At 42.1% G+C, this 103,529-nt stretch overlaps 1 protein-coding gene across 1 annotated transcript; it reads right to left on the bottom strand.

The window, feature by feature from the left end:
• Nucleotides 1–12,841: 12,841 nt before the first annotated feature.
• PGBD5 (piggyBac transposable element derived 5) lies at nucleotides 12,842–81,342 on the bottom strand. The gene is made up of 7 exons (XM_066178754.1): nucleotides 80,658–81,342; nucleotides 54,202–54,629; nucleotides 46,066–46,200; nucleotides 34,679–34,859; nucleotides 28,095–28,292; nucleotides 22,090–22,195; nucleotides 12,842–20,616 (listed from the first exon to the last, which is right to left on the bottom strand). Exons 1-7 carry the CDS (start codon nucleotides 81,340–81,342, stop codon nucleotides 20,421–20,423), a joined length of 1,929 nt encoding a protein of 642 aa, XP_066034851.1. The 3' UTR covers nucleotides 12,842–20,420.
• Between the last annotated feature and the right edge of the window lie 22,187 nt (nucleotides 81,343–103,529).

The following is a 103,529-nucleotide window of genomic DNA, read 5'->3' as shown; positions in this document are numbered from 1 at the left end:
ACCTTTCCTGTTTTAAAGGCCAGACAGTGGATAAACTGTTTTCAGCTTTTAGTCTCTCCCTGTAGCCTTTTAACCTAGCTGAGAACTTGAAGAACGTGTTTCATAAACTTAGCAATAGATGCCTTCATGTTTTGGAAAACAAATGCTAAAATATGAGCTCAGCAGCAAACCAGTTGTTTGAGACTTTGAAAAACAGAATTTAAAAGGAAGTTAGAAAACCCAACCACTCAGCTTCAACCGTGGAGGTTTTTCCATTCACAGCTTTGATCTGATTGAGGGTGGTACTAACTGAAATCAGCTGCTGCAGTTCTGACCTGCCTCATCTCTGAATCAGAATTGCTAGTAAAAAGGTGTTAAAAAAAAATCCATATTCCGTCACGTAAGTCTTTAATGACTACAACATTCATAAAGTAGGAATATTTTTTCAGTAATTCCCCATGGATGTTATGCATAGGGGTTTTAATATAGGAGCCGTATGCTTTTCTTTGAGAGAACAGACAAGAAGTGGTATCCTTTTGTTATGTTTACATGACAGTGTGCCAAAGTTACTTACTGTGATTTTAGGGGTTTTTAATGCTGAAGAAATTCACCCATTTGAAAGATAAATTAAGAGCCCTTGAAGCAAATTCTGATGGAGTCTCCTGAGAACTTTTCTTACTGTCTTCAGAACAAGAATGGTGATACTGTTTATTTTGCAGATTTTCAAAACATAGTTTGGAAACTGTTTTTTTCAGTTGGTTTGAAAAGTCTGCTGTACAGAGCTTGTACTTGTTCATTTTATAGATGGAAACCATCCTTGAAAATTTGTTTAACTTAAATAAAGAAGAACGCTTTATAGAAAAGTGTGTGCTGGTTAATAGAACTGAGTAAAGCCAGTAAAAGTCTGCCTGGAGCTTGTAGATTGTTTCAAACACATTTCACTTGGTTGCTTCATAAAGTTCCTGTTCTATAAGGGTGTGTATGTGGGTATATATTTGTATTTATGAAAAGAGATTTTGTTTGTGTTTAATACTATAATTTTGAGGAAATTGTCTTATTTCAGAAGTTGTGTTACACTGAGGAGAGGGCTAATGCTGACTGTATAGTCACCTGAAAATATATTGTCAAGGCACTCCCCCTCCTGCCCCTCTAGGTCTGAGCTTCTGGAGATTCCTGCTGTGCCTCTCTTTGCTCCCAGCAATCCCCATGCCAGGGCCTGGTGCAGCTGCAGCTCTCAGCCCCTTGAGTGCCTGTGCCCATGGGCTCTTGTGGTCTCCCTGCTCTCGTGTGCAGGGTGGGCATTCAGGTGCCTGTGCTGCATGAGGTGATCAATTGGAAATATTTAAACCAAAAATACTTTTTTTTTTTTTTTAATAAAGGTTTTTTAGGGGTCAAACACTCCACCAGTCTAGTTTAGAGAGTTTGCAAATGAGCCTACACCAAGACAGCTGGGGAGGGAGCAAATTCCTCTTGGGAGGGGTGAAAAAAGAATTTTCCTGCTGCTGTAAGAGGAAGTGGGGATGGCAACAGGCCATGGCCTGGCATCCCCTTGGCAGAGCTGGGCTGCAAACTAAGTGGGCTGGAGATGGGACAATGCTCCAAAAATCTCATCTGTGACCTTCTGTGCAGCCTCAGAGATGCCACGGGTCAGCTGTTGGGGCACATCATTCTTTCCCAATCCATGGCATACAAGGCTGGTTTCTTTGCTCCTGGTCCAAGAAACTCAGTTTTGCAGTCAGCCCCAAGGGCCAGATCAGCCAGCAGAACCTGCAGAAACATCTATAGGAAAGAATGAAGCATTTCCACTCTTTCAATTGGACTAACAGGAAGAGTTTTGCCTAGCAGCCTGTGGGAAAGGAGAAGTCACAGGTACAAACTTTCTCTGTGTAGAAGAAGTCAGTGACTTTCAAAATCAAAATTAATTCAAAGACATAGGTCTTTAATATTAATGGCTGGCAAGAATAACAAGGCCTTGTCAAGCTGCAGTAAACAAAAGGAAGAGTTTTCCATCTGCAGATTATATCTGAGAATTCAAATGAGGATTCTCTATCTTAACTGCCCTTTAACACCTGGGAGCTGGTAGGTGATACCTAAAGACAATTACAACAGGCTTCTGGCAATAGAAGCTTTTAATCTAATCCAGTGTTAAATGTAGGAGTCTGTTATGTCTCTGCCTAGAGTCTTTCATGTTTCCTGTGTGTACTCATCTCAGTTCACTTCTTAGTGTAAGTAGCAGGACTGAATGAACCATCCAGCAAATTTTGCATTACTGCTGACCAGAACTCCCTTGTTGCCATTTTACCAGAGTACATAGATCTGAAGAAAAAATGTTTCCCATTCATTTTCTGGAAATTCAGGTCATGCTTTTTAGCAGTTTTTTATGCATGGGTTTACTCTGCTTGCTTGTCGCTGTGCATAAAAGCAGATGTCTTATATAAGGGAATGTTTAAGCTTTACTCTTTGTGGATTAACAAAAGCATTTAAAATCCTGAATTTTCAAAGCGATGCCTGTCTCTGTTTGGAAAGGAAGCTGAATTTTGGGAGCGATAAAAAGGCTACAACCTGCTCGAGGTAAGGACTGTTGTCTTGATTGAAGTGGATCCTGTGGAGCATTGCCCACTTCCCTTCTGAGGTGTTACTGCCATAACTTCAGTTCTTTTAAGATGTTTAATTTTTGTACACAAATACTAACATCTACTTTGCCCTACTTAGGTTTATTTTAAATGTAGATGCTGTTTGAATTTATGTGGCCACGAGTGGCATGCAGGCATCACCTGTGTCCTCCTACAAGCCTGAAATACAGTGTATGATTTCATAGCAATAGCTCTAGCAAGAGCCTTGTTCCTCTACAGAATCATTTCAAGTAAATGAAGCCACTGAAAAAAACTCTGGGATAATAAGCCATGATTACAGAATGAGCAGAAATGTCAGGGTTGCAGCTTTTGTTAGTCTGCACATTTTATTTACAGCTTAGTATCCAGTAGCTATTTTAAGATCTGCTAGTAATCAAGCTTAAAAATTGGGAATAAAGTCAATCCACAGATGTTCTCTCTACAGCCCTCCAAGAGGTCTGAATGGGTGCAAAATACCCTTTTGATTTGACTTGATTTCTTGCAGCATGGCAGCGTGTTGCTGCTCTGTATGCAGGAAGAGGGATCTGATTTCAAGTTCCTATTTCTACCCAGCAGATGTTTTTAATCCAAGGATTTTTCGAGGTGTTTTTTAATTAAAAAGGATCTGGAAGTAGGAAAATAGCTTTCTGTCAAACCTGTATTAATTAAAGGTCACTTTTGATAGTCTGGTAAAAACAATGTTAGAAAATTACTACCGAGGGTCTGTTGTGCTCTGGCAGTGTGATCAGCACCACTTCTGTTAAATACTGTTCTGAACTTTTGTTCCCCCTCTCTCCCTGTCCAGCAGGCTGTTTTTGAAGTGAACAGTAGTGGATTCCTGGTGGCAGCTCCATGCTCAGCTGAGCCAGCCTGTTTGTTTCTGCGGACAGGGAAAGGAATGCTGATCCTGCCTCTCCACCCTTAGGATAGTGTTTCTGCCCATTCCATAAGACAATATAAGGAAGGCTGGCAAAAGCAAACAAAAAAAAAGGGAAAATCACCAACAACTCAAACATGGGAAGTGCTGTCACTTTTGGGAGCTGAAAGCCCTTTGAGCTTGGCTTAACTAGACCATAAAATCAAACCTTACGTTTTTATAAGAGAGACTGAGGTGAGGGATGCTCTGGTTTGCCTTCAAGTTGAGATGCCTATTGTAATAATAATAGCAACTTATGCCAAAACAGTCTTACAGTTGTATCTAAAGCCAGCAGCACCTGTAGTATCAAGAGAGGAGGAACAGGGGTGAGAAAGACAAAAAGATTTTAAGTTTTGCATCAAGGTCATGGTTTCGATGTAAAGCCAATGTTTGGCAGGGAGTTTCCTACTAGAAAGAGATATGACACTTTGGCCTAGACAATCTGGAGGAAGAAAATGCTCCACCCTGTGTGTAGTTTTTGCTTTGTGTGGCATGGAGCACACCATACTGGTGTTGGGCTCTCTGCCAGCTGTTTTCAGAACTGTATGAAGATGTTGCTCCTCCTTTTCCTGTTGAATGAGTTATTTGAGAGAGGGGGGCATCTTTAGGTCACTGGTGAGCATCAGTCACCTTCTGTCATGGGAGGCGCTTTCAAAGAAAATGACAACACACTCCCTTCTTGGTGTCTTGGTAGAAAAGATGAAAAAAAACTGAAGCAGAATAGAAAGAGGTGCAAAGTGAGAGGGTGTGGAGAAGCAGATGCAGAGCTGCAGCTTAAGAATGTATTTCAAAGTCAGTAATTATTAGTTGAAGGAAAAATGAGAACAGGCTCTGCAGCATCGGCTGTAACATCTTCAGCAGTGGTTTCTGTGCCAAGTGCTCAGTTTCTGTTTGGATGTGACCTCTGGCAAGAGCTCAGATGTAAAAGACCGGTTAAATTTTCAGAAATTTTTAGAACAGTTGGTTTTTAAAAATAGAATTCAGGAAGTTTAAACATCTTGAGAAACAGATGAATTTCGGAATTAGGAAATCTTCAGCTGATCTAATTCTCCTTTTGCCAGCTCTTCCAATATAAGTTTGTTTTAATGAATAGTTGTTTCCAGGCTGAAAGTCTAGCTTCAACTGCCAGCCATTTCTCTGCTGATTATGTTCAACTCCTCAAAATATTTTTTCATAGAATCAGAGCTTCTGGAATATGATTCTGTCATTTCTTTACTTTTGGCCTTATAGACTCAGCCCTTAAACCAGGTGAGGAGGAGGTTTTTCAGGTCACACATTGCTGCAGCTCTTTCTGAGCTGTTCTTAAGGCAGACAGATGGATGATGAGAGCTGAAGGTCCTCCTCTCAACTCCAGAAAAATGATGATGCCTTTGAGGGCCTATCAGTTCACTCAGGGAACATCCCAAAACTTGGCTGACCACCTGGGCGTCTTTCCATTTTACAGAGCAAGATTAGGTGCTGGAATGGATCAAAGTATTTGCACCTTATACTGGTAACTCTTAAGAGGGGAAAATGGAATAAAGGAGACAGAGCTGAGCTACAAGCCAAGTGGCACAGAGTAGATGCCAGGGGCCACTCCTTTCCCTGCTAAATCTGAAATCCTTTATGAGCAAGGAGCAAGACTTGTCCCATTTTGAGCTAGAAAGACAGGGTGCCTGTTTAAGAAGAGTTAGATCATGAGCAGTAAGGAGTATGTGGATAGGGAATTAACTCATGGCTGTTCTTTACAAGTAGTGAGTGAGAAGACCAAAAAAAAAAAAAAAAAAAAAGATGTTTCCAGATATCAGGTTTAGGACAAAAGCACTTCATATTGTTGAAAATTACTCCATGGAAGTGACAGTCTTCAGTGGAAACCAGGGCTGTAAACCATGCAAATGTATAAATGTGCACCAGAAAGTCTCTAAGCCAGAGATTGGTGGGAGCTTGAAGGGCAGGTGGAGGTAATACTATTTGGTTTTAATTCCATTCCTTTGGTCTTTTCTTAGGCAATTGGTTACTGGGTTATTAAATCCTTTGGTCTATACTGGCTCATGTTTTCTACCTGAAGTGTCCTGAGGCTGGACAAACACATGGATGCACCGAGCGCCTGTGGAGCACAGGAGGCAAGAAAAGACAGTGCAGCACCAGGAACGTGCCAAGGGATGGTGCCAGGTGAGCACACCCAGAAGGAGTCACCAAGCAGCTGATATTTAATGTGCTGGGTGGAGAACCCCATCTCCAGCTCTCATTTCAAATTACTTTTCTTGCTGCTTACACAATGGTGTCCTCAGCCTCTCACATAAAATGTGAAGGTGCTTCTGGCTGATTTTTATATTAAAATAGAAAATGGCTGCAGACAGTTTTTAAATTTCAGACTGGCACATTGAAAAAATGGGGACGAAATGAGTCTGGAAAGGATTAGTAAATTAATTTTGTATTTTATTGTGAATAGCAGTTTAGTGCCTTTGGGGACCAAATTCCACATGATTTTAAGAATTTTATTCCTAACCAAAACTGCCGCAGACAGAAGCCATAGAATCTGCATTTTTAATAGTCTGTTGGGTAGAAGATGGCATCTTTGACATTCTGGTGTCTTTTCATTGCTTAAGTCACTAAGGACAGTCTTTTAGAGCTTCTGAAGAAAACAAGTTATATAGAGTTCTGAAAGCATGCCATGGGATTTGCAATTAGCCTGGGTCCAAAGATCTTGGTGCTGCACTTGAATTTTGACCTTTGCCAGCAGAGCCTGGAGAAAGGCTTCTGTGAGTTTCTGGATATCCTCACCTGGCACAAAGGGGGTCCTGGTTCAAGGTGGGGCACCCTGGACTCCATTGCTAGAGAAATTATGACAAAAAGGGCAGGTGGCTTTTGCCCCTGGGAACACCTGCACTGTGGGATTGGCCTCCTGTTTTGTCTTGTGCCAATACTATGGTACTTCTGTGATCCACTTTGTATGGATTTAACACTTCCTGGGAATGAAGCTGAAGATGTGCCCAGCCTGTGTGGAGCAGAGCTGGGCCTGGCAGGAGTGAGCAATGCCCTGGTAGCAATGGCCATCACATGACTTACCAGGAAGATTGAAAAAAAAAAGAAAAAAAAAAAAAGGAAAAGCAGTCACTTATACAGATTTGGCTAAATAAAAAGTCTTTTCATGGGGGACGCAGAGGGTCAGCCCAAATCTATGTGAGTGGAAGGTGACCCTTTAGCCTGGTTGCTTCAATTCTGACTTTGCCTGAATGCTTGTATTGGAGGAGGCGCCACGACAGCCTGGCTCCCTGTGCCCGCACAGGCCGGAGCAGGAGTAGTCACTAACGGTGTTCCTGCTCATGTTCTGTGTGAAGAGCTCTGTTATTGTGCTGCTGCTCTCTGGTGGGGCAGGGGAGATTACCTGCCCCTTACAGGAAAGATTCTGGTGGGTGGAGTTGTCCATATAAAAGAGGCAGTCTGAGCCCAAGGTATTCCCAGAGAAAATGCTTGTCTGTGCAGGATGATTTATTTCCGCATTCACCTATGCATCCCACCCCACTGCTGTTTTATCTGTGGGAAGTGTCCTTCCCTTTCCCAGCAGATGGACTTGGCTTCCCTTGTGGGTAGGATCAGAATCGTGCATCCTGTTGGCAGCTCTGCTTTCTTTGACTCGGTGCCCTGGAGCATGAATTTCCTTAGGAAAGCCAGAGATGGCAGCAAGACAAGTTTTCTGCTGGTTCCCTTGTTCCAGTTTCCTCCTTTTGGCAGAACAGAATTTGATTTTCTTTCTCACTGTTATTATGGGCTGCAAAGAACCGTTCTTAAATTAGCCCCGAGGAGGTGGAAAGGTAGAGGAATCGCTGTGGGGAGTTTGGTCTGATGCATGTAATAAGCACAGGCTCTACCTGATTCGACTGATGAACCCTGTCATATGCACAGCCCTCTCCCCAGTTTGTTTTTGTTGTTTTAATTAACTTTTGGCAGCCGTGCCAAATGCAACTCCTGCACCTTTTCCCAACCACTGCTGCGATGTTACGCTGAAGTTCTTTTGGCCAGATCTTGGCTTGGGTCCATCCAAGGAGCCTCCTGTGAAAATCAAGGCCTGTGTGAAGGTGCCTAAATATCCCCCAACAGTGATCCTTTATCCCCCTTTCCTAAAACACTTCTGGCTCCATCTTCTCCCCACTGCTTTAAGCAGCTCAGAGTCCAACAGCTCTGCTGTTCTTGCCCCTGCTTTGGGACGCTCGGGCACTCTTTGGCCAGAGATGCTCCTGCTGGAAGGGCAGAGTGGGACTTTTCAGCCATCCAGTGTGGACGTGCACCTATGGGGATACAGATCTGGCATGTGTGACACTGGCCCTGTTACCAGAGCCTCTGAAGGCTGTCCCTGTCTAGGGGAGACCTCGTCAACCCCAGGGACTGTGGAGCAGTTGCACTGCTCCAGGTTGAGGGGATGGACACCCTGGAGCACCTAGCTGATGGGGAGGGGAGGGAAGGCAGCACACAAACCCTGTCAGGGCCCTGCAGCATCACTGGGCAAAGCCAGGGATTTAGGCCACCTGCTTAGGGAGCAGTTTGTGCTCTGCTGACTGCCTCTACCACACAGGCCTGAGGTGCTGACAGGAAAGAAGGGCAATTTTTGAACCCCAAGTATAACTTCCCTTGACTTCAGATAAGGTGTTATGGTTTGCTTTCAGTGAGGGAAGGGAGCTTTGCAACCACTCATTTTTACAGAAATCTGCCCTAAGAAGGTGGAGCTGCTCATACATTCCTGGGTGCTTCAGCCTTTGCATAGAGCCCCAGAGAACAGCAGCCACATCAAATCTCATCCACTGCTGATTTTCATTATCCACATGAAAAACTGGGTTAAGCTACCTCAGGCAAAAAGAAATCCTGCGGGCTGCTGCGAGGCTCTCTTTGCTAGAGAGGCTCTGTCAGCCGGGAAAGGGCACTGCTTTCGTGCAACAATGAACCTCACCATATTATAAATAGGTCCTCGTTGTTCAAAAAGAAACAGAGGAAATTCTTTCTCACTCTCTTTCTGTTGCACTTTTCTCCTTTCAGGTAGCATAAAAGCCATTTGGTTATTTTGCAGCACAAAAGCAGAGCTGGTTTGGGCCAGGGGCCAAAAAACCAACGAGACAACAGGTAGGGTGAGCACATGGGGAACCATGAGGCTGGGTCCCACCCACAGGGCTGCAGGACAGCATTTCCAGCTCCCTGGGCTTTGGGCTGTGGCAGGGCAGCTCCCTTGCAGCCTGGTTGTGTTTGGCATCTGCTCTCCCTTGCTCAGAAGGAGCCTGGTCATCACCCCTGAAGGCTGGGAAAGCAGTCAGGGAAGTCTCTCCCAGTGCCTGCAAGCTGTTCATGATCCATGATTTACCACTGGTCTGCTCAACCACCACTCTATATTGAAATGTGGTGGTGATGCTACTGGAAAAATCATGAGAAACAGATCATATATGCTGACCTGTAGGAAAATGTTCCTGAATTTGTTTCACTTACCACATGACCAAAAGAAAGCTGTTGCTGGCAGCCACTGAGTCCACTTGAATGTCTGTGCTTGGTGTGTGTTTGTGTGTACCTGCCCCAGGCCAGGGGGGCCTTTCTTGTTCAAAAAAGCACCATCTAAATCACTGTAGTGCACCATTGGCTCTCAGGCAAGAGAATGCTGCTGTGTGTGGATGATTGGTTTAAACAGTTTGTAGCACTGGCCAAGTAAGGGCCACAGATGTTTAACAGCTGGTCTGAGTCCTGCTGAAGTACCTTTCAGATACTCCAGGGTCACACACCTCAAGCTCCTGACTGCAGTAACAGGTTTTCTTCATTAAATGTCCAAGTATTTCCTCTCTTTTAGTAAGTTTATTAAACTTGACTTGTAGTATTTGATCAGCCTGGCTGCAAACTGTGGGTGATCATCTGTGACCAATTTAATAAATACTCAACATTACCTTGTGTCTGAGAAGACAAACTGTGGAACTCTGCAGTGGCACTTTTGAAATTGCTTTGAAATTTTGCAACTGAACAGTGAAATACTCTACCTGTTCAATATCAATTACAGGACAAGGGTGAAAAAAAAAGATGATTATCTGAACACAGAAACAAGTATACTGATGTTATGCTGAGCTACTTGTTGGGATGTCTCTCTTCCACCCAGTATCAGAAGTATCTGTGGGTTTTAGGTGGTGGTGAGTTGTTTGGCATAGTAATGGAGAGGACTGAAAAAAGATGAATTGGGATGTCAAGGAGAAGGAAGAACAGCACACATACTCTGGAGGAAAACCAGCAGGTAGAGAATTAGGTTTTTCTTTGCAAGTGTTGGATAGGGTCTTTTCTCTGTGGCTGGGTGCAAATACAATTGCTTATGCTTGGAGACCAGCTTTTCCAGTCCCTATGCCCAAGATACAACTATGCCCATTAATTCATGTGCTTGTCTTTATTTCCAACAGTTTCAATCTGAAAAGGCTAGGATACTGATAGACCAATAGGCAATGAACTTTTCCAGTTCCTCAGAGTGATTTGCAGTTTATTCTGGCGTGGCTGCCTGCAGATGCCAGTCTTATTCACAACAAATAAATGTCTCTCCCATCCCCGCTTTCCCTCAAACCTTTCCATTTTTGGGGGATTATTATTTGGCATCCTGGTAGCTGACTGTTTCTAAATTTTGTGTGTGTCCAGGAGAGAAGGAAGAGGTTTGCTTTGCTGTTTCCCCAAAGGGTCTGAGAAAATATTGCCATCTTAAATCCTGCCTTGTTGCCCCTGGGGAGTCTGAATCTGGCAGGAGGAATATCTAACATTTCTTTTAAGGTTGCAGTCCAGTCCTGAGTCATAGAAGTAGAAAAAGGAGCATATTTTGGCTTGCTGCACCTCGCTGCGCTGTGGGGGGTGAGTCCTTGTGCTCAGAAGAGCTGATTCTCATCCAAGTTTGTGGATTTCCATTTCCCCACGAATCTGAGAACCTCCCTTGCTGCTGCTCTTGCTTCTTTGGTGAAGGCTGGACTGCAAACTCCCAGACAAAACCTGTGACAGAAAATATAATCTGCAAAGAAGGCCCTGGTAAAATACATGAATCCCATGCCAGTATCACTGGTGCAGGTGTTCCTGAAGAATCCTGTCCAAGTCCTCACCTGGGGAAGTGGGACTTTCAGAGAAGCAAGAGAGGTTTCTGGTTTCTCAATTCCCACCACCTTTTGTGTATTGATTTCTTAAACTCTCATTCCCAAAGACAAAACTGTGACTGTGGTGTAATCTAAGGAAACTTCAGAGACAAACTGTCTCTGAAGCGAGGAGATGGCTCTGCTTTGCAGGGGTTTGATGAGATGCCATTCATTACTGCCTATAAAGTGCTTTTTCAAGTTTCAGGTGAGGGTGCTTTAGGAGAGTCTGTGCTTCAACTTGGTGACAGCTAGGGGTGTCCTTCTCAGCAGTGTCTGGGAGGTAGCATTTTTATTCTCTCTGTTCCTCTCTGGGGACAGAGGGACAAGTGGAATAGGATATTGGAAAACACTGCAAAAGAGAATTTTAAGTTTGGCTTAATTAATAAAGACCATGTTGTTGGAATGAATTGCAAATTCTCCCGAGAATAATTTCAGGGGAGATTGAGTTACTGCAGGCGCTGGCCTGATCTGAATGGATGGCAATGTTGTAAATGACAGCGCCAAGGTAATGTGTGTGTCTGTGTCAATCAGATCCTGAGTTTCATAATTTTATAAATTAAATTTCTTCTCTTATTCAATTAGTGTGTTAAAGATGTTCTACATTGCATATTGTACCTCTGATGGTGTGGCCTGAGCAGACACAGCGTGAGCTCTGGTCACGGCACATCCAGGGAACAAAGTGCTGTGCTGCTGGGGGCAACTCTCCAGCTGTGACAGGGAACAAGGAGAAATTCTCCTTTGGTTTATGGCACAGCTGCACATCTGGTCTCTCTGCAGGGGCTTGTAATCCTCTCCTTAGGTCTCTCCTGCTGTGTGTGCCTGTGGAGCAATGTAGGAGCCACCCGTGCGTGGCTGTTCCCGTCTGGGGGAGCCCTACCCTGAGCCAGGGCGTGGCCATGCTGATCCGTCACCCTGATGATGCACCTACATATTTCCAGCCCCTGCACTCCTTTGGAATGATCCAGCCTCCACTCTGAGCTGCAGGCACGCAGATTTGATCGCTTCTGGAGCGTGGATGAGACGTCTCAGAGCAGAAACCCGTGAGTTCCTCCCCTGCTGCTCAGCAGTGACTGTTGTGGTGCAAGAAACACACAGCAAAGGAGAAAAGGAGTCTGTTTCTTGTGTGAAGGGGCCAGACTGGCTTTCAGACCAGCATTAAGGACTGCCAATAAAGCTACTTACATGTTGAAAAGATTTCTGAGTTACTGGCTGTGTTGAACAGCCAGAGTCTCTTGCCCCCCCTTTTGTGATATTAAGCAACTTCCAGAAAATAGTCCCCTCCTAGGGACTGCGTCCATAAAGACATCAAATAGGTCAAGAGGCTTGTTGCTGGTTGCTTCTGTTAATGTTCTGTTTTCCCTAGAATTCTGGCTTTTTCTTAGCACAGCTAAGGTGCAAACTAAATTCCTTCATGTGGAAAACACAAGATGCGATGAAGAAACACCCTGGCAGCCTGACAGATCCCGGCCAGAGGTCAGTGTTGAGCCACACTCACACACCTGGAGATGCCAGGCAGCCCGGGCCCCATGGAGCCTTTGCAGCCACGGGGAAATGAGGGACGCAGCCCAAGGCATGGGGGACATCTTTATTGTGGTTGTTGGTAGAGACCAACTGTAACCCAACTCAGGTGTTCTCCTGCAAGGCTTCTGCTACCTTGGTGGAATAAGGTTTAAACCAGGTCCTAGCAACTTGCTGACTTGGGGTTGTGAAACAGCAGCCATCTGCAGATCACACATGTCTGGTTTTGCCCGCAAATGCCACTCATTTGGCATGCAGGTCATGGGTTTGGTGGGTACCACTGGTGGTACAGACCATGCTGGCCAGGAAGAGCCAGAGCAGTGAGGACAAAGGGCTGGTTCTGTTCAGCAGAGGTATTTGAGAGCTGAGACAGCTTGCTCTGTCCTTGTGTTCACCCTGTTCTGCCCTGAGGTGGCTAGGAAGCGTTCCTGTTGGGGTCAGGATAGCATGGTGGGGACAGTGGTCCCCTCTCCTATGCCTGTGTTCAGACTAAACTGAAAGGCTTTTTCAAGTCAATTCTTTCTAAAGAATAATGCCTTTGTCCCCAGTGGCTGCCTGAAGATGGTAGGTTTATGATTCTAATGGTCTTTGAGTGTCAACCTGTAACTTAGCTTGCAGTATATTCTCTACATCCTTCCACACATGCACCCAGAGCATGACCAAACATCTTCCCCACTTATTTCAGAAAAGAACAAGACAGGAAAAGCAACGGGTAATATATCTGACTGTATTTCAAAGTTGTTGATTGTAAACAAACTTTGTTGAAGAAATAAAATCACATGACAAGATATCAGAGTGATACTATAAATCCATTTTGTTATTGTTGCCACACTTCACATTTTTGGAACTCGGAATTCAGCTTATGGTGTACAAAACTTGTAAAAATTTATTGCAAGCGTGCCTTTGTGTAGAACAAAACTGGTGTCACAAAAGTAGTTCCCTGTCCCATGCAGAAACACAGCTGTGTGTCTCTTACTGCGAAGAGGTCACACACCTGTATTTCCTGAAAGACTTGGCTGTTATAAAATTGCTCTGAGAAGACTTTTAAAAAGAAAATGAAAAAAAAAAAAGTAATTTGCAGTGTATACTTTACCTCTGTAATTTATGCTTCCAACAGAAATCTTTAGAATTACAAAGAATATGGAACTTTGCAACAGAACCGCAGTTGCTGATGGTGTGAGCACAGCCCAGTGGTCTTGAAAGCGCTCAGCCAGCTAAGGCCCAGCTTTGCATTTGGAACTGTCACTGCATTTGATGGAATGTAAGTTGCACACATTGAAAAATAAATGAAAACAAAATGTCGAGGGGGAGACTCCTTCTCTGGAATCCCCATTGTTTCTGTTTCTACTGTGGTGCTTCCACAGTCTGCAGCTTCCATGCTGTGCTGACATGCAGCAGTGCTGTGACTCCAAGGCTGATGACTACTGAACATATATAGTCTAAGGAAGGGCATGGAGTGAGGCCAGGGATGTAGCTAAAGCAGGGTTTGTGTTACTAAATCAGCTGTGCAGACTGGTTATGTTAAACATCAGCCTTTTCTTTTAATTCAAAGGCAGCAGGAGAGGGGGCTATACATGCTGGAATGATGGGAGTTAGAAGGGATCACCTGGCTCCTCTCCCTGCACGTGCTCATCCTCTGAACTTTCCTCTGCCTTCTCAAACCCATTGTTGCCCTTGAACTCCTCCTTGTGTCAGACCATGCTGATTAGCCTCACCTTTACAGGATCAGATTAATCGCTGGCATAAACCTGAGTTTATCTCTGATATCACCCCCAGACCATGAGATCAAGCTATTTTTTTTTTTTTATTTCAGTACTGAAATGCCAGGCAAATATTTGGTTTATATCTAGAAGAAAAATCCAGGTTGCAAAATAAGTCCAAGAGACCTGCAAACTGTTTTCCATCAAATGAGCAACTATGTTTCATAGAGACATGCAAATTGTTCAGCAGTCAGGTTTTGCAAATGCCTTGACACAGATTATTTGAGAACAAGACCACAAAGTTACTTTGACACAAGTGGGTTGGGGTTTTGCACAGCTGAACCTAGTGCAGTGTGCTTTGCTTTTCAATTTCTAGGCTTTTGGGGGGGAACTAGTGGAAATAGGTCAAAATGCTCTGAAGGACAGAGCACACTGTAAATACTTGAAGTGTGAAAGCATTTGCTGGAGTATTTATTTTAGAAACAGAGTTGCCAGGGCTAGGAGCAAACTGTATAGGCCTGGCATTTTTCCTTTCCTAGAAGAATTTCTGAGACCAGCTTGACTATGAAGTCTGCTTGTCCAAGGACCTTGGATTGCAAACTATGATTATGTGTCTCCCCAGTCAAGTCCTGCACATCATGGTCCTACAGCACAACATGACAGCCCTTTCCCACTGGGTTCCTCACCCAGGGCCCCCAGGCATCCAGGGTTGTTCAGGTACAGCAAATGATGCTTTCATGGGTAAGGTTTTCACACTACACATCACATGGACCACCTTGACATCCAGTACAAGCAATTATTACTTCAAAAGAGTGATACAAAAGGAATTTACCACTTAAGGCCTTTTCGTGATACCTAACAGCTGTTCACCAAACCCATCAGAGTGAAAGGGCTCCAAAAACCAAACCAAAACACAAAGAAAATCCCCATACCCTGTCAAAGGTTTCTCTATGACAGCAATACAGCCATTCCAGTTGGAACAGTGAGTGTGGTGCTGCTGAAACCTCTTTGGGGTCCATCAAAACCTGCTGGGCAGCACTAATGGGGCAAAGCAGTCAACACCTTCACAGTGATTGCAATCAGAACAACCTGCAGAAACAATACCCTGTTTCATCTGAGACCTGCAAAACAGCAGAAAGGACCAGCAAAGCTACACTACAAAAGGTAACTGAAAGGCCAGCTCTGTGTTGTCAACTCTTCCAGACTGACCAAGAACCTGCAGGATGCTTTGGACGTGTTCTAAACGCAAGGAATGAGGGAAGCATAGGAAAGTGCGGGGCAGGAAGCTTCTCCAGGGCTAGATTTCCGGAGAGACAAAGCTGTCACTCAAAAGAAGAGGAAGGGATCCTTTTTACAAAGCACAGCTGTTCTCAACTGTTTCCTAACAGTGAGGTGATGATACAGAAGTGCTTTCAGTGATGCTTGTGGAAACAAAGGTAAGTTTAGGAAGAATTGTGACAAGAATGAATATATATCAAGTAGCAGTGATGACAGGCTTGCTTTTGCGTAGATGATGTGATGTGTTGGTGCAAGTATCCTAGTTAACAGCAGGCCAAATATATACCTGTTTTGAGCTTAGAATTCCTTGCTCTTGTGAAACTGTGAACAGGCCTTTGACACTTGAATTTTTTTCTCAGCCAGACTGAGATGAGCTCGTTTTACAAGCAACCAATCTTACATCAAGCCGAGCATGAAGAAAGTGCCATGGCAAACTCCACAACAAAGGATGGAAGACTTCATATTCCACCTAAGCCTCAGTGACTTTTCTCAACTCAGTAATTATTTGTCAGATTTTTACACTGTTTACTGAACTATTGCAGAGCTTCAGATTTTTCATTTATCTCTTCTAAGTTCCTCTAGGCTTGTTGGGCTCCTACGTTTTATCAAATTTTCTCTTACTTTAGTGCAATTTGGTTTAGGCTCATGCCAGCCTGTATGAAGGAACCTGTGCTAAGTCCCACAGCCCTTACTTAGGGGGAAATGATATTTGGCATACTTTCATTTCTACTTTGGAAAAGTGCTCTTGAACAAGAACCAAGTCACTGAAAACACAGAACATGGCCTTAATCAGCAGGAGTGCAGACTCCACTTTACAGTTTCAACACCCCCCTTATCTGTGCTGTGCCTTGGTGTCTGGTAGGAAAGGAGAAGCTTTGATAAGCTAACGATGTCTCACAAGTGCTGAGGTTGTTACAGCACTTTGCAATCCTTGCTTGGAAAGCACCAGAGATGCACAGAATTATCAGAGCAGCATAATCCCCCCCTCGTCAGTGGAATCAGCTCTAGCATGTGGGGACTAAGGCATGGAAGAATGAGATACTGGAGGCTTCTGTCACTACTTGCCAGCTCAAGACAGACTTCTAAATAACTGTTAGAAAGAAAGTAACTGGGGAAAAAAAGGCCATAGAAATATAGCTGGAGGTAAAGAACAGGAATGCTGTTTTTGAGTTGCTAAATTCAATTTTCGCTAGAGATTACCTGAAGAAAGCAAAGTTGTACTTCGGTAAATCATGATTCCTAGACTACTTGTATATAGAAGGGTTGGGGATAGAGAATAGAAAACAGAAAATAGATATGAAATTTCTTTAAATTGTGCCCTATTGTCAAGTGTACAGATGGGCTGAAGTAAAAAGTGGCAGAATTCCTGCAAGCCCTTGAAGCATTTTTCAACTGAGATGACAGTGGAAACCACTTCCCAGTGGCTTCTAAGCTCTGGCAAATGTGGTATTACACACTGGGAAAAGAAATGTTTTGCAAGAATGGATTGTGGCACGACAGACATTTCCTGAAAGTACTGTGCATAGAAGGTGGTTGGTATGTCTTATGATGGTCTTGGTCCTTTGAAACAAAGTTTGCATACCACGAACAAGTAATTATCAGCTTTTAGAAGTACATGTCAGTGAAAATGCTATTCAGCAGGAGAGAAAGGAGCTGTGCTGTGCTCCCTTCACTACTTCAGTGTCAAACTTCTTTTGTTTTCCTGAAAAAGTTGAGACGTTTCTCTGTGACCTGGTTGGCATTTTGACTGCATTTTACCTACTGCTGAGTTCTCAGATCTCTTACGCAGATTGTCTTAAGGCTACAAACAACCCAAACTATTATTTCACAAGCTATTGCACAATTGGACACACACACACTATAACGAGCATCCTTGCACTACTTTGAGACTTTTTCCCCTGCTTTAATTAGGGAGAAGCTTTAATGTTACAAGCAGGTGGGGAACTAAATAATCCTACACAGGCCGAGCTGCAGTTGAAAAACTTTAGCCTTTTAGAAATTATCCTGTATCTTCCTTAATTGCCTTGCTTGTGGTAACAGAAAAAGTGCAAGATGCTTTTTCAACAAGGAGAAATCTTAACTTTCCCCAACCCTCTCCACTTCCAGTCAATAAAAGGAAAAGATGAGGGGGGACAGTCAGCTGTAGATATAGACTACACTTTGGTGGCTTTTGCTTGTTGGCTTTGAGAGCCAAAAATCAGGCATTTTGTACATACAAATATATATAAATATTTTTGCTTATTTATGGAATGTTTGTGCATGGTAAGAACAACAGTTCAAAATGATGAGGGATGGTTAAGGCTAAGAAAATGAAATTCATTGCAAAGCTATAATTTTGTCTTCATTTTTCTCCTTTACAAAGGAGACTAAAGCATCTTCCCTGTAATAGTCAGCCACTGTGTAATCCCCCGTCAACACCAATTCTAGGGAAAACTACTCAGGACCCAGTCCCTGAGGCAAAAAGCTAGGATCTCGTGATTTGAGCTCAAGTAATCCACATAATTAACTGCATACATTGGTGAAAAATTAAATATTCCAAGGCCTTAGGCCTACTGTCACCTAAAAAAGAAAAGGCATTTTCTGTATGGGATGGCCTAGACCCAGGCCTTTAAACATACATAGTTATGTAACAATTGGCCAAGAGCTCCAGATTTATCCCAGGGGCCTACAACATAGCTGGAGAGCGGTCTGCCTGCTCCTTAGAAACCATGTGGGCTCCAAGGTGGTCTTGGAAACCATCCCATGTCTGCTGGGGGCATGGGTGTTCTGCACATACCCCAGCATGGCATGGGAGTGTAAGGAAGCAGCTGCTGTTCATTTAAGCCATCCCATCAGCAAAGTTCCGGCCAAACTTTTCCTTACTGCCCCAGTTTTAACTACTGTATAAATTTATGGGATATAGTGAGCTAGCAGCTACAATTCATGATCCAATGCAGGCTGGCATTGTCTGAAGCAGAAAGCAATAAGAACACTCTGTGAAATTTCCTGAAAAAAAGAAGACTCTAGGTTTGTATTGCTGGACATTTATTTCTCATGCTTCGGGCTAGCTGCTGTCTCCCTTTGAGCACTTACAAGACTGACAAGAACCAGCTATCAAACACACTCAGTCTGAAGAGGGGTGGTCAGTTCTCTGCAGGGCCAAGAAATTTTGAACTCAGCCTTGGTTTCCTGTGCAGCTTGGCACTGTCAAGGGCTAGAGTGGTACAAACCCACCCCCTTCTTTTGTGGTTAGGAGGCCTCAGTGCACAAAGTTTTGTCCTTTCTCCCGTGTTTCCTGGGTGGAGACCTTGTGGACTGAGAAGTGAAAAGAATGCTTAGGAATCCCACTGCTGTTCAGTGTGCAGCTGGCAGACAGAGCAGGATGTGTGGGACAGGCTCCAGGCTGTAGCACAAGCAGAACCACCATGGGGTTGGCCATCCCCTTCTCTCCTGGCAATCAGGTGAGATCTGCCTCTAGGTCTATGCCAAACATTAAGACTTTGGTGGAAACAGAAAGGTGTCAGTGCAAGGATACTCCATGGGCTAGTCATTGATTTACTAACCCCTGATGGATTCTTCCTCTGTTATTATTTACATGCTATGCATTTGCACATCACAGAATGATGAAATCTGAGGAGCTTCCAAATTGGTTACCCTCTATTGCCTCTTGTCAGATAGATACATGTAACCTGTTAAGATTTACACTGATAAATCAATCATTCACTCCATTCCTCTTGAATCAACTCGAGTCATTCTTTGGGAGTAAAACTTTTCAGGCTTGAGGTCCTCTAATCAACATGGTTTTCTGCCCTGTAAGTTAATGCACTTCTGTTTGTGCCCATCACTGCTAACCTTCAGAATACAGAGTTTTTTGATGATTGAGTTGCGGACTGAAATCAATAAAGTGTAGAGGGCAGTGTAGTACCTCCCCTCAGTATTGATTCCCTTGTTTCAATCATACCTCTCTCTCTCGGCATTGTTTTCTGAAACTCCAGCGGCTTTCAGATTCCATGCGCACCAAAACACGGCCTTGGCCACCAGCTCACAATGATGCTTGTCCTCTACAGTGTCACTCAGAACAGAAGACCTCTTTGGCCTTGCTCTGTTTTAGCAAGGTTTAAGGTTGGTTGCAACTGGACTTCCTTCCTTTTCTAAGACACAATGCTACGTTATTTTGCTAAACATGTAATCTGCTTAATTACAACTACTGTGACAAGCCCTGAACTCTACCAAAAAGAACTCCTACAGAACACCCCACAGTGATAATGGGAAACATTTGGCTATTAGTGACTTTTTTTTCTGCCAACTGTGTGCCAAAGAAAGTTCTAAAGTGGACCAAAAAGGTCTTGCCAGTTACCAAAGAAAAAGCAAGAAATTATTGTTCTTAAAACTTTAACAGTCCATTACATTAGCTTTTTAAGCAACATTGAAGATACAGTTGAAATCAAGAAAAAATACAGTTGCTATATTTTGATTTCTCACCTGTACACTGACCGTGGCAGTTAAGATGTGAGGCAGTATTACTTACTGGTTTACTCACTGTTAATAATTACAGTATTAATCACTGTTTGTGTATAAAATGTTTCATCCTGGTTAAAAAAGAAAATCAGCGTAATGTATTTGTCATTTTGAATTCACTAATGTACTTGGTTTCTCCTAATTTTTCTGTGTTCTAACGGGGATCAAATTGTCTTATGTTACATTAATAAAAACAAAGGGGGAAAAAAAAACCCAGGGAAAGAAAGAATCCTGACTGGTCCTCAGTTCCTGGCTGCCTGCCTGTGAAGGTGGTGTTTGTCAAGATGCCTGCTGCAGTGTTCCCGGGCTGGGCTGCTCCGCCTGTCCCAGCGGAGGACACAGCGACACCTCGCGGGACGGCGGCCGCGCTCAGCCACAGCCCACGGTGCAGCCTCACGGGCTTGTCCCGGAATTTAATAACTCCAAGGAAGGTGCAGAGTCTCCTCTAATACCCACCTAGGACAGCTGAGCTGTGCCAGCTTCTGACAAGCTCTTGGCCCAAGAGGAACTTTACAAGATGACCCTGTTGAACAAATAGCATTGAGATGATGGCTGATTTTAAGTCTGTTTTGGGTGTACAGATTCCCACAGGGCATTCACATATGCGATTTTGTGTCAGCTTTTCCAGTGGCACTTTCTGCACGACCTGTTTACATCCAGCTGATACTAGGAACAAAGTCTGCACCTCTCTAGTGGCAGCACTTGGCATTTTTGGATGACAGCACTGGTGGTGTCACAAGTTCCTTGCTTTGCCGCTCCAGGTGTGGTATCTTCTGCTTTCCCTCCAGCCCCTGCCTACCCCACCACGAGCAAAGCATCAATGGGTGGGTGAGGTGTCCTCCAAGCCCAGAAGCTCCTTTACAAGTCTTTCACCAAACTGTGCACGGCTGTACCTTGTCACGTGGTAGGCCTCTGACATTTTGTAGAGGATGTAGGCATTATTTATAGCGATGCTGATGGCAAACCAGAACACTTGTTGCCAGGTCTTGTTTGGTTTGTGAGAAATGAAATACCTAAAAGCCAAGAAAGGAGGGAAAAACACTGTTCAGTCAATTGCAGCTGGGAATGCAAGAAATCACTCCAGACAAAGATCCTGCAGTCCCAAAGGAGAAAGAGACATGGGACTTAATGCCTGGTTCAAGTATTATTTAAAGAAATTTTGTACAACGCGCTTGACAGTGATTTACAGCAAATTTGCACAATTTTGGAGATTTCTGGTAGTGTGTAAAAGAAAAGACCTCCTTGACCTCAAAAGCAAACTTGAGCAATACTCTCACCTCTGTAGCACTCCATGTAAATAAGAGTACTGATAAATATTCCTTGAGCTCACCAATGACAAATATCCTTGTGATGGGAGATGGAGGTCTGAATCCCTTCAATTTGTAACTAAAAAAAAAGCCTCAGTCACATTACCTTACAGTTTTGGGAAGCTTGCTGCTGCTTCTCCTCATGTTTATTGTGAGCAAAGAATGATCGCTGCTGCTGTCAACAGTAGGTGGGAGGATGTGGGGGTAGAGCGAGAGCGTACACTGCTGGTAGGTGGACCACAAGGCAGAACTAGAAAGGACTGACATCTTTATATTTAGGTTCTGACTAATTCCACGACTACCAGAATATTCTTTCTTCAGTCATAAGATTTCCCATTCTCCCATTTTCCTACATTCATTTTTCTAGTAACCATTTAAATCTACTACCCCAGCTCTTTCCTGCATTGATTTCCTCAGATCAGATCCCAACATCATTCTCCAGCAACAACCTCCTCCTCTTTTATATATTCTTCTGAATTCTTGCTGCCTTGCCCAGAAATGGCTTGAAAAATCTGTGCTGCTTTTTCTCTCTTCTCAATTTCTAGTTTTTGAAATCTTCTGCACCTCACTGCTATTCCCACAGCCAAGCTTCACTACTGCTATTCTTACTCACTTCTGTTCCTCCCTGCTACATTAAGAACTAACACTGAGGATACCAACTGGAATTCAGGAGCCAAAAGTTCTACGTTCTGCTCTCTCATCGTGTAGATCAGCTTCACATGCATAACTGAATGTCTTTTTTCTTCTGGCTCCAGGTGACACAAGTATCACCAGGAGAGATTAGCAACTAAACACCATCTACTGCTAGAGGTGGAGAGCTGAGCCAGACTGAGAGACTTGTGGGGCTGATAGACCGTTGTTGAATTCTCTATCAGTCTGTTGGCTCATCCTCCCATCACTTCTTAAAAAGTCACTTATAAGATGCAAAGGACCTGTGTCTCAAAATTTTTTTTTTTTTTTTTTTTTTTTACTGATGGATGGGTAGAGCCAAACCAACACCATCAATAAGTTCTTGCTCTGTGCAGAGCCAGCATCTGATCTTTGATTTAAACAGAAGTTCTGTCAGAGACTCGGTGAAAGCAGCATTGGGCCCTCATATGCAGATCAACATGAACAACTCAAACCTTGCAGCAACAGAGGTGTGAAAGAAGTACACACAAACATGCACATCTTACTTACTTGCTGTATTTATCATCATATTTGCAGATATAGCTAAGGTGAGCAGCAAAGGCTTCAACTGCCAGTGGGCATGGAATTTCTCCGCTTTTTCTCTTAATTATAACTCCTGCATCAATTAGAAACATAACAGTTTTAAATTGACATTGTAATTCTAGCAATTGAAAAATATGTTTTCTATATATGGCTTATAAAATAAAAATTATTGACAGTTTTCCTCCTAAAGCTGGAAAATTATCTGTAACAGAGATGTTAATTTGATTTTTTTTCCCACAGGTAGTACATTGAGCAAGTGGAAGGGAAAGAAGAGGGATCATTTTTCAGTTGGAAATGAAAAGACATTAGACACAAACATCTTTGCCATATAGTCAAAGGAACCCACACATTGCTGTAAGCCCACAGTAGTCCCTTACAGACAGTATTAGTCTCTCCCGCTTTGGGTCATGAGAAGTTGTGGTCACCTCTAGAGCAGTGACTTGCTGTTATATGCTTTGAATTCTGAAGGTCCCAAATTAGTCCCTTGAAATTAAATCCTTCACTTATCTCTACCCATGGGAGCCAAGAGCAACATTACTTTCTCTTCACTGGGTGCCAGTTGACACAGAGAAGAAAATACAGTAAGAAGAAGCCAACTGGCTGAACTCAGTGAAGACAGAAGTGAAGCTGGTGGGTGATTGCAGTCTCTTGGAAATGAAAAGCAGCCTGCTCCCTGCTGTGGGGAGCCAGAGCTCAGAAACACCCGTAGGTTTCTCACTGGAGCTTAGCACACGTTTCTCTGCCTGCAAGTGCTGCCTCCTGTCCTGCCTGGTCAGCTGGCTTGGTAATTCAGCTCGTCATGGGGGATAGCCATCCTGCCTACTGCAGAAATCTGTGGAAAGGCAACAGGCATCACCCTGCAGCCTTCTACCACCCACTCTTTGCACAGACAGGTGCTAGAGCTGGTTACTCCAGAAACGAGCCCTGTTCCCCCATGTGATCTGTCTTTGACCTGGCCTTACCCAACCTACAGCAGTATCTGTAAGTCCAATGCCCTCTTAAGAAACTCCACGAGCTCTTTTGCTGATTCATTGCTCCTATCCTTCTTCCCCCTTCCTGGGGAAAGCTCCCTGTAGGAAGGGTGGGTAAAACAACTTAGAGCATAGGAGTCTGATCCCTAACTTTTGACCTTATATCCCCACAGGTTTCAATCGTTGTCTTTCCAGGGTATGGAGCACCACTTACTCTATGGCTATGGCACACTGCCTGGCGAGGCTCCCTTCTCTCATGTACAAGGCTATTTCCTCCAGGTCTAGAGAAGCACATCCTTGGTTGCATCCTTTCTCAGCATTTCAGTACAGGTACAATCCTCAGCTTTCTCATTTCTCAAGCTTTCAAGAAAACTTTCTTTACTTTCCTTCTGCCAACTCTTTTACAATCAGCTTAAATGCTACTCACGTTTTGATTACAGACTTCACCATTTCATTCCTCCAGCTGGAAGTCTCATTCCATCCATTACCTCTGTCAAGCCCCCTGTGCTGTCCTAGCTGGCAGCTTCTATTTTGAAGCTAGTATGTGACACATACTAAATGTCATGTTACAGCTGAGCCATGCAGAAATTTATTTGGGGTGTTTAAAGTCTGATTTTTCAGGAGTCCAAAATTATATTACCTCTGAATTGTTCAATAAACTCTCCTTTCACCTCTGCCTCCTCAAGCTGGGTGTAAATGTAGCCTAAGGAGCAGGGGGAAAAACCAATCAAACAAAAAAATTTCTTCATTACATTAATGTAATTATTTTGTGTGGTTTTGATTCTTTTAATGAGTCCTACACATATCTGGCCAGCATGAGGTAAAAAGAACTGATATACCACCAGCCTGCTGCATTAGTGCTGCAAAATCATTTGCCATCTCATTAGGGCAGGTCAGGGAAGGATAAGTATGTTCCTGGTACAAGCGTTATACAAAAAAAACCCAACCAAACAAAAAAAACCCACAACAACAACAAAAACCCACCACCTTCTTTCTACTCTTGCTTTCCTCTCTTTCTTTGGAGGATTTGTATTTCCTTTGCTATTTGCTTTGTATTCATAATCTTTAAAAGAATGCATTGCTGTGGCAGAACCATATACTCCCTGTCACTTTCTATTATATTCCCCATAACATTCCCCTGTTTTGAGAATATAAATAGCTTTTTAGGCATACTATTTTTAGCTTTTCCTAGGCTTGTTTCACAGCCATAGCCCACCTTCCCTCTCTGGGAAGACAACTGCCAGAGCTGGGTCATTTCTAGCTGCAGGTCTCTGTGGCACGTGGTCCCGAGCCAGCTGACTCATCGGCACATCCGAGGAGCCATTTCTCCTCCTGGTCCTCCCCCAGCACTGCTGTGCTCCCATCCCTGGCAGCACTCCAGGGAACACACCACCTGCAGCGCAGCCACAGCCTGCCTTTGCTTCCATGCTGGAAAGGGTGCCGACTGCCAGCTTCCATCCTGTCACCATAGAAAGGCATCAGCTTTTGGGTTCAGGGTTCTTTTAACCCATTTTTTCTTTTGAATTTAAATTTTTAAGCTGTATGCTTGCGAAGCAAAGCTTGGAAAATACTACCTCAAATGAAACAAGCCAAAAGACAAAGGCTTACATATGTTTGTTTCCTCAAAACACTTATCCTAACACTATCTAGAATCCTGCTTTTTTAAAAATGGGAGTCCCATTGATATCAGAACTTGCATCCATCTTGTCAAACCCTGAGATTTCATAACAGTATAAAAAAAGGGACATTGCCTGATCCAAGTGCTATCTGGATTTTTATCAGGACTTTGATTTGTTACAGTTCTTTATCAGAATTGCTGAAAGACATTCAGCATTGTACAAGGTCTGATAATCGAGGTCTTCCCATCGGGGTCCTCCAGCTCCATCCCCAATCTCACCATACTTGGACACAACCTCCTGACTGTAGTCTCACAAAGGACACATGGAAATGGTAAGTTGAAACCCTAAGCTTATCCATTCTGAAACATGCTTTTTTTAACATTATGCTTCTTTCCCCAGATTTTCCAGTTCTGGGCCAATCTCACAAGCTGACTTTTTCAGGAAACTAGACTGTCACCAGTCACCTATCACTCCAGCTTCTCCTGGAGTAAGAACCACACAGAGACTCACACAACTGCTTCATGCAATTGTGATGGCTCCACAACATTTCCCATCTTCTCACGAGTCACTTATGAGATGGTAACATGTCAACTGCAGCTCTTTATTCTTTGCATATGTGGTCCAAGCTTTGTTTTCTATGCTTAGTTAGTGACTGTTGAGCTTTTAAGTAGACCTAGTTGGTGAAGAGCATCTATGGAAGTTCTTCTCAGAAAGTAGCTACTTAAAAAGTTCTTGGGTTCAACAGTGTTTTGCTGAAGATATTATTCTGGTCATCCTAGTGTGCAGCAGGTGAGGTTGCTGCCTGCTCCATCCTGCTACATATGAAAGGTAGAAAAGATTGCAATTACTTCTAGAGTACAATAATGGAGATGCTGGGGAAGTGGGCGCCAGATCGAGAGTGAAAAACCCAAATGCAGCCTTGTCCCACAGCTGGGGAGATTTGGACCAGCATACAGATGACCTGCTTTAGAATAAGGTAACTTTTTAATCTCTGAGGGTCCCAAATCTCTTTTGAATTCTCACTTCTACTGTAATACAAGCACAAGGAAAAAGTAAAGTTTAAGGGCAATTAAAAATTGACTGGATTTTGTTCTAGGCAGAAACTATAGATTGGTAGCAGAGTAAGCAGGATATGTTTGCAAGACTAAAGGAATTAGATCCATGCCCAAGAGATGGTGTATTATAATGAGATGATGTACTATGACATGTTTAAAACATCCATAATAAATAACCTGCTGCATCTAAAAATAGTATTCATAGATCTGCTCTGACAAGTGTACTGCCCCAGGCTTGGGTGGAATTTGCAGTCCAAGTACAGGCAAGATTTACCTTCTTGACTTTCCTTTAAATTGCAATAAATAGTTAATTATTAGCTATGTCCGCCTCTTTTCTCATCCTAAATGTTCTGTTGACCATCTCTGGCCTTCTGTTTTTAAGGTTTTCTCTTCATGGCCTCCTCCAGCCCACACACATTTACACTCAGCCAAGTGCAAACATGCACTGTGCATCACCAGACAATCCCATTGGCACCAGTTCAACCACCCCGTGTGGGTTTTAACCCTGTTTTATTACCTCCTCTCCCACGTAACACGTGCTGAGCACATCTGTGCTACAGGCCTTCCTCAAGGACCACAGATTTTTCCTCTTCCTCCTCTATATTTACACACCTTAGAGAAGACTGGTGGTCCAGCTTCTCTTGAGTTGGTTTAAACTATCTTTGCTGCACTGACTTCAGCAATGCCAAATCAGAGGCAAGCAATCTGGTCTCTTGCCTTCCCACCGAGTTTCCATCTGTTCCCAGGTCCCTGCTAGAGTCTCTCTGCCCAGCATCACTCTTTAAAAAGCCAGTGTCTGTTTTCTGCTCTGTTTCACAGTGAACTATGTCAACTGTCCCAGCAATGAGTTGGGAAAGCCTTGTCCTTCACACACAAAGGTGGTAATCATAAATACCTCACACATACCACCTACAATCCCATCTTTGCCAAAACAGACCCAAGGTCAATCACAAGCACAACAGCTCACACCTCCATGAGCTGCTTTTAAAGGATGCTACCAGCACAGTCCTCCTCTTTTTAACAGGGCAGTTAACACTGATGTTTACAAACAGAGTATTTTCCTAATATTTATGAATTATAACCAAATGCACCATGCTAGTCTGTAAAAAACAAGTAGCAGTTTTTTGTGATAACTCTTGTCCAGTTAGTGCTGCTGAATAATCTAAATCCAGCAAAAACGCAAGGAGAACAGCACAAATCCTGATGGAGAAAGCCCTTCATGGGGAGGCTACACTGATCCAGAGACTGGCTTCAGCAGTCTCCAAGTGTCATACTTCCTTCACATACATATTCTCAGCATTTGTGCTCAGACATCAGTCCATCTGAATCACGAAGTCCTCACTCTGCTGAGATGCCCAGCACAGTTCCTCAGAATCAGCCCTGCTTTGCTGAGGCAATGAGCCTTCTGGCAAGGAACTGAACAACACACTAAGTCAGCGTTCTCAGCTCACCATTCAGGAATTCTTAGCTTTGCTTCTGTAATCTGTACACACATGTGAGAGTTGCTTGGGAATCAGAAAATCAGTGTAGAAGATGCCTCTGAATTGGTGGCTTTATATTTAAATGTTTATGTTGCACTCATTTGCCTCTGGCAGTTATACATAAATCTGAATCATAAAAACTGTAAGAAACTGAAACAACATTCTCACAGAAAAACTAATTTCAAGAAGTTAGTTAGTCATTGCATTTTACAGAAATTTTTCAAAACCATCTTATACTTTCAAAAAGGAAAATATTTCAGTAGCAAGAAGCTCTCTGTAATTATTTGAACTGTCCAAATTATCGGTTTTGGTTTCTTTTCATCAACTGCCAAAATCAGTTTAACATACAGCAGGAAACCTTAATCATATCTACTTCTGGCAAAAAAGATAATTGTTTGTGACTAGGTTTTTACTAGATAAGAAAAATTAATTGTAGGATCTGCTTGGAGTTCAAAGTACATTGCGACGATTATTCATTTTTCTGTAGCAGCAATCCTACAAGATGCTTTACAAATGGGGCTAATATCATCTTATGCAGTAATCATCTTCCTTTCTCTGACCATCAGCAAAGATATAGCTTTTATACCTGAAAGGATAGTGCCTCCACCAGCTTTGGCAAGGAGGCTGCATTAGCAGTAGGCTTTTTAAGCTTTGTATGGGAAAGAAAGAATAGCTCTATGAAGACAAAAAACGGGAAGCAATCACTACAGCTACTGTTTATCTAGGATGTATGATCAGTTACAATCAAGCTCTTTGTTCAGGCTTATTATCAATCTCAGTGACTCACTCTGACTTGTGACATAAAGCATGTGCACCTTCGAGATGAGGAGTAGGAATATTGCTTACCTTGTTGAACTGGAGAATAGGCGTTGGTCAGAAAACGGAAGTGCCCTTTATTGTACCAGCAGATCAAAGACATGTTTCCCTTCATTCTTATTCTGTACTGTCCTCTGGACTGTGGAGTTGCAGAATTGTTCAGCATGGATGGAGGTAGGCCTGTGCAGTCACTCTTCCTGGTGCTCAGCAACCCACAGCAGTAAATCTCTGCATGTGAACAAACACATTCCCTATCAGCAAGCCATTGCATGGACCCAGAGAGCAAAACCAGCAGAGCAAGCCTGAAGGGCCTCTGAAAAAACTTGCTCTACAACCTTCTAGTTGAACAGATATGTCAGCCAAAGATTTGTGTCCTACAGACAAGTGCAGAAAGCCTGATCTCCTGTTGAAATGTATTGACACATCCTGCCCTGTCACGATGAAACAACTGGAAAAATAATTCAGGGTACATTCCTAGCTGTAACAGCTACAATCTGAGTTTAACATTACAACATGTTTAAAATTGGTCTCAAAAATCCCACAGTGGCAATGTGCATTATGGGACACATCCGAATTTATGATCCAAGAGAGTCTTGGATGTTTAACTGAAAGAATACATTTTAGAGGGAGCAGGGAGGTAGAGAAAGCTATAGCATCTCAGATGTTAACTGAAATAAATTCTACATGACTACTATGATACTTTTAGTCACAATAGTTTAATCTACTGCTTCACTGTGCTGCCACACACAGTTCTTGATTTTTAGCTCAATACTTCTTGCACCTGCATCATCTGCTTTGCTAAGGAAATGCTGCTTAAGCAGCTAAAAACCACTGAAACCACTGGTTGATTGAAAAAAAAATGCATATGCCAGAAGGATGGAGAAGATGGAAATACAAGTTCAGTGAAAACTGATTTTAGGGCACTAAAGCAAGTGTTGATCTTGTCCTGCACAGACACCAGAGGCTTTTGCAGAAGACACAGTCTGTTGCTCACAGGTTCTTGGCCTTTTCATACGAGAAAGAGGCAATGAATAAAATCTAACACTACAAAATGCATCTCAATACAGCTAGGTGGACACAAACAAGGCTTGTAAACAACACTATTAACAATGCTTGAATTTTTCATTAGGCTGTGAAATACTAACAGCCTGTTTCTGTTAGTCCAAGAGAAGCAGATCTTCTCGATCAAATTTTTTCCTGACTCAAAGAAATCTTGGATGGAAATTTCCATCGTCTCCCTCAGTTTTGTGTTAACCCATTTGAGTGGAAAAAAACAGTGGGCACAGAAGCAGGTGACATCTGTGCACATCTTGTGGTGGTTTAAAGCTCATCTGTCAGCCAAGTCTGCGTGATCAAATTTTTCGTCATGCTGAATTTTGCATGATATCCTTACAATGAAAATGCAAAGTCAGAATGCATTGTCTGGCTTCCCCTAAATATGTTACCTCTGTTCTTATGTTTCCATAAACATGTTACCTCTGTTCCTGGATTTCCATTTATGTGGGTCTTCTGCCTCTGTCTTTCTGGAAGCTCCTAAGCTCTTGAGTGCAGGTGCAGCCTTTTTCCTTGGTTCATGTAGTGACTAGCATGCTGAGCATCCACTCACAGCTCACAGCCACTACAGGAATACTAATAAATTCATTGCATGTACTCATGAATTGGTCCAGTTGCTGTGGGCAGATCTACAAGGAGTTACAGTTCTTCCATCAGAAATTTAAGCCACTAATGAGAGAAGAAGGTCAACCATCACAGCAATGGGAAAACTTCATTCTCAAGGGAGAAACCTGCACTCCACCGGTTATTTTTGATGAATGAATCAGTCCCTGGAAATCATAAGCTCCTTCCACAAAAGAAAATGAGAAAAGCCTGATGACAACAAGCTTACAGTCATTACAGAGGGAACTGCATCGCCAGTGGAAAGCTGATTTTTTATTTTTCTTTTTAAAAATTTGTCCTGTTGCTAAGGGGTAGCCAAACAGTGCAGGTCATGTACCTGCAGACTCTGCCATTAACATACCAAACTTTTATAAAGCTTTCTTCTAGCCAATATTAAGATCTTCCTGCTTTGATAACAAGCAAACCTGAGAAGAATTTCCTTAGCTGCCCAGATTTTGTTGTTCATTGAAATGTGACACTTTTTCCAGGAGGTTGAAATGGAATAAAACCAAACTAATAACTACATTGTTGTGCTAGAGCTTCAAAACAGCAACAGCCATCTCTGAGATCCCATAATAATTAGTTCTAGCCTTTCCTTTTATTGTAGCAATAAGCCTGCAGAAAACTTCCAGCAGATGTTCCACTCCTCATGCAGAATAATGGAAACCATCTTCTCTCTAAGGAACACATCATATAACCTTCCTGCTGTACAGCCTAGAAAAGTGCAGCACTTCTGCAGATTTACTAGCATCTCTCATCATGGATGAAACCCTTAATCTACTGTAGAGATTTTAAAACCCACCCAGTTACTATAGCAATAGAAGCAATAAAAATTACACCCATCTGGCTTAATTAAGTTTTTATGTGTAATTAAATCAGAATCACAACAAGTGTTTGCTGCACATACAGGACTCAGAGGAAACAGGTCTTCTTAAACTGTAGGTGCAATATAAATGAATACACCTAGGACAATTTAGCAAAGAAGAAGAAATGTGGTGTAGTCACCCAAAACTCATTCCCAGCGTCTCCAGTCTCCAAAGAGCTTGTGCTGAAGCTTGTTTCACCACATCTTCACCAGTACAGAACAAAGGCCATCAGGCTTGAGCTAATTCAGGCAAAAATACACATTCCGGTATCATTTATTTTGCATGCAACACTGGCTCAAGTCAAAGCTAGGAAACCAGGGCAGGGCTGCTGTGGGGAGCAGAAGTGAGCTTGCTTTAGTCCATGTGCTGGAGTTGCAGGATCCTGCAAACTTTGCGGGAATGCCATGGTCAACCAGGCTGGCAGCTCTCGCAGCTTTGCCAACACCAGCCCCTCTGCAGAACAGAGCCAGCTGCTCCTGCTGGTTCAGAACATGCAGAAAGGACTTTCAGGGGTCATATGTTTAAGGGAAGCATGGAACACAGGGCTTTAGGAGGTTTTGTCCTCTGTAAAGGACAATACTAATGCGTAGAGAGGGAAAAAAGGATGTGACTATGAATGAATGTCACAGCAAATAGCAGTGACAGCTGTCTGTTCACAGAACAGAGAATCTGGGGCATTTCAGTGCAGGTTTCCAGTTCTATTCAGAGGCCAGTGAAAGAAATTCTTTGTATGTCCCCTGAAAAATAAAAAGAGGTCTGTTCAGGGTTTTGATTTTGAAAAAGATCAAAGTGTTCTATCTTATTTTCTGAAGTTATCTCAGTCCTGGGTATCTTCACATAGGTCTTAGAATTATGTTCACTGACATCCCTTTATATTACAAGGCACACTATTGTCTGCTGTGGTACAGTGAAGATGCTACACCACAGGCTCTCAATAAAGAGAGAGCATTATTGTCTTTAACAAAAATACATGTGTGGGCTAGGTGTGGAAAAGTGAATGATAGTTAAGATTTAACAAAATTTTTTATAGGATCACAGGTTCCTCTGGATTAAAGAATAGCTCAGGCTGAAAAACAACTCAGGAGGTCTCTAGTCCCACCCCCTGACAGAGATGGGTGAGCTCTGAGGCCAGACAGTGTCATTCAGGGCTTTATCTTGTCTGGGCTTGTAAACTTCCAAGGACAGAGACTGCACAACCTGTCTGGGCATCCTGCTTCACCGCCCTCAGGAAAAATCCTGCATCTAGTCTGAACATCTTTTTTTTTTCAGCCTAAATCTGTTATTTTTTGTCCTTCCACGATGCACCAGTGTAAAGAGCCAGCTCCATTCTCATGATAGGGTAGCATAAGGCTGCTGTTGCATCCCTGCAAAGCCTCTTCTCATCGTGAACAAGAACAGCTCCCTCCCCACAGCAGAGTATATTTGTATACAGAGCATTCTTGTCCTGGGGGCATGTTGTCTAAAACTGTAGGAGGCAGTAATCACCTTCCTTGATCTACAGGCTACACTCCTGTTAACACAGCCCAGGACAGTGTTGACCAGCTTGGCTGTCAGGGCATGCTGCTGACTCAGGTTCAGCATGCTGGTTACCAAGACCCCAAGTCCCTTCCCTCAAAAAATCCCCCCAAACTCATGAATTTTGAGAGGAACTAATAGAGTTTTAGTGGGTGAATCCTCAGATTTTCCAGAATTGCCTTTAGTTGCCTTAAAACTTTAATGTTCCCAGAAAGCTTATGGCTTCCAAGCATGAACTTATTTAAATCTTCCCCTATTTCTCTGTCAATAGTCATGAAACCCCCAAACAAAATAAAGCAGTTAAGATCAATAACAATTTCTTTTTGATTTTGGCTCTCAGTGGGATCTTTCTACCACTGGTCCTGCTCTAGCCCAGAAATTCAATCTTCTTGAACAAAAAAAGTAAATTTATCAGTTTAAACATGAGTCTTGAACCGTCATGAGCACCTGAGCATAGATGCTTTTCAACAGGCTCTCATGACACTTTCTGGTCATGGTGTTGCTCTGTTCAGGTTTAGCTGAACTCACACACCAAAAAAGTGTCACACATCAAAAAAACCCAACATTGACTTCATTGCTGAAGGCAACTCTGTGGTAGATCAGGAGAGAGATCTCTGTCCTGTCCAGGCTTCTTTGCTTGCCTCTCCCCAGATGTACTGCTAATGCAGCAGGATCCCAGCAGGTGCTGGCGGTACACAATCTGCTTTGCAGCAGAGTCAATAAACACCATCTCCTCCAAGGTTCTCACTGACTTCACCACAGCTTGACATCTCAAGCAGCTCACCTCTCCCAGTGTCTCACAGTCTTCCAGCTCAACAGCCCCTTGCAAACTCTCTGAGCTAGCCTAGCAGCTCATGGCAAATGCAGACAATCCCACTGCCTTATTAAACAGAAACACTTTTCTCCTCATGACCTTCTTTATGTAGGAGGGCCATGCTATGTTACAAAGCCAATAAACCTGCTGTCTTCGTGTCCACCCCCCACCCACCTTATAGCTTCACCCCAGGAAGGTGATAGTGTGTACCAGATCTGAAATTTGATTTTGGAGGCAGCTGTCAGAGATCATAGTCTCATGAAGCCATATAACAAATCATGAACCAAAATGAAATCTCAGTATTGCATTAGCATATTTGATCAGATAGTAAGTCAAAATTACATGTTTTAAAAAGACATTACTGATTTTGTTACTTGCTAGAAACCATTAATCTGAATGATATGTGCGGGGTAAAGCCTATGAATAATTCAACTTTGTGTACAATTTGAATTATTATCTGCAAGTAAGAAACACTCAGCTGGTTTTGTAGCCATGTATCTTTTTCACCAGGATTACTGACCAAATGGATCATGCCATTTCATCTTTATCCTTCTCCAGCTGATCATGAAGGATGAACTCAGTCAAGTTATCAGTCTTTACATTTAAACCTTAACATTTCATCTCAGGAACAAAGAGTATGTGTGTTATCCTCTGTTATCCTCTATCACACTTTGCATCATTGGTTTGGTAGTCTTAAAAATGTAATGCTTACAATCAGCTGAGAAAAGCCATCTAACAAAGATAGGTCTCTGCTCAGAGGAAAAACTCCAGTGCACTAGAAGTATGCTCTACTCCTTTCCCATTTGGCTTGCAGCATTTGGGAAACCATGGCTCTTTTATGAGCTATGCAGATATTCCACTGTAGCCAGTGAGCTTCCAGCTTGCCTGAATTAATGTAAGAGCTAAGTCCTGCATGGAGCTCAACAGATGCAGCCGTCAGTGCCAGCACAGTCTGTAGTGCTGCACTACAGCACTGGTTGAGCTCACTGATGTTCTCATTTTAAATGAGAATTAACATATTGTCTCAGTTTCCAGACTTCCCTGCTCTGGGCCATGGCTCATTAATATAATGGTTTGCATGGGTTTAATTTTCTGCAATGACAAAAAACCCCCAACTTGGAGAGCAGTGGTGTGTCAGTAAACAGCCTCGTAGCTGTGATGCATGATGGCAGCCTCCAGCCTCATTGCTGGAAGGATCTATTCTATGCACGGCATCATTCTGAAAGGCTGTGGTATGTTGATACTAGCAAAAAATTCCCCCAAAATACAAAATAGAAAACTTTTTAGAGCTTTTGCAAAGGCATAAAATGTCCTCTAGAGAAAACAGATCTTTAACAGATATTAAATCAAAAAAGACTTCTAAGGTGCATCTCTAAGGATTCATCCCATCCTTCATCTTTCACAACAGGAATAGAAAAATCACGGGCAGATAGGAAATTCCTTGAAAAGTCCCCCAGGTCACATAGGAGATTTGACCTCACATTTCTAAATCAACGAACAAAAGCAAGCACTCTAAATAACCTCATTAGAATAGTTTTTACATCCTAATTTTGAAGATTTAAAAAGGAAGATTTAAAGAGCAACTTAGAAAGTCTTCTGCATAGTACATTCTCATGAATGAGAAGTTTTCTTAGAGATAAACAACTTATCTATACAAGCAATTGAAATATCAGTGAAGACTTTTAATATCTTTTTTTTAATTCAGTGGCACGAGGCCCCTAGGTCTGTCACCATTAAAACCCAACAAGTCACCCAATACACACCTTGCTTCTCAAATTCTTCAAAGAGATTCAGGCTGGTAATGCTTGGGCCTGTGAAGATGATGTAATTCTTCCCAGAGGCATTTTGACAAAGGCTCTTGGCCACCATACTGTGAAGTTGTGGTTTGTTCTTCAAAGCATCCAACCCATCAGAACCACTCCCTTCTTTGAGATGGACATAAATCTTAAACGAGAAATGGTAAGAAAAGTCAGAAGGTTATAAGGAATCCAGAGGGAGCAGATGCAATTCCCAGCACACCTGCACAGCTCGAGACAAGCTGAGAAGGCAGCAGACACGAGTTATAAAGGCTAATTAAAGTCCCTCTCAAGGGCCTGTTGCTTTTAAACCAGTTCAGGTTAGCTGGCACAGCTACAGATAAATACAGCATCCTTCACCTCACTTTTGAGGCTCCTGTCACTGTTGTGCAGTTTGGAGATTGTTTGTTTGGCAGGAAAAGACTCCAGTTATAATTGGGATTACATGTTATACTGAATCTGCACAGGCTTCATTGCTGCCAGCAAAAGAACATGGGAACTTCAGATTCAAGAAAAGCCAGTGTAAGATGACCAGAAGGAAATGGCCCATTACCTTCACTGCATTAATATTCAGATTTATTTCCCATTTGCAGTAACCATCAGGCTGTGTCACAAGTGTGTGTGCACCTCCATAAATGAGCAAAATGCACACCCAACCAGCCAAAACACCCTCATCAAACTCTGCAGGCACAGTGCTAACACTTAGATCCTTTACACAGATCCTGATTTGGAAGCAACACACCAAAACAGTCTGAACCACGCAGAGGGAGAAAATGTATAACCCTTCATTTGTAAGCAAGCCTTCAATTTTATTTCACTGAGAGCATTTTGGAAGCACAACTTACACCCCAGTTCAACACTTAATAAGTCCAGCTAGACATCCAACCTTCACATTGTTCTAAGAGCTAGCAGAAATAACCTGCTGGAAAGAGAAATAGGAAGAAGCAAACACTGTACTTTGTTACTCAAACACTACTGTAACACCATGGAACTTGCAAAGATTTAAATACACAAACAAATGCAAATTTTCAGAAAAGCTTGCCCAGGCCTGCCCTCGTGACTGTGGCTCTGAAACACTGAAGTCTTTTATGAATTACAGAAAATTTTACCTGTCAAAGAAAAAACTGAAACTTGTTCAGTATTCCGAGGCAGGGAAAAGTAATTTTGCCTTGGTTTTTGGAGTGAAATATCCATGACAACTTCGTTAAATTTGTTTGACAATTCAACCATGCAAAACATGCAGCATTCGTTTTCTGTATAGCTTATTTCTCTTACCAACAGACACTGTTACAAATGAAAATTCATGGCAATCCTCAGAGAACAAAAATGCTCATGTTTGCACTGGTGTTCCAAGTAATTTGTAACTCAACGATCTTAGAAAAGAACAAAATTCAATTAAACGGCCTCTCCCTATTTTAGATGGTGCCATCTCCCAGCACTGGTATTCCATGTAATATTCCCTAGCAATTCATGCATCATGGAATAAACCTCAACAGGATGTGTTACATATGAAATTTCTGGGAAATTAGATGGAATTTGTATTTTGAAGGAACTGACATGCTGAAAACAAGGTTGGTGCCAGGACAAATGCACACTAATTCCAAAAAGTAGAGTGCATATTAAAAGGAACTCTTAAATATGTCATTTATCTTAAAAAAAAAATTAAACCCCCTTTTATTGATAGAAACAGCTCCCAGATGAGGACAAAGGCAGCAATGTCTGCAGACTCCCTGATTCTGCTCCACTCATTTTTGATAGCTGTCAAATTTGTGCTTTCTCCAGTTCTAAGACTGAGGACTAGCTAATTATGATAAGTCATTTAGGTTATTAATCAGGGCTCCAGAGAGCCAGTAGAATGCATTCAAAGAACAGATTGTTCCAGATTTACAGCAGAGCTATTTCATGATTGTTGGCAACAAAATTAAGATTAGGTTACTAATGTCAGCACAGAGACCACACATCAAACCCTCAAAATCTACAGACAGGGCAGTGGAGACAGAAGACGCAGACAGAGTAGTTTTGACCTTGGATTAGCAGATGAACTGCAAACAAAGCAGGAATCTAAGTCCATAAAAATGTCTTACACCTTACCTCCCCATATCCAGTAAATCTTAGAGTCTCTCCTGCTCCATGCTTGCTCCCTGTTCCTTGTAGAGTGCTTCCTCTCCAAGGGACAGTCCTCTGGCACTGCTAGTGTGCCAGCTGGTCCCTGACTGTGGGCTGGTTTGCATCTGCAAGCAGCTCCTTTAAAGAGCATGCCCACCATGCAACTGGCCACTGAGGTACCACTACTTTCATATGAAGATGCTCCACACTTCACAGGTTTTATTAGCAGAATTCCTTGTGCATCTGGCTGTGAATCTCAATCCCCTTGCTCTGTTCACCTCTCCAGTGCCCTTTACTCAAATGTCCATACCCACTGCTGAACCTTTTCTCCTTCTACCATGTTAAATATTTTTTCTCCCTGGGTACTTCCTTACCTATCGAGAACAGCCTTTTTTCTTGAAACAGTATTTCTTGTATTGGAGAAGCCTCATTCAAAGCTTTATCATGCCCAGCTGTATTGGGATGATGGGTGACAGCAGCACAGTGTTGGAAGGCATAAAGGCTGCTGTGAAACAGTGGCTGTGTACAGATAACTGGCAAAGGCATGGCTTCAAATATCTTTGCAAATGCCCAGGATCCCATATGGCCTTTATTTTCCCTCATCCAGCTTATTTCATTCTACCTCAACCCATTATGATCCTACCACATGAGGACCACAGCATTCCCACAGCCTTTCTGAAATGCATTAGAAGTGTTAATTTAAGAGACAGAAATCTGCAGAAAAAGCACCAATTGCTTTTTCAGAAATTGGCTGTTAGGCACAGTCAGAAACTGCTCCCTCAAAATGTTTATTAAAGCATTCACTAGACCTTCTGGTTTGTCCTGGGACATTAGAATTTTGAGTTCTTTCCTTGTGTACCAACAGCAAAATATCATCGTAAGTACAGGCTCAACAACTGTTGCTGGAAAACAGATGGGAGTTGCTGACAGCAAACATCCTCTGCTTCTGTGCAAGACAGCCCAAGCAGTGCTTCTTGAATATCTGCAGACATCTCTTTCACTGTCTATCTTTTCTAAAGGCTACTGATCTATTTGATCTACAGCAGCAATTGGGATAACCTGTATAGACATGACATCATCTGTCTTAGGAGGCATCTATGGGCTGAAGATAATTAACAAGCAGTGCTTTTTCTATTCATTCCTCAATTATTTGTTGAATATTTGGTGAATATCTGTTGTTTATCAGAACAGCAGCACACTCAATTGTGCCTTCTCTCTATCTGTGGCTGCCCTACTGCACGGGATACTTTCAATGCAGAATGTTTTCATCACCTTCTTGTGGAAAGTTCATAAGGTCTCACATGAACTGAGTAAAAAATTGAACACTTAGGAACAAAAGCTACATCTTGACTGCATATTTAAGAGAATATGCCCTAGAAACTGAAATATTGGTGATTCTGCTCATATTTAAAGCTCAGATGGTATATTGAAAGCACTTGTGAATAGCACATCCCAAATACTCCACCTTCAGACATAATTGAAGCACCCCAGGGTACAAATCTCAAATGAAATAGATGACATTTGGAAGCAAAAGAAGGGCAGAGGTAGTAATAAACAGAAGGAAGATTTTGAAAGATATATTGTGCAAAAATATTTCACAAAGGGCAGATCCTAAACAACCACAAAACAGAAGCTACGTTTTTAGATGATAAAGTTATAAAAGCAAGATAGCAAAGTAAAGTAGTCATGATTTTTCGATTCTTTATAGCTGTTGAAAAAATAACTTTTATTTTTTTCTACAGGCTTCACAGCCAACCCACAACTGCACATTCCTAGCACTACTCTCTAGATCACACCTCAATCGGTCTTCCCCTCTCATCCTAAACCTCACTTTTAACTGTGCCATTACCAACACTGCTGGGAGATTCTCCTCTCCAGTTTCATCCTAAACCTTCTGCAGTTCATACACTCTCCTTCTTTAATGATCTCTTCCCAGCTCTTGTCTAGCAGATATTGGCACCAGTGGTGGTGGTCTTACCAAGACCAGAATTTTTTACTTGTTTAAGCCTCTCTTCATTCTCTTCCTGCTACTCTAAAAGCTATTTTCTAAAGGGTATGCAAGAACATACAGTTTTCCCAGCCTGTTCTCAGCTAATTCATGGTGTTCCTTACAATGCTCTTTACTTGGTCCCCTTCTTCTCTCCCTGTGCATTCTATTTTTAATTATTTCAATCTGCATCAACACACACAGATGTAGCTAACAACTTCATGCTGAAGAGTGACAAATATCTGTTCTGCCTGCACACGTTCTATAATGTTTCTAAAAAGATCTTTGTGAGACTAACAAAAATATGCTGGTGGAGTTGACAATGCAAATCCAATATGGCTTAGAACTCTTTGCTTTTCTTTCCATGATTTCTTGTTAGTTTTTTTTGTCACTGATGGTACTACAATTTTTTACCTGCATGGCAGACCAACAACCCATGAATCAACAAACGCAGATTTTTGCTCTGTACCTTCTCCCAGGCAGCCACATCTAGGTCAGGCAGATTCATTTTCTCTAACAGCTCCACATAAATCATTTCCTATTCTTTCAAATACCTAAGAACTGCCTGGCTTTCCTCCCAATTACTGCAATCACCCTTCTTTTCTTTGGCCTTGTTGAAATGTATCTTGACATCCGGACAGTGCTCTACCCCTCAGATCACTTGCCTAACCCTTTGCTTTAACCACGTCAGCCTTCTGCCAGTTCCCTTTTCTTTGCAGCAACAAATGGAAATGGGGCTGGAAAATGAAGACAGGCCTCTATGGTCTAGGCTTCCCTATTGATCTCCTTATACCATGTCACTATAGTGATTCCTGCTCACACTTGCCCTGTGAAGCCAAACCGCCAACAACCAATGTCAAACAAGCCCACATTTGTCTCTTTCCATTCTGCCCTTCTCCTGACTGGAAATCACCACCATCTCGGCAGAGCTCTTTACTTTTGCTCTTCAAAACCTTTCCTAGAAAGGATGCAATCCCCACAAGGCAATTGCTAATCAGTGCATTGGTCCTGTTTCCTCTTAATGCTGCTTTTCCAGGGTCCCTCAGTGTAACTGGCAGCCCAGCTCAGGTCCATGACTGAGGCTTCACTCTGGTGCCACACAATTGTGCAACATTGGCTCCGTTTTTTCCACGAAAATTACTGTTGAGCTGTGAGAAGGTGTGTAAGTGAAGAGGTGTAAGTGGGAAGGTATATGAGATGCAAGGCAAGAGCAGTTATACTGCTATATTATACTGCTATACTTACTATCAGAAGTGCTGTAACTGTTGAGAGGATAACACATAGCAGCACAAGGAGGAAAATACTTACATAAAAAGGGCATAAATCTTAAAACAAAACCAAGTGATGACAAATCAGTAACATCAAGGACCCAGCTCATCTCCAAGGAGGAACCACAAGGCTGATGACTGCCCAGCCGGTGCAGGCTCACCAGGAGTAGGGTGTATACTGGTGCCTAGAAGTACATTAGTCACAGATTGCTGCCATGTGCATGAGCCAAGAAACACTGCTCCACTTAGCCTGCTTCCAGAGTTCTCTGGGCAGCCAAAATGTGTCTGAGCTAAAGAGATTTGCTGTAGGAAACCTAAGTCTCCTTCTTGCACTTAGATCCTAAAGATCCTAACTTTCTACGGCAGGGATTTCTTTGTGTGTGTGTTTTTGGTTGGTTGGTTGGTTGGTTGGTTTGTGTTTTGTTTTGTTTTTTTTTTGGGGGGAGGTTGGGTGGGGGGTTTTTTGGGTCTTTTTTGGGGGGTAGTGGTTTTTGTGGTTTTTGTTTTGTTTTGTTTGCTTGTTTTGTTTTTTACTTACTGCACCCAGCACAAACGGATGGGATACATGAGGGGCATTCCTATAGCAAACCTTTAAAGTGCACAAAACAGGAGGCTCTGGTGCTTTTTAGTCTCCTTCCCCAGGCAGAGTTGCACTGAGTAAGAACAGCTGCAGAAGGCACACAACTATACAGGTAGTTTTATTGTCATAAACTCCAAGCAGCTGAGATTGGAACTAAAAAATAATTTTCATTCACACCTGAAAATAGACACTATAGACGCTAAGACTGTAGGTAAACTGTGAGAGATCTTTGCGTGTAGGTTTGGTTTCCTATTCATTTAGAAACATGGTAAGATTGTAAAGTCCATAAAAAGTAATAGGGCTGGTCCATCACACATCTGCAAAAATACTTTTCCAGTTAACACTGGTGAGCAAGAGGATAATTGACTTTCTACTGAGATCGGGGATTCTCAGATGCTGACATTACAGAACGACATGCATTAAAAAGCCAGAGCCAGGTGGGAGCCACAGGAAGAAAATAGATAGGATTTTCCGGTCACCAGTGACTGATAAAATGAAGGTGATCAGATTTCCTGGGATCCCCTCACAGACAAAGCCTGACCTTGAGAACCTCCTCAAAGCAGCTGCTACATCTGTGTGTTCCAAATGCAACCATTCCAGCAATAGAGGAATTATCAGGGCATTGTTTAAAGAAATGCAAGGGCTCAGACTAAACTCTAAACAGAACTTAAATAGGCCGAAACACCAACATTTCTGAGCAGCTTATTAAACAAGTTAAATTGTTAGCACAGATGGCTAACTGTCCTGCAACTCTGACCTTGAAAACAAAACTGACTCCAGGTTTATTTACCTCTCCCTTTCCCATTGACTGAATGTACTTATGTGGTATGTTGTGAAATTATAAATTCTTTGGGGCACAATTGCAGTTTCTCTAAATTCTGGAAGCTCTTACTCTGTAAAATTAATATGGTTATGAAGTATTCGAGCTGGCTGTAGCTACCTTGACTGAAATGAACTACAGCATTTACTATAGAAGCATGGTATTTACATTGTTTGGGGGTTTTTGGCTGCCACTGAGAGCTCTGCCACTGATCTGTGGAGTGACCTCAGACATCTCCCTTCACTGAGACTGCTGCTCTTTGGTGAGAGAGCCCTTTCTCACCCCCTCAGGCAGGGACCACCCTGATCCAGGTTTCACTCTTTAAACAAGGCTGTCATGCAAATCACTGTTTCTTCAGGACCATGGAAAGACTCAAGAGGCAGAGAGACAGTACTTTTCCCTACTCTGTTCTGACTCATCACTTCATGGGAAGCAGTGGAAAGTGGAAACTCAAAGTCAGACCCAGCACAAGGACCTCAAGGACTTCATAAATCTGAGTAACATATTTCACAGGGATATAAGTGAAAATGAAATGCATTATTGCAAGAATTTTCTGCCAGGGAATAAAAGCCAATATAGAGCCCATATATCCAGTGGCAGGGAGGAGATGAGGGAAGGGAAAAGTTTCTAGTATAGCCTCAGAAAATAAAATTCACCTCAATGAATAGGAAAGGATATGCAAATCCATGAAGTAATTTCTTCCTCACTGTGATACCTGTTTTTTTAAGCAAATAATTATGTTGATGAGCTAATTCCATTACTACCTATCAGAGTGATTAATATTGCCTGACTGTCCCTTTGTAGTGCTCTGTACCATCTATGTACTGTCCTTCATCTTGTTAATTGATGACTCTTTGGGTCAGGGACGGTCTGAGGGTTAAATTTGGGCTATGGGTCTGTGCTTCAGGATGAGGCACTATGGCAATACCTTGCTCTGCCAGTTCTCCATGTGCTGGGGTTCACCAGCATCCTGTGCTTCCTTCTCCTGCAAAATGATCAGAAAACCTTGTGTAGGAGGAGCTATGCAAGGACTAGGCATCGCTTAGTAACAGTTACTTATAACCGTGCTCATTCCTTTTGAGCCACACAAGAAGTGCAAAGAGAGAGCATGATATGTCTCACCACGGTAAAATAACTAGCCCTGGTTAAGTATTTGGGAATTCTCTTCATCATTTTTTGATAAGCGATATTGCTATATTTAAAATGAGAAATAGTCCTACCAATTATGACAGTTTTTATAATCAAGTCTTGAAGATTTTCAGAGAAAAAGAAATAAGAACTCACAAAAAACCTGACACAGCTAGAGTTTTGATTTAAATAGTATGACTTACTATTTAAATATACTCAAAGCAAATACTGTAAGAAAGACTTCTAGGCTACTTCAATAATTTAAACTGCAATCAAGACATTAAAATATTGGTTTTAAAAGTGTCTCAGTGGTAAGTGGAGAAATAGAAGTGCTAAGTAGTGTGTAGGGAAATAGATTGGAAAGAAACAAGAAAAGCAAAGAGAAGATGAAGCAGAGAGGGACACCTGAAGTCCTGCAGTCTGTGTTTGCCGTTTCCCCTGAATTAGAGAGAAGGAAATGACAGGGTCCAAGCCCTGTCCCACAGCAGCAGCTGCCACCTTGATGTCAGTGTCAAGGGCAAATGAAAAAGGCAGTTTTGTCATCTACTTAGCCAAAGTCAGCTCTCCTGGAGCCCTTCTGAACCCTCTGAGAGGTTTTATTTGTGTTCCCAACTGCGGCAGACATATATTTACGCTGGTTGAATGATGTGTCCTTCCTGCATGTTCCCACTTGGCCAGCTGACCGTGGAGAGACGCTCAGCAACAAAGCTATTCACTGCAACAAGATGCTCTGCTTGAGATTTTCTGAAGCAGAGATACAACCCAAAATTCTGCATCCATCTTTAAACAATTAACTGTCAGGGTGCAGTGAAGTTATCTGGAGTACAGAACACAGAAAAGTAGTCTAATATTCATACATTATTTATATTATGAACATACAAGTCTCTGCACCTTCTTGTTTCCACAAGCAGTACTTGGATTTTATGCATTTCTGTTCCATGAATGGCTTGTTGGGCTAGATTTTTAACCAAACACCATTTCCTTAAAAAAGTAAATTGTGAGCCTTCAAAAAGAAGTGTTTACTCATACCCAAAAATGCGATTCAAAGTTTTGTTCATAAGAACAAGCAAAAACAGGAATTTGAAGAGACAAACAGCTGAAACTCCTAACATTAACAACTGACCTGTGAGCTACCAACCAGAGTTCACAGAGTTACTCAGCATGTGGCATATCCATTTTCATTAGGAAAACCCAACCAATCCTTTTCGTCGTAGGAAAAGCAGAACAGTGGGAAAACTAATATACCTACTCAGATGGATTTTTTTTCTTTTTTTTTTTTAACATCAGGCTTATAATTCAGGATTGGAGGACATTGTTTTTAGTCAGGAGCATCACAGACCTCTTGAGTGAGACCTTCCGTTCCTGAAAACCAGTCATATATAAGTCCCTCCTCTCTTCTGTCTGGGCCTACCTTTTTACAGATACATATTATTCAGATTTTTGAAACTGAATTATCCTGATTCATGAAGTATTGATACTCCTATTTTATCTGGAATAAAAGGACCTCAATGTTATCATGTGGAAGCAGTGAGGGAGGGAATTCACCCAGACAATATTACAGAAAATGCATGTTTTGAAGTAGGTGCTGTAAAGTTTTTCCAACAGTTGGCAGGTAATAGACAAGTCAGTCCTTAACTACCACACAACAAGTCTTTTCTTCATGATGGCAGCTCCGCAAGAGATTGAAGGGAAGGTGTGTACATGAAGGGGAAAACGTTGGATTTATTTCTGGTTTAGATCCGTTCTCTCTATTTGTTAAACACAGGAAAAATATCAAAACCTCTGTTTTAATACTCTAAATGCACCAAATAACCACCAAAAAAGTACTTTGGATTCTGCAAGACCACTTGTAAGTGTGACACATAAATGAACATAGCATTTCAATCATATCATAATTGAATGATATCCCATCCTCCCCAGATTAGGTTTTGCCATTTTAGCATTAAGTTATATTCTTTTTCACTGTTCCCTAAGATCCCTTTCGCCCAGTCATTTCAGCATGTTGATAACGACAGCCAAGTCAAGGAATGAAAATAAAAGGCAGCTGGTAAGATAATCCTGGACGTCATCTGGATGCAAGTGAAGCATGAGCCTCTAATTCATTAAGGGAGTGGGAGGATTAGGGTGGTGCTGAGCATCTATTCTGTTTAATTTGACATTCCATTAATTTAGTCTCTCAGTGGACAGGACAGGAGGTGCAACATAATTATAGCTCAGAATCTGAAACCTCTGGCACGTCTGAAGAGCTATTAGTTTTGTGGCAGTTGGCTGTGGGGAGTGTGGCAAGAGAGATGAGCAGACTTTGTGCTCGCTGTACCCAATACGCTTTGGTAACAAACTGCATGTAGGACTGGTGAAGTTCTCCTTGGAGATCAAAGACACTGCCTCTACAAAGCAAATAACTTTCCAAGAGCTTTGAGAGCAGAAACTTCTAAGGATGCTTCACAAGGTGAGTCTACTTTGTATCAAACAAAACAGCTGCTTTAAAACCTAGATAGAAGAGGTAGGATCCTAAATTTCTTCTCAGAGTGCACAGCATAGCTGAAAACGCAAACCTCTGCTCCCAGTGAGCTCTTTTCCTGCACAGCTACTCAAACAGTCATAATGATTCACCAACCAAATTCTGCTCTGAACAAATGTTCAGCTGCAGCAAACCCACAGGCCCTGCTCTTAGCCTTAGCAAGCCATGTGCATCTCCTGTCTCTGAACCACCACTCTGGAACATGTGGGACACGTTTTCACAGGAGCTCTTGGGAAAAAGAAATATCGGAAAACATCTGCCCCCTCACCTCTAAGTATCAAAATAAATGACCAGATTTTTCAAGGGCTCTCAAAATACATCAGCAGTTGGGGAATTTGAGAATTTGAGAAGATGTTCCCAATGTCTTACAACATGAAAAACAAACCCTTTAACATGTGTCTCACTCCAGCTGACATCTCACCTTGAAGTCACATCAGATTTTGTGTCTTTGATAGAGAGGTGGATGTGTGAAAAGATATATAATAGGAGCCCCTACTAATATGTTTCTCACAGAAAAATTGACGTCTTGATACCATATGGATTTAGTCTATTGGACACCACTGGTTATCACAGGTGCAGTGTTATAGTTATAGAGAGAAAATCTGACTCATTAAAAATGACATAAGTCACAGTATCTAGACATTCTGATGAACCCAGGATACACAAACAGACAGACCTTTTAACTGCATTTCAATATAATTAGCTGAGGGCTGGCAGCCAGATGGACAGTATTAGAGACAGAAACTCTCAGTTACAGCAAACGAAGCCTCAGGAACTTGTCTTCACTGTCTGTCATGTCTCGTATCTGCAGGAGTCAGAGGCCTCCTGCATCCAGACTGTGGCCCCCAGTCAGGTAACAAAGAAATGACTGTTACCCTTGGTCCTGCAATACATTTAAGGGCCCGCTGGAACTGAATGAAGACATTTGAAGAAGTAAAACCCACCTGGCAGATGAAACCAGTGGATGAACACTGCCGAACCCAAAGACTGAATTTCCTCTTTTTCCTCTTGCGCAGCTCCCTCTCTGTACAGGTAGCAATGAAAACAGGATCCTCATCTATCAGGGGTTCATGTAGTACCTGCAAGTGGCAAGAAAAGAGGTAGGGAAAGAAATGGAAGAATACATGACTGCTAAAAAAAAGCTGCTTTAACTGCTTTCAAAGAAATACAACCCTTGCATTGTGCTTGTGTGCATCACCTCAAACAAAGAAGCAAACCCACTTTAGTTTGATGTTACCATCCAACAAAAACCAAAGCCAGGCCAAGCACACCCCACTATGGATAGCTGCTCTACACATAATCTGCAAACACTGCAAGGCACAGCTCTCACTTCTTACTATCTGCTACAGTTCAACATCCCTCCAAAATGATGCAGGAGATAGGGCAGGGAGAGTGGATTGTTAGCAGCATCCTTCCCCATGCTTCTTTGTATGTTTCATATTGTTTGGTAGAATGTTTTCCACCCAAACATCCCCTATAATTTGTTGTAAAGTACATTCCTTGGTTATAGCAAAGGAAAACACATAATAAAGAGAGAGAGAAGTTAAGGGAGAAAAAGATGCTTTCTGCTGCCACTTAGGGAGGTGGGGAAGAGACAGAAAATATTTCCCCTGGCAGCAGCAGCTTTAGGGAAGTCTCTCTTACCTCAGGAGCCGAAAAAATTGACAAAAGGAGACAAGGATAAACCACCAGAGGCAGGAATAGAAAAAGATAAGGCAGACTGGAGCAAGTAACAAAGACCTGTGAAAGTGAAGCAGTTTCTGCATTCTGCATTCAGATGATGTAAGTGGTTCCCTGTTTCTTGAAACTGCTTTGTTTCAATTCTCTCCATTAACTTAGCAACAAAATTGAAGTGTGATTCTTCTAGGTATCACACTGTGGAACTCACCTATAGGAAGGTACTACCAGCTCCCCACAGCTCACAGGCAGCATAACATACACATACCTGACTGCACAAAGTGCAAGTTGTCTTGCAAGCCATTTGTGAAGTGCAAAAACTTGCAAACTGTTGAAAGGTCTTAGCTGATGAATACTGCCCAAATTCAGACATGTACATCTAAATCAGAGCAAGTCACTGAAGGCTCCCCTCCTTGTACATGAGGGGAAAGCAGTCCCAGCAGGCCATCATTCATACCCTTCTAAAGATGTGCAAAATAGCCAAATGGGTTATAATTTAAAGGAGTCTATTCTTTTCCAGTGACCATCCCTCCAGGAGACAGGCCCAGAAACAGGTATGCAGAGGCTCCCACCCTCAGACAAAGCCTTTCCACACCTGCATGTGTGCTACTTTTGTGCACATCCGTGCAGTCAGTGGTGGAAATGAGAGCAAAGCCGCAATAAACCTAGGAGTGATGCTTGTAGGAGGGATGTGGTGGGTGAGCAGTTAAGCACCAGGGACGAGCAGCTGCTGGCCTCCTGAATACAAGATGTTTGCTGAGCATCACTCTGTCAGCCCAAAATAGGCACCCGTGCCTCCCCAGGCAGTGATGGCTGCACACTGTCATTTATACGCACTCCATTTCTTAACGACTCATGAAACATTCACAGGACCATCTGAAAGCACTCTTGTGAAATGTTCAAATTACGCACCAAAATGCAGATGTGAGCAAGGAGAGCTGCACACAAAGCTATTTGTTCTTCCAGCTGCAGCTGCCCTGTTTCCCCACTGAAGCCAAATCTTCCTCTCTCTCAAGATCCACACAGAACACAACCCTTCCTATCTAAAGGCCATCTGAGGCATTTTTTGCTTCCACCTCAGAGGATTCTGAACATTTTGCAAATATTAAACTTCCCCTCATTCGCCTTTCTGCACCTCATGTGCAGAGGGAAGGAGCACATCCTTTGGGATAGGGTTGGATACATGGTTAAGAATTTCTCGGCTTCTGGAAAGGCTCTCCTACCTGCCAGATCCCATTGAGTGGTGTGGTTCCACTGTTATAATCTCCCCTGCTGTAGGATGGAGAGCAGCAGAAAGAAAAGGCTGTATAAGCATCACTTTAGGACATCTTTCACCCTCTGTCATTAGCTTCTTTCCCTCTGCACCACAGCATGAACTCTCCTAGCAGCAGCTCTACTGCATCCTGTTTACCCGTCACACTCTTTCTGCCTTCTATGACACAGTAAGGCCTGTCAGCTGTACATCTAGAAAGCAAATCTGAATATTTAAAACCTCTCTCCATCTTCCTTTTCTCCCTGCCCATGCTCAGCTCTGCCTTCCCTTCTTTGTTCCCCTGTACTGAATTTAAGTAATTTCTCTGTAAGTTCCAACTCAACTTCTGTGAAGAGGGAAGAAAAATGTGAACAGACTAGGGCAAGATGTGCTGGTGCTGCAAAGATGAAATGTGGTCAGGCAAGGAAAGTGAACTGAAAACCCTGGAGCTTGCTCTTCCTACAGAGACTGGGGAACAAGTGTTATCCCTCCACATGCAACCACTGCTTCAACAACTGTAAAGAACTTTGCAAGCATATGGGTTATGCCTGCTCCTGTCACTGACATGGTGTTTTTAGGACAAAAGTTAGCCCTGTTGCTACTGGCCCATCCTATTAGTTTGTTTACCCTCCTGTATTCTCAGTCTCCTTGTTTTTCATGTAACCTCAATTCCACCCCTTGGCCAAATCCCCAAGCAAACTTATTTTGCTCCCTCTCTATTTCCCATTCTTGCTGCAGCTGCAATACACACTTTTACAGGAGTGAGCTTACTGCCCCCATGGCATATTCTTTCCTGGTTCTCATCTTCCTTGATAAAAATCTACTTTCAGGCTTAATTAACTCTTACACATATTCCTGGCCACCTCTTCACCATCTTTTTCTCACTCCCCAAGTGCTCCCCTCTTCCTATTCTGACTTCCTTTGATGCAAGACAGCTTGTGGATTTCTTCATAGAAATCACCTCCATTTTCTTCTCTCAAATTCCCAGTTCTGTTCAGATCTTAGAAACCCCCCATCTAGTTGCTTTGTTCCCCCACTGCTATCACATTGCTTCTCTTCTCTTCTCTCTTCTCTTCTCTTCTCTTCTCTTCTCTTCTCTTCTCTTCTCTTCTCTTCTCTTCTCTTCTCTTCTCTTCTCTCTCTCTTCTCTTCTCTTCTCTTCTCTTCTCTTCTCTTCTCTTCTCTTCTCTTCTCTTCTCTTCTCTTCTCTTCTCTTCTCTTCTCTTCTCTTCTCTTCTCTTCTCTTCGTAATCCTTATTCTGATAGATCTACTTGCTATACTTTCACTCTTTGTTTTTCCCTCAACATGTATTTGGACTCCAAGTGTTGCAAAGGCAAGACTCCAAGATGGGACTCCATCAATTGCTCCATCTCTCAATATCTTTCACTCAGAGAACAAAACAGCCACTGTCAGGAGTGCCTTTCTTTCTTCTCCATTTTAGATCATTTCCAATGCTCTTTCCACACCAAAATTCCACCCATCTGCTCTCACCAGAGCCCAAACAGGCTTGTAGACAAGGCCCTGAATGACTAGGTCTTTTGTACTCGGAACTCCTGGACTCCATATACTTAGAGAATGAACCAACATTTCCGGGAAACATCTCCCCCTGAGCTCCATGGCTGTCTCTTCAGCCTGTCTCCTGGAGAAGCTGCCTCAGCTTGCCTTGTCTCTGGCTTTTGGTGGGTACCATCCAGTTGCAGAGGCCCCTGGGTAACTGCATCTGGATGCACAGACAGTCATTCCTCCTGCAAGAGTAGCTTGTGCTTCTGCATCTCTCTTCCAAAGCTCCTCCTGTCTAATCTAAATTCTCTTGCTGGTGTCTGACATCTCTGCTTGCATATCTAGCTGTCAGTTCTGATTTCATTATGCTGCATTTGAGAGCATCTCCCTTCCCTTAAGAACCCCTCAGCATCTCCGTTTTTGGTCATAGCAGAGATCCCTCTACTCCTGCTGCAGATATCACTGGCTAGTGAATCTGAATGTCAGTCTTTACCTCCTACTTGCAAAATCTCCTCAGCCAGGAAATGCCTGCATTTTCCATGCTTTCTGAGTAAGAGCTCTAAAATGGCACTCATTTTAGAGTAACAACCCACCCACCCAGACAAGCTTACATCCAAAACCCACAGCCATCCTGGAACAGTTTTACTTTTACTCAACATAAGCCAATCTTCTCCTACAGACTGCTGCTGGAAAGCCATTTTCCTAGTCCATCACTCTGACCACATCACTTTTCTTTATTTCTCTCCCACAGTTCTTCTCCAGTATATCAGACAGATTCTTTTCCTTTTCAAAGTCCTACTTGGCCTATCCACATTTTACAGATCCTATTTGCCATCATTCAGAGGTTAACTCTGACCTCCAATGAAGCCATGATTCCATGCTCCTCTGCCCATTTGTTCAGTCTTCAATCAATCCTCTTAAAAATCAAAAAGTCAGTTCTTACAGCACTCCATTACTGTTAAGTAATTTAAAAATAGCAATGAAGTTTCATAATTTTCTGCTGCCAAACTCTTCCTAAAACTGGCTTCACAAAAGGATCAACTGGCCAAGAGCTACAGGACATCAGAAATTTACCTTGCTGTTCAATATCCTTATTGCTCCTCTGTCTTTCTTTTGCTCAACATCTTACACTTGGCCAGCATTCTCTGAATATTTATGTATTTGTGTCACACTCACAGAAGCCCTAAGACAGAATGATTCTCATTTGGGACCAGCACTCTTAACTCCTAAGGGATCATTTTGAGAACAGGAAATCTGAAATATAGAGGTACAGCACAAGCACGATCTTATCATTTGGAAATACCCAATATCAAGTGAGCATTTAATCATGAGGACACAAAAACAAGTTGACCAGCCTGGTTTTGTCCCTTTGTGTGTTCAAGAGGTTGTCATCTAAAGCTGTGAGCTGGTTTGGAAGAGTTATTGACATTAAAATTGCTTAGCTGTACCCTATGATACCACCAAGAGTGAAACACAAAGAAGCTGCCCAGTTAATTGGCCAAAGTTTAGCACTGTGCCCTTGGAGCAAGAGGTTGGAATTACATCTCTCTTTTTGCCAGGGGGTTCACTCTTGCTGGAGATAAGAAGGCGACTGGTCCCAGGTGATATTTCACTGGACAGTTGGAAAACTGTTTGGCTCTAAAGCACCAAAGAGAAGGTACTTTAGAGGGAAGTATAGAGTACCTGGAGTTATGCTCCTGACCTCCCCCAGACTAGTCAGGGACAGCCAGAGACAGCAATCCTGTCTAGCCGCATCCTGCTGATGAGCATATAAATACTCAGCAGGCACAGAAGGATATTTGAGCAGTGATGTTATTTCCCCTGAACTCCTCTGGTTTCTGGAATTCAGTGTATATCCTTGGCAGCTGAGTACCCATGAATTTGTTGCTCTACACCTCCCAAGCACAGGCAGGGCAGCCTCCCTGCCTTCAGGCTTGCAGACAGTAGCACGCCTACAAAGCTAAGTAGCAAAGAAACAACACTGTTTACAAGAACAGCCCCAAATCTCACCCTCTTGTTGTTCAGGTAGAGGAAGTGTTTATTTATACAGATGATGCTGAGGAGGGATAAGATGCAGAGAATATTCCTGTCTTTTTTTTTTTTTTTTTTTTTTTTTTTACCAATCTAGGTCAGAACACCATTTTTTAAACTTCAGAAACTACAGCCAGCACTGCTGATGCACAATTAAAATGTTCTGGACTTTCAATTCCTTCATAAGCTGGAGAGTAATTATTTCCTTTTGTTTGCTCAGTATATTTAGCAAAATCATGGCAACTCTAGTGTTATTTTTACAGGCACATTTGGGCGGAGGTAGGGGTCACAGCTGAGAAAAAAAAACCCTAAGTATTTTCTGACAGAAGTTCCACTTGAAGAATCTTTTCTAGCTCTCCAACAAGAAAAGATCAAATCTATAGAAAAAATAACTGGGAAGGTAGATGTTGTAATGCCAGCTGGATGCAGATTGTCCCTGCTCTGTCCATAGGGGTGAGTTAAACATGGCATCTTCCTAATCTGTGTTCTGTGACTCCACACTGCCAGAGGACAAGGATCAGTAACAAGCCTACCTATAAGCCCAAACAGCCCTGCTGCCTTCAACAGGAGCTGTCATTTAGCTTTTGACGCCACATATAAGAAGGTAGCATAAAGCTGGTGGGTCAGCAACAAGGCACCCAGGTACTACAAGTCTCATGTTTAAGATACAGATGTACCTTAAGCAACAAATCCATTCTGAACTTGGGATTTCAGGTATCGCCAACCACAGAAACCTGGGCCCTCCTTTCCAGCTGGCTTTCAGAGACACAAACTTCAAAAGCTTATGTAAGTGGTTCTTTCCCCTCATCCTTCCATTTGTTTCTGTGCCACTGCCTTATTATTTTTAATTATTTTTGGTATTTCTCACTGGGCATTCTGGGTTTGATGCTTACTGCAGTCTGCACTCAAGACAATTTGCAGGGAGAGGTCTTTCCTGCTGTTTTGAGTAGATGGGGTCCTCATCTCTTGAGACAGGTAGTGTGCAGACCTGACTGATGGCACCCAGGAGGACGTCACGCACAAGGCTCATTTCAGGAGGAGGCCTGGAACATCCCCCAGTAGGCTTTCAGGAGGTACACTAGGGTATTTTTAACAACAGATTCAAAACCTTGTTCTTTCTCACAGGGTTATTTTCGAAGTTGTATTTTAGTGCTTTTTGTTCCATTCAATATCACTGAAACACCCTGCATAGAAATCACTGACGTAAACACTGAGAAAGGAGCAGAGAAGTGGAGGGGGAAGAAAGAAAATTGGGTTGTCTCTACTTCTTCCCCCTTATTTTATTTAAGTAGTATCTCCTTACCAAGCTCAGGATAAGAATACATTTTCCTTGTGAAGATTTACATGTTTTGCCACTGCAAACAGGGTGCTGTGATTTTGTCAATTCAGTTCTCAAGCCTTCCTCAGGATAGAGAGTGGGAGAAGGCATATACATGCAAATAAAATCTTATCCTTTAATGGATTTGCACTCACAGTGTGTGCCACAGCACACCATTATAAACACTTGCATTAGACACAGTGATCACATTTCTGAAGCCTTTATTTTCTGCCAATTGAAGTCAGCAGCCATAAGGATTAGATTTCATATCTTTATGGGAGCTCAGCCCCAACAATTCCATGTTTCTCACTGCCTGTTTTGTTTTAATGGAAACATACCTTGCATAGTTTAGTGAGAACACTCCTCCCTCCTCCCTTTTATACCTTAACAGCTTTTTAGGCAACTGTGTTCTCAAGAGTTATAGGTATGATTTTTATTGCCTACAAAATAGAAAAAACTGGAATCACTCGCCATTTATTTTAGGCACACTTCAACGGATGTGATGCATCTATGCCTTCATTAAATTTGTGCAGTGGGCAAAAATGGGATGCTTCAGAAAGGAAACAAGAAGAAAAAGAGGACTATGGACACAACACTCTTTCCAAATGCCCAAGTGAAATATTTATATTCTGGAAATAGAGAATTTATTGAAAAGTTGTATCAAGCAGTAACGTATTTTATGCTTATTCCTTTTTCTTTCCAGATTTCTGAACATGACCAGTAGCAAAAGCTTCAAAAGCAGATTATTTGTATTGAACAAAGTTTAAACAGAGTATGATGAATATTAAAAGATTTTTACCTGTCCCCCTTTCCAGTCATGAGGGAGCAGCTGTGTTACTGGACCATACAGCAAGCACCTACTGCTAAGGTCAGGGACAGACACTCTGGCAAACTCAACTCCACCCAACTCAGTCTGCTGCCCCTCCAGCCCAGCTGCACCAGCTCTGCCCTTTCTACCCTTGTACAACCTGCAACCTCCCATCCTCAGGAGAGCAAAACCTACCGGTGCCAGCCTCACTGAGAAGTGCCCAGGCTTGTTCAGGTCACTAAAGCAAACAGCTCCAGCTTGGAGAGCACCATTCCCACTGAAACCTGCCTGGTGCCTGCACTGACAGACACTGACGAGCACTCACACAGGACAGTGCTGCTTTCTGTCTTGTTTCATGGAGGCACCGCAGCACAGCTTCACACTGGGAAGCCCCAGCTCTTTCCCCAGGTAGCTGTGCTGTGCACTTTCTCTCACAAGTGGGACAACCAGAGAGCACAGGTCATATGTTCCCTGCCAACAGCTTAACTCTTACCTGGGCTTGTGAAGGTCTGAAAGCAGAGTCAAAGCCATTCTGCAGAGAGTCCAGAAAAGGCTGGATTTTGTAGAGGCTATGAGTTGTCTGGCTCGAGCGGAAGGCCACAACGTGGAAGTACTTCAGAATCTTCTCAAACCTTGATTGTGTCATGATAAGTGCAATGCTCTTGTTACTGTAGAAGCCACTGCTCCAGATGCTGAGAACAGACTCACAGTGGTGGATGCTGGTTGATATCATGTAGCCTAAGAAGGCCTTCATTTCTGTCAAGGTGACGTCAACCCAGGCATCGTCACTACCAAACCTCTCCTGGTATTTCTTGGCATACATGTTGGTTTGCACCACCATATTCTTTAGTACATTGTCAGGGACAAAGAGCTGAAAAAAGTCCATGGCACTGGCAGTCAGGGGCATTTTTCGCGTTGGACCTAGAATAAAAGTAAGAAGGAAAGATAGACACGCTCCTGATCACCACAAAGCACAAAGAAATTAGAAGCATGATTAATTTTTCTAATGCAAATGATGGCACATATCCATTGTCTGACAGACTTCATCAGGAAATTTCCCCTTCCCCACACATTCTTCCTCCTATATGGTACTATCCACTCTGAAAAGTTTCTCCCTCTGCTCTGCACACTCATTGCTTTGAAGCATACAGATCTGTGAGACAAGCAGGCATTTTATTTCTCCACTTACACATTATCTGCAATTTTTATCCTCAGCAGCTGTTTTGTACCTTTTCTGGATAGTCTTTTATTTGTCCATACGCATGTCAAAGCAATACCTTCCTCCAAACACTCCAGAAGGACAGTGTGAGTGCTCCAGAAACAGCACTGTCCTCATCCCAGTTGATGATTCCTAGGCTCTAGAACCACCTTTTCTCCTGTACCTCTAATTCCTGCCCAGTTCATTGTCATAATTCTATGACTTTCGTATCTGTCCCTGCTCCACACAGAGTCACATACAGGTCATGTCTATGTGTTTTTGAGTTTTGTGTCTCTGCCACCACACCAGAGTTTTATCCTGCACTCTGATATCCCCAAGAAAGCACATTACCAGAACAAGTCACAGCTACCATGTGGCAAGTGTCACTATCCCACGTCACAGAGAATATTTTTAGCACTATAATGCATGCAGTGGAACTCTTCCTCCCATAATGTAATAAGCCTTGCAGTCCCACACTGTCATTACTCTAGCATTCCACTGATCTTGCACCTTCTCTGCCAGTTTCAACTACTCCATAAGAGGAGAGTGAAAAAAACAAAAAGGAGGCTCTAAGGGCTGGCAGCACTGTATCAGTGTTACAAGGTCAGCCAGTCAGACAACCAGATAACACTAAGCTGAATTAGGAACGTCAAACCTGCAATACCAGGGATGCAGATACCAGTATCTACAGCCCACTCTCCTCTAATCCCTCCCACAAACTAACCAAGCTCCATTCTAAAAGTAGTAGTTTTCAGGCTTGCACCTTGTGGTAGCGTTTTAGTTAACCAGGGCAGGGAACATTTTCTACTCTACAGAAGCAGTGAAAACCAATACTCTGACAGGAGCAGCCTCTTCAAACCCAGCAGACAGGGGAGCACTTAAAAGCAGCTCTGCAGCCCAGTGAAAAAGACAATGTCATAGGTATAATCCCAAACCAAGAGCTGGATCCAAGAAATCCTGCATCTTAGTCCAGCAGCCTTCAGCCCTGGGACTGTCTGAAACACTCTTCCTAATCAAAAGGAGAAGGCATACATCTTCTCATTTGGAGTTCTGCCCAACAAGAGTGAGTCTTTCCTGCACTACAGGGCTTTGGATCTCAGCATCAACTCTCCCAGCTGCAGCAGAGCTTGAGATTGACTATTCCACAATCTGGCTCTGCAAAGATCCACTAGCACACTGGTCAGGTCACATTCTCCAGCACCCCTGCACCGCAGTTCACGTTCCTAGTAACAGCAACAACTACAGCTTGCAGAAATTTTCCATGAAACAGAACTACAAGGAATTACACAAATAATGGACTTGCTCTTAAGCCTTAAAGTTTGGGTGCACTCTGGTGGACTCAAGCTACTAGGACAGCAAAAATAGCATCAAGACTTTGAAACAGTAAACCTTCAGATTGCAAAGAATGCCAAAAAAGCAAACACTGGATTGTTTTTGTAAGTGCAGTGGGGAAAAAAACCCATCTATTTAAAGATTACTTTCCAATTTTAATTTGTGAGATTGAGAAACTTTCAGTTGAAAGCACATTCTTCTGTATTGTAAGACCAGAGGAAAGAGCCCTACACAAACCACGTTTTGGTAAAGACAGAAGAGAAAATTTCAATTTAAATTATAAAAGATTTTCATTATCAAGTGAAAACTATGGGGCTAGCATAGATATATTTACTTCACCTTAACCGCTAGTGCAATAATAAAGCTGCTTAACAAATGTTTTCTTCTTTCAATCAGGAGGTTTGTGTTCTGCTAGCATTGGCTTGACTATTAAAGCTCACAAAACACGCTCTACACATGATTCTGTAACTTCATTCTTCACCATAACTTAATGAAGTTTTTATCTTCTACAGTAGGCATGGCTTTCTGATAACAACACATGGAACAGAGCGTATTCCTAGTTATATATGGAATCTTGAGTAACTATTGAACTCAACTCCAGTTGTCAAGCAACCTTCCAGGTAGCACACAGAGTTTTTGAATACCTGGCTTCAGAAGCAAAATCTGGGAGTAGGGGTAATGTTTTAAGTCTTGTCTACAGAAAACAAGAATTCATAAAACATTAAGTCTTACAAAGTGAAATATGTTCATCTTGAGACTTGTCGATATGGACAATAGGTACATGCTAGATGCCATCTTTAGGGAGGTAAGAGCAGTCAGAAGCACAAAAAATGTGATTTTGGTGCTATTAAATTTCTAGCAGCTGCACAAGTTTACCTTGATAAGTGATAATGAAACCTGACAGGTATTAGGGATACGATAACCCTTTCTTACCTAGCAGCCCTGCTCCAGCCACAGAGAACCTGCTACCTCCCCTCCTTCCTGAAATAAATATGCAAGCTTTGTATCTCATTGGTCATGCAGAACCTACACAGCTCTAAAAAAGCAAGCTGAATCACTTTCTGACTCAAACATCAACATAATTGTTGATTAAATAAAATTATGAAAGCTCCTGTATAATCTCATTGTCTTAAAAAACAGCCTTTATTGGCAAAGAGAGCACAACTGATTCATAATTTACCGATATGCAATATAACAAGAGCGACATTGAATTTCAGTAGGAAAAGAACTGAATTTTTAACATAAATTGAGTTTTGCATAGTTAATGACCAGGCTAAAATATTTAAATATTACCTTCTAAATACACAAATATATCCCATAGAGAGCCAACTGTCTGCATAAGGAACTTAAATAGCTAATTTTTACTTTTTAAGGACTTGTACATTGACTTAAATGGCACTTACCCAGGAAATACTGATATGAAAAAGAGTTCAGTGTTTCAAATGTGCACTGTTTACCTTTCAAAGCTGTACTCAGTCAAATGAAAGAGTGGCTTTGCCTAGTTGTCTATTCTCAGAATGATTATACAATTATGACTGTAGGTAAAATTCAGATTTTTCTCTCTCCTCTGCTAGAGAGTGTCGTTTGCATGGAAAATATATTTACTTTCATAGGGTTTCTTTAAAGGCCAATCAGGGTTTCCAATACAAATTACAGAGACAAAGTGCAAAAGCACTCTTGCAGTGTCTGAACATGCAGCCCAACCCAATATTCCATGCACAGGCAGGACAGGGGCAGAGCTCTACTGAGTAACCTCTGACTGGGCAGCACACACCAGAACACACAGCCAGCACCAGAACTTTGGGCTTGCTCTAGCTGACCTTGTAGGACGTGGAAAATAACAACTTCTCTTATGATACAGCCTACACACACAAGCTTCTTTTCTTTCTCACCCTGTCTGCCAGCAAAAACTTGCCTGTGCAAACCGCAGCAACCACCTTGCAAGGCATTACTGTTGTTTTGGCTCATTGGTTCCATTTTCTCTTTTGCACTCAGAAGGAATGCCTCCCACAAAGAGACATCTCCATTTGTAAGAACAGTCTCAAACTAAATGAAAAAGCTATGCATGAAAAGTCATTTGTGTGTCCATACTGGTGACCCGACTGTGAAGCAAAAGCTGGCACCTCGCCCTCAGAGTGTGTGCATTGCAGAACCCATTTTGGCTCAACTCAGCTCAGGGCAAACTGCAGCCGCCTCGCTGGCTCCGATGTCTAGCAAGAGAACAGGCTGCACACACAACTTCTCAGCAAACATATCCACTGCAGAACACCCAGAAAGATTTAAGAAAAAGTTCAGGTGGAACTTCAGGCAGCCCCTGCATGTCATCTTACAATCTCTTGTCTTTTCTCTTGGATGGGTCCCCACTGGTCACATTCTTCCCCCTGCTTCATTTCCTTTCTAGTCTTCTTCGCTGAGCAACACATTAGGAAAAACATAAGAACCCCAAGCGATATAAATGTTTTTTCCTTACTTAACTGGTTTGCAGATAACTAATTTGAGAGCATTTTTAACAGGTTCATGCATCCTTTCCCATTTTTTCTGTTCTGATTACCAACCTGTAATTTAGTAACTCAGAGTTCACAGACTCTATCCAAAAGGGATGGATAAAAGATGGAAAGTTTCAAAACATACTGCAACCCAGCAGTGCTTACAACACAGCATACAAATCTTAAGAAGGTCAAAACCGCTGTTATTTTAGGGAGGATAAATCAGAGATGTAAGGAGGAAACACAGTGAAAGAAAGTTCTTTTGCTCTGCTGTGCAAAAGACTCTGCTCTCATTCAAACTGCAATCAAGGCCCACAGCAAAATACCCCATTACGCTGACAGGCCCAGGTATTACCCTACATATAATAAACCAATCTGCCTGGTTTGCAAACAAACCTTGTGCAGAGCTAATCACAGCTGACTTTGAAATTAATGTAACTTCATTAACAGCTTGGCAGACCCCAATACTCTCAAATCAAGAACAGGAGTGGTAGAAGTATGATTTCAAGAATTCAGATGTAATTTTGATGTCTTCTTTGAGGAAAAATCTAACAATTTATAGACACCCACAAGAATAGCACATTAAGTGTATTATATACAGTTACATACCTATGAAAAATCAACCCATAAACTTTTTTGGCCATTGGGAAGTACTTTCTCCTCCAATATATGGTACAGCCTTCAAAAACCAAGGTTTAAAAAGCCAGTTAACTCCTTTTTGCTAAGTCCAAGCCATTAGAGACTGTTTTATATTCCTGACAAGTTACCTTTGCAAAAGCGCACAATGTGATTTTTGGGTCTTATTTAGAGAACATAAAAAAATGCTGACAGAAGCCTTTCCTCAGAAAATATTCATCCATCAAAAACATCATGACATCTTTATGGAAGGTGTCAATTATTGAAATATGACAGGCAGTTAAAACAATTTCTCATCTTTTTCAATGTGTAGAGAGCATTATAAAGACCTCAAAAAAAAAAAAAAAAGGGCAAGAAAACAAAAAATGATGTTTTAAAATTTCCCAATTGAATATTTTTCAGAATTTCTGTCTACACCAAGTTCCCTCATGTAACCTTTGGAAGCATTGGAGCTTATCTGGCTTGCCAGAATATCAGTTTTCATATCAGCTCTATTCTTAATGGCCTGGAAATGCACATCAGAACATCCTCAAACCATACCCGGTTTGACGGCCTTACGACAAGCCTGTCAAGACAACTTGAAGTAAGTTCACATAACACTTCTTTTCTGAGTTTTATTCCAGTTTATTTTAGAGACTCCTCTCTTGTAGGAACTGGGCAGCAAGTATCCAGGTCTTATTCTGCATGCTTTTGTTCATCTTCATTAGAAAAAGCTACCAAAGCTTCAATGGCAGGCCTACTTTGCCAAGTCAACGGCATCATCCTAATTTATACTAGCTGTGGTTGTGACCAGTATTTTCAGTAAGTAGACATCAGCATTTGTTATTTTGGTAGCCAAATCTTAACTTCCTTTAGGGACTGCCTTGCACAAGAATTCAATATAAATGATGAAAACAGGACCCATACTGTGGCATTCCTTGGAGCTGAGAGCCAACTTAGGAGGAAGCAATAAAAAAAAAAAGTCAACAACTCCTAAGCAAACACTCTTGGCTTAGAAAGAAACTGGACATAGTCCTTCCAAAGATGTTTTTTTTTTTTGTAGACTATTTGAGCTTGCTCTCAGCAGCCCATTCTTATGAGTAAGTTTTTGCAAGGTCACCTTTACAGAAACTTACTTTGCACCCTTGTGTGGGCGTTCAGTAGCCGCACTTCTGCTCTACATTTAGTTTCAGTAAGTCTATTCCAAGCTATTTAGCAAAGTGTGATTCGACTGCCCTCTTCCAACCTTATAAATAAGTCTTTGACAATGCCTCCACGTCTGCACATAATAACCATAGTCAAAAAATTGTTCCAAACAGCTTCTCTGAAAGGCCACTTTCTCTTCCCTCCCCGGCATTAAAAAGGATTGTTTTCTTCACAGCGTCAGCAATAAAGCGATCCGCAGACTGCAGTCTGACTTTTATCCATAGAGAGCATTAAGAGCTGCGTCTAGAAGCAATCCAAGGACAAATGAAAGTGGACTGAAAACCAGCACAGAGCTGCTCCGTGCCGACTCTGGTCCTAAGAGTCCCTGGCCTCCACAGCAAGCAGCACTGAGTTAGAGATAAATTAAATAGAGAACTTATTTAGTAAAACAAACAGTAAAATTTAAACTAAATAGTAAAATTAATTAAGTATTTGGCAAACTAAGGAACTTACTGCAGTTCAGCTTGTTTCCGTGCTGTGTACTGGATCCAGACTGTCATGCAGCATTTTTAATCATTACAGCAAAATCCTTGAGCATTAAGTGTAGGAGGTCAACCTGGCATAGGTCAGGGATGAGCAATACACTGTTCCACCAAACACAGGACAGTCTCCTTCCCTGATGTGATTGTGACCTTCCAATGCCTGGGGTGATAACCAAGACACCTTGCCCATTCCCCTCGATACTGCCATGTGCTGGCAGTTCAGCCTGGAAGAAGTGAAGAACTACAAGGGGGCATCGAGACTGGGATACCAAGGGTAAATAATTTTGGCTGTCACTCAGTAGATTACCTTGTTTGATGAGACACTGTAGAAGAACAACTAAATTTTGGGGCATTCTCAAGAGACCAAACAGGCAGGTCTTGCACCTTTCCCATTGACCAAATGTATGTTTTACTACCAACAGCAGCATTCTCTGGTCTGAGAATGAGAACATGCCAGACATGTTGTGGCAGTCTTCCATGGAAGTGAGCCTTGTTGTAGATTTAAGCCATGGCAAAAAACTGTTTAATTAAAAGAGGGGTTTTTTTGTGTTTACCGTCATGTTTTAAAGCTACAAAGCTTTCAAGCTGTGACATGTACAAATAATAAAGAACCCACTGCAGCTGATGTTGACACCTTTAATTATATACTTAATTTCTGTGGTGAGATTTTGCAATCTACCTATCACCATTTTCCCAACATCCAACAGGACCTCCCAAAACACTAACACAAGGTCTTATGGTTAAAATACTTTCCAAAAGCTGAAGACCTTAAAGCAGCAGAGTAAACGCTGAAGTAGTACTACATTGTGTCAGTTTACATAATTCTTTGCCCATTATTTGGCTGTGGAACTGCATATGCTCCTCCTCAGGAGAATTCCTGCTGCAGCAGCTTCCATGGCAGTAGTCCACTGTACTTTTTTGCCACTGTAGTTTTCTGTTAACATTTTACTGCACTGCTCCTGGCAGCCCAGCTGGCACTGGGCATATCTAGCAGATTAGAGATGACCATTGGTGTGCTGACTTCATTCACCACCTGTAACACAGCTTTTAGTAGATCACATAGCAGCCACACATCTGTCTGTGGGCATAGCTATGCACATTTATGAAATAACTGTACAAAGCAGCATGGATAGTTTTATGTCAGCACAAATCCCATTAAGGGTGACCTTCATATCTAATGCCAGAGGACTGCTTTGGGATGGTTCCACTTGGGGACTCCTCTCCTACACTGGTAATCCTTGTAGGTGCAATCCCACCATCCCATCTTTCTGTCCCAGGCTCCTGGTCTGTTTTAGTACACACTGTTCACAAACACCATTACCCCATGCAACTTGTTCCTTTCCAGAAATTTAAAATAAAAGTCCACCTGTATAAGCATCAGCAATATTTGATGTAAGGACCCTGCCCTGAAAGGTAGGACTTTTGTGTTTGAAGGAGGGAAAATAGCTTGGCATTTTTTCCAAGCAAATCATCAGAATATTTATCTTTTGTAAATCAAAGTCAATAAGTCAATAGAAGTGATGCAACTAATGAGATGCTGAAAGCCTTCACATCAACTCCTGCCATTTACATACAACAGACACATGCCACTGAAAAATGAAAATTGAAAAACCTCCAGTTTTTGAGTCTCACAAAGAAATAGCTTTCTGTTTTGTTTAAAAATAGTTACTTAAAAAAAAAAGAGAAAAAGAATATAGCAACCAGAAATCCAGACAGTTCAGTAAAGCACTGCAGACAACCTTATAATGCATGAACATTAATTTCAGTACAGAACCTCCTAATGATTCTTCTCCATCCCACATGAGCTAAGGTAGCTACAGTACTGGTCTCTGCAATTACTTCCCAGCAGCAACAGGCTTTTTCTGGAGAAGACAGGGAGTAAGTTGTTGGGGTAAGCACATAGTCCCCAAAGTATTCAATGCTACTTCTCACAAACAGATATAAGCACCTACTGCAGCATCCACTTGGGAGAGGATGATCAGCAGGGTGATGCTGCAGCTCTGCTAGAAGAGCTGGAATCTGCCAAGGAGGCTGGTGACAAGAGCTGTATGGGGATATTATTCAGGCTTTTTCAAACCTGTTTCTTTTAGGTTGTACCAGCCTCCCTTGGATTTTACTATCCCCTGTAGGAAAGTATGCACTTGCATTTCTAGGTGAGTTTCATCAACTGCCTAGTAAGAAAAGTCTTCTATGTTGTCATCACCCCGGACTAAGAGGCAAAGAAGTTCTCAACACTCCATATTGCATCTGCACTTACACACTTGCTTTTAAACTTGTAATTCCCTTGCTTTATGTTCTCCATGTTCCTCCCCAACACTTGCAAAAATCTTGGGACAAGCCACATATTCTCTGCTGGTGTATTAAGTTTAGAGGCAGATAAAAGCCTTAATATTTTCTTAGGACACCTAAGGTGCAAAGTGGAGGTCATGTATTCGCAATCCTTGCTGGGTCAGGATTCCTTTACACATGCACAATATCACTTTGTGTGCTTCTTGTTTCCTTATTGCTTTTTTTACTCCTGCCCCTGTTGCTACACTGCCTTTTTCCATCCTTGTTCTGCCTGCCCTAAGAAGTGACCAGTACTGCAGGCTGTCTGAGCATCTCAACTCAAAATAGGCAAGCAGTTGGAAAGTTCAATAAATGACTTCTATATACCATGTACATCAACATCCCTAATCCTCTTACCACATGCAGCATACATGACACACTCCACAGCCCTCTAAGTGCTTAGGCTTCTTAATACCTCTTATAAACCCACAACTTGCCAGTTTTAAGAAGTCAGTGCACTTCTTCAGCAATTAAGAGTGGAAAAAAGAGGCAGTCACCTGTGAAAAACATGAGATTTATTACTTGTACTGCCTGTGTTAACTTCAGGGTGACACAAATGTGTTTAGAAGCCACTGTACCCCCGGGGAAGGTTTTCAGAGAGTTGCATCTGCAGAGAGCAAGCCAGAAACGCAACTCAGAGCTAAACAGTGCATAGAGTCAGAGTGGGATCCTCAGTGGCACAGCACTGCTCACTGTCAGCAGCAGCAGCCCCTCAGCAACATAGCACCATGCCTGCAACCTCTGCCCAGCTACTGTGTGCAGCCTGTGGAACTGCTCAGGTCCCAGCAGCTCCCACCATGGCCCACACCCTGCTGCACAGCTGGCGGGCACAAATGGAGCAGGGGCCAGGCCACAGAGCTAGGTTTGCAAAGAAAAGCATTGTATACTTTTCCCTCACAGCCTTTCAGCTGAGATGCTTTGCTGCTCTGGAGCCAAAGTCCACCTCTTCAAAGACAGGCTTAGTGTGTTGTATTCTGAGATCAGGCAGGGAAAAGACTGGAGGTCACCAGACAGGCATTGCTTGCTAGTAGCCACCCAGAACACAAGATCACAGCTACACTTAGAGGTCAGCTTGTCCAGGCTTCTTGGGGACTGTCAACATATGAACCAATAAAAGCTGAAAGATCTCAAAAATTAATCACTGTAAGAACATAGCTTAGGTTATAAAAGGAGAAAGTATCATGTATTTCTCATCTTGGACCTAGCAGCAAGAAAGATTTCATACAACAGAGATTTTTGAAGAACTTCATGGTGTGTTCACATTTAAAAAAAAAAAATAAAAAAAATGGGAGCCTCCCACTTCCTAGGCTTTCTGGACCTAACTGCTAAAGTTGGTTTTATATAAAAGACAAATCTGCTCCTTTACATGGCTCTTCCAGTTCCTCAGCCATTTGTTACTACGTTCACAAAGCTCTCATTTAAACAACATTTCTTTCCACTCATTCTTTATGTTGACTGCTTCATAAAAAAAAAATTTAAGTAAGAGACCTACTGTGAAACTCCATCAGTTTCTTCCTTCCCCTTTGATACAGCTCCTTTCCTGTTCACTGTGAATGGCCCTGAATAGGTAACATTTTACCTTCCACACCAAGAATTTATTACATGCCTCCCTTAAGGTCCAGATTCTATAGCCCCCCGTTGATGTTTCAGTGGGGGGTAAAAAAAGCCTTCAGATTATTATCAGCAAAACTAGGCCTGGACATTTTATAGCCTTGTGTGAGAAAATCCCAAGCCTACTAGGCAGGCTAGAATGCCATTTATTTGGAGAGGAGAGACAAGACAGAGAAAATAGATGAACATACGGCTTTTCATCACAGCTACATCTGGGTCTGGTAACATCCCTGGCAGTGGGATTCAGACCACTTCACAGAAATTCTCTTTCTGGGCCTGGACTGAAGCAGTTTGGCAGAGCTGGACAAAAATGACCAGAGTGTTCCTTGCCAAGATCTAGGCACCATCTGCTTGGTCATACATGAACTTTTATCAAGATCATTTCATGGACCTTAGCACAGTGCTTTCCAAATGGGGTGCTGCATAAGACAATCTATTGGGGTGCTGGAAGAAAACATTTTCCTCTATTGTTAACAAATAAAAAAATAAAACCATTAAATAGTGTTAATTTCATCTTTATCTCATACTGGTTTAAATTCCGGGATTGTGTATGCTTTATAATGTACATAGTATACATTAGTACAGTAGTGCAGGTATACAATCTATCAATAAGTAAATATACATAGATTGGGGTATCTGTTGAAAAAACATCTACTGATAGGGGTGAATGACCAAAAATGATTGAGGAATCAATCAAACTGCCCTAGAGTTCTCCAGTAACTGCATTCAGGACTAAAGCAGCCTAGCAGATACAGTTCACCCTCTTTTTAGCAGAGAGCTGAATGTGTGCTCAAATCCTATAAGCTTCAGCTGATCTACCTGTAAATTTTATACCAATATAAAAAGGAGCCATTTCCCTTTGTCCTCCAAGAAAACTGTCTTCTTGAAAGAACAGGGGAGTGGTGCTATCACTCAGAAGCCTTTCTACATTCATATAACACTTTTCATGTCACTAAAGAATTGTATATCATTCAATTCATGTCACATATCACTAAGGTAGTACCACCTATGCATATGCTTATATGCATCTCTGGATTCAAAGAATAACGCACTATTTTTTACATCTCTTGCCACTCCCCTCTGAATTTTAATTTGCGTCACTCGCAAATCAAAAGGGTGTGCAAGAGCCTTGTGTTTTTCTCTAGCAGAAATAGGTTTACAGAGCAGAAACTCATTTTGCAGTCAAGCATGCAGATTATTAATCCTAAAAGCAAGACTGCAATATGTGTTGTGGCAGGAAAAAAGGGGAATGTCTTTTTACTACAAAAATTCTCTGTAGTCTATCCTGCAGCCCCTTTGACCTTCCTCCTGGGCCTTATGACCTGCACAGATTTTGGTCACTCTTCGCAAACCTTGGCAAGTAAATTGGAACTCATGCTCTTCAGGAAGCATGGATTTCTTCCTCTGATCAAGGGATTTAATGTTAGTTCCTAACACTCAGATCTGATACCAGACTTTCTGCTGTTAGGACGATACGAAGCAAACAGATTGTACTTTCAATAAACATCAAAAGGGATGTCTTTTTAAAAAATTTTGAGGCTACAAATAGTAACCTCTTTTTGGATCTTTTCCCTCCAGCCCAGCAGAAACCATTTGAGGCAGATACTTAACCTTAAGCTACAGTGATCAAATTATTCTTAGGCATCAGTGCAACACTACCCTGACGTGCATGTTTTTGAAGAGAGATTAAGCATATTTCTTCTAGCCTAGGATTGCTCCAAACAAATGATTTAACAGTATAAGTATTATAATGTAAAGTGATGCAGTCCATAATAAAACACAGAAATAACTGCAAAAGAATGAATATTGGCAAGTATAGTACGGAGTCCTTGACGACACAGCAAAAGAGGTGCTTAAAACTCTGCTTAGAAAAAGTTTTTCTTTTTACTTGAGTCTAAAAACTTGCTTACTTTCTCCTCCCTCTTCTAAATTATAAACAAGGCAGCTAGCAATTACTCCCTACCGCCGTAGTCAGAGAAAGCAAAACTTCAAAGAAATCTTTGTGTCTCCTTTCTTTAGGAAGCATTCAAGATCCACCAGTAAATAGAACATTGAGTTCAGCTAGCCTCAAAGAGGAAATGAAAAGCAACAGCTACACCAAAACTGCTTATAAAGACCATAGCATTTTGCTTTCTTTATAGAAACTATCACTTGACTTTGGTAACATCCTTCTGCCTTTAGAACCAATGTCTTGTGGGTAAGGGACGACAGGGTACACTTTGCAATGTGAGAGAAGAACCAGACACAGGAGACACAATCCCCACTCCTGCCAATACAGATGATTGAGAAGGGAGAATATTCCTTAAATACTTGCTATAAAGAATTGGGCCCATTACTTAGTGATTTAGCCTCTAAACTACATTGGTCTCTTCTATTAGACAGCAGGAGCACAGATGCATTCACAACCCAGACACAATAAAATGCTAACTGAAAACTCCTGTTTTCTGGGGGCAGTTGACACTCCTGAAGTGAAACCTTCATCCAAAAAGAAGACTGAATAGTCACAGGATAACCAAACATATAGATAAACACCACTGTTAGATCTGAATTCAGATCTTGCTGAGCTGCATACTACACTTCTTCCAGCTTTTTAAAGCATTTGATGTGGTGGTGGGTGTGACAGTTCACATATTGTATCTCCCACAAAAGCAGATCTGAACATCAGCTGTAGCAAGCTGGGCAAGCAATGTAGGCAGAAGTACTTGGCCATAACTTTGGTATGTTAGAAGTACCAGCTATTATTTTTATGTGACACTATGAGGCAAGAACAGGCAGAGTCTGGTTTCACATGACCTCACGTCTCAACATCAACCTGCTTGTTCATCACAGGAGATGCTGTTGGAGCCTACAGGCTCTTCTCACTACAAACGTGCTGTCTAAAAAGGATTGAACTCAAGTGAACCATCTCTCAGCAAGGGCAATTCAAAAGGCTGTCACCCCATTAGCTATCTTCCCGTAAGTTAGGTGAGAACTCAATATCTGGAAGACCTTTACCTTCTCCTGCCTCAAGAATGGACTCGAGTACATGGGGCAGCACAAAATTGCCCAAAGCCTGGCTTACTAAGAAGCAAAATTTGATGAACTCCTGCCCCTGACTACCTGCAATTTTAACAAGAACAGTGGAGACATGGTGTCCAGCAGAGCCCAGAGAATAAAAAAAAAAAAAGGAAGTTTCATAATGACTAAGAACAAGATGTCAAAATGTGAAGTATTGGTAGAATCTATATTAAGATACAAGAGAAATGTTCATTTTTATGACAGGAGAAGATTTTAGAAAGCAAAATACAATTAGAGAAACTAAATGCTGTAGCACAGAAGGGCAGGTTAGGAAGAGGTTACAGTACAGATTAAAAGGATTCATTCAGTAGAAACCAAAAGCTTGAAAGTAAAGTTTTGAGCAGCTTTTGCTACACTTATTTCTCGTTCCTTTTCTGATTAAAGTATTGTACTGAAGGATTCTCCCTTTAGCTGCCCATTTCCGCTTAAAAAAAATTAAAAAGAATCCCATCACCCTTTTATCTTAGGAAGAAAGCTGACATTAGAACAATTGGCAGTGCACTGCTCAATGTCAAGCTGCTCCAGGTCAGTACTCAGACCCCTTCTGAGTCAACCTTTCGGCAAAAGACCTGAAGAAAAGGCACGGTTTTTATTTTAACATCTCGCTCACTCTCCTGCAATATATGTCCATAAAATGCTCTCAAACATTTCCGCTTCATCATATGACACAAATGGCTGCTTTTAGAAAAAAACTGATGCTCACTTAGTTTCTTTTCATTGATTCAGGGAGAGATAGCCTGCAGCAGCAAAAAAAAAGAGAGTTAAAAACTAGTATAATCTCAACAACAGCATCACATTAACAGTGTCAAGTCCATTTCATATTTCCAGAACCATTTCATATTCTGTACCTACTTTGACAGTACCAATTCAAAAATATCCATATCCATATTTTATACCCACCATCTGTCCCCAGAAAGCAGTTAGGTGCCTGCACTACTATTTGCACTCAAAATAGTTCAATGTTCTTTGAATTTACCCGAGTCTAGTGTGATTATAGGTTTTGGTACTGCTGCCTGAACTCACACCCCTCTTAACCAGAAACAGCCATGCCTTGTACAGAAAGATCCAAAATGCTCTTCAATAAAATAAAAGGGAGATGAAGGGGAAGAAGGGGGAAGTGAAGACAGAGCAGTTTTCATGACAAAGAGATTAATTATAACCTAGGCTTGTTTCAGCTGTTAGGGCAAGGATTTTGGCTTCATTCTCAAGGCAACTAATGAGGTTCATAACAGACTAAGTTTCAAAAGTCTGAGGACAGGACACCAGAAGCTGAAATACCTGTGACAAAGACACATAAATATTCTAATCTTGCAGTTTAGTATATATTTTTGTTTCTAATCCTCAAATACTAGGAGCCCCATAAGAAGAACCTAAGTGAATACAAGTTCAAGGTAACCTGTTAAACTGGGGAAACAATGACCTCCTAAATCAAATAAGAGCCTTGGTGACTTTGTTTCTCTGATCCCAATACTCCTTGAACACTGAACAGATTTTAAGAAAAGACTAATGAAAGACATCAAGACAAATGCAGACATTTGTATCATAGACAGGTCACCTTAAAATCATTTTTAGTGGATAAGCTTCTAAGATATTACTTACAGGAAAGCTGAATTTATCTGTTCTGTTTCTAGCTAGAGAATTGGCAGCAGCACAGATGAGTAAGAGTATTAGTGTGTCCTCCTTACCCAAATCCTTGACTGAGAAAGAAGTTGTCTGGATGAAGGGAGGTGACTTTGGGAAAGGCATTATTTCACTTTTTTTTTAATCAGGACATGGACTTAGAACCAATTTTATGATCATAACACTATCAGAAAATACTGGGCTGATTGTCCTACTAGATAGTATCTGAATTTATTGGCCAAAATATAACTTAAAAACCCATATTGAAAGCTTTTTCTGTATTTATCTGCTAAAATCAGGCACAATCTCTTATTCTGCAGAGAACTGATACACAACTGACTTCTAGAACAGTCATTTTTTTGGATAGCATAGAACAGGTTATTGGTTATCTTTAGTGGAGATAGTGACATACTAGTACCTTTGAACAAGGAACTTTAAGACCTTACTTGGACACCTGTGCAATCTGTCAAAGAGTTGATCCTATACTGGAAGAGGCAGAGAACTACTACTAGAAGTAGGGGTATATTCTTGCAAAGAACTATTGTGAAGAAATATGACACTTATTTTTAGCCTAGGGCGAAAAAAAAGAAAGACAAAAAAGAGAAAAAGAAATAGCCAAAGGAAAAAAAAAAAAAGCTAAACAGCAAATCTCTTTAAATATACTTGAGGTAAATATCAGGAAAAATGAAGATGTAAGTGCCAAAAAGTAGTCTTTGATTATGAAACAATTTTGCAATGCTCACAAAGAAGTGAAGGAATAATCCATGAAGCAAAAAAACATGGAGGAGACATTCTGTTCTTTCTTTCCAGGACACCTGTTACATGATTATCAGTTATTGCAGGTGTGTGCACCATGACTTAGCTCTTCTAGACCTGTGCTTGTCTTCCTCCATGTATCCATCCTTACAGTCTACAGAGGGTTGTGTTACAATTCAGATGCAAGGAAGCTCTTTATACTTCAAGAAGTGTCATGAACAGAGGCAAGTACAAACCCAGGCACCAGTGGATGATGCACTGCCTCCAGAGTGTAGTATTGCTAATCTCACAAGTCTTTGGGTATTGCCACATCAACCTTTCCTAACATAAGCAGATCAGTGCTTTGAACATAAAGGAATCATAGAGTAAGTCATCTGAGTAGAGACGCAAGATTCATGGACACACAGATCATTACCATAGAAGTGAGGGAAACAACACCCTAAGTAACCATCAAGTCTGCCTGGGCCACTTTCCGGGCCAAAGGGAAGGAGCAAGTTTTGCCTCAACAGATCAGGCAGCCTTCTGCAAGCACAAAGCTCTTTCTCACAAGCTGCACAGCCTCCTCACCACACTAAAAGTTGACATGGAAGACGCAAGTAGCAAGTCCTTTGCATAACCAACCTCTAACTTGATACTAAGCAGCTTGCTAGTTTATCTTAGCCAATCTAAAACAAAGGAAAGTAGTGCTGGAAGGGACTTCAGGAACTCCTTCAGTCCAAGGCTTCTATCCCCATTCAGCACACAAACTGGGTGTCAGTCTGTTACAACAGATCTAACAGGTTAATGACACTTGTTCTCACATTTTCAGTGACACATTTGTCTTCTGCACCACTGCACTGTCTGAGAGTTTCTATGATGTCCGATTCAATTATCCATCAATTTATACCCATTATTCCTCATATTTAGTTTTCAGAGCAGGTAAGGCAGATAATTCCCTTTCCTATAATAGCTCTTTTACTTACCCATATGGCCCTCTGGCTCAAAACCATAATACTAAAAGGCAGCCAAGTTAGTAGCTATTCTGCTTCTGTTCTTTCCCTTCATAATTAACTATGTGCTTCTCACCTGGGTTGGCAACCCAGACTCTGTCTCTTAAGTGGAAAAATAGTCTCATTTGAAGTCTTATACACTCCTTTTGGATGTTTGCCTTCTCACAACAGCATGACACTGAGTTGCACTTGTCTGGTGTTCAGATTCAACCACCAGTTCCTTTTCCATCTAGACAGTTCTTCCCCTCCATTTTCCACTTCTGCTGTTAGTTAGTGCTGCCTTCACACTAAGCGTTCCCCTTTTGCACCATGCCATCGTGCTTCCTGCACTAGACTATTTCAGGCTATCAACAACCTTGGAAATTCTCAGTGTACATGGAATCACTCCCAACTTCATGTTCTCAAAAGGATTAATAAACAAATTCAAGAAGTCCGGCTCCATTCAGGAATGTGCTTTCAGGTTCTTATTAATTAAAAATAGAATCAGGTGGAATTAAATAAAAATAAAAGTAAAAATGTCCCATCAGAACATTTAAGCTTTTGACACATCTTTATGCCACACATGTCTGGAGATGCTAGGCCACACCTATCCAATTCAAATGGAGACAAACAGGCATTTTCAGCAATAACAATTTTAGTGAGAATACCTGATGGGGATTAGATGGTGTTTATCCAGTCAAGTATTTTTGCATCTGCCTGCTTCGTCTCACTATATATTTTAATGCCTGTAGGATATGTTGCAACAGATGTAGTGTAATGCAAAGCACAATGTGAAACTCAGAGCCAGTACTGCAGAGATGGTTCCCACTTCAATAATTTGCCTCCAGACCACTGCAGAAAACAAGGCAGTAAAGTCTGTCATGGAACGCAGTGACCATGGGGGGTCTCCACAAGGATCAGCTAACTCCTAACATTGCACAACTGCTCCACGCACCAAAAACCCCCACAGGTTTGTTTCATACACAAGACATAAACACTGAAGGTAATCTGAACCAAAAGAACTTGCAGGGCATCCATGAACCAAAGGCAGCACTATCTCCCAGTCACTCTGACAGCAGCCAGGCTCTCCATGGCTGACAGGAGGGCTGGCTACCAACAGCATGAGCTGTAGGGACAGGGTACAGAGAATCCACAGCCACAGGGAAGTGGGCTGGAAGAATTCACCTGAGCACTGACAAATTCCTTCTGTATGCTTTTTTTTTTGTGGAAGAGCCATTACAGAAAATCATGGCTTTTGCCGAAGAGTTTATTTCAAGGAGCTGCTGCCAGTGCCCCAGGGCCACCACCATGCCTGACTGGACTTGCTTGGCCCATGAGTGCTCCATGAGAGCTGCCCAGGGCCATCAGTCCCCATCCCAGCTTGGCACAGCCCTGCCCTGCCATGGGCCCCATCTGCATGCCCACATCCTGAGCCAGCCTCACATGTCACCCCAGTGCCCAGGGCTGCCTCAGTGCCCTCAGCTGCAGCTGTCCTGGCTGGGGTGGCAGAACAGTCCTGGCTCTGACTGACTCCAGGAGCACAATGGCAGGGGGCTGCTGTAGAGGCTGGACAATCTCTTAGACCACCTCTCATGTCAGTTTAAGTGTGAGGCATTACCCTGTAGTACAGAACCAGATGAAGAACGGCCTTTTTTGAGAGGTCATTCTTTATTCATCAACTACAACTTCATCAATTGGAAAGACCAAGACGTCATCTACTCTAAAACCCATCACTCTTTTCCCAAGGGGGAGAGTTTGTGATACACTTTGAAGACATGCCCTTAAAAGAAAAAACTGAAACTACTTGCAACAATGTTTGCACCATGAAAATCGCTACAGATCACTCAAATGCAGTCCAAATCTTACAGCTTAATTTCTTTTAATCTCAGAGTCAGTGACAAGAGGGAAGTAATGCAGATCTCCAAGTATAATCTTTCAAACATTGTATTTTTCTTCATCTCAAAACAATCACTAACTACATAAAAGGAGAGGTTTATGGGTAAGGAATAACTACAGTGGCCAAAAAAATGAGAAAGTCTTCAGTTAAAGGAGGTCCTCTCATCTAGTGATCCTTTTCAAAAATACAGTCCAGAAGCCCTATGAAAGGCTAAATAAGAATTTATATCCACATATGTATTTATACCCATAATGTAACATATCTCACATTTTTCAAGATCATCCTAGGAATCCCTTAACCCAAACCAAAGGTGGTTCATTTTCAGTCGGCTACTGCAACACGTTTATGAACCACCACCCTGCCCCCTGGGGAGGGCTGACCGCCTCTTCCCCAGGGAAGAGGTAGAGTCACCATCCTGCAAGTGTTCAAAACACCTATGAATGTGGCACATGAGAATGTGGTTTAGTCATGAACATTGTGGTGGTGCTGGGTTGACAGCTGGACTTGATGATTCTAAAGATCTTTTCCAACCTTAATGATTCTGTGATTCTGAATGTGTAAGTGCACACGTGTGAGTTTCAATACACGTAGCCTCTTCCAAGTAGTTTTCCTGGGCATGAAAGATTACCATTGCCCAAGCCCTCTGTCAATAGGGTGCATCCAGCAGCAGACAGCACCATGATATCAATGGGAAGAGCCACATAACCACAGCTGCACGCTGACCACTACCACTGCACACCTACAGGTGCTCCCTACTCAGAAGTTAACCAGCATCTACCTTTTCAAAAAAAGCAGAGATGACTACATGCATTGGATAGTCAGACTTTCCACAACAGAGAATTTTGTAAGTAACTTCGAAAAAGAAAGACATTCTCTTTTTTTGCTTGAATTTAATCTTTCATACACACCCACCTCCCTGCCATATGTAATCAGAAATGAATCACAGTTATAACAGCAGCTGCTTTAAGTCTTTTTCTGCTTTTTCTTCACTAGAGATAACACCTTCATTTGTGCCCACTGATGGGCTCGCTGTATCTTTTATGTCAGTCCAATAATCTTCCTGTCCAACACACAGCTAATTGCCCCCATCCATACAGACACATACACAGTATTCTTCCGTGTCTCCTGTGTATCCCTCTCCAATATGATTTTGGCGTCCTTACAGTGTGCCTCATCAACTGCACTTCAACTTGCCCAGTTTGCAGCTGCATAGTTACAGCTTTGTATTGCTTGCTGAACAGAAGTTGCTTGGTTTTGTTCTTTGTGCTTAACACCACGCATGGTTTGTCAGTACAGGCCATGTGAATCCCTCATGTTATTCAAGAAAGCAGAATCAAAAGCATGTTTTCTATCATGTTACATGAATACCAGTTGTTTTCACACACACACACAAAAAAAAGGGACATAGTCCAAGACTAATTTATACAGACAAAATCGCTGTGGAGCTTTCCAAGCCTATTTTCCTGCAGTCTGTCAATCAAAGAACTCAGGCTTAATTTTTAAAGGACCTACTCAGGTATGAGTTCATTCATTTTCACACAGGGCCAATGACTGGTTAACATCCTGTTCTTTAAAAAATATGAAGGGGGAGGCTTGGATATGCTCCTTGAAATGATGTCTTGCTACACGGAACTGAGATGTCAAATGATAGTATCCTCATGCATTTGTCTTAGCCATGCATTCCTTTTGGGTCCACCTGTTCTGTTTTCTAATCACAAGCCCAATTTTGGTAGTACTTGAAAGAATAAGGTATTTCAGTGATTATACTCCACTGACCACTAATCAGGATGTGTGACTATATCCATTATTACCTTCCCTTTTAGAAATATCTTGTATTTCCAAACTGTTAAATCCATCTACTCCAAAATTTTTGAAGCTTCAGCACAGGAGGGAAGCATAACTCTTATATGAACATGAACCCTAAGAGACATTTCCATTTTCTTTTAAGTCTATGGCATCCTGTGACAACTTCCTATGACCTAACAGTCAATACAGAATTTTCACATGAACTCCATCATTAGCACCCTCATTAGACTGAGCAGAGAGGCTGATTTCCCCTCGAGACTGACTTAAATGTATACAGGCATGGAAAATGTTTGCTGTACTGTTTTTGAGATGTTGACTAAATGACACAAGTAGTGTAGGAACTGATCTACTTTAAATGACCCCATCAATAGCTACAAGGAGAAAGGACTCATTTTATGCAGTAACAGACCTAGGAGCAAATATGCTTTTTCTCTGCAAAAGGCTAGAAAAGTGTCTATGGAGAAGACCTTAATCTGCAGTGCTCATAGACTTTCATGTCTCAAGTACTGACCAAAACAGATTCTCTTCAAAAAAGCAGAGAAAAAAAACCAGTGTTGATTTTCTTTTTTCCTGTAAAGTCTATCTAAATACCAGGTTATTCCTCAAATGCATGTTTAAGGCAGAGGTACTGCAAAAGAGGCAAGGGAACTAAGCTGCACTAAATTTTTTAATCAATAAGGCTGTCATATGCACTTTGTTCTCTTCAGCGATGATGGAAGCAAGAAAATGTGCTCTAAAGCCATTAAAACCTCCTGAAAAGCACATCTAGATTTCACAAGATGTACAAGATATTAAGCCTTTGCACAATTCACTTATTTTGCAAAATTTCAAGACTTTAAGTCATCCTTGAAAGGCTTTGCAAAGTAGTAATGTACATCTTTGAGATGTATTTATCATATCTTCCTTAAAGTGTAGTGATACTGTCAATTATAAGTAACTTTTACATAGAATGCAAGAGCAGATTGTATAAATATGCATTTTTTCCCAATATTTTCCATGGTTATGCAAGTCAAAAGCAGCTAAGTTCTCTGATTACATAAATAAGAACAAATCATATCAGAATCACTTTATCCACTCACAGTCAGAGAATTTGGGCCAGATATTTCTGAAGCAGAATCTGACATAAATGACAAAGTAGCTTTCTTTCTTTTCTTACTCTAGAACTTTTAAATATTGACATCAATCTAGTAAGACTAAAGCCTTCAGATACTATTCAGGATTTGAACCAAGAGCTCCTGCGCTGTTAGGTGGCAGCACCTATATGGCCCTCTTTTATGGCCCAGCCTGACCCAAGAGCTCCTCCTCCAAGCACCTTGCTGCTGGAATGCTGGCCTCCCATCTGACTGTCCATGCTCTTGGGAACAGAAAATACTACAAACTACTTTAAATATTTGCTTAAACTTCTTCAAGGTGACAAGATTGCTAAACATGGTCTTAGCAGCTTCTTCCTGGGAGCATTCTGTTATACAGCAGCATGTTCTTCAAAGATGGCAACTTATGGCACATTCAGTGTTCCAGAGAAACATTCTGGAAATTCCTAAAAGCTGTTTTCACTGTCTAAATGCAACTCGAAGAGGATCTGCTATGCTCTTTTAGCAAGGAACATCCTTAATATTTTGTCCTTAGGTCCAGGCTTAAGAACAGGGTTTGGAGGGCATAGAAAATGAAGGAAACAGTAGCACTAATTGCCTGTATCTTTGAGGACTTTAACATCAACTTTTGAATTATATTTCCCTGCTATTGCTGCCACCCTAAAACATGACTGTAACAAAGCATCCTAACAGTAAGAAGTTCTCTTACATCTGAGGTCAAATTTTCTGGTTGCTGAACACCACGGATATAGGATGCATTTGATCCTAGGAGGAAAATGTCAGCTACCCCAGATCAGGAACATCAAGCCGCAGAAATACCAGGATATTCGCACCTCCAAAGACCCCCAAAGAACCAAGAACAGAAGCAAGAGTGCCTCGGTATTACAGAACAGTTCCTGGCCAGATTACTGAGCTAACAAGGGAAAGTACCACTCAGAGCCACGCCATTCCTAAAAAAAGGAAGAGCACACCAATTAACTCAGAGGCAGGAGCAACCAGAAATGAAGGGCTTATGTTGAGTTACTGGCACACACTGGCTTGTAATAGTAGTTGTTTGCTCTCTCTTTATCCTTTTCAATTATGCTTTCCCTATCCTACCAGCAATTTGTTCTCTTATTCTTTCTGCACTCTACAACTAGGTCAAAAAGCTTGGATCCAGCATTTGATCACAGATGACATCATCTTAAACACACAAGGTTGACCTACCCATGGACACGCTGTAGCCAGGTGCTCTTTGTGAAGGAAAAGCATTTCAGCAACTGTCCCAAAACCTCCTATCCATTACTCACATCCCAGTACCTCAGAACTTATATTATTGCTTTGATATTTGTGACAGACACTTGTTTCCTCAACCTGATTTCATTAGAACTACACAGTGCTACAAGTTACCAGTTTAAAACTCAGGTACCAAATCATACGGTTGGGAATTTTCTCACCAACTAACAGAATGATTTGCAAAATAGTTTAACAGGAAATAACACAAAGTGCCAGCAAGCCATCTGTTCTAACCTCTGTGTTAAAGTTAACAGCTATTTTGGATTTTAACAAAGGAAATGAGCTAAAGCTATTAACATTGGGTGGTTCCTTTTTTTTTTTTCCCCAGGGAATAGAAGCACCCACTATTTTTATTAAATGGAACAGGAACAACAGGAACTGGAGATCCCTGAAGTGGAGACAGAAAACAAAATCTGGGACATAAACAGCACTGTGTTGTATAGCAATGCCAGTCACTTATCCCCTCACACATAAGTCAAGCCAGACCTTTCCCAGGTTGTCAGAATCTGCCACACAAGCAAGACAGCATCACCACACACACATACAGTGCCTGAGTGCAGACTGAGGACATACTCAACCATCTAACACACTGCCAGCAGTCCCCAGCACATCTGGGTCTTGAGTGTACTTCTGCGATGAAGTATGAGTTAGCCTGTCTATGCTCAAGATAATTCTAGGGATGGATACAATGCTTTTTAAAGACATAAGTTTAATATTGAGCCTGGGAAGGGAAAGGCACTAGTAAGTAATTTATTCAAAAGAAAAAAGGGAAGTGATAGCATTTTCTACTTGCAGTTAAAAAGACCACAAGCTTTACAAACAGCTCTTTATTTTTTCTCTTGGGAACTTTAACTCACTCAATAATTAACTCAAACCTTTTCTTCCTCCACATACTCCCTTTCATGAAGGGGCAATCTCCCAAACCAAAGAGCTTGACACTATGTTTGACCCTAGTTTGACTCAAGAATTTATCTCCAGCATCAATGAGGCTGAAGTCTCCTAAGACATTTGTCTCCTGGCATCAGATGATGTCAAGTTCTTGCCCCTAAGCAAACCTTGAGATTCTGACCAAAAGGCCATGCTCTGAAGTTTTGGTACTAACCAAAGGTAATTTTCATCTCAGTCTCATGTAAACCTATTCCTTTTAATTTCAGAACCTAGAAAGGATCTTATATTCAATGCATTTGAACTGAGAATACAGTTTTCTTGGTGCTCTATCTAACGCTGTATTTCTTGCTTGTACTCCATAAGGGGCTGAAAGACATGCCGCCACTGCAAGGCACCTCAGTGGAGACCTTTTACTCACCCGGTATAGATACAAGCTTTTGTGTCAGAATGGTGTCCAATGAAGCAACAATGATGCAACAATGATGCCAGCACAAGTACCTTCAGCATGACTCCAATGGTGATATCTGCAAGGCCTAAAGCCAGTCAATGTACAGACTAGATTTATAATAGCTTAGTTATATATAATGAAGCAGTTTTCACAGCTTGGAATTTGAGTAGTCAAAAATAAAATTATCGCAGACAGTACATGTTTCCCACATATCAAATCATGACACTACCCGAACTTCTGCCAAACCAAAGCTCCATTCTATGAAGAGCATGCAGCATCTATCTTCATCATCACAATCAACAGAACTAAAGGGCAGAAGTAACCTCTTCTGCATCTATTAGTGGAAGGAAATATTCACAGCAATATCCATATACCTTCCTCAAGGGATATCTGCATTGTTCCTGTCAACCACAATTCTAACTCCTTTATTTCAAAGGAAATATGAATTCCTGAATTAACAGGTCATCAACTCAATTCCTTTCCAAACCAGTATTAAAGTACTAATCTCAGTTCTGTCTGTGTTAAACAGGATATTCCTATAAAGCAATAACATGAAGTAATAAGCCATCAAAGGCAGAGAAATTAAATTATAATCAATGCTGAAATATCATCACGTCATGAAGCTTATAGCTCAGAACGTCATCTTACATAAGCTTATGAATAAGAACCTTCAATAGAACTCAGGAGTTCTTTACAGAGGCACATAACAATGATTTTTAAACATTTTACAAGATTCAGCTTTTTATAGAGGCAAACACAGCTCCTATTTGCACATTTGTCAGAACCACAACTGAACTTTCTCTGGGCTCCAGTGCTTGCTCCACCTTCCTCCCAACCATCCAAAGCTGTTTCCTCAGATAGGTTCCTGCCTGCCCCATTGCACAAATTTCAGCACACTACACCAAGTGCAGCAGGACTCTTTGGCATCTACTTTTAACAGCCAAATGAAGGAATTAAACACTACCGGAAAAAAAGCAAAGACAAGCAACCTTAGGCAACTCAATTTCTGCAATCATCCTACCCTGAGATGCACATGTTGAATTTCACATCCCAGCTTTTCATAACCATTAACCTGTTTTTACAATGCCTTGCTGCCCTGCTACCCAGTCAGCTTGGCTGTCGAGGCCTGCAGATACATTCATTATATGTTATAATGGCTCCCTCGGCAAACCAGCAGCATAACTTGGCACAGAAGCCACTCCACGGAGATCTCCGTGCTGTGCACTGCTGCTGTAGGTCGCGCTGTGTCATTTCACCACTCTCTTGGCATTCACTCTGGCCAAAAGCCACGCAAGGAGGGTTAAGTTTAGGGACGGCTGCTGCGAAAACCTTGCAGCCAGGGGGAATCCCAGTCCCAACCTCGGAGCCCTACTGCACAGCGCAGGGCAGGTGACCCGCAGCGCCCTGACCTGCGTCTTTCCCCAGCTGTGACTGGGGACGAGGAGCCAGCCGCACACCGGAGCGGAGCCTCGGCGGGGCCCTGACACCCACCCTGCTCGGAGCAGCGCCTCTCCTCATTCCGCGGGGAACCCTGCGCTGCCAGCGCTCGGCGCACCGCCACAGCCCCGCCGGGGAGGGGATGCCTGTGACTAAGCACACGCGGCCTCTCCTCGCCCTCCCGCTCACCGGCCGGGCCGGGCTCTCCAGCACCGGCGCGCCCGACCCTGGGCACCAGCGGAGCCGATCCCGGGAAGGGGCCGGGCGGGAGGCACCTGCCGTGTCCCCGCCCGCGAGGCCCAGCGCCGGGCGGCAGCCCTGGCGGCAGCCGGGCCCGTGTGCGGGTTTCCCTCCCGTGGCTGCGCCGCGACCCGAGCCTGGGGGCCGGGCTCCGGGCACCCCCCACCGCCGGCATCCCCACGGCTGCCCGGACCCGCTCTCCTCGTACCGCTGCCATCCTTGAAATGAGGGGGTGGGACGTCTCGCAGCGACCGGGTCCAGCCCCCCTTCTCCGCTTCCTCCTCCTCCTCCTCCTCCATAGGGCCGGGGCCGCCCGGGACGGCGCTGCCGCCGCAGACCTGCCGCTGCCGCCGCCGCTCCGCCGGGGTGGCCGCCGCCCGGGGAGCGCGGCGCCGAGCCGCCCTGCCCCGCGGGCTCGGCACCCCCGGGCGCCCCTGGTCTTCCTCGTCGTCCTCCTCGTCCTGGGAAGAGGCGGCGGAGCGGGAGTCGGCCGAGGTGCTATAGAAGGGGTTCCCGCTGCTGTCCTGGCCCGACTCCCCGAAGACGTCGTCGGAGATCTGCAGGCTCTCGTAGCGGGATCGGGCCGCCTCCAGCAGCGATAGCGCCTTCCTGCGCGCCGGCCCGCCGCCGCCCTCCGCCATCATCTCGGCCGCCGCCAGCAGCCGCCCGCGCTCCCCTCGGCCCGGCTCGGCCGGGTCCTGCGGCCGCAGGCAGCAGCCCAGCAGCAGCAGCGGCTCGGGCACGGCGGCGGGCAGGCAGCGAGGAGGGGAAGCCCCGCCGCCGCCGCCACCGGGGCTGAGCCCTGCCTCCCGCTCCCGCCCGCACCACCCGCCCCTGTGTGTGTGCAGGGACATGGGGGGAAGGAGCCAGCTCAACATCTCCAAGTACCACATCCAGCCAATTGCCGCGGCACTCCGCGCTCGGGAGGTGGGGTTATATGGGCGCCGCGGGCCAGCGCGGGCCGCCCACCGCCCGCCCCGCCGCCCGCCGCCGCTCCGCCCATTTAAAACCACAGCACCGGCTGCCGCGGAGCCGTCGCTGCGCCCCGACGCCGGGAGGGGGTCTCTAAGCCCAGCGCCGCTCCAGCTCCCGATCCTGGCCCCAGGCCTGGCCCTCGGTCCCGGTCCCCATCCCGGCTTCCATTCCGGCCCCCGGTCCCGGCCCCCGATACCGGCCCCTGATCCCGGCCGGAGCTGTTCCCCGCCGCGGTGCTGGAGCGGCGCAGGACAGAGGCAGGGGCGCTGGCCTCGGTGCCTGCGGGTCCCTCGGTAGCGCCCGCCGTGCGGGGGGAGGATGAAGGGCTCCCGCGGGCTGGGAGGAGAAAGGCGCCGAGGAGAAAGGGGTCCGAGCCCCGACAGCGTGACCGGGGCCACACAGCTCGTCACGCAGGACAGCGTGAGCGGTGGGGGCCCTTATGTCGCTGCCCCAAAGCAGGACACAGAGCTCCAGCGCCGCGGCAGCCCTTGAAGTAAACTGGGGAAGGTGCTGGAGCACGGGGCTGTGAGACATCTGGCAGGCCCTACCACCCAGCTTGGGCTCCGTGGTGGCTTTGCACTGGCCTTGGGGGACACACACATGCTCCTGCCTATCCAGCTCTCTGCAGGGTGCGGGGCTCAGCGCCTCCAGTGCATGTTTTGGTTTCTCAAGTGAGTACAGAGTGAAGTAACCATTCTTCCAAAATCGCCACCGATTTAAAAGCAATATCATGGCACAAGGAAAACGAGGGAAGTGAAAACACCCGTGCCCTGACTGGGTTTAGTTAAACATGATTCAGAAGTATCCCTGGAGTAATCTAAGGATTTCATACAGCAGCTGATGCCCCTGGTTGTGCAGCAGTCAGAATGGTCTCTCTGATGTTGCAGGAATGTTGGAAATCTCTGATCAAGGTTTATTATTTGCTATTGGGCATCCCACTGTGCTGGTTACTGTACAAACACGTTTTAGGATGACATTCCTTCCCTCCCCTGTCAACAGCAATAGCAGCTATTGAGCCTACCCTTTCACAGCACTGCTTTCAACAAGAAACAGTAATAGGATTCGGGGGGGGGGGGGGTGCAGCATATTATTTGCGATTTTTGATGCAACCTTTCAGTGTAGGTTGGTCTGAAGATCTGTTAGTGCTACAGATGCTTGTTATTAACAAATTCTATAGCACTGAATGTTTCTGTCTTTAAAAAAGGGAGATTAATGACCTTTTGATTTTCAAGGACTCTAGCACAACATGGAAAATTATAAAAGTTGGACTCTGTAAGTATTTAAAAGACCAACCTTAAGTTCTATTCAGATTTTTTTTTAAATTGTGATGGATTCATTAAAATTTTAAAGTTCTATATAATGTATACAGGCAAATCGAGAGAAAAGAATCCATCTTCTGCATCCTTAAGTAAACAGGAAAGCCCCAGTGTATTTTGAGGGATGAGATTTAAGTTGCTTTTCTACTTTCAAAAATGTCAAAACTGTCTTACTTACATATTAAAAAATCTGTAAGTTTATATACAAACTTTTTATTTTTTGATTACAAGCTCACCCAACTTAGCCTGTGAGTTGAGCATTGCAGTGTCTTCATTTCATCTCACTTTTACCAGAAATTATAGGTCTATTGGCCAAGCTATCCTTTTAATTGATCCATGACATCCTGTGTCTTCAGAATACTGTGGTGGGAAGGCATGATTGGATATGCAGAACCTTTCTCGCTGGTAATGATGAGTGAGGTTGAACCTCATGAATCCTCATTGCTGGGTTGGCATGTAGAAAGCCACAGACTCTTCTTCAGAAATGTTGTCTGTTTTATAGCTGTTCTCCTGAAACAAACAAAAAAAATAGGGATGGCCTTTGCTGACTTTCTCACACAATGGTTTTTAAGGCTGAAAAAAAGGCACTTTAAATCTGTTGACAGGTTCTTTGTAGTAGGGACACTGAAATAAACTTTTGATTTCTACAAGGATGGAGGTGTCTATCCAGGTGATGTAGAATTCACCTTAGCATTCAGGTTCTATGAAAGTGTCCATGGACACTCAAATGTCTTCAAATTTGCTGATTCTTTTCTGTGAAACACAACAGCTGGAAGGACTGCTCCAAAGCCCAAGACAGAAAGAGAAGGTTTTTCAGAATGGGCTCCCAGTGAAAGAATTGATGGGAGCAGTCCAGAGACATAGCCCTCTCCAGCTGCTGGTTGCAGCAAAAACAATGTCTCCCAACTCGTGCCTCCTTTGCACCAAAAACAGGCTCCCATCCCAGCTGGCTGATGCACACTGCCAGAACCTTCCCATCTAATGGCAAAAAAAATCTGTTTTCATTTTTTAAGAGAGTGATGGACACAAGAGCTCTGGGAAGAGACCACTGCATTGATGGAGAGAGGCAGGACTGACCCTTTCATCTACCAATCCAACATGACATTTTAATTATGGAGTTTGCTGCCATGCACACACATGCAGTTTTTGTTGATGGAAATGTCCCTTCTTTCAGCATAGTCTCTACAATGAAAAGTCTCTCTTCTGCCTGTCCCACAAGCAGAGAAACTGCTATAATCTCTGTGCATGCATGGGAAGATTACTTTTCTGAGGCAGGACTATAGAGGCTCCCACACAGGGCTGTGTGCCCAAGGCTTTGGCTTGCCTTATGGTCTAAGACTTATCTTTCCATATGTAGCTCTCCAACCATCCACAGAAGCTGCTGACTGGATTACTGTAACCCAGAATAAGTATTCTGGATTCTTAAAATTGTCATGCATGACATGCTAGTAGTCATTTGATCCCAAATGATTGCAGAGGCACAGACATATGATCGATGGTTCTAAAAATGGTTACATAAGTCAACTGGGTTTTTATGAACAGTCAAGAAAACCATCACCAGGGGTGGTTTGCAGCTGAAAGACCTAAATATATAAACCTAATGGAACATTATAAACATAGCTGTGTTTTCTCCTTAAACACTTAACTTGTGTTTAGCTGCTAGAAAACACTACTAGAGTAAATGGACTTTGTAGTCATGGCAACCTGTGGATCCACTTTTAACTTGTCTACAGAGAAAATGTTTGCTGTTTTTTCCTTGAAGTTTTCTGGTTTCATTGCAACAGCAAACATGCCTTCTGTACACTCCTTCTGATCCTGACAATCTTCATGGTGAAGACTATGATAGTGGGAAATCTTGTGTTTCTCAGTTCTCAGTAACTTCTTTTTCACAGATAGCTCTTTGAGGAAGGGTCTTGTGTCATCTTCCACCATATTTACACTGTCAAACCTTGGCCTAGATCCAACAGAATATTGACATTTCTGTCTCCAACCTAAGCTTCCTCACTTCCTATTGATTTCACAGAGTTTGTGAAGCTTTGCTGTGTACCTGGTCCTTTCATAGCACAAATACACTGGGATGGAATAACATTTGATCCGATTACAGAATTTTTCTTTTCTAATCCCTTGTTCTCAAAGTGCAGTCTGGAATCTGAATTTCAAACTGTCTTCCATCTCAATGTCCCACTAAAAGCATTTTGTAGAGTTAGAGTCAAGTTGCATATCCAGGGTGAGGCCAATAGGCTTCAGTTCCCTCTTCCGTTATTGCATGACCTCAGAAAAACAGAAAGACTTGGGGAATAAAAGCTTCATCAAGACTGAAAACAATAATGAATTGGAGCCAGTGGACTCTTTCCTCTCAAGCTCCTGAGAAGAGGGTAGGAAGGGACTGACCCATCCCTGGCAGAGATCATGGATGAGTTTGGTTCTCAAACACATCACTGTTTGGTGTCTCTATTTTGCAGGGAAGAAGTCTCTGTGACCACAGCCAGTCCTCTTACAATGCTCTGCACACCCTCTACAAAGGCTTCTCTTACATGTCTTGCTGCATGGCACAGGGAAAAGCAGCTCAGTGGGGATTGATCTGCCCCTGTCCTGCCCTGGCTAATACACAGCTCCATTCAGTTGGTTGTGGAGCTCTTTCTCACCCACCCTGCAACTCTCTTGTTGGAAGTAACATTGATAATACATGTGGGTTGGAGGTTTTTTTTTTTCTTTAAATTCATCAAAAGTATTTACAGCACATGGCATGTTAAATAAAATAAAAATGCTTGTCTACGTATTTCTTTTTTGCTTTTTGTTTTCCAGCTACTTTGTATTGTTTGAACCCTGTATTTCTTGGATTGATGTTTAACATTTCCCAAGTATGATGTTGACCCAAAACTCAAGAAAAAAAAGCAAGCTGCTGTTTTAGCATGGGAGAAATGGAGCAAATATGGTTTTTTTCATATATGCATGAGAGGGAGAGATGATTTTTGATTCTTCTGATACTGAAGCAAATGTGCACTGAAATTTAAAATTTAGGAGAGAAATTTCAGTGCTTCAGTGATGAACAATTTTGATTTTCAGATTAAGAGCCTTTGGAAACTACATTTTTGTGCATGCCCGGTACATTTTTCGCAAAAGCTGTATAATTAACAAGTCACCTAAGCTCCAAAGGGAAAGAGAGGGTGTGTTGCTCATGCATGCATGGAAAATCAGCTGTTTAATCAATAATTTATGGAGGGTCCACGGGGTGTTCTGCAATGGTCTGCAAAAACCCTTCCTTCCTTTCTGGTGGGGGTGTGAAGCAGAAGCTAAGTGCAGCAGGCCAGAAGCACACAGTGGTGTTGTCACTCAAAAATCAGAGTGCTGCAGGGCTGCACTTGCTTTTCCATTGAAAACCATGCAGTTTTGATATGCACTTTTGGAAGGGCTGACCCCACGCATGCACTTCACAGTAAGACCTGAGCCAGTAAGGCAGAGTCTCAGGGAAGCACTCTTGAAGGCAGCAGTCCTTAAGCCAACGCTCTACAACAGCCTGTGTCCCCTGCAGAGTAGATTAGGTTTAACTTTTGGTCAACATGGGAGCTGAACCTAGGAAGTCCCTGGGACTGGTAGTGTGCAACCATCTGTAGGCTCTTTTAGTTAGTTAATTCTATTAAAGCACACTACAGGATTATTTATTTTGCAGGGCATGATGCCCAAAGCTACTGATAGGAACTTAGCTCCTTGTGACCTACAACTCACAGTCAGGTCTGTGAGAACTCAGCTTATCATGCAAATCACACATGCAAACCTACCTGAATTTCTACCATCTACAACCCTGTTTGCTGCAAATTATAATTTCAGATCCTACCCTATACTTGTTCATTAGCTCAGTGAAAACATAATAGGATTTTCAGGGAAAGCCATGCTGTGTGAAGACATGAAAGAAGGGAATAGAGAATGGGACCCTAGCCAGGCTGGTTCCTAATTTGCTGTCTAGCATAGTGTTTGCTTTGCCATGGCCGTCCTTGCTTTATCACCACTGGTCTGCAGATTTTTGAAGGATGCCTCAGCTGCCAAGTCAGGTGCCTGCGTGAGTGCATGGGTACAGCCATATTCTGTCTATTTCCTCCACAGATCACACTGTCATCTTCCCATTGCAGCTCAAATTGGAGGGTTCTTCAGCTGAAGAATGTGCTCATTCTGTCTGAGTATCAGCTTGGTAATTTACCTTTCCAACACAAAAGTGAAGTGGTAAAATTGTTAAATAGTGCAAATATTAATCTTCTATAATAAATATTCAATAATTGATTATTAATTTAAAATTACCATATGCATATTATTATTAAACCACCAATGTTTAGAATAATAGTATAATAAAATTAGGATATGATGTTATTGAAAAGAGGCCCCAAATATGCACTAACATTATGAAGGCCCTTCTTGGAGACAGAAAACATAACCCATAGTGTCCAAACTCAGATCCTCCAGTTGTTTATCATCTACCATCACTTTTTTTTTTTTTTATGGGAAAATGCATTCTGTTTTCCAGCATGTTTTTCTAAAATGCCCTTTAAAGCCACCAGGAAATACAGTACCCCATCTGGCAGTTGCCAAGATGCATTGATTAGCATTATCTAAATAGGCTCCAACCCATCAATAACCTGTGCTAAACCTTCTCATAAGAGATTGTTTCTTTCCTATTTATTTTTTTTTTTTTTTGTTCTAGTGACTTGTCAGACAGTTTTAATCTAATTGAAATAGGTAGTCTTTGCAAAGCAGTAGAGGTAAGCAAAGTGAGTTTAGACTCATGTTCTGTTGCATTCCATCAGACACCAAACAGATTCATTTGTGTTTTGGTTAAAAGCAGCCTCCTTCACCACATTTTCATGAGATTCAATTTCTTTCCAGAGGGGAAAAAAAAAAGGCTGAAAAGTCAAAATATCTTCTCTATAGGGTGATTTGAATTACTTCAGGATCTGAAATGGAATCACATCTTCCCACAAAAACAGAGTAATGTTAGTCATAGTCGGTGGCAGATGTCTGTTAGTCACCATTAAATTAGGAGAGTTTACCCACTCTGTTCAATCAAGGCAAACATGAAATAGATCAGGTCTCAATTAGATGTAGCAAAAGGAGTCTTTCAGAAGTCAAACTTTGATCATAAAAGGGAGCTATACTGAAAATGTGTGAGGGAGCAGGGAAGAAGAGTGACAGACTATTTCCATTAACAAAAATAATTGTTAATCTCAAAAATACCTTCTCTTTGACATCTTCCCCCCTCCCCCCCCGTGAGATAATTTCTTTTTCCAAGCAAAGGCTAAATGTTCAGCCATCACAAAAATAAGTGGGTTTTGCTCTTGAGGGTAATTGAACAGCTGCAGCAGTGAATGAAATGTACAAACACTTCCCAGCTCTCAGGATTTGGCCCATCAGGTGGTCCTTTCAGGGCATGGAACTGGCTGCTGGCTCAGCACATTTGGAATTTCAATTCTGAGATGCACCACTGAAAGCTACCAATTCCAGAAGCTGAGGTCCCTAAATAGCTTGTAATGTTGTTAGAAATAGGATATTTAAAAGACATCTGGAAAAAAATGTGATCTTCTGTCAGAAATGGCTTATTTGCATGCCAGTTTTTCTCCAAATATGCAATCAGGATTCGAAAGAGGAACATTTCCAAAGAGTGTTGTCAAGATAAAAATCAGATTTTTTTCTACTGCAAGATGGAGAAAATTATTTATTGAAATGCATTTTTAGAAGTTCCCTCCAAGTAACACTGAAAATAATTTTATAAAACCAAAAGAAATAATACAAATCAGCTTTGCATCACATTTACGTTCTCCCTTTGTTGTTTGTGTAGCTTAGATAGTTTGGTTAATGAGTGTTACTTTCATTCAGATGGGCATGCCCTGACAAACTCCCTTATTTATTCACTGTTTGGTGACCCTGTTGTGTGTTGGGTTGATAACATTTCATAAGAAGCTTAACATTTTATTTTAAAAGCCTGTTCCAGCTGACTTAAGAAAATTTGACAACATGGTTACATGATGGAATCCTGTTCTGAGCCCTTTTTTTTTTTTTTTTTTTTTCTTCTGGGGAGATTATGTGGCCTGAGAGGCATTAAAGCAGTGCCGGTGACCAGATGCAGCAACCTCAAGCCAGAAGGCTGCTCTTCCATGTGTGCCGTGTCATTGCTACATGGTGGATCACTGAATGGATCACCACTGCAGGGAGCTGCTGGCAATGCCCCTGCTACCACCCTGTCTTCCTCCTGACAGTACTAACCTAGAGGTTAAATCCAACATACGAGCTATAAAGCCACTGTTTCTTGTGGTATCTCAGCACACTGTCACATGAGGCTTCATGGCGGAGTAGTCAATTTCTCAGACCTTGGAACTTCTCCAAGTGGCTTTGCTTGGGGGTTGCTCTTCTTAAATCATCAGAGACAACTTGTAGAGATCAATTCTGTCTTTATACTTTTTCTGTCACTGGTCAACTACTCAAGTTGTAGTTTGTCTAGAGATTTACCATGGGTTTTCCATCAGAGCATTGTCCAGCTACCAGAAATCTACAAAAATCAGGCAGAGCACATTGGAATAGGCACCTTCTGTGACATCAGGGTATCAGCCTTCCCATTGTCTGCTTTCTCCAAAAAGGGACAAAGAAAACACAATTTTTGCATGTTTGGTTTTTTTTTTTATATATATATGCAAAAAAAAAAAATCTTTCTAGGTGAGCACAGTTTTTCTGAGATTCTTTTTTTTTTTTTTTGGCAAAGTTATGTATGCTGAAAGCAGCAGAATGTTCATGGAAATTCAACTATGACTATAAATTTGTCTGTGCTTCATGTGTCATGTCCTAGTCTGCCTAATTTCACAAAGTAAAAGAAAAACCACAGTGTGTAAAGGCTTTACTAAATTTTGGAGGGACATTGATGTTTGTCAGGTACTTAATTATTACTCTTTCATGTTAGTCTGTAACATGGAGTCTAGTATAAAAGAAAGAGAAAGAGAAACACTTCTGAATGCCAGTTGATTTATTGAAGCTTAAGATAGATATTATGCAATATATTCCAGCTGCTCGCTGTCAAACTGTTCATTTGTGCACTGCAGTGTCTGCTTAACTTTTCCTCACCTGGGCCACCTGCCTTTTCAAAGTGTTTTATGTGTAAGATACATCCCTGGAAGAGACTGTACAAACAACCTAAGGAAATATGCTGTTATTCTCCTGATTTATACAACAGCTTCATTTTCCTTCATCTTCACCATTTTGCACAACAATTGTCTGGGAAATCTGCTGGCATACATGAAAGCTTCCTTTGCTGACTGTAGGCTGAGGACACACACTGGTTCCCTGCATTTCCCTTACACACAGCCCTCGATTGGTTTGTCTCACATCTGGCCCACCTGTCTCATCAGGACCAGTAAGGGTTTTTGTCACCGATTCAACTAAACATAGGCTCATGGACTTAATCTTCCTTGCAAGGTTTTCCTGGTAGAATATATGATTTTAGAATTATTTTCACGTGGTGGTTCTGTTTTGTTTTGTTGGTTTTTAAAAAAAAAAGTCCTCTTTCCTCGCCATGCTTAAAAATATATTTAAAAACCTACAAATTAATATCACTCCCTGGTTTGTGTGTGTGTGTGTGTGGAGCAATGAGGAATCAGGAACTGGCTGACTTAGATGACACAAAAAAACCTTGTAGGTTTTTGGATTTATAGTAATTACTGTTAAAAAAAATGCTGCATGGCTTGATTGCCCCTCTGGTCGTCCTTATTAGTGGATTGCTACTATTGCAGAGGGAACATTCTCCTTTGACTGTGATTCCTTACCCATTGAAGAGGGGAAATCATGCTGCTCTGTTGACTCAGCCTTCCTCCTCAAGCTGTACTGCAATTACAGACATGGTCTGAATTGCCATTGAAACACCAAGAAATGTCCCTGGGTAACTCTGTACTTGCCTTTCCCAGGGCTCCATTTTTTGATGTAACCCATGTGTTTGCCTTCTAGAAAGAAGGCAAAATGTGGTTCATAATTTCTTCCCATCCTCAGTTACTGCTACTAGGTGTCTGACAACTGTCTTCTCCAGGAAAACTTCCCATCCACTTTTGCATCCTGGATATCTTCAACTACTTCAACACCTACTAACAAGGTGATACCTCAGGAACACACTGAGTATTATACCCTTCTCCCAAAGACAATTAGTCTTAGCAGTACTTAAAGACTGATTTGTAAACTATGTTACTCTGGAGCCTTGAACTTCTTAGTAAAGTAGGTATTTGCTGAAGGGAGCTGCAGTACAAGTCAAACCAATTTATTTAATGTAGATTAATAATTTGATACAATTATTTTCCAAGGACACTTACTAGGGTTATTTTTGAATGTTCAGTCATTTCATAGTCCCAAATATACTGTATGATGAAAGTAGCTGGATTTATACTTTTAAATCATCTTTGTTTAATTTCAACTCCTTTTTTTCCCAAGCAGAGACTCTACAAAGATGAGCAGAGGTCAAATCGTCAGCTGTTGGCTGTAACACTGTCCCCTTTCTCCTACTTCAGCAAGCTCAAATCCCATAAATCTCCTTGATCTTGAAATACACAAAAGCACACAGAAATTTAAAAGAAAACCTTGAGCATTTATCTGTCTTGGAAATGTACTTCCAAATATATATTCTGCAAGATTTATCTTACAAAGCTTGTTAAATAGATGTGTTCAATACTGGGCACCTTTTGTCTGGTGTTTTAAGTAAAGAGACACTGATTCCACTGAGAGAAAATAATAAGTAAAGACTACTGACAAAATAGCTGACTGTGTATATGCACTTCTTTAGGAATAAGGGCATATATATGAATTTCTGTAATTGTGGAAAGTCATGGAATACATAATAGCTAGGATTGGAAGGGAGCTTTGGAGATCATCCAGTCTAACTCCCCAGCTAAGGCAGGGTCCCCTTAAGCAGGTGACACAGGAACATATCCAGGTAGGTTTTGAATATCTCCAGAGAGAGAGACTCCATGAGCTCCCTGGGCAGCCTGTTCCAATGTTCTGCTACCCTCAATGTAAAGATGTTCTTCCTCATGTTGAGTTGAAACTTCTTGTGTTTTAGTTTATGACCACTGCTCCTCATCCTGTCCCAGAGCACTAACAAAAAGAGTCTGGCACCAATGTACTCATATATTAAGGAAAACCTCCCTACTTCTTAATCACATGAATGTATTTATAATTTGCCACATCAGTGAATGATTGTTTGTTCATGAGGATATGTGTTTGCAGCAGGTACTGAGATCAATCAACCAGGCTGGGTAATCTGGGGTGGTAACAGTGATTCACTAATATTCAGCCCAATTAGCCTTATCTGGCCATAAGATGTATCCTGAGCACGTTGGGGAAGCCTCCATTTGTCAATGTTCTCCTCTGCCTAGTGTGCAGAATGGAAGCAGCACAAAAATGCAGGCTTGGAGCCTGGATCCCTTGAGACACTGACAAGATCCACCTTGACTGTGCCCCTCCTTTTTCCTTCCCAAAGGCTCTGCCACATTCTTTCAGAAAGACACTTCAGACACAGCAGAGAGCCAGCTGCTGGCTGAACGAGTAGTTCCAGCAGTGACAGCCGGCTCAGAGTGGCTGGGTGTACACCCATAATTTTAATTAAGAGATCAGTGCTGCCACTGGGTGATGGGTGTGTCAGGCTGCTTGGCAGAGAGTGCCAGATGCCACGCTCAGTTGCCACATGAATGTCCTGTCACCAGACAGATGTTGGACCATATATTTGTGCCTCCCATCAGAAGCATCCCTCTCTGGCATGAGCGTGGAGCCTCCTTTCCATAAAAGCACTTCTGGTCAGGATTTCAGATATCTCCATCACTGTCGTAACTTCTCTGCATGAACTCAGAAGCAAAACTCTCATTCCCTTGATCAATGCTGAATGCAGAGTGTACCCATCCATCTCTTATTTCTTTCTTCTATTTTTGTTTTCATATTGATCTCTGCTACCACAAGAAAGTTGCAAGATGTAGGCATGATATTATGGAGCTGGAAGATATAGTAATTTCTTCATCCCTGGAGGAGATTCACACTCAACAGTCTGCAAATGCTAAAAAAGGATGAAACCTTAGGAAAACCAGTTGATGTTTCAGTTCAGGTTACGATATATGCACTAAAAGTATAAGTCTTATCATGATGTCCTTTTCAGGACAAATCAATACCCAGGAAGTCCTATGAAAGGGGTGAAGGACATGGGAGGATTACATAGGAATGGTGGCCTTCAGGAGGGGAAGAGGGAAAATAAAGGAGACTAAGCAAGAAGGAAGGAAACAAAATTTAAGAACAGCTTGTGAAGTATTTCCTTTTTTTAACCTGTCAACTGATCATTTCATTTGATGTTCCTCAATTCTTGTAATGTGAGAAAAAAATCAATAATTATTCCTCATTTATCTTCTCTGTGGTAATCATACATTTATACATTTACATATTTTTAAAACACTATTTCATTTAATTTTATATTTGTTCTAGTTTCCCTATATCCTTTTAAATATTGATTAATCAAAGCTCCATGAAATTTTCTAGGTGTGAGTGCATTGCAGACTTTGTTAAAGACTTATTGATGCTTCTGTTTTCTACTCCTTTCTTACTCTTTTTTTGCCTTCTGCTTTCCTATTTCATGGATGCTTAAAAGCGAACTGTTGTTTTCTGGAATTAGTCAGAAAAATAATCAGTTTCTTTTTCATGGATAATAGTTGCCGCTTAGAGCATAATGAGGTGGAGAACTTCAGAACTGAGGTGCCTTAATCTCATGCAAAATCAGAGACAAAAGTATGAAAAAGGAAACAAAGGTGCATACAATCATAGAAAAATACATAATCCTGAATTTTTCTTCCTCAGCTCTTCTTCAAAAAGAACAGGTACCTGTATGAAAAGAAGCTACAGAGAACCAAGTTGCAGTGAGAGGTAAGAGATGACCAAGATGTGGACAATGCAACTTCTCTTTTCACATTTGGATGAAGTAGACATTATCAATGAGGAATAACAGCATTTATTGTAATTCTTGACGACGACAGAAAATAATCAAAATGCCACCATTGTGAAAATGGTGGCATTTCAATCGAGACAGGAGGAGATAAAAAGGTGAGAGAAGAAATGATGTATCTATTCAGCAGGCAACTACACCAGGGACCAATTATCAGAGGGCCCAGGTGCAGCCTAGGAAGATGGGGGAAGCATGGGGCGAATGTCAGCAGCTGGTAGGATAAACAGTTTCATTCTGATTATTGCACTGCTGCCTGTGTTAAGCACACACTACCACTAACAACAAATGCAAAACTAGAAGACAAGTCACCAGTTCCCTTTCTGTTATTTTTGAGCTTGTGAAAAGATGAAAACAATTATTTTGATTAAATTTTTCCCTGTGTTTGTTGACAGCAAGATTATTTACATGTAATATACCAATTTACAGCCATTGTTACCTTAAGAGGCTTCCAGCAGTGCTGTCTTAGAATATTTCATGTGAAAATTCATGTGCTCCAAACATTATTAATTTTTCTTGCTATTATGGGATTATGATGCACATGTTTGCTTTATGCAATCTGAATAGTTTCATCTTTTCAGTCCCTTACAAGGAAATAACCATTAGTCAAAGAGGTATTTATATTTCCCTGTTCACCCCAAGAATGTCTAAATTCACCTGTTTTAGCCTGATTAGTTTAGTAAAAATTGTTACTAGACAGAATGAAGGCTGGAAGGTTTCTCCCTCTAGTTATAAATCTTTTTTTTTTTCTCATTCATTTATTTTAATTAAATACTTGATTTGGTTTCAGTTAGTTACTCTTGGTTAATTTGCGACCTAAGGAAAACAATAGATCTTGAAAGCCTGAAGAAAAAGGAACAGTTTTATGGAAATAAATGTGGGGTTTTTTTCAGGTATCTTTGCCTTAAAATAATTGTTTAGCATAATGTGACAATTTCCAGTTTGGACAAGTCAGTGAATTACAAAAGAATATTTGAGAAATGTGATAAATGTACTCATTAGCAGACTTAAAAAGCATATTAAAAGCAGACTTAAATAGGGGAAGGGAGCCAGCACCAAAGAAAATAATAGCATCTTTGGAAACTGGTTTATTCTGTCCTCTTATATAAACAGGTCACAGTGGAAAGAAACAGTTTCTTCCAAGCCAAAGCAAACACCACACTGTTTTCCAGAAAAATGCAGAATTACAGCAGGTTTCCCCAGGGTTTGGAAAGCATCTGATTTGTCCCACTACTTCACTGGAGGTCTTGCACAGTGATGATGAATGGCCCTCACAGTCCCCTGATGGTGTCCTCTGGGCAACAGAGACAAAAATCTTACAAGAAGGAAACCTACTGTGTCTTGCTGGCAATCTACCCCCTTTCCCTGTGATGAGAACAATAAAGACAACTCAGTGTATTTTGTCCCTAGGCATTGAGAGGCACCAGTCTGCACTGGAGCAGCAGTACATGTGGGGGCCTCAGCAGAGCTGCATGCAGGACAGCTGGGCTGGGCTGCTGTGTTCTCAGTCCAGAGGCCACACCATGCACCCAAAGGAGGTGTTTGGTACAGGCTAGAGCATCCAGCAAACCTGAGCATTTCTGCTTCCTGTGTATATATGTCTGTGTTGCATCTGACCTGGTAACCCAGCTAGCTTCCATATTTAACAGGTGCTGTAGACAAACTTTTTGATACCTTGGAGCACTAGTCACATGCACACTATTACAAATAGCAGTGAAACAGCAGAAAAAGTCTGCCTCCATCTCCTCCAGTGCCTGTGGAGATGTGTCCAGATCAAGAGGCTGTTACGCTTGCAGAAGGTTCCCTGCACAGGCAGACTCTGGAGAAATTATGAAGTCTCTTGGGTCTCCATGAATTGGAGTGCATAAAATAAAATGCTAGAGAAAAATTTCAAGTTCAATGCTTTCTTTTCCTTAAGACAGTTGTGTTTCCACTTCACTTGTTATTTGAATCATGCCTTGACTACTTTTAAAACCACCTCTTGCACAGCAACTTCATCTCATATTCTGATTTCAGTCATCTTCTAAGTCAACTAAAAGCTAGTGGCTGTTGTTTCAGGACCTCACAAGCCTAATTACTGTCCCTGATACTCAGGAGCTCACCTTTTTTTCCACATGGATACACTTGGAAATCACAGCACGCTTACATAAAAATGTTATCTTCAAAAGACATGATCCCTCAAGAAGTCATGTCAAAGACTTAATCAGTGTAAGAAATCACATCATCCTGAATTGCTCTTCAGTGTGGCAAAAGTTCCTTCTAGGCCAACCCAGCAAAAAATGTCAAATCAGACAAGGGTTTTATTAATTTTATTTGGCAGTTCTCTGCAGAACATAAGGAGGTAGATCTCTTCTCTATATTTATTTTATTAAAAGGAGTAGAAAGTTTGTCACAGATCAAAGTCTTCCAGCTGCTCTCTTGGGAAGGCAGCACTCCTTCTGCTCGTTCTGTGGAGCTATAAGAGCACACTGGGCATACAAGTAAGAATAAATAATATATAATAATTACTTGTGATTACTTTCAGTATTCATCTGTTTGTACAGCATAAGCTAAACTTTCAACTGTCATCAGACAGTAAGCAGAGTGGTTTTTAAAAATGTCTGCTGGAAACTACCTATATACCCATTTTCCCTAAAAATGTGATTTTCCCCTCCCCCATATTTCACAGAAATATGCCCATTTTTTCACATATTCAATAAGGAACAGACATAAAAAGCTTGGGTTCGTCTTGTTTTGAGAATTTAATTTAAGTTGCATTGTTTCCATTCACATAATTTTGACTCAGTAAGATAATAATAATGTTATATTTATCAGTACATGTACTAAATATATTTTATGTTTAGACTTTATTAAGTGTTTCAGTAGAATCAGAATAAAGTATCTACATATAAATGAATTTAAATTCAGAATTTAAACTTTTATTATTTTAAGCAAATTTTATTTTTTGATACAACATACAACCTCTTTTTGCAGCTTTTTACTACCCATCAAAAGACACTGAAGACCAGGACAATTTTTATCATGAATTCTTTCCACAAATATTTGGAACTTCCTGAAAAACTGCTTCTTCTGAACTAAGTCTTTACATTTAGGACCCTCATCTGCTGAGGGGCCTCTGCCTGTGGCTGAGAGGCCCCTCCTAGGCTAAATCCACATCTAGTCACAAAAAAAATGGTTAGTATTTATTTTTAATGTGTTCATTGCAAATCTCTTTGACCTGCACATCTGTCATTTTGGAGACTGGGTTCAGATACATCTAATAATAAAGAAAAGTACAATCTCTTACGCCTACAGTTGTCTGTTTCCCTCTCCAACACTGGTGATGTTTTCCACATTCCAAAAGTTATCATATGCCACAGAATAAAATATTGAATTTCCAGTCCTCATGCTCCCTACACCATCTCTATTAGTCCATTCATTTTAAAAATTATTTCCACTTCTATTCAATTTCAGATTTGAATACAACTAAAACCTTTATTTTCTGTTGTTTTCTATGCCTATAATTGAAAATTGAAACTCATATCTTTGCTCAACTCCAAGAATTCTGAATCCTGAAAGAATGGAAATTAAACTGCAACGAAATTTCTGTATATGGTCACCTTATTTAACAGGGATTCAACATTTTAATAAACCATAGTGTGATTAGATAATTAAGGAGCAAGGAAAATGTGAAAGAGCAAACAAAAAATGATAGAGACCAATTACCAAAGTGAAACAGACTAATGGATCCTAAGATGAATGATGCTTACTTAAAAATGGTGTCTTATTGAATCAGGCAGAACTTGACCTATATTGGAAACAGAGGGAATTATAGTGATTATGTTGGGATAATGTCAGAAAGAAGCTTGGCTGCATTATTAAGCTTGAAAGAATCAGCTGCCACTATAAAATGCATCTCTAAACAGACAAGGGCAGTAACAAATTATCCAAAGGAAAGTGAGGGAGTTGAGAGGCCGTTTTGTCACTGCACTGTCATTGTGCAGGCATTGATCATCCGTCTTGCTGAGGACAGTCCAGGGAGGTGGGGAATACTTGTGCTCTCAGGAAACCAAATCAAGCCTTGGCACAAGGACAGTGTGGAAGGATCCTATCTGATCCTATTGAAACCCAGGCAGCAGCTGGAAAATCAATGCAGTTGACAGGATGCTGCAGCTGGATCAAGGTCCTTCGGGAAGAGGCAAGTCCTTTTCACCTGCAGGGACGGTCTCATGTTGTGCTGTTTGCTGTCTTGCTGTTTCTAACAATGCAAACAGTTGCAGGCAGATGTTGTTTGTTAAAGATGCTGAGAATACAAATACAAATATAAACCGAAATCTACTCGCAGAAGGTGCCAGGGTGAGAAGGGCAACTACAAATGAAGATTGTTTCAGTCTTGGTTATGCTTTTCTTACCCCTGCAATGGTAGTAGAGCTGCTCAGGTGTGACTAAAATTAGTTTTAAAGCTGAAAGAAATGAAGGTCATAGCAGGAACAAATATGTCACTGTCATCTATACTTGCCATTTATGTATTTATATTTTAAAAGTTGGTACTCTCAGGACCAAGAGACGCTAAACCAATAAACAACAATGGAAGAATATGCCCGAGGCCACCTTTTGTTTCTAGAAGAGAGGTGCAAATGATGATAACCAGTTCATGGGGATTTAATGTGCCAATGTGCATGAGGGAGTGGAAGTGACCTGATGCTACCTTGGAACAGAAGATGGTTGAATGACACAAACTCATCTTCTAATTACCTAGATGAAGCTGCAGGTCAACATAAAAAATAACATGTTATAGATGGATCATATTTATTCAGTGAGAGATCTTCTGGAAGTACTATACAATATAACCACAGATGTTAACATTTAATAGTAGAACTTGAGACTGGGGTTGAGGCTTTCAACCGCAGAAATTTCCCTGGTGATAGTTTTTGCTGGAGGGCTGAGAACAGCCTCTGGAATTCACACGAGAATTTGTAGACCTTTATCATGTTTTCATAACTACAGGCCCATTCCCTTCTGTTAGTGAAGCTCTCATGGGCTTGATGCACCATCTGTAATTTTCTTGTGGTGCTGAACTTTAAGACATTAGTTTCTTTCACAACTTAATCAGGGTTTTTTGGGGGAAAAAAAAGACCAGTAAAATATTATTCAGTGTTTTGAAACTAACTTATGTGCTAAATGCAGATATATTGACCCAGATTTTTTAGGAAAAAACAAACAAATAAAACAACTTTCTTTATCTATAGACCAAGAGGTGAAATCCTGGGATTTGGTGGGCTTTGGAGGTTGCTTATTACTTCTTTGGGCTTTTTAAGAAAGAAGTTGAAGACATAAATTTCATTTTTTCAATTTTTTATTTTAAAATCTTTGAAATATTTCCACCCAATTTTCATACTTATATTACTCAAACCATGGAGTAAATATACCAGTGTTTCAACATGGGGACATTCTCTACACATAATAGAAATATGCTGTAATTAGAAAAATACTTTCATTGATTTTTTTTTTTTACCAATTTGAAAAATTTTAAGGGTAATGACAAACGTCAGAACTGACACTTTCCTGCAAGAAGTTTTGTCTTGAATGAATCAGCATTATTCCTTAAGAAACCAGCTTGCTGAAAATTACCTTGATTGTGCAAAGCTTCATTCAAAGCTGATGATTATGCATCATAGGTGTCATCCACCATGATCCTTTGCTGCAGAAGAGTTTTATAATTTTCAATAATGAGTAAATTTGACATGAGAACTCTTTAGGAGAGTTTACTTCCACATAGTCCCTTACCTAAATGCATATATTTTCACTGATAAAAATCTTTCTAAGGAACTCCATTATATGTTACAAATTTATTTTTCTTACTTAATTCAAGCAAGCACAGTTTGGATCAACAGATTTGATAGGGGGAGAGGTGTTGAAATCTGATTTCTCAGTCTCATCCCAATTTGGCCTTTTGATTTTAAACTCAAACAGAATTTCTTTGGCTCTCTGACTTCTTCAGCTGTATGTAATTTTAGAGAAATCAATTTAGAAATTAGATGCATTAATTACTCAGCAGTGGTCAGAGAAGAACTTGCCTTTTTAGAGCTGGTTGAGTCTAAATATCTCTCTTAAGTGCTAAAGTATTAATTCCACTTGGAAGTGAATTAGATCAGTTTTTCGAAAATGCCAGTAGTTTTCAGTGGAAACATTCCAGCTGAAAAAAGCTATTTTTTAATGATTTTAGGTTGATCCAAATTTGGACAGATCAAGCACTCAGCTCTGTGAAATGCTAGACATGAAGGTGATCTGTCTTTTGATGAAAAATGTCACTGGGATCACAGCAGCGTGGAGGAAGACAAATAGTAAGGAACCCATCCCCCAGAGGGAAGGGACGCAGTCAGGAATCACAACCAGAGTTGCTCCTTCCACTGCTGACTGGCACATTCAGGATCCTGTCTTTGTCTGCAAAACCAGAAACACAAAATTATTTTTCTGTTCCTTGGGTAAGTGCTGAAGTTATTTTATGTGCATTTATTAAACATTTAATGTTCCCCAGTGGAGGGACTGCTACAGCTCAATGTTTTATAAAAACTACAGACAAGGGTTGCTGCAAGGTAACATAATCTTCATCAAGGGCAGTATTTTAAGAAAAACAATCCATTAATATCGAGTCAAAATCAGGAAGAAAAATCCTTTAATTTAGTACTTCAGTGGGCTTTACAGGATTTTTCTGGATAATATATCCAAAAATAGAACATTTGCAATTTGCTAACCAGAACTTTGCCTTACCGACTTTTTTGTTCCTCTCTTTGACAGGTGCACAAGTGGCATACTATAAAGTGTTAAGTCAAAGCTGCAATGGAAGTTGTAGTTTGTGATAGTCTCCAGTGCAGTACTCAAGAATGTGTGGAAAAGTGAGCTGGCTATGTCCTGTAAGCAAACAGACCAGTGTTGTCCTTGAGTTACAGTGAAATTAGTTTTACCATCTGCACAAGCGGCCCTTTGTTTTGACTCACATGCTAGCCAGGAGAGTGAGCTCTGCACCTCTGATTGCACACCTTTATTGCTCCTTACCAGTTGCTTTAGCTGGCCACTGCCCTGTCTGTACTTGTTAAAGCGCCCAAGATGTTCAGTGTAGAGCGAGCAAAGATGTCCTTCAGTCATTTTAATGTTAGAAATTACTTCCTCCCTTCAAGATGCAATACAGAGGCAAAGCTGATTTCACCTCAGTTTGGTGTCAGGCATATTTGATATGTCTGTTAAGAGTACCTGTCCTATTTCATTACTTTGCTTCTTCAGCTTCTCCCTTAATTGTGCGTCTTTAAGGAGAACGTGGAGGACAAACTCAGTTCACTAGGTCTTACCAATTCTTTGCTTCTATGCTATTTTAGGACTGTAAGAAAACTGATCATGCTGAGCTACAGATCTAAGTTTTTTCGTCTGAGGTTCCAAGAAAAGATGTTCACACCAGAAGCCTATTAAAAAAACCACCCCTGCAACCACCATTTGGCATCTGCCTGAAAAGACACTGATACAGTGAATGGATGAAAGGCATTACAGCGTGAGGTGCACACCAGGTGGATTTGTACTGCATAACTTGCAGCTGTTTGTCAATAATTTCCTGCATGACAGAGATAGTGCTGGGAAATGTTAGGAATGGTGACATGTTTGTCTCTGGCACACAGAGGAAGATCAGATATTTTTTGCTTCAAACAAGGATTCAGAGATCAGTGTTGCTCCCCATCTGTCTGCTGATCTAATGTGATTTATGCTCAGGTTCAGCTCAAGCACTGATCCCAAGAACCAACCCCCTTCCGGTAATGGCCATGCACGGGTAATACAGTGCAAAACATAACCTGGACCCTGTTTCCTTGGGGAAACAGTACCTTGGGAATGGCTAGCAGAATGGGTGCTTTTGGGTGGAGCTGTGAGTCCCAGTGTCAGTGGTGGTCCCAAAGTCTCCCCGAGAAGTTTGCTGTTGAAAACTGGGCAAGGCACTTCCAAAAATGACACCAGTTAGTTGCGTTCCCAGGGCCACAGAGAAGGCTGGGTCCTGAAGTGGCTTCTGTGCCAGTGCCAGAGTAAGATGCTACAGTGTAAGAGGCCATGACAACAGGCTCTCAGCCAGCCTTGGGGGCAGGCAAGGGCCTTTTCAGGGTGCTATTGTAGCTCTCAGCATTTTCCTCCCATCTGCTTCACATGAATGTGTCCCAGAGCATCAAACAGAGCAGCAGCCTTTGCCTGCCCACTTGGATAGTGACAGTTTCCACCCCTCAGTGGCCTCTGTGGGGGCAGGAGCATACCTGCATTTTCAACAGATACCGAAAAATGCATGAGAAATATTCCATGAGAAGTGTTCAGAATATTTGCCTGCATATAGAGACCAAAATGATAACTGGATCATGATTACCAAAATCTGGACTCTTTTTTTTTTCTTTTTTAAAATCATCTTACACTGCTAACTTCTCCTCCTAGTCCCTTGTATTCTTAGGAGATGTTGCTGCAGAAACATTAATACCAAAGGTAAATGCTAGCTGTTGGACAATACTCCTGAGTGCAGCAGCTAAGGTGGGGAGAACGGGGCTTTCGCAACCTCCACCCACTGTTCCTCTGCTGCTGAAGTGGCCACGGGTGTGCTCAGTTCCCCACCTCATTCAGAGCAGCTGGCGGGCTGCCCCGCTTTTCCCCTTTTTGGATCATCCCCGTTGTCCCTTCACTGACCAGCCCCGGCAGAGACACCCTTTGCTGAGAGCCACCCCTGGCCACCACAGAGGGCAGGGCTCGGCTCCCTGCAGCCCGCTGTCCCCGGCAAGGCCCCGGCTGAGGCGCGGGGGCTGCAGCCCCCAGGACGCCATTGCGGGCCTGTCTGTCATGCTGCCATTGGTGCCACGGAGGGCAACGACTCCAGCCAGGAAAAGGCATTAGCGGGGGTCATTAATGAAAGGTTCTGGGTGTTCTTAGAAAATTGCAGCATTACTGGGATGATTTGAAATATTTATTAACGTGGGGAATTATTTCAGTTTGCAGATTTCTCTCATTATCTTACTTTTTAAAAAAATTAATTAATTAATTAATTAATTTAAATTTTATTTTAGCTTGTTGCAAGGCTACCAAGCAGGTTTGTGAGGAATCCAGCAGCGGTCTCTTCAATCATGGAAAATGCTTTTAGAAAACATTATGGTAATACTCAGCTAAATGCTGTCTGTCCCCCCAAAAAAGGAAAGATCACCGTGAAGAGAAGAAGAAAGTAGCACAGAGAGGAGTGTTCACTGCAGGACACAGGCTTCTTCGCTCCATCTGTGAATGTTTTTCAAATGCAAAATCAAGATGGCTTTGAGCAAAAAAATTCTGGTAGTGAACAGTCCCCGAGCTTGAAAATAGGTGATGGGCTAGGCACACGAAAAAGCGAAATCATTGTTTTCATCATGTTTCTTACTACTTGCCAGGGTTGTTTCAAAAGAAAGCATGCAAGCAGGGTTTAAGAGCCGGTATTTGGGGCAAATGTTGACCTAGTTTTCAAGATAAATATCTAATATTCATTTGCAGTTCCTTTGTAGGTGCTGATGAGTGGATGTCACAACATTTAAATTTTCTCTTTAGAAACAGTAAACTGATCTTCTGATGCTCTTTCCAACGACTTTATTTCACGTCATTTGGAGCCGTGACCTGCTCTGTAGACACTAATGATGCCTGCCTACAACCGTAGGCTGAAAAAGTAGAGAAAATATACAGAATCAAGTTAGAGGAGGGGTTTTCAATCTGTGTTCTCATAGTCCTTGTAGAATCTGACTCACAGAGGAGAACTGCTACCAGAAAAAATCGTCTTTGAGTCTTGTAT

This window comes from Chamaea fasciata, unplaced genomic scaffold (assembly GCF_029207755.1).
Source record: "Chamaea fasciata isolate MVZ Bird 193981 ecotype frontalis unplaced genomic scaffold, bChaFas1.0.hap1 SCAF_3, whole genome shotgun sequence".
NCBI lineage: Eukaryota > Metazoa > Chordata > Aves > Passeriformes > Sylviidae > Chamaea > Chamaea fasciata.
Note: the sequence above shows the minus strand (reverse complement) of the source record. Positions and strands in the feature narration are given on the sequence as shown.

What these genes read in the sequence shown, in the direction of transcription:
- PGBD5 (XM_066178754.1), bottom strand. Translation starts at nt 81,342, where the DNA reads ATGTGGTACTTGGAGATGTTGAGCTGGCTCCTTCCCCCCATGTCCCTG. An exon ending in TCATTTCAAGGATGGCAGCG is followed by an intron (nt 54,630 to 80,657) that starts GTACGAGGAGAG and finishes CTTTTATTCTAG; the next exon opens with GTCCAACGCGAAAAATGCCC. An exon ending in TATGATGATAAATACAGCAA is followed by an intron (nt 20,617 to 22,089) that starts GTAAGTAAGATG and finishes CTTGGCTTTTAG; the next exon opens with GTATTTCATTTCTCACAAAC.